This window comes from Sylvia atricapilla, chromosome 8, assembly GCF_009819655.1.
Source record: "Sylvia atricapilla isolate bSylAtr1 chromosome 8, bSylAtr1.pri, whole genome shotgun sequence".
NCBI lineage: Eukaryota > Metazoa > Chordata > Aves > Passeriformes > Sylviidae > Sylvia > Sylvia atricapilla.
Window position 1 is genome coordinate 29,882,791 of NC_089147.1, and position 139,589 is coordinate 30,022,379.

General features: G+C 42.9%; 1 protein-coding gene across 2 annotated transcripts; it reads left to right on the plus strand.

Annotated features, from left to right (window-relative positions):
• Positions 1-2,424: 2,424 nt before the first annotated feature.
• Positions 2,425-117,043, plus strand: ARID5B (AT-rich interaction domain 5B). 2 transcript variants are annotated; one of them, XM_066324243.1, is made up of 10 exons: positions 2,425-2,558; positions 2,731-2,991; positions 15,722-15,947; positions 49,060-49,290; positions 81,273-81,385; positions 87,603-87,807; positions 90,133-90,185; positions 97,406-97,503; positions 109,897-110,095; positions 114,064-117,043. In XM_066324243.1, the coding sequence occupies exons 1-10, from the start codon at positions 2,538-2,540 to the stop codon at positions 116,212-116,214; spliced, it is 3,558 nt and encodes a 1,185-aa protein (XP_066180340.1). In that variant the 5' UTR covers positions 2,425-2,537; the 3' UTR covers positions 116,215-117,043. The 2 variants fall into 2 exon arrangements, with proteins under 2 accessions (XP_066180340.1, XP_066180339.1); XM_066324242.1 differs by lacking the exon at positions 2,425-2,558 and having other exon boundaries at positions 2,574-2,991.
• The last annotated feature ends 22,546 nt before the right edge of the window (positions 117,044-139,589 follow it).

A 139,589-nucleotide genomic window follows, 5' to 3' on the forward strand; every position in this document is an offset into this window, starting at 1 on the left:
CAAATATAAACCTGTTTGTGCTCAAAATATTGTAACCATCGTTTGAGGACTGTCTTATCTGTGTGTGACTATAACCCTGATTAAACATGCCAAGGTCAGTGAAAACAAAGGTGAATTGCAGAAGAAATGTGTGTCATTCTCGCCAGGAGTTCACTGAGGGTGAAATGGAGCAGCACTCCCAGTTTTTGAAGGAATGTGTCGAGGTGTGGGTCTCACATCACCTCCCACACCTGTCCAGCCCCTGACAAACATTCTCTGTCCCAGGGGACTGAGCTCCCGAGCACAAAGTGACAAGACTTTAGTGGCCAAAAGAGCTGCTATTTGCAGCTCTCCTGAGCTGTTCTACTGGGTTTGCCCATTCAAGATGTGCTGGTGCTCGGTGAAAAGTCCAAGCAGTGGTACCCACTGGCTTCCTGCCGTCCTCAACAAGCATCCCAGCCTGTCCCCGGGGGTCACAGCGTTCTCGCCGCTGTACGAGCCGGGAGGCCACAGATCAGACCGGCACTTCAGAGCATTTCCAAAGGATAAAGGGCAGGAAAGGTGAAACCTCTTACGAGCTGTAAGGATTTCATAGTTCCTCCAGAGGAACCAGCAGAACATCAGCTTGGCCTTGCCAGAAGCACCAAGCATCCCAGGCAGGCTTGGGATTGCTGAGGTTGTGAAGGTGAATCCCTCACCTTCACGACACCGGTGCAAACCTTGCCCAAATTCCCGTGCCTGCTCCGTTCCCGCTGCCCGGGGCCAAGCGAGCCCTGCGCCCCGCGTAGGGGTTCCCGTGACCGAGCATCACGGCTCGCAGCGGGGTGGGCCCCTCGGTGCCGGCGGGATTGTGCCCCGTGTCCCCCCGTCCCGCCCCGCCGCCCGCCAGGGGGCGCCCGGCCCGCCGCCGCCCGCACTTGTTGCTGCCCCCCGCGGCGCGCGCTGTGTCGTGATGCGGGGGGCGCTGACGTCACCGCTGGCGTCATTATTAACGAGTCCATTTATTTATTTATTTATCTGTTTGTTTGTTCGCTCCTTTATTTATTTCCCTAGTTAATTATTTATTTGTTTCCGTTTCACGACGCCCCGCCGGGGTGGCTCCGAGCCTGTGCCCGCCCTTGCCCCCCTCCCCCTGGGATCAGGGCCTGCGGAGGGGGCTTGGGAGGGGAATGAGACAAAAATTGGGAAGAAAGTGCCGCTATTGAGGAAAACGGGGGGAGACTTGGTCCCCGCGGAACCACTTTGTAGTGCTCCCTACCCCCTGCCCCGCGGAGCCGGGGTCGGCTGGGCTGGCGCGCGGTGATGGAGCCCCCGGGAAAAGGGCGAGGAGGACAGAGCTCTCCCAGAATGACCCGCCCGTCCCTGTCCGGGCTTGAGCGGACGGACGCTCCGCGGGCGCGGGGGGCCGCGCAGCCCGCCGGCCGCAGCAGCATCTACCTGCGGGGATGCAGCTCCGGGAGCTCCGATGGGAACTTTCCGTGCCCGGCGCTGCGGGGCGGCCCTCGCGCCGGTGCGGGACCCAAGTGCGAAGCCGGGGGTACGCAGCCCCCTCCCCGCGGCTGAGGGTCCCGGCGGCGCCCCGAGCCGCCCGCCCCAGGACAGCGGAGGTTGCGCGGGACGCGCAGAGCCGGCGGCTCTCCCCGACGCGGGGCGCCGCCGCAGGGGGCGGGCGGGGCGCAGGTTCGGGGCCGCCCCTCCGCGGGGCGCGCAGCCACCTGTCCGCCGCCCCGCGCCCCTCCGCGCCCGCGGAGCCGCCGCCGGCACGTGCCGCTGCGCGCCCGTGTCCGCGGAGAGAGCGCGCCCGTCGCCGCCGCGCTCCCCCGCCCCCTGCGCTGTCTGTTCCGGCCGAGCCGCGTCCCTCCGCGCAGCGCCATGAATATTGATGTGTTTATATAATCGATAACCCACTTTCCATCCCTTCCCGGGGAACGGCGCTAAATAAATTAGGGACGCGCCGCCCGCCCCCCGCGGCCGCCGGGGGGGCGGCAGGGGGGTGCAGCCCCCGCCGAGCGCTCCGCGGCCGCCGGGGGTGGGAGCGGGAGCGGGCGGCGGGAGCGGGCGGTCCCGCCGGGCGCGCGCGGACGAGCAGCGCCCCTCGCGCCGCAGGAAATGGTCTTTATATTAGACATATACGGGCAGGTCCTGTCAGATCCGCAGCGCGCCCGCCAGCCCTTTCGGCCCCCCAAAAATCGCCGAGCGAGGACGGCGGCCCCGCCGCCGCCCCGCCGCCTCCGCGCCGCCTCCCCGAGGCCGGCCGCCGCCCCGCGGCATTTTTGCCGGGCCGGGGCGGGCGTCGGGGGCCCGGCCGGCGTCGGGCGGCGCCGGCGGCGGGACGCGGCGGGGCGGCGGCGGGGCGGCGGAGCGGGGGGCGGGCGGCGGGGGGGGGCGTCGCCGCGCGCAGCGGGGCGGGAGGCGGCGGCGGCGGCGGAGCGGCGCGGGGGCGGCGGCGGCGGGGGGCGGCGGGCGGCGGGGCCGGCTTCGCCCTGCCAGGACCTGCCGGGCTCCATTCACGCCAACAAGTTTGGGAGAATGTTGAGTTCAATCGCGCCGGAGCCGCGATGGAGCGCAGCGCACTGCAGGTACCGCGCCGCCCCGCGCCCCCGCCCCGCCCCGCGCCCCCCGCCGCCGCGGAGCCCCCTCCCTCCCTCCCGCGCTCCCCTCCCGCCGCCCTCTTCCTCCTCCTGCCCCTGCGCGGCGCGGCGCGGCGCGGAGCCGGCGCTGATGCCGCTGCCGTGTTGTTGTTCCCCGCAGTGGGTCGGCGCCCCGTGCGGCTCGCACGGCCCCTACGTCTTCTACAGGGCGTTCCGCTTCCAGCGCCGCGGCGGCGGCCGGGCGCGGGTCCTCTCCCTCGGCGACTTCTTCTTCGTGCGGTGCCGCGCGGAGGAGCCCGCCTGCATCGCGGAGCTGCAGCTGCTCTGGGAGGAGCGCACCAGCCGGCAACTTCTCTCCAGCGCCAAACTTTATTTTCTCCCCGAGGACACCCCCCAGGGCAGGACCAGTGACCATGGCGAGGTGGTAAACGCGGCGCCGGCCCCCCCCCTTCCCCCGCGCCCGTCCCCACCTGCATGCCCGGGCCCGGCTCCCCCCTCTCCTGGCTGCCCCCACCCGCGTCCCCCTCCCCGCCGTGCGCGGCGGGGCATCGCGGAGGGGCCGCGCCGTCGGGGCGCTCCGGTGCGCGCTGCCCGGGAACTTGTACGGGCGGGGGGAAGGAGGGAGGGGGTCGGGGTGCGGGGCGGCCCCGGCCCGGCGGGCAGCGGAGTGTGTGCGGGGCTCGCCCTGTCCTTATGCTTCCTTAACAAAAAAAAAAAAAAAAGGGGAAAAAAAAAAATCACCCAAAAAAACCCCACAACAAAACCAACAAATCAAACCCTCCTTCCCTCCCCCCCCCAAACCCCCCAAACAAAAAAAAAAATCGCCCAAATCAAAACACGCGGAAAAGCGAGAGGAAAAAAAAAAAAAAAACACATTGGGGGATTTCGATATTGTTCGGGGCTTTTTTTAAGTATTCGATATGTTTAAGAGGGCGGAAATTACGAAATGGAGGGAGATCAAACGCTCTCTTGCTGGCAGGGACGTGTTGAATAAAGTGATAAATGACAGGTACGGGAATAATACATTCAAATAACTTGCAGATATGCCTGGGCGTATTTGGGAGCCGCCGCGCTCCTGGCGCAAAGGCGCTGTGCGCCGGCACCCTCCGCCGGCGGCCGCGCACCCGGGATGGGGCCGCCCCGCCCCAGCCCCGAGCCCTCCCGTTATCTGCCGCTCCAGTGCATCGCTCCGGTCTGTGCGCCGGGGCGGGGGACGGCTGAGCTACCCAGGCACGGCGCTGTGAGGATGGAGAGGGCTCCCGGGAAGGGCTGGCCGCCCGGCGGGAGGGGGACGAGATGTTTTGGGGGAACTTCTGCTGGAGATGCCGAGGGGCAGGGTCCAAGGGGGGGGCTGTCCGCAGGGGCCGTTTTCGGAGGCACGCGTGGCTGTAGGTGCCGCCGTAGCCGTGTACCCGCACACACGCGTACGCAGCCGAAACGCGTTTCAGAGCCGCCTTCGCTCGCTGCCACCTCTTCACTTTAATTTTCTGTGCGTACCGCTGAGATAAGGGAGCCTTTTCCTAAGAATCAGGGAGATGACAGTGAGCAATGGATGCTCTGAAATTGCCCGTGGTGACTATTTAAAACTGTGCCTCTGCGTGTCTCGTGCGTGTGTAAAATGAAAGATATTTGGAAGGGAGGGGGGTGGGGAAAGGGACACAAATCATTTTAATACGCCTTAATGATCAGCTCATGTTACTGTGGTAGGAACATCAGAGAAAATTAATCCTACCATTACGAGTAGAACACTGCTCCGGTACGAGAGTTCTCAGCTGCATGTACCTTCCTAATAATACGCACAATTTTATTTATTTTTACATGCAAACACCGCTAGTAATTAGCCATGTGATTATACTTGTGCATTTCATTGCGGCTTTAACTGATGTCATTCTGCATTATTCAACCATATGAAAACAATTTTCAATTAAGATAATGGCACGCCTTGAAATTATGCAAATGCCGGCCGTATTGTGTAGAATAATTATGACAAATGTAAAGCAGGTAAAAAGTTTCCTAATGCAGTTGTGTTTTACACCCCGGTGATGTCATTTCCCCTCTGGCCTAAGTTAGTCATTCATTAGCAGAGTAGCAGCAGCAGCAACAGCAACAGCTCTGAGTGATACTTCTCTGGCAGGGAGCCTACAGAAACCGGCACTGAGAGCCAGGGCCTAGAGAGGGCAACATAACACTCCCATTAAGAAATGTACTTTGTTTTCACTTACTCCATTAACTTGTTTATAGACATTGGAATGATTTTTTATGATCGATTTTTAATAGTTTGGAACAATCCGAGCAGTGCTTGGTGATGTGCAGGCAGCAGAGAGACAAAAGGCTGGGTGCTGGCTGGGTGGGGGTAGCCGCTCTCCTTGGGGCTCAGGGGCAGCTGTTCCCCCTTGGCACCCCGGGGTCCCAGTCCCTTTGGTAAGTGACATCCATACTGGTCCCCGGAGGGGCAGCAGAGGGGTCACGGGGCTACCTAACTCTGGGCTGGGCTCCTTCTGCAGGAGGAGATGTGGCTCTTGAGTCAGATGCAGCTTATGGGCATCAGAGGGGGCCTAATTTGTGGCGTGGAACTGCTGATGGGATAAAACACCTCATCTTGCATTCAGGGAGCAGGGAGCGAGTGAGCCAGTGCTTAAGCACGTACTGCGAATCTGCGGTGTCCGAGGCAAAGGGTGACAGGGGCGCTCGCTGCCACTGGAATTGTTGGTGAGGGGAGCAAGGGCTGCGTGGCAGGCTTGTCATCCAGCCCACCAGAGATTTAGGCACAGTCTCCAGCAGCTACCTGCGCCAGTGGCGTGATTAATAGAAGCAGCTGGCTGCCTCTTTTCCATAATAGCAGCACTGACACTATGACAATATTCAGCTAGTGGCTGTGAGGAGGGAGGAGAAGCAAGGAGGGCTGTAATGCTTCTGTTACTCAGAAATTTCTGATGGCGTATTTTATCTGATTGCCAAATGTTTGAGCTAATCAGCAATAAGTGTAAATACAAGTCTTTTTATAGCTAGCTGAATTCATCATCCAGATTGAAATATAACCCCGAGTGCTGCTAAATCCGGAGGTTTCCATGCACTGCCCAGATCCAGGGAAGGTTCAAGCCCAGGTGTGCTTCCACTTCAGTACCCTTCTCTCCACCTAAGGCTCAGCATACCCATCACCACAGCGGAGAAGCTCCCTTTCAGTGCCAGGAGCAGCTTGTTTTCCAGGGAGTCTCAGTGGAGGTGACTATGGGATGGGGCTGCTCACATGCAGCAGGTACGGGTGCTTCTGACCCTGATGCTCACTGCATCCCGAGGAGACGTGCATGGAGAGGCTGGACCAGTTCTGGCATTATGCTCACACCAGGGGTCTTGCTGCACAGGAATAGCAGAGAGACACTTTTGTAAGAGCAACAGGGCCTGTGAGTCCACTGTTAGCTGAACTTGGAGAGTTTTGTGCTACTTCACTGAAAACTTTATTACTGCTTTTAAAACACTGTGGCCTGGGCAGGCTGCTTCCTACCTCACTGTTAGGCCTGGACACTGCAACAGGTGCAACACTGGCCAGAGAGCAAGAGCAGCCTTCTCTCTCTTTCTCTCCAGCAGGGAAGAAGTGGTTCCACTCCATCCCTTCAGGCCCATTGCCAAAACAGAGTCTTTGGCCCGAGGAGGTCACCACCTTGCCTTGAATCTCTCATTTGCTCTGGTGTGGTGCACTCCTCTCTGTCACCTTCTGCATAGGTCGGGAAGAGCTCCTTGGTGGCAGGTGTCAGAACAGGGTGCGTGGAGGCCTGTGAAGATCCAGAGGGAGGGCCTTTAAGGGCACCCCGTGGGGTTTGGAACAGTTTCATGGGGTGGGTGTGGAAAGCAGCCCCCCAGCTGTGCTGGTGCCCAAATGCCAGAAGCTGTGCGCTGTCAGAAAGCGCCTGCCCAGTTCCCCGTGCAGTGCCCTGGTCCTGTGGCATTCAGGGGACATGAGGTGGGCTCACCCTCCAGCCCACAGGGTCTTGGCCAAACCCTCCTCCAGCTCATTTACTTCTCTCTGCTCCAAGGGGTGGTGTGGGGTTGTGGAATGACTGACCTTTGCAAAAACAGTTGTAGAGCAAAATGCTTGTTAGTGCCTGGTGCTTTCATGTTTTTAAAGGTGTTGGCATTAATTAGACTAGGCTTAAAAATCTATTTTGAAATTAATACTCATTAAATCCAGGGATGGTATTTGATGTGATGCATACAATTCCTAAAAAACCCTAAACAAGCAACTAATTCATTTTGCGTGGTATGACATTGCCTGCGCTGCCCTGCATCGTGGTGAATACTGCTCCCATTGAGGCTGGACTGTCAGTGGGGATCTGCCTTGGCTTCATTCATCAGCAGCAAAGTTTACTACAAACTCATGTTGATTTCATCTCTTCTCCCAAACTGGGGATCTGATGCAATGTTTTTCGCCTTGCAAATAATCCTTACTCATGCAAGTAATTTACATGAGTAAGCCTTGCTCATAGAGAGGAGAGGAGAGAGCTAGTTTCCTGTAATTATTTCCCTAGAAGTATTTTGCATTTTCAGACTAATTGGGGGAAAGGAAAAAAAAAAGAAGCCACTCCATAAATGTGTGTCATTTATAATTGCAGGAGAGATTCTTCCAGAAAGTTAAGGGAGTCAGTGGATTTGTTCTCTCTTCATTTTGGGATAGATGCTGACAGCATCCCTTGAAAGCCTGGTTCATTTTGTAGGGGCTCTCCCCTTGGCAGGGGTCATACCCCAGTGCATAAAGGTAGCACAGGTTAGCCCAGGCACGGTGTCTTATTTCAACAGTGCTTTATTGCCACCCCCCTAGAAAAATGTGCTACTCCCTTGGCACGGTAATAGTTTTTGGTTTTTTTTTTTTACAGACACAGGAATCTGTACACTCTTATTTGAAATGAGAATAGCCCCCGTTTTAGTCTCCACGGTGTGTGCCTTATGCTTGTATCTGTCAACACTGGTAATGACAACACGTTTCAAACATGCAGATTATGATTATTAAAGGGTGCTTTAAAAATCATGCTAATAGCATCAATCTCCAATGTACACTTGCTCAAATTAATTCAGCTTTGGAAATCAGGCACACTGTAATGGCAGTGTTGGAGAAATGGCATTTGTCATAAAATATCGTGGGTTTGGTAATTGCATATCCACTCTGTATATTTTTATCTCTCTCGCCACCAGCAGCATATGCTGGCAAAGGAAGGAGAGGGCAGTGATATTACTCAGAGCAGCCACATGTTGCTAGCCATTAGCCAGCAATCTGGAATATCTGGTCATTTAAGGCAGATTCCTTTAAAAAAAAAACACAAAAACAAACAGAAAAAACTTTTTATTTTATTTCCTTTCTTCTTTCCCTCCCCTTCCCTGTGCATTCAGATTGTAAAATACACCCACTGCTTTCCAGAGTTGCTGTTCCCAGTCTGATCAGTGGCACTAAACATTAAACTCTTGTCTTTGGAGAATAATAGGCCTCACATGGTACACCCTCAAGCATGTTGAGATACTGTGCAGGCTGTAAAATAAAAATGTTCTAATTGTGTCTTTTAAATAAGCATAGGAGTGAATTAATTAGACTATATTTTGTCTTTAGTTGCTTAGTTACACAATAGTATTCCTAAGCGCAAGTAAGATAAATTGGCTCTTTTTGTGCTGCTTGTCCCTTAATCATAATTACTGTATTGCTCAGGAGAGTAACGCATACATAGATTTTGCATTTTTAATAATATTCAAACAATATGCGAATGATATAGAAAGTATGTTCTGATTCAAGCTTTCGTGTGCTTTTATTTGGGAAGAAGTTCTACTGCTATGGGAGCAATATTTGCATTAGTTGTTCAGAGATGTAGTTCTGGGAAATACATAATTGAAATATTCTTGCCATGCGTGTTCTAGCCCTTTCATTCGCATTCAAAATAACAATGCCTTAAGTCTCTGAACAGTCATCCACTCCTGATTTAAGAGCTTTTTCTCTTTGTGTGTGTGTGTTTGTGCGTGTGCAGTGTGGGTTCACACCCAGCGTTAACCCTGCTCAGCCTAGGCGCTCGCGTGATTCAGTGTGTTGTATCAAGTTGAGCTTTTTATTTGTAGCTAAAATGCAGTCAGAAGGTCAGATGAACATCGGCATTTTATGGCATTAATCCAATGACCTTAATGCTTGGCAGGCGTCCATGTTTCTATGCGAAGGTGCCAGGGTTATAGATAATAAAAGAGTTTGTTTTCATTTTCTGGATATTTTAATCTTTCTTTGCAAAGCGTAGCCTCAGATTTGGGGGACTTGGGGCTACCCTCAGGGGCCAAAACTTTAATGTCTTACTGGGTTGTTGAACGTTAGCTGCTAATGATGGGCAGATTGATACAGATACTGAACAATGGAAGGTTCTGGCAAGAAACCCCCTAGACATGCTCAGTGGATGTATGTGAAAATTGGCTCCATTGTTCTGCTGTATGAAAAGCAAGTAAATTATTTACAGATATTTGCTAATTAAAGCACATATTGTTTTACCAGCACAATAGAACACAATATAACAAAAGACAAAAGAATAAGCTTGCATAATTTAAACCTGCTAATGCCATGTACTCCTTGTTAAGAAAAAATATAATTATGTAATCTATGAGGAAAGCTTCTTGTACTGTAACTGTAGTAGGCAAAATTAGGAATGAATTACTTGTCAACTTGCCTAAACTAAAACAGCTCTTTGAGATCTGTGAGCTATCTGACGGGAAAACATTCTGACTGAAGCCTATTTTCTATTTGGTCAGAACTTCTATCTGCAATGACAGATATAAATTCAATTTGAACCTCTGGCTGGGAGTGGGAGGAGGGAGAAAAATACACCCCAGTCACAAAGGAGGAGGCTCACAGTAGAAATGTCATGTCTAACTGCTCACAGCCATCCCTCTGTGCACCCCATCTGCACCCCACTTCTGGCCCCGATGTACCAGCACCCCAAAAAGGATCCTACAGAGACTTGGTGGCGTTCTGCCCCAGGCCCTTTTGCGTGTCTCGCTTTGGAATTACTGAGTCATGTGGAAAATGCTGCTTGCTAATACAAGGGAAAGTAAAAACCATAGGACTTCACGTGCTTCAGCCATGTCCTTTATAAGCCATGGTCTTTTCTCTTGGTTTTGGACCCTGGCAGAACGGATGAACACATCAGTGTGAGTTTCAGACAGCTCTGTTCAGCTGTGCTTAGGCTGGGGAAATACCTGTCACCTGAATTTAACAAGATCATTATAGCCCTTTAAAGTAATTAGGAAAGGATTAACAGATGAAAGGTTTTGCCTTGGCCTCTTTAAAATTCTCTGGTGTGCCAGGTAAATTTCTGATCTATGCGTGTTTCCCTTCTCAAGGCTCTCCCCATAGGTTCCTGGGTGGACAGCAGTGGTCTCTGTAGGTCCCTGTATGTAGGCACCTCCAGGGAGCAGGTCCAGACCCCAGCAGTTAGTTGTGCTCCACAAATCCGTGGGACACCTCTGTCTGCCCTGGGCTAGGGCATGCATGAGGGAGATGGCACCAAATGAGGCACTCTGAGCAGGGTCAGGGCAAAGAAAGCTGCCCCTGCCTGTGCCAAGCTCTGGAGCCTCTTGTGAGGCTTCCCTGTCGTTCAGTGATCCCACCTGGCAGAGCTGTGCCCCTGTCCCCAGGTCTGCAGCATCCTTACAAGGTTCTGCTGGAAGAACAGGGGAGTATATTGCAGGGGAGTCCTCCTGTAAGGGAGGCTGAACAGGACACATCCCAGAGGCAGGCCTTTTCCATGACACAGCCAGTTTTTTAGCCAGTTTGTGGTCCTGCAGTCTTAAAAACTGTCGTGTGTATTGCCAGCCCACTGCTGGCAGCAGGGAGACAGGACATTTTCACTCCAGAGGAAGCCTTTGAGAGCAAATCAGTCCTCTACAAATGCTCACTGCCTCTTTAGAGCTGGATATGGTCCCTGAAGGAAGTGCTGCTTTTAGGAGATGCTTCTGGAGGCCTGGGTTCAGGTTCCTGAGTGACTTCGGGTGAGGGATTAGGGCTGAATTGAGATGACCTGGTTCTGCTGCTGTCCCAAAGCCTTGATAGTATCTGTATGGCAAAGAGCTCTGAACTAAAGACTGTGATCAGGACCTTTTGTTTTGACTGTGGTGTCAAATAAAGCTGATGGTACTTCCCTCAAGCATCCAGGTAAATGCCTTCCTAGGAGAGAGGTGCTTATTGGCAACAAGCCCCCTCCTTCCCTTTCTGCATGTCTGTAGCATGAAGACCTGCTCCTCAAAGGGGTCTAGAGCAGGGAACGGGATCCCGGAGTCGAGAACTGCCTTGTTACATACACATGGAACAGGAAGGTCTTTTTGAATTGCAAAAACCCTAAAATATATGTGGGGTGTAAAACTAGCCCAGAATAAAAGAGGCCTTTATGCCCAAATGAAATAACTGTTCTGTTATCCCTGGTGAATGCAGTCCTTAAGAGTCACACTGTATTTTTTGCTCCCGCGGATGAATGTGTTTTCATCATCAATGTACTGGGTTGTAAAATGCACATCCCCGGCTATCTACTGTGCTAAAGATTTCACAGAAATGGCTTGAAGATGTTTTCTAATGCAAATCATACTGATCATATGAATGACATGCAGTGTCTCCTGTAATTATCAGCAGGAGTTTTTACAGTACATCTCGATGTTAGGAGACAGCCAAGCAGGTGTTTGACTCACTCATGCCCTCCAGAATTCCTTAAATGACCTCTGGAAGAACTGGAGTGAAAACAGTCTCAGCCAACGTCAAAACTTTGAGATCTCTCAGTTGCTGTAATTCTTTTAAGGCTGCCTCAGTGTCTCTAAAATATAAATCTTTCCTAGTTATTGGCAATGAATGAGGAGTTGTGACGTACTGTATGCTGGTGTGCAGTCAAGAGGTACGACCTCCCTGTGCTGCCCTGTGACTCCCTGCCTTGTTAGAGTTAATATTTCTTCTAAAAAATAATTATCTACTTTAAACTATTATAACTACCTGACCTGTTTCCCTGAATATAAGTATTTCAACCATCTGCTGAGTCAGGCAATATAGCGTTCTCTGCTTTCACGAGGCTGTGATGGTTGCTTAGACAACAGTGACATAATATTTAAGCATAATGGCTCTCGAGAAGATGCTGTCCTCTTCTCCCTGGATGACTTCTCTGGAAATGCAAAATCAGTATGCTCTTAAAAAAACAGGAGACGTATGAAAAGGGTTTGTGTCACCATCTTTCTTAACCATCTCCCCACATTCTACTTGATAGGTGAAAGAATTGTACTTTGCTTAGAAGTCTTGTAAGACATGCTAAAATTACAGGCTGACTAGATAACCGTTTTTATAGAAGCAACTAAAAAAGTGTCTCTTTTTATAGTCAGTGCTCATTTCGAGGTTTAGACAATATTGTAGCTGAGACCATTGATCTATTGGACCACTCACCAATCACTCAGGTCCACCTGATAAATCTCATTCTGGAGCAGAGTTGAAATCTGTGCTGGTTGTTGTCTTTCCTTGCTGTAGGAGAAAAAAATGGCAATTAAAGACTTTACTGTGCAATGGAGACCTCATAAACATATCACTTCAGAGCATAGCTAGTACATGATGAGTTGATTTTGTATAGATAGAGATATACATGCACCGTTTGCGATGTGGGTGGTTTTTCATGTTTACACAGAGATATAATTATGAATGACATGAAGGTTATACAGCAGATTTCTTTAATCTTCTAAAGGTTTGTTAGTCATGTGTCACCGTGTACCTGGTTTTTATTTTTTCAGCATCTGTGTTCCTTTGTCATCTCGTTGAAGGGGTTTCTCTGGCTGCGGCAGTAGATAGTGAGCAGATGGTTTGGTGCAGGGGCTCCTGTGGCTGGCAGAGCTCTGCAGGTCCCAGAAAAACTTTTGTTGTGATGCAGGGCTTAACCAAAAAGGTGAAGGACCCTTTTGTCACCTGCTGCTCAGAAAAACCTCCCCCAAACACCACAGTAGTGTGGGGCTGAGTGCTTGGAAAGGTTGCATGAGGATGTGTGTAAGCTTGGCGAGGCGCGCTGAAATTCCAGAGCTGGTGAGATCCTTGGGTGAGCTCTGTTTGGGTGGCGTGGCAGAAAGGCAGATGGCCTGTCGTGTCGGGAAAGTGCCGAGATGTGGCTGGAGCTGCTCAGGGAGCAGAGGCTGGAGCCGTGTGCGGTGGGTGGCAGTGTCTGTGCGGTGGGTGACAGCGTTTGTGCGGTGAGGCGCCGGGCAGAGATGGCCTGGGGGTGCGGGCCCACAGCGCTGGGCAGGGGCGGCCTGCGGCCTGGGCTGCAGCGCGGGAGGAGGGTTCGAGGGAAAATGTGGGCAGCGCTGTGTGAATTGGGTCAGAAGCGGGTGCTGAGGGAAGGGAGCAGGTCTGTCCGGTCCTGCTGTGTGACAGGCAGGGCCACCCAAGGCCGGCTCTGAAACGCTTCAGGGGATTTTTTCCATTTCCCGCCCAAAAGTGACCTGGGCCGCGTGTCCCCGGTGCCGCCGCGGTGATGGCTGGCAGAGCAGGGGGAGCACAGGGAGTGGGGGCCAGCCTGGTGGCCTCAGGGACAGGGCTCTGAGGCCAGCCTGGCACCTTTAGGGGCACAGCTGCTACAGGAGTGAGCAGATTTCCTCTCGCTGGGGACAGAGCTGGTGTGGAGGTGATGGGGGCCCTGAGGGGCCGTCAGCCGTGCAGGGAGGTGTAGGCCAGAGCTCATGTCACAGCACGGGGACAGCGTGGACTCCTGTATTTTATATTTGTGCTGGGCTGCTCTCTGGTGCCACCCCTTTGCACTCTGTGGCTGTATTTGATGTCTCGGTGGCGCGTTGTGCAGGGCTGAGGAGGGGCACAGGGTGGTGTTTTTGCTGTGTCTCTCTCTCCCTGGCCCCTCACGTCAGTGTGGGGATGCTGAGCAGCCCGTGTTCCTGTGGCTGGGTGTGCTTTCCCCAGCTCCCCAAAAGCTGCTCCTGCCTCTGCAGTTCCCCCTCCGTGGCAGCCTGGGCAGAGCACACCACTACAGCTTCACCCTTGGTACAGTAGGGCCTCTTCTCTTGTTGTTGTTTATTTTTTTTAATTCGTGTTTTTTTTTTTCCCCCTCCTGTGTACACATCATGTGCGTGTGTGCGAAGGTTTTATTCTCAAAAACAAGTTTATTCATTGATGATGTAATAGTGATTGTACTTTTCTTTTGGTTAATAAATTGTCTGCTCAGCTTACTTTGTATGCCAGCCAAAATTAGTCATACCAGTTCTTGGAAAGGATATGAAGAAACTAGTAATTGAAATCATAATCATTTGATCACGAGAGCTATTTGGAAAATAATATTTCAACCAGAAGCATGTCTGATCTCCAAGTCAGGTTTTTGTTGGTTTTGGGGGGTTTTTTTACCATTGCTGTGGTGTGGAATATTAGAAATTCTGTAGTAGCTGGTGATGGTATTCTACATCCTAAGAGAGGACTTCATCCAGAAATTGCTGAGACTATCTGCAGACAGGCTGATATTTATATATATGTATTATTTTTTTTTTCATCCTGACATTTAATAATCACCATGTAATAGCTATAAAATGCATAGCAACTACAGCTTTTTTATTTCAAGTGGATGGTGTAATGAAATTGGGTGAAACCATCCATTGAAATTGTACTTTGTAGTACCCAGTGCTTGTTTACAAAGTATTGACGTTTGTCATAAACAGAGATTTAAAGCATCACTGTTATTGTTTGTTGTTTGGTGGAGGCTCTTATGCTGTGCAGCGATAAAGGAAAAGATTTTATTACAAGCTTGCTTAGCATATAAACACGCTGTTCACTTCTGACCAAATATTTGTTATTGCACTAAATGTAATGAAGGCGCCTGCTTATAAAACAGTTCTGTATTATATAAGGAAGAGTGGAATATCAGATCTGGTTTTTACTAGAATTACTTCAGGTTTTGTATTGTGTGCAACTTGTCACAATAAAGCTTTTTTTTTTTTTTTTTTTTTTTTTTTTTTTTTTTTTTTTTTTTTTTTCCATTGAGCAGTATTTTATTTCCTGAGGAATGTGTTCAGTGGACAAAAAACAACACACAGAGAGAATCAATCGTGCTTTTCCCTTTGTTTAATAACTCAGAGAATTTCTCTCCCCTTTGCAAATACTTGCATTCATCTGAGAGAGAAATTGGATTCTGGTTTATTTATTTCAAGAACCTGTAACCTTATTTAGTGTTAGAAATGTGTGGTGTGCAAGGTGTGGCATACAGCCAGCTCTCATTACAACATAAATTATTTCTGCTGTTTTAACCAAAAAATCTGGAGTGTATCTTGCTGGATATGTATGTTTCTTTGTTTGTTTTTTGAGGCTTTCTTGATCCCTTCCTCACTGGAGTCAGCTGTAAAATATTCTGCTTATTCACCATGACTGAGAGGAGTTGATTGTTTCCTGGAAGGTTAAAATCCCCCAATTAGGACTGTTTAATTTGAGTGTATGTTCTGGAGGCTAAACTAAGTTTAAGTGCTCTTCTTAGAATGTATGTTTTAGAAGGGCAAAAAAAATTACAGTTCTGATCTTGAAAAAGGTTTTAAGAAACATGAGAATGTGCAAGTTTCTTTTGGTGGGAAGCACATTTATGTAGTATTTCTATTGGGATTACATCACAGTTTTATTTAATTTTAAGGACAAAAGTTAAATTCAATATTTGTGTATAAGCCAAGGGAAAATGTACCATAAACACAGGAATTTTCTGGTGAGTCAGAGTTCCAAGAATCTGAGATTTACTTAGTCCATTTATTTCAGGACTAACTATAACCATTAGTCATCCAGCCATGAATTTTTACATTTGCAGCTAATTGTACCTAAAAAGCAAACTTTCCCTCAAGGCTGTGGGGAATTATACAGAATGTGATTTGGCAACCTGCATTTCAAATGCCTTTTAGGATCATTGCCCTGGTCCTAGAAATTGTCTATAGATCATGTGTATTTGCTTCAAGTAAACAACTAATATTTCCACTTAGGTGGCGAGAGGAATAAATTAAGCTCTAGCTATTCTGTGATACAGAAAATTTTCCCAGCCTGCAGCAAGATGGGCTTTTGCAGGAGTCAGTGCAGGAGGATATTACTGTTTTCTCGGTCGTTGGGGAGCCCAGAGTGACATGTTGTATTCTCATCTGATCACTTCTTGCAGGATGAAGTTATTGCTGTTTCAGAAAAAGTTACTGTGAAGCTCGAGGACTTGGCAAAATGGGCACAGTCGGATTTCTCCAAGTGGAAGTGTGGTTTCCGGGCTGAGCCGGTCCAGCCCATGGATGGGGGGAAGAATGGGCAAAAAGAGGCCTTGACAAGATACAGACAATCCACACTGAACAGTGGCTTGAATTTCAAAGATATTCTGAAGGAAAAGGCTGACCTTGGTGAGTATCTCTTACTTTCTCTTCTGGGAGGGGGCCTGTGGGAGAGTCCTTTTGGGATAGAGATGAGCCTGATCCTGCCGTGCCATTGCCGATTCCCAAGGTATGTCTGAGCCTGGGGCAGAGGCGTGGCCATGAGATACCTGTGTGGGATGAGTGGTGGTAGTGAGCTCATCTCAGGCTCTCCTTGGTGTGGGGTGAGACTTGTCTGCATGGCCCCGAGCACTGCGGCTCAGACCCTGAAGATGCGCATACAGATAATTGTCGCAGGCTCTCCTTGGGGCTCAGGAGGATCAGGTTAGAGCTGTACACTCCAGGGAGAGGAGGCTGGCAGGTCTTCCTGAGGCCTCCTGGGACAGGCAGGGATGAGCCTTTCATTCCTCATGTCCCGTCTTCCAGAAGCTCAGAGGTGCTCCTGGTGCTTGTCCTGACTGTGCAGTTGGCTCTGTGTCACGTTCAGTAGGGATGTGTCCCTTCCATACTGTTTCCTTGTCAGCTTTATGTTGCTGACATGTTGCTCTGTGAGCCCCCCATTGTTGTCTCCACACATGGAGCTGTGCTTTCTTCCCATTTGTTTTCAGAAAGGGAGGTGGTAGCTCTGCTGCTTTGGATGTTTGCAGACAGGCTTGCAGCTGTGGGGCTGCTTCGTTGCGCAGGCACTCACACCTGTAATACCTGTGGTGGGCTCCCAGGTCCAAGGGAGATGGGTCTTCTGTTGGTGTTAGGACCTTGGATGTGTAACAGCTGTCAGACATGCCACTTTGAAGTGCATACCAGGGGCATTTCTCTCTTCTGCCAAGTTCTTAGTAAATGTTCCATGTTTGAAGAACATCAGGTTTAGGCCATAATGTGTGAAAAGGTAAGAAATTAAAAGCTAAGCCTGATACATTTGAGGACAGGCTTTTGTATCTGTGTGAACAGGAGTGCAGGGCCAAGTTCAGTTTTATAGTGTCGTGACTGGGTTGGCATCAAAGCCAAGTTACATGAAGCTGAAGATCTGTCTTGGAAGATTTGTGTTCTGCATCTAATTTTTCTGATCTTATCAAATGGTGAAGTGATTTTGTCAATCTCACATTTTACCATTGGCTATGTAGGTTAGAAGATTAAAGTATAATTGGGAGTTGATCTTATTTTTCATTGCATGTCCAGGAAAAAAAATAAGCCGTGCAATTCTTTCTCTCATTGCTTTTTTCTGTGGTTTCTTCTAGTTCATAATTACATGCAGTAATTTTCTCTGCTATTGCCCTGGTATCTTCTTTACGCACTAGATTTATTTGCATTTGTTTGTTGTGTCAGAAGAATCTTAATGTTTTTCAGACAGAACTTTTGTGTGCTAATGTTTTCTTGTTTTTGTTTTCAACAAACAAAAAAATCCTTGTGGTAAGTTATGAAATTGCTATTATCTACCCTAGGAGCCAGAGAAAATTATCTTTAAGCCCAAAGCTTATAGTTGCATGTTAAGCCTTTCAAAGTAGGGGTTATACTGAAAACGCTCATGGAATGCAAACTATATGGTATAATTTTGATAACCCCACATTCTGATGTTGCTCATTTTCAGTTGGTGGCTCTGGCTTTATTGTTGAATTGGGGGTTTTTTTCAGTAGAAAAGGGAATTTTGGCTAGTGTTTGATTATGACTACTTTTATCTTCATAATGACTGGTTGACAGGAGTGAAACCAAAGGTTCACAAAGACCTATAGCTGACTAGATACACTGATATAGACAGTTGATCCAGCCTATTAAGGGAATCAAAGAGATTTCCTAAATCTAGTATTGAGATGATTTTTGGTTTTTTACCATTTGAAAGAGCCAAGAATTTAATCCTATTTTGCTTCCTGGATCTGACACAAAAATTCAGAAGAGTGGTGATCTTTGTGAAGCAGCCCTAGTTGGTGTCCTGTGGGCAATCCATGAGCTCTGGGGCTTTGTCTCATCTACAGCGTCATCTCATCTGATGAGATGAAGATTTACCTCTCTCATTCTGAGGGGGTGGTCAGGGTTGACATTGCTCTGGGAGTTGTTTTGTCCCCAGCTGGAGGCAAAGGCAGGAGCAAGAAGTGCTGTGTCCAAGGCGTTTGAGGAATTTGTTTTTCTCCTGGACACGCTGGTGTTGTCTCTTCTCTGCTGTCAAATGGCAGCTTTACAGCCTGTTAGGACATGAGATCTTTTCCAATAGCCAGTGTCTCACCTACAGAGCAGCGCTCAGCTGCAGGGACCAAAAGATTTATTAGCAGCAAGTTCTGCAGCAGGTCTCCAGCACAATGGGGTGGGGTAGACTTTCCTCTTAAAATAGGGTGGTCTACTGTAAAAGGGGCACAGTGCACTGTCACGCAAAGGTCCCTCGTGTGATGCTGGTGTTTAACCCTGGCTGTAGATGAGGAAGTTGCTGAACCAGGCGTTGAAAAGGCCTAGAGAAACAACATGATCTCCTGGACCCCTTTTTTCCTATGAAATGGCATGTTTCCATTACAGAAAAATCCCATAAATATGAGTAGATTCTGCAGCTTTCCCTACTAGATCAGGCTCTAGAAGGTAATAGGAAATTATATCCCTACCAAAGAGCTCAAAAAAGCTTTACAGAAGAAACAGAATCAGTTTTCACACACTATCCAGGAGTGGTGAGGCTTGAAATAACCCGTATGAAATGAAAACATGGCTGACACAGAACCAGAGAAGTGTCACTGTGCAAACATACTTAATTAAACACATTGCTGCTGGGAGCAGGGCAGCTTCAAACAGCAACCAGGCAAAGTGAGGCCTCATGTGAGCAGTGTACACCCTGTGCCACGTGTTCAGTGGCTCTTGCTTAGCCAAAACTAAGGCAACACCTGGTTAATCCACAACCAGTAGAAACCGTGAACCTATAACTGAAAGTCGACCCTAAGTCAAATGAGGTAGTTCTGTCTCCTTTTTTGTCCTTTGTTGTCTTTCCCCTCTTCTCTCTCTTTTTTTTTCCCCCTTCTTTATTTTCTCTCTTTCTTTTCTCTTTGCCTTTCTTTTCTGCAGAAACTGTTGGGTTTTATTTTTTTTTCCTGTAAAATGCTGTTGTTTTTTATCACTAGTGAATTATGCAGAACTTTTCCTTAGGACTGTATTAAATAAAAGATCTCGCAATAGCATTTTTTTTGTGTGAGCTTCAAGATTTCAGCCTGAAAAATGATTTTTAAGAATTATTTCTTTCTGCCTGTTGAGATATTTATGTTATACATTCTGTCCCTTTCTACAAATATGTCAATACTGAATGCTAGCAGTTTATGTCTTAAGACTATTTATAGCTTTCTGAATATTTCTTTCAAATGTTGAGGAAAAATAAAGAGTAACAACAATGCAGCATATAAAAATAGAGTTGCTCAGGAATGTATTATTCATAATGAACATGAGAACCTGTTTTTCCAGAAGAATTGGTCTGATAAAATCATTCACTACTGAGGCCGCTAGTTATTTATTTTTGTCTTTAGAATTATTTGGAGAATTTTTCTTTGTAATAAATGGACTTGGATACCCTTATTTGGTAAACCAGTGGGAAGTCACCAAATGAGGAATTATTTCATTTTACAAAATGTTTAACAACTAAGCAATGTAAACACTATCGGTTAAATATGGCAAAGTTGCATATTTGTATTCCTTGGGCTATAGTTCGAAAAGAATTCAAATTATTTTATATAACATTGCTTCTTAGAGACTTCCTTTAAGTGAAGTATGAAAGCTGCAGTGTAAGCTTTATTGGCCTATAAATATGTCATTATAGTTGGACTACATTTATATGCTTTGGATTGTTGTTTAAGCCAAGAAAATATGTCTCTACAGGTTGACTTTTTATTGAAACCCTTTGAGGCATACAACAGAATGTATTTTAGGCCAAGGTTATTAAAACAGCATTTTCATTTTTGCTGCAGACTCATTGTCAATTATGCTGCCACAAACTGTCTGTGGATAGGCAGTTATGAATGGTTTCATCTCTAAATGTGTCTTTAGAAAAAGAAATAAAAGATAGAGGAGTCAGAGCTGAAATTGAGAGAAGAGACTGAGGGAAAAATGACTGATATTAGTGCTCACCAATGCTGTTGGTTTGGGTTAGGCTGGGCTGCAGTGCTGCCTGGCTTTAGCTCCTGTGCCTGTGCTGGGCCAGGGAGGGGGGAGCTGCTGCCACAGCAGGGCAGTCTGCAGCCCTCTGGCTCTGGCGTGACAAAGGTCTGGGTTTGGCCCCCAGGCTGGCATTGCCACTCTTCTTGTCCGTCCTGTGTGAGTATCGTGCCAAAATGAGAGGTCAAGGTTCCTGCACTGGCAGAGTTAGTAATGGGATGAGCAAGTTCTAGTGAACTGAAGGGGTTTTGCTGCGCTTACTTTTTTGTCCAGGTCCAGCAGGGGGAAGCCCAAAGAAAATTTAGCGGTGAGTCCTGTCCTGTCTTTCGTTCCCCACAGTCATGCATTTGAGGGTATGAAATCTGGATCTTTGTTCCCTGTGAAATCCAGGGAAATCAATTACTGCTCCTAGCTGAGGTGTGTATTCTAGCAGTCACACTTTTCTAGTATGTAGGTGGTTTTCCAGCAGTTGTTTCCTACTTGTCTTGAAGCAGCTCCTTTGAACTCTGCAGAGGAGCTTGCTGGGCAGAGCTGGGTGCTGCAGGACTGGATCACCCTCTCGTTTTCTCATCTTTACCAGTCACAAAATTTGCATACCTTCACTGGGAAGATTGCAGTTCCTTGCTGGATCTTGTGTTGCCACACAAATTGACTGATCCACAGCAGATGGCAGAGAGTTTGGAAGAACAGGCAGGGTGGGGATGAGCTGTCTTTTTGGAAGGTGCCAACCGCACATTTACCGGCCCCAGTGGGCTCTGGGCTGTTGCATGGCCCTTCTGACTTCACCTGCCAGTGGCCTTCCAGCAGGTGTGACTTCCCCAGGTGAAGATTATCAAATTATAATGTAGTCAAACTGTGACACTATCAAAACTGATAATCTGCAGCTGTAGCAGTCTCAGACACTTGTGGTGACTTCTGATCTGACGCTGAATCTCCTTTTTTCATTGTATGTCGCGTGCTGCTCAGTCCAGGCTCGCCTGCATCATTTGATGCAATAATTTTCTGACCAACTAATTGTTAGCTATTTAGAGTACAGCCACTTTGCATACTTTGTGCCTGAGTCATTCCTCTCTTCCCCTCCCATTCTTCTCTGTCTGCACTCTTTGCCTCTTCTTGTGCCTTCCTCTCCTCATTGCTCTAGCTGAATGCCATTCTGATCTTGATAAAGTTCCTGTAAGTGTCCCATTATCCCATTTTCCCCTCTCTGCCCTTGTGCACCGTATGTTGTTTTTTTGTCTTGTGGGTCAGAGTGACCTCTCTAACTCATTTTAACCAGCGCAGTTGATGCAGTTCTTTTGCCATAGATGAGGCTATTACATGACTCGTCTGCTGTGCTCCGTGGAGCCTGAATGGAGAAGGACGGCTCCCTTGGGAAAAAAGAGGCTGTGGCCTGGCTTTTTATTCTGTGTTTGTGCAGCTTATAGCACATGCCAGCACTACTGCAGCAGGACAAGAACACCAGCAGGTTGTGGAGCAGGAAGCTCAGTTGGGATGACTGTTCAGAGAGGCTGCCGAGCAGGAAGGCTTCATTTGGTTCAACACCTTCATATAGTTTAATTACTGCTTACCTTTGGTGTTAACATGTTTGCAGTCAGAGATGACCTGAGGTGCTGAGCAGACAGACAGAGATAAATGATAAATATTTATTTTTGGTCAGCCGGTTGGTTTGACAAATACTTGTTGGCTTGTTGGGTTCAGTTGTTGGCAGCCTTTTAAGCGCTGAAGGGTGATGCAGTTGTTAGGTCCAGTGTATTTCCAATAATTCAGTCGTGGAGATGACCCTATCTTCGGTAGCGTTTTGGTGCTCCCCCTCCTCAGTTCCCCCTCTCTCTTGAGCCACTGTTGCTCTCCTCTGCACCTTCCTCCATCTCCCTGGAAGGAGGTTGGTGCGGTCCTTCTGAGGTTGTCTGTCCTTCTTGAGGCCACCTGTTTGCCTGAGCAGTGCTGGGATGTTTTAAGTGCGGTTAATTTCTTCCCTTCCCTGGGGAGAGCCTACTTAATTACAAAGGAAGCGTATAAGGGTGACAAAAACATTTTAATATGCAGCACTGGCTGTGGAAGCCTTTCACTCACCACTGGATTGTGTTGAGCCTCATCCATTTGTAATGCTTGAAAGGAGTTTTAACACTGCACACCTCAAACTTCAAGCATGCCTTATCAGAGAGATTTGGATTTCTTATCAAGCTTTCACTCACCTTTCAGCTTTTATAAAAAGGGGGTGAGAGCATCACCCCTGGAAATTGAGGATGTGAGTATTTTGTTCTTTGAAATGTGGAAGGTATGCCAAGAAATGTAAACAAAATCCCAGGTAACTTCCCTCTTGGTAGCCCCTTACCCACAGTGGCTGTCCACCACCCACCCTGTTCCTGCAGTGGGAACAAGCTAACATGATTATCAGAATTGTGCTGATAACAGTTGTCACTGTGTCAGCATTTTCAATTATGTATTGGTATGACAGGGCACTTTGCCGTTCGTGTAGAGCACAGCCATTTGCAATTGCAGTTCTGGTCTATTCTGAAACATCAAAAAAGGAATCACTGATGCAAACCAAGAGGAGGGAGAGTTAAATGTTATTGCCTGTAAAGCTAGAGAACTGCCCCATGTTCTCCTAAAGTTGAAGTTGCAGCAGTTTGCACCATCAATAAGAGTTTTGTTGGAGCCCCTCTGGCTGGAACAGGATAGCCTACATAATTACAAAATAAGCAGATAAAAAAATAAGGACCATTCACAGGCAGTGTCAAAGCAGCCAGTGTGAGACAGTGTCCCTTTAAAAATGTTTTATGGCTTTTTTATTTTTGTCTGTTTTTAGCACCGGGATTGACCTTGCCAGGCTGTGTAATAACCCACATGTGTCTGCTCTCCAGGATTTTTTCCCTTCTAGTCACTGTTGGATCTTGCATTTAATTCTTACTGACCATGGGTTTTTGTTCCAGTAACTGGAAACGTGTGTGTCCTGGTGCAGTGCTGCTGCTGCACTTAGAATCTGACTTTATCTCAGAGTATGCTTTGTTTTTTGAGGGTTTTTTTGGGGTTTTTTTCCTCTTTTTAATCACTGGTTTAGAGGGTGCTGTTTTCCTCCCCAGCCTTCTCTCTATCTTCCATCCCTGCCCATATTGTGTCCCAGGGGGACCCAGTTTGGGATGTCTGTTGTTTTCTGTTGCTGCCCTTCCCTTGCCCAGCACCATGGAGGGAGGTGATCAGTGATCTCCTCTGTGTGCCATGGTTGCTGGTTAAATGTGGTGATCTTCACAGATCACTGATGCCTTTTTCCTGCATTATATCCTTTCCACACAGCCAGCCAAAAGTCTGCTGAGTACCAAGGCCTGTAAACCCAACACCTATGTAATGTTGTGGTATATTTGGGTGGGCACCAAGGACATCCTCTTTTTCCTGCCTGGCTGCTTTCCTGTGCTGTAACTCAGCTGCTGGAGCCCAGAGTCCTGCAGCCATCTTTGACTCCAAGTGCTCCGTTAATCAAGTCAGAGCTGTGTTCACACCAGCCCATGAATCATGTGGCTTGTGACCTGTGCAGCCATGCTGAGGTGCTCACGCTCTTCTGTGGGTGCTGTTGATACCATGGCCAGATCTGGGTGTCATTTCCCCTGTGGGGAGAAGGAGAAAATCCAGACCAAATTTATTCACCACCTCCCTTCCAAATCTTCTTGAGTTGGTCTTTGTTACTCCCATGCCCAGAAAGGCAACTGGCTCTGTGTTTATAGGCACGGTATGATGTGTCTGGCTTCTCATTATCTGTTTTCCTAAGTATCCTAATCTGGTTCCGACTGTGTTGTTGCAGAAAGGCCAGTACTTTTTCTCGGAGATGCAATATTCATCTTCCTATAGATGACCTGTCTTGTGTTATGGGAGGTTGTCAGAGAGAGCATCCTTTGTGTGTCTGAACTTGAAGGTAGAGAATTTCTTTTTATTCCTTTTCTTTTTGTGAAGTCGTTTGGTAGGACAGAGGCACACAGGAGCAAAAGCTGTCAATGAATTGCCATGTCAGCATTTGTGGAGATCTCAGTAACAGCAGGGGATGGCCCCTCAGCTTGCCAAGGTGGACCCTTACTTGGGCAAGCAAGGGAAAGTGGGAGATGGGAACACTAGAAAGAATGGCAAGTTGTTGGATGAGATTGTGGGAAGGGGCATGGCTACAGCAGCTGTGGGCAGTAGCAAATGTGCTTTCCCAGCCCGGGGATTTCCTCCAGCACTGTGTATCACTTCTGTGAGCACCAAGAGGGGCTCTGTGGGTACACAGGAGAAGACTTTGGTTCTGACAGCTTTGCCTTTGTTAACTGAGTTTCAAGGCTCTCGGTATCAATTCTGACTGCTTAATCCCTTTTGGTTAATTTGGGTCATGCTTGTCTTCGCTGGCTTGGTGATCCTAGTGTGATGAGAGCACTGATATTTGAGGATGTTTGGGAAGGGAACAGTTAAACCTAGTGTGTGTATAAATTGGAGTGCGGTTTGTGGGAGTGGGTGATAAAGAAAGCATATATTTAAAAACTGTAACAGCATGAATTGTAACTTACTGGGTAGGTTTTGTATTAGAGAACCTTGTGCCATAACCTTCATTTACTTAATTTAGTAAAATCTGTAGCATGTAAAGTAAGTTCCTCCTTAATTTTACTGCTAATAATAATTTACTTGTAAAAATGAATCCTCAGCACTGTAAACCTTCAGCTTGGGTCTGTCTTGGTCTGGAACATTGTGGAGGGCAATAGTAAATGGCATAAAGAAGCTTTCGTTAGTGATAGGTAATGTGTATGATTTTAGCAGCAGTATATTTTAGCAGCTTGTGAGAAATCAAGGTGAATTTTTACATCTGTGCTCTGCTGCATAGTTGATATATGTAGAAGCTGAAATTCAAAATAAGCTTCTAGGAGAGCCCACATTTGATTTTCCTAAACATTTAAATATATGTATCACACCCTCATTTTAAGATGCCGGTTAATGACTTTATGAGCATGTTGGCAGCCAGAGCATTACATGTGGTTTGAGAAATGTGTCTGGATATGCTTGGTAAGCAGTATTGTTCTGACAGTGTACTAAAGGCCATCTTCAATTTGACTGTGCTCTACTTTGTTATGCTGTGAAAGAAAAAGATAATTCAGCAGAGCTGAATTGTGCTGTCGGCTGGAGACGCCACACTTCAGAATACAAATATTACTAGGGATAAATGAATCATTAAAAGAACAGTAGCATAAAATATCTGATGAATGAACTCCAGGAGTCTGTGCTGGAATAAATTTAGCATTCACGGACAGTACCATAATATGTGAAATAATAGTATCAGTTCTACATTCAGATGCCAAAAACATTTATGGACCCAGAATAATTGTGAATTACAAGGCTATAAATACATAGAGGGAATTTGGTGATATCATAATAAACCATGAGAAATTCACTAGGCTGGTTTCTAATGTTACCAGAACCTTGAGATATATTTACAACCTTGTTCACACTCCTGCAGTTTTAGGGGCCAATTCTCCTCCCACAGCACGTTCGTCATTCCCATTAGTGCCAAGGGGAGTTATGAATGTGTGTCATGAATGGAATAGATCCCCACACAATTCAGGGATCCAATAACAAATATCTCATTTAAGAAAAAGGTGGGAAACATTCACTCTTGTCCTCCTCCAAGTTCCCCCACATCCTGTTCTGCTCTTGTGATCGAGGCTAGTGAAGGGGATATAGGTAAAGGATGACAAAGTTGCTGCTGTGTTCCTGAACATTTTATCCACAGCTGCTTCATTTTTTTCACTTTTTATTACTGAGAAACAAAACAACCAAAGCCCAGATGTTCTGGTCCCAGGTTTCTTTAAAGTGCAGGCTAGTGCATTTTAAAAGCCTGTTGTAAATACACAGGGAAGGCTGGGCTCGTCAGCCTGTCCTCCAGAAGGAGGCTTCATTGTTGTGATACCAGATCCATACCCAATAAGAACGGTTAATTAGGAACTGGGGCTGAACCTGATGTGATACTCAAGAGCACGTTCAGCTTTCAGCATGTCCCACGTCACCTGTGTGTAATTAAACCTGGTGTCCCCTGCCTTGCTGAGTTGGGGTGGTGACAATCTCTGCAGGTCCTTAGTGTCATTCACACATCCCAATATTAGGTGGATTAGAGCCCGGTGCTTCAGGACTCCTTCCCCTCCCAGCATGTCCCCCCAGCCAGCTGTGCCATGGGACTGGCCTCGTCCTTCTCAGAAGTCACTGGCAAAATACACACCCTCAGTGTGGTGCAGAGCAAGTCTGCTCAGTAGTTCCACATTCCTTGGTGTTGCGGGAAGTCTCTTGACTGACCAAGCTGCAGTCTTTCTGCTCATCCCTTTCCTTTCTGTACATCCAGGGGAGCATTTGTGGTGTTCACAGTGGGAAGGGTCTGTGACTTCATTTATGTCCTTCCACGTGGTTCCTGTTTCACTTTTTGGGTCTTGGTAGACTCACCCTCTGTCAGTAGATGAATCACATCCTTGAGATATATCCTGGATCTTCCATCCTCGTCAGCTGATGAAACAAAGAGAAGATAATTCCAGGATAAAAAAAAAATAGCAGCAGTGAAGTGGTCATCAGCAAGAGGGGTGTCCTTGGCAGCCTTGTAGGTGATCTGTAGGCTTTGGTGTATCAGCAATAGATCCTCACACAGTCACTGAACCTCACTTTGCTTTGATCCCTGCCAGTTTATTTAATTGTCTTTCTTGAATTCAACCATGTTTTTGCTATGGCAAGGTCATGAGACTATTGATTTTTTGTTTTTGTTAATTACTAGTGACTTTAACTTGATATTTTTTGCAGTATCTGTGTGAGCTCTTGTGGCAAACCCAGTAGACAGGGTATAATGCAATCTTAATGCCTGTTTTTCTCTTTAATTATTGTGAAACCACAGTCTCCACTTTTCCTTCACACTGAGTATTTCCAAATTAAAAGCCTTGCGGGATGAAAAATTAAATGAGAAGTTACTATAAAAATCTATTTCAAGAATCTCAAATGCTTCAGCTCCATCTTTATTTTTAGTTTTCTTACAGCCTGAATGACCCTTACTTGTGGCAGTGTTTGTCACTATGTACCTCCAGTCTTGTTGCACGGAGAAAGTAGATTAAAAAGTCCTTGTACGCCTATGTTTTTAATCCTCTGTTCAGATATATAAAAATGTGGCCCTGTAAGTTCTGTGGTACAGTAAAAGAAATAAATAAACCAACCCAAATAATTTTGGCAGTTCAAACGCAGAAACTAAAAATAATTTAATCTGCAGTGTGAACATAGTTTCATATTTATACTAGCATCTGGCCTCAGGAATTGAATACTCCATTCTTTAAATAGCTTCACTCTGGCTCTTGAATGCTTTGTGACTAGAACATTACCCTACAGTCATACACCTTGTTTACATATTTCTGTTAAAAGGCAAAAGAACTTACAGTACTTGAAAACATTGGTACAAGCTCCCTCCTCCCCTCTCGCCTTGGAAAAGAGAAGTTAAAAAGAAAAAAGTACAAGTGGTCTGAAAGTGCATTTTAAATTTAGTTCTCTCAGTTTGCTGCTGGGTACGTATTTTACTGTCGTTTGTATGAAAAACTGGAAGAAAAATTTTCCAAAGAAAGTGTGTGTCTTTCCAGATGCCAAACATTAGCCAAACACAAATTTATGTATGCTTTATTTGTCTGTTTGTTTTTAATCTGGAAAATATCTTTGTCTTTAAAAAACACTTTGCCTAGAGACGGTGAGTGGTTTTGTTTGGGTTTTTTTTATTTTTTATATTTTTACCTGTGTGGTAGAAATAAAGATCCAGGTCCCTGCAAAGGAAAAATAGATCAGAATAATAATCTATTCAGAAAAAAAAATCAGAATAATGTAATATAAAGGTAACCACTATAAACAGGAGGCTAATGATTAGCTTCTTACAGTCTTTAGGGACAAAGTATCTTTTTATAGTTTTATGATCCTTGCCCAGCCTTATTTAAGAGGAATTGCATTTTCAGAATTATATATTTGTAACTTCAGCTAAGCTTTACAAATTTAGTAGATCCCTATTTAGTGTCTGTTGGTGAATAAAAGTCCAGCCTAATATTCTTACTGCTATTTTTTCATTCACATGTCTTGAGGTGAACCTAGGAGCAGAAGAGAAAATATCTCATATTTAAACCTTAATCCAGAATCCATTCGTGTGAGTCACTAAAACAAAATCATAGTGGTTTGGCCAAAAAAGGCTTTGTGTCCAAAGGGAGCGTTCCTTAAAACGCTGGCGTGTTTCCCGCAATGTTTCTTGAATGTGTTTTATGTGTTGTCTTTGTGCTATTGTAAAGCATCGAAGATTTCATGCTGCAGTTTGGTGTGTGGGAGGCTGCTGGTACTTCAGGGGACTGGTCAGTTTGAAGGAAGGCAGGGGGTGTCCCTTGGGAGGTGCTCAGCCCCCTCACTGTGCTGTTCTTCCTGTGGAGGAGCCTTCCAGCTCAGGTAGGGAGAGCATTTCTCTTTCTTCTGGTAGCTCTTCCATGCTGCAGCACGGGCTTGGGCTTGCTGCTGTGCTCTTCAGAAACATCCTGCAGCAGTGTGAGGGGCAGGGAAATAAGGCCCTGTCTGCCTTTGTGAAAAACTTTGAGTAAGTTGTTCTGTTTTTCCTACCCAGCTATTAGAGACCTCAACAGGAAAGAGGCTCTAGGGTAATCATCCCACTTGGGTTTTGGGAGGTCAGCGCTCACTTCTGTAGGTTTCAGACTAGCCTGGGACACTGAAAACGTGACTTCCAGCTTTGATCCTCTCGTGATGGAGTGAGAAAGAGGTGGTGCAAAGCTGGATAGGAGCTGGGCTGAGGATGGTTTGAGACAGCAATAAGGGCAGCTTCTCTACCTCACCACTGGGATTTTTGTTAGCCTTCTTTGCAGGGAGGCTTGGTGCTCATGTTTTACTTTTTTTTTTCAGACCTGGGCCCTCTGACTTCCATATAGTGAATGTGAATGGTGAAGGACTTAGGCTTTGGTGACTTCAGACACCATGTGATTCTAAGGCACAAAACATTTGATTTATTGACTAAAGGCTATTTAATATCTTAAAAGCATAGAGTAGGAGATCAGATGTGAGCATAGCAGCCTTAAAATATATTCCCTGACAACATACTTAAGAATGTTTAGGTCTGTGTGAAATATACAGGAAATGAGGCCAATTTTTCCCTGCTGTTTTGATGGCAGGGTTTGCAGGGGAGACGGAGAGAGTGTGGACAGGAATTCATGTGTTTGATAATGTGAGCCCAGCATATTTGCACAAATGGAATAGGAGCATTTTTCACCCTCTGCAGAAGAAACTATTAGTAGTTTCTCTGCCTGTTTGAGAGACTATGACTGATCGGATTTATCAGCAACACCATGTAAGTAAACCTGAAAAGTAGTTCCCTCATCTCTAGCTGGTTGTGTGTGGTGTTTTCACAAAGCAGTACCTCTTTGCCTTTTCTGGTGGCTTAGGAAAGTACAGAGAGCTAGTTCTTAACAATCACAGATTAAGAGATGCTGCTGTCCTCTCTCAGACCCTTTTTTCTCAACACCTTGTAGATCAAGTTGGTCTACCAACAAGAAAAGGTTTATGTATGTTTACTCTGAGAATACTTGTTAAGTGTTCTAAAATAGAAGACTTTCATGAACAGTGAAGCAGAAAATCTGTTGCCAGAAGGACTTGTAATGATTTCTGACCATGCTAATGTCTGACCATTGTCTTCTACTGCAAAATTAAATTTTCTTTTTTTCTTAAGAATGTCAGACTGCTTAGTATGAGGCTGGTTTTCTTAAGGAAGCACCTAATATTCTACTTTTTAGGAGAACAATGCAATTAAAGTTCTTATATGAAGAGGAAGATTGTGCCAACAGTGCTTGGAAATTATATTGCTCAGGCTGTAAAAACATACTGAAGGCATTGTTTATACCTTGCTGGACATGTGGCAGATTTCCTACTTAGTCATGTAACACGTCTTGTGCAGCAGATGTTTTTAGTTGGGCAAGTAACAAAAGTTTTGCAAATGTTTGTTTGGGTGGGTAGAAACTTGGAAAATAAACTGTGGTTCAGTTTTCTCTGGTTACTACAGTGGTTTTGCCCACTGTATTACTTGTGTTTCTTATGGTTGTAGCACCTCCAGCTGCAGCACAAGCTCTCAGAAAACAAGCCCTTGTTACAGGTGGTGCAAGGAGTGCCTTAAGCTCAGTGGGGCTGGCAGGGCGCTTTGTCTTCATCACTGAAGGTTATCAAGACATGACAGAATGGGATTGCAGTCATAGGAAAAACGGGATTCCAGTTCCCACTGTGCTCCTCTTCCCTCAGAGCATGTCTGTACGGATTGCACGTGGGACAGTTCCGTCTGTGCCTCCTTGAGGTCTTTGCCCCAGCTGTCTCACCGTGTCCCTTTCTCTGTCAGTTCGCTGGCTAGGTTGCCCAAATCAAAACAGGGAACAAGGCTCCTTGGAAGAGCATTCCCTTTCACCTGGTGAAATGACTCCAGGTCCTTGCCAATGATTGCTGACTCCAAAGGCAGGAAACCCTCTTGTGTGTGCTAGCCTGAACACAGAGACCAGATTTATACAGAGTGGATCCTCAATTTTCGTTTGATGCTAAAACTTCAGCCAGAATCTGTCTTCAGAACGGCTTCAGGCTTTTCTTTTCAATTAGTTTACCTACATAGCTGGTATCAGAAGTGCAGTTGCATGTAGTACTGTTGATTTTTCTTTCCAGGATCAAAATGTTGAGGTGACAGTCTCTGCTAGACACTCTGAAGCTCAGGCCTTCCTGCGATAGTGTCTCAGAATAAATGTCCTGGTTTGTCATTCTGTGTTGCTGGTCTAAGTGCTGTGTAATTCCCGTTAGGCTTGGAGACCCAGTGCAGCAGAGCTCGGCTGATGTGCTCTTCCAGTGTCAGGAATCCACAGAGGAGCAGAAAGAGCACCTTCTGCAGTGCTATTGCCAGACTTGGCTGTGAGGTTGGGAGTTTGGGACAGCATTATTTCAGTCATTGTTTAAGTGCCAGAGATAGTCACACTGAAGGCCTTGCTGTGGCACACTCTGACTTTAATAAGAAAGATTGGTTATTTGCTTTTTCCCTACTAATTGTGACTTTTTCAGATTTTGCTTTCTGGATACCGTTCCTTCCTGTTTTCACACTCTCTGATATTGTAGGCTTGAATTGCAAGGGGTGTTTAGCATCCTCGGGCTTGTCCTCATGCTGGTGCAGGAGGAGGCAGCTCATGGGCCAGGAACAAAATGCTTGGCATCTCTCAGAAATTCCCATCTCACTTGCATCTGGTATAAATGCACCCTGCAGTTTATTCAGTTGCTCATCATGAATGCTGTGGCTGCTGTGCAGTAACTATTCTTTTGCATATTCTGTTCTTCCTGGGTATTGTAGGAATTACTGCATCAATTGAGTACTGATGAGAGCGATTAGATGAGAGTGAAATGTTATGGGTCATTAAACAAACAAACAACCCCACCTCCATTTTATTGAAGGTACCTATAAATCTCATCAGTTTTCTGCTTTACAGCCAGTTGATCAAGGATCTGTGTGAAAGGGCGGGCTGTTAGCCTAATGCAACTCAGACTGCTTTAAGTGGCTGTGAACTACTTTTATAGTGCTACCAGTCTATTTCATTTCCAGAAAGTGAAAGTTCGAAGTAGGTCCCGAATCTGGTTTCTCACATGTGAGATCATTTTGCTACCCATGACCTAGAAAGCAACAATGAATGTGTAAATTACAGACGAGAAGAAAATTCAGAATTGACTGTAAGGTGAATAGAAGTTGAATAATTCCCTGAACTTCAACTGTGAAAACTGTGAAAAGAAGAAAAGATCACTAAAACAGACTTCAGTATGGTCAAAGAAAATGTTATTTTAGTATAGATTAAACTCATGACTGAGATATAGATGGATTACTGTATCTGTTTCAGATGTAATTTCATGCCTGAGAATTTACATTGAAGGCAAACTGGTCTGGATCACATTAGCAAAGGCCCTGTTTTGCTGTCAGTTTAATTAAATGGAAACTGCTGGCAAGGTGACCTCAGTAGGTTTATAGAAGCAATACTATTTTGTATGTTGGAGCAGAAAACTGTTAGGTCTTCCAGTTTGAAAGAGACACAGAAATGAAATCTGTGATTCATTCTTGTTTACAGTCTCCCAGATAGTATGCAATGACCTTAATGATAAATTAGGCTGCAATGACACATTATATGAGGTGGGCTTTACAATAGCTGCAGACTTCATGGTTATGAGAACCATGACCTTTGACAGGGAGGTTAGGACGTGAAGTTTTTCCAAACAGTGCCTAGATCTTCAAAAGTATTTGCATTTCCTTCCCTATTTCATGTGAGTGGATTGACAAGATGTGTGGTGGGTGTTCTGTTTGCTTACCACAAGATTGTTGTCAGGCAGAAACCCCCCAAAACAAAAAAGCCCGCCCTTCAGAAACATTGATTTATCTGTTAACTGTGTCTGGCATGCTGCCTTTTGGCTTTGATTTCAGAGAGAAACATATTTGGTTACTTTAATAGGCAAAAGCACTGAACCTGACTTGTAGGGGAAAAAATTGCTTTCTTTCCCTTTTTCAGTTCTGTTTATGGGATCCTGACGTACTGTATCGTAATTGTGCAACAGTTCCAAGTTGGAGTAAAGAAAAGTAGAACTGGATGTCAGGCTCCATCAGCCTCATTATTTGAGAGCCAGCTTTTCTGGGTGACTCAGTGGGACTGAAAACACATGTTTATGCCAGTTAATAACCACCCTGTGACACCAACTCAGATGATATCAAATGCTTTTTTGTTCTCAAGAATTGTTCACATCTCCTATTTATATCTCCTCTTTTTATTTATGTTGGGTTTTTTTTAATCTTAGAAATTCTTGCTGAGCTGGAGTTGACTTGCCATCCCCCCCTGCCAGATGTGTTTGTTCACCCTTTTTTGCTTCTTTCAGACATACTGAAAGGAAAGGAATTTTTTTTCCTGTATTCTTTGACCACGGAAATCCAGGTCTTACCTGTTTTCAGCTACTTCTCCAATTTGATATCAAAATATGCCAGAGTAAAAGTTGAGAATTTGTGAAAGTAAGTTTTTTAATCATGTTACAGTAATTGTGTGATTTATTCTGTATGTATACACAAACGGAAGGCGATTACATGGACATACGCTGATGACTGCATAGTCATATCCAATGAAACTGCACGTTGTGTGTGTGTACATGCAACTGTATTTGCTGCTGAGTCCAGTACCCATAAAGCACTTGGCCAAGAGAGTGTATTTTTGAAAGGCTTAACATTCTTCACTTAAGTATCAGAAGTAATGAAATACATAGTTCGAGGCCTACAAAGTTCAAAAGAGAAAGAAGGAAGAAAAAGAGTTTTGAAAAAACCTAATAGCAGCAAGAGAAACAGAACAAGGAGATTATTGGGAGACCTCCATCCCTGTGAAATGCAGTGGTGTTTTTTCAGGGAAGCTGTAGGAGGAATCCATGTTTTAATATTATCTTCAGTCATGCTGTAGCCCAGTGCCCCCCAGTAAGCATGAAGGCCTGCATGGCTGGAAGGTAGGTGGAGATGAGGTTTGGAAAATGGTTGTGTAACTGTAGGTGAGGGAAGAAACTCTTCAGCTGCCATCGGTGCTTTTGCCTCTCCCAGTAACACAACGCAAGTCCATCCCAAAGCATCTCCTGGTGTTTTCCTACATGTGTGCTTACGTCTGCTTGGTCTTCTGCCTTAGCTAGGCAGTAATCTCCTGAGGCCCAGCTCCCAATGGCAGTTGCTTAGCAATAATTAGAAATAAACCAACAAGGAACTGACTCTCTTCACATCCAGGAGCCGTCCATCAAAGCTGCTCCCCAACTCTTGTTTATGTGTACTAGGGGTAGAAAAAGAGAAGAAAAGGCCAGTTAGTTTTGATCCTGACAGTGGTGAGGTAAGAAGTGCAGAGAGACTGGGGAGGAGTTAGTAAATTATTTTGTGTGGATCAGTAGCAAAATACCCAACACAATGGGACAAAAAATGCTCAGTTCACTTTGCTTCTACTGGAAGAGGGACTTCAGCTGTCTCCTCCTAGAGCTTCCAGCTGCTCAGACTGCCCTAGCAGTGATGGCCCCTGTCCCACCAGGCATGTGGCTGGCTGTGGAGAGCTCAGGATGCTTTGGCTCTTAGCCTGGCTCCCTGGTACCCTGGTCCCAGTGCAGGCGCATCCTTCGTACTGTAGAATCGCGGGATTCCTCAGTGGAGCTCTGCCAGTTGTGTTGGAAAGCTGTAAGAAGGTGAAATCTTTGTGGAGGAGGTGCCTTTCAAGGCAACTGGAAAGGAGAAAAAACTTTCCCAGTTGTAGTGGTGGTAAGACTCAAAGCCAGTAAAAAATTTCAGTCTCGAGAAAGTAAAATGAAATTCTTTAGCAGCTAGTTTATTTTAGTTTTTCTTTTCCTGTTCTGCTTCGTGACAGAACTTCAAATAATTATGTTGATTTATGATTACAGGTATTTTAAATCTGTAGTATGCTGAAACAAAGCAATGCCAGCTTATTGTTTCTGGCCCTATCCAATTATACAATTGAATTTAGGCATGTAATAATGTTACAACAAAAATATCCATCATGACGGATTGAATTTCATGAAGTACAACACAAGAATATTTATAGCTCCATTCTTAAAGCCGCTTTTGAGTCAAAATATGCCTCTTTGGTATGTCCTTTAAAAACAGGAGAAAATCTGAAACTTCTTTTAGTCTAGCCCCAAACATACCACAACCCATTGCCTACACAGGAAGGGGGTGTAGGCTGATGATAAGCAGAAAATGATAGAATAGAGTAATTATTTCCATTAGAAAATGAGGATCCGGCATTATTTGTACAGTAACACGAAGTCATTATTTGGCTATGCTACTGTAATGAAACAATAAAGATCATACTTAAGTATCAATTCTGAAGAGAATTCTTGCTCTCGCTCTACCATTTTAACTATTAAAAGAAATTTGAATTGCTAGTGTAGTTTCCCACTGTTTTTTAGCAAGTGGAGTGGGCAAAGCCTCCCCTCCTCCCGTCTCTGTTTAAATGTAGACCTTTGGCATTCCAGAAATCTGACCTTGTTTGTAGGGAATGGCTCGTTTTTCTATAATGTAATATGAAGCACTCTTGTGTTTTGATTCCATGAACTAGCGAGTTTAATGTTCCAGCTTGCCATGATAAGGATATGATCTGGTTAGAGATAGAAACACTAAAGGAAATTAGCTATTGTACTATTCTTTAACATATTGTTTGCCTAGCAGTTTCATTTAGAATAGTTGGGAATAATCTTGGAGTACCTTTTTAAATCATTCTTTTTTTTTTTCTTTTTTCTTTTTCTTTTTTTCTTTTTTTATTTTGTTGTTGGCCTGGATAAAAAGTGGGGCTTTACGATATTTCTCCTAAAATAAATGTGAGGCCGCCTCATTTATAGTCAGCATGCCTTGATTACTTGCAGACATGCTGGAAATTTACATGCGCTTTTCTCCATTATAAAACACTGATCTGTTCAGATCATTAGCTCCCTCATGACTAGAGTTTGGCAGCATGCCAAGGCAGGCTAAATCTGTAGCTGTAAATCGTGAGTTGAAATAGCAGAAAGTGGATTTCTAACTTAAAAAGTGTAAACAGTTTGGAAAATGAAGTAATTTTAGAGTATGATTGATTGCCTTAAGATTGCACTTTAAATTAGCCCAGGGTCTCCACTGCAGATATATGCACTAACTGCTCATTATATATTTTCACTTTTCTTTGGAACAATAGCATTGTTGGTAGGCTTCGAAACAATGTATGTTTCTCCTGGAGTGACCTTTGAGGAAATGAATAGTTTTATTGTGTGTCCATTACTTTGCCTGGAACAACATTTTTGAGTTATTAATTTGCTGTGGTCTATAAATAAAGGAATCAAAATGCAAAGCAGCTGTATTATGCTGCACATAGTTCATCAAATTTGTGTTTAAACATCACCATTTGAGATCGGTAATGCACTGCATAAATAATTTTTTTTTCCCTCTGAAAAAGAGGGGAAAAAAATATTTTGCCTAGCCTGGAGATTTGTCCTTGAATCTCATAGAAGCAAAATTATTATTTTTAGCACAAACAATTGGTGAATGTTCTGCGGGACTGCTACACTGCATTCCCTCTTTCAAGGACCTCGCTTCACTTAATTATGTGTCCCTGGGATGTGGGGCTCTGCTGAAAGGGAAGGAGTCACTGGAAGGCACGTTCAGGAATGTGGGATATGTTTGCTAGGTTTGGAGTGTTAAAAGTTTAGGGCATCGTCTGCCCGGCTCTGTCTGCACTGGTCAGGAGCAGTTAAGTAGTGGGTGATGTAGCAGCCTGGTGATAGAAGAATGTAATATCTGGTGTCTTGTGAGCTCTGGCTGTTTGTAAATGGTGGCTGAACCATTTGCTGCTCTTTCCCAAAGAGACATTGATAGTGTTCCTGCCTGCCCAGGATGTCTGAAGTCACGAAACTTTCCAGTGTGGAGCAACACCTCCGTGTAGCTTTGTGGGTGTGGGCGCCTATCTTACATGTGTGAGCTAAGCATACAGATTGTGTGCAGCCAGGACTGTGGGTCAAGCCATTCAAGAAATGAGGAATGTAAAGCTGTTAAACTGACATTAGTGGTGGTTACGAACCACAATAAATAGCTCTGACTGCTTGAATAGAATGTGTAGTAAAATCTCATACAATGTTGTTTCGGTGTGCTTTTTATCTCTTTCCTTTTTCTAGATTTGGTATCTAGCATTCAGTAGACATATAGCTCTGTTTTGTTGTTCTTCTGGAATCTCCTTTCCCAGACATTTTTTTTTTCCCCGGTCTTATTACCCCTCCTTGATCTTTCCTTTCTCCCTCCACGTTTGAAATGAAGATTTGCACTTGTGAAAGAGGTATGGCTGAGAGGTCTGAGCAGAGGTCTGGGAGCCAGGACCTGCTGAATGCTGAGCTCAGTGACTCATTCGGTGGCCTTAAGCAAGTCAGAACATCTCTGATGAGGTTATTTCATATGTAAAACAGGGGAAATAATACTTATCTGTCTACCTGCCTCATAGGAATACCCTGAGGACTAATTAGCGTTCATTAAGTGCTTTGAAATAGACAGTGCTATCTATTATTAGAGCAGGTTCCAGACTAGCAGATAGTGTGTTAGGATTGTTTCTTACTTGGGAGCCTTCCTTTCTCTGCTGGGTGTGGGACCAAAGCCCATCAGGAATGGAGCACAAGCCGCCTGGTGTTTCTGGAAGATTGGCAGGGTTCTGCCGAGCCCTTCCTAGGCAGTTTCACTAAAGACTTCACGCTCTCACTGAAAACTTGGAAAGACAGTTTGCCTAGAGAAAAGAGTGGGAGGATACTTGCTTGTTCTCCTCAGCTCATAGGCATAACTTGTCCTGAAATCCTTTCTCACCCTGCCTCCACCTGAGGCCTTTTCCGATAATTCAGGTAGCACGGCTTCTCGTCTTTTCCAGGGGTGGTTTCCTGGTCCTGCAGAAGAGGAAGAGAAATCCTGTATTAGTTCTCAGGAGGAGCTTGGGGCTGGGTTGGTATGTTCTCATCACAGGGAGCCCTTTCTTATTCAAAAAGCCATTCCTCTTTCGTGAAGAGCAAATGCTTATATTCTTTCCCTTCACTGGATAACAGACTCCTTTAAAAAGTCCTTAGAAGGCAAAATCTAATTTTGGGTATAGGATCCTAAACTCTGCAGGTGTGTGTCTGCTGAAGTCTGGGAGTCTTTTCATCATCATAACAAGGAGGGCTGTCATCTGACCGGCAGCTTCTTTTGTTCTCTGATGCATCTTCTCTCACCGTATACTTTTGTGCCTCACTTAGAGATGCCATAATAATCCAGTTCAAAGAACCCAGCCCTGTTCTCACTGAAGCCCACAAGCCTGGTCTTTCTACCAGTGAGACTAGGACTCGGTCCAAATTACCTGGAGAGAAGCTTTATTTCTCTTCGTTTGCTCCTCACGCGTCTCTCAGGCCATGAGTAATTTGCAGTGAGACGGGAAAGCCTGTGTGAAATCTTCCAAGGGAATTTTCTCCATTTTAATAACGTTAATGAAATTGCTTAACACTTCGCCACCTTTTTCAGCATATGTTGCTGGGATTTTGGTGCTTTCTGATTTTTTCTTCAGTACCAGAAGGCCCTTACCTTAAAAATGGGACTGAGGGCTCATATGAGCATTTGGACCCATTGTTGAACCTCAGTTCTGCAGAAATATTTTTACACAGGTGTTGGTAGACAGGATTTTGAGGAGGTTCTCTGCCTCTCCTCTTGTGCCTGCAGGAAGGGAAAGGGATCAGGACCAATTGTCTCACAAGCTCTCACATGCCTGCAACTAATTCTTTTTCCATAGAAATGAGGCTTTGTCCCAGGAATACCTAATGATATGGCCTTGGTAACACAGGAAGGCCCTGGCATTGCTGAATTTCAGTACAGTTGCTTTTTCATATTACACTGCATATCACTCAAATTTTGGTCTTTGTATCCTAGACAAAGGTGTAAGTTAGCTCCCTTTTCTCTTAGACCTTTTTGCTATTACTCCTTTCCATCTCCAGTCTACTTTGTTGTGATGCAGAATAGGATCAAATGAGCAACCACAGACTGAGGAGCACCCACAGACTTACTCATATGCCTGTAACAGCTTTTAAGGCTACATATTGTTTTTCAGAGCGACAGTTTGGGGGTTATTTGATGCAACATAAGTTCATTTGGGAGGTGAGGGTTTCCGAGTAGCTGGGGAAGTGTGGTCCAGGGTGGTTGGGTTGGTGGCCTGGAGTTTGGCAGCTCCTGTCTGGCCTTTCCTCATCGTCTTCATGTTGAGTTTGATCTCTTCACGGGGAAGGAGGGGAACCTGAGTAAGGTTCTTTTGGGCAACAGGTATGTGCTCCATTGGGATGAGACAGAGGACAGGAAATTCTTGGAAAAGTATATATGACACTAGCATTTCTGTAATTGTTCTTTTTTAAAAAAGAAATGGCATCGTGTTTGTAATTCCAATTCTGTGCCACTCCTGGGTATAAGCATTATTACACTGCAGATGATAACACGAGTTTATCTGTAAAATTCTTAAACTGTGATTTTCGTTTCCCAGCTTGACTTCTTTTTCTCCTCTTGTCTTTGATTGGCTTCCAAAAAAGTTATTAACATGTTGCAAAACAAATACAAGGGGCCACTGAAGCTTATTAAAAATGGTTTCTTTTGTTCATATCTGGCAGTTGACAAATTGTGTTGTGCTCTATCTTATCTGCTCCCGTGTGAAAGGTTACATGAGAAAATGGCTGCAAATAAATTGCTATTGAATATTGTTGAAGACTAAGCATACAGCTTCTCTATTAAGGACCTCTTTTAAAGCTCTCTATTCAGACTCCCCCCTGCATGTCTCTCTAACACTTGTCTGTTATATTATGTTTGGCACAGAAGGAAACATTAAACAGAAAAGCAACATCTGACTGTGGTGTTTCTAGACCCTATTATCCCTCTGTCAAATGTCCACATGAGCAGGGTACAATTTTTGTCTATATTGATGATGATTTTTTGAAGGCTTTACGAACTGTCTTCATAGTGAAGTGCTAGAAACAAATGAAATTGAAAAGCATATTTTTACAGCTTTGGAAATCTTACTTAAATCAGTGTAATGAGCCGCACTCAGTAAAATGTAATTATTCTCACTTCTCCATGTGTCAAAGAAATCAGCAGTATGGTTAGGGAGGGGAGGGTTACAGTGAGCTTGTTATTTTTATACAGAGCCAGATACTGCTTGTGTGTAGTAAATTGTAAACAGTAGATAATGCAGTTTTTATGTGTATTAAATACCCTGCAAGAATTAACGGGGTTGTTACTTCATTAAGGGTTTCAAAGAGGGCATAAACGTCAAAAGCAGGGCTCGACTGTTTAAATCACTGGACCATTTCCACCCTCCACCCCTCGTGTCGCAGCCCTGGGACCAGCAGCTTCTGCCGCTGCTATTTCGAGGAGGGCGCAGTTCCTCCGAATTTCCAGAATGATAATGAAAGAGCCCCGTGTGAGACACCAAAATAAGGCTTTTGACTCATACTTCTGGGTGCAGTGGAAAATGAAGGCGGTTGATTCTGCCGCAAGGAAGAGGTGATGAATCAGTCCCTTGTAAGTAGGGCTGCGTTTCCTTGTCTGTCATTTACGTTTGAATGGTGTGCAGAGGTGAAAGAGAGAGGAGATGACAGAAGACAGAAGACCTGGTTAGTCTGATATTAAACCCAGAAACTCAGTTTAACTCTCAGCGACTTTACCCTTCTTTTCAGTTTTTCATGCCACACAAGTATGGATTTGTCGTGGGCCTCTTCAGCACAGGAGACAAATAACAGACCATGAGATTAAAATTCATCAGTCCAGAGAATATCTTGAGGAAGAAACAGTTCAGCACTGGGTTGGGGAATCTGTTACAACTTTGAGCTCATTGTTCCAATGGTTAATTATCACTGCTGTAAAAACGTGTGCCCCTCTCTTTCCAGGGGCTCTAGTTGCATGGTTCTCCACTATTTTCTCTCTATAGTGCTACATGTAAGAAAAGGGGACCAAGACACATGATCATAGAAATAGTAATAATAACAATAGAGAGGATGAGAAGGTGTTGTAGGGAAAGTTAGTGGATGTGAGGATGTGACCCACCCCCCTCCTCCCCAAAGGTACTGTAGGGAATGTATGGCTGCAACCTCAGCTGTAGTACTTGTGTTCATAGTAAAAGCCCCATGCTCAAGTATTTGCAGGATCAGGCTTTATGTGTAAGTACTGAAGTGTAGTTCAGTGGTATGTTGGATGCTGTTCAGAGATTGCTGAAAACAGTGCATTAAATAGCACTTTGAATTGCAAAGTGCTGGTTCCGTTTTGTCTGTGAGAATGATAACACTTATTATCTGATTGTTCCCTGTGCAAATCTCACCTCAGGAAAAAATTAAATTATGTTTGAATTCAGCTAAAGCAAAGTATATCATTATTTTCTTTCGTTATTAAAAGGGATTTTTACTGTTTGTTTGTTAAAACTGAAGCAGCTGCCATGTTAGAGCCTTAGATGATGTAAAAGCAAATACAGAGGCAGAGCCATTTACAGTACAATTGGCTTGTTTAATGTGATTTAATTCCTCTTGTTGGCTTCGTCATATTACCAAATTATGTTTTAAGCTCCCTTCGCCTTTTTAATTCTTTCTTCTTTTTGTTATAGCAGAATTGAAGCTTCTTATCAGTAACCACGACAACCAGGATAAATAGTTGTTTTAAAGCTGATGCACATTCAACCTGAATGGTCTGCATGACCCAGAACATTCAAGAGGACAGGCAGCATGTGCTCCCTTCTACAATCAATCTCCCCCTTCCCCCCATCTCCATCTGCTTTAGAAAGCTAATAGGGCAGTTTAAAAACCTTTTATATCAGAGTGGTTTTCTGTAGCCTTCCATGGCGGTTTGGACGTGGGCTGGCCCATGCTCATGACCTCAGGTGTAAGGAGAGAAGGAAATTTTGGGAGGCAGGGAGGCGATTTCACAGCCACATCCCCAGTGCCAGCTTGCTTTCCTTGGGTTCCTCCAGCTGTTGTCATGGCAGTCACCTGCTCTCGGTGGGAGGGTGACCTGCTGCTCTGCAGACCCTTGGTGAAGGGGAAGATAATCCTGGCCAGGCAGCAGCTGAACAGAAGGAAGGAGTGACTGGAATTGTGTGGGACAGGGAAGATGGTTGTGGTCGAGAGAAGCCTCAGCACGGAGCCAGCCGGTCAATGCCCCATCTCTGGTGGAGGCAGGCAGGCTGGCTGGGGTGACCAGAGACAGTCACTTCCCTTTTGAGGAAACTTAGGGATCTCTCACTTACCCAGAAATTTCCCAACAAGAATTTCTGCCTAGCCTCTCTGCTCTCCCGTTGCACTCTAAATTGCTTGATGCTGTAGAATAAATCCTTTAAGCTCTCTCTGTCTCAGTTTCTTTCTCTGTGTAATGGGGATAATAATTTTTACTCATCTCCATAAAGCAGTTTGAGGCCTGTGGATGGAAGGGTTATATAAAAGCTGGAAATGATGAGTGTCAGTCACTCTTCTTCTGAGTCTAGAAACACCTCATAAGGTTTATGAGGCAGTCCTAAGGTGCAGGAGGATCCTGGGAGTGCAAGGATGGAGCTGCAGTTATGAGGCACTGAATATAGGATTAGGGTCTGCAAAAGGATATAGAATACCTGGTTGGAAACTTTTTCATATTTAATTTTTTTTTGTCTTCTTCAAAGATTGGATTTGGGATTTGAATTTTGAGTGATTTAGTGAGATGAATATTAAAGAATATTTGATTATATCTCATCGATCAACATATTTGTGTTTGTCCCCATATAGTAGGAGTAGAACAACTCTGATCCAAATAACTGAGTGTAAAATGTTTTCCAGCCATGTGCTTTAAGTATTAGATGATGCTTTTTTTTTTCTTTTTTTTTAATGACTGTATTGCTGTTCAGTTGAACAGTAGTTTCAATCTCCAGTAGATTTGTAAGTATTCTCTTTCTTTCAAATGTTAAACTAAGCTTAGGAATTCTTTGAAAGGCTGATGCTCTGCTGGCACTGTGACAGAAAACGGAGGGCCGGGGAAGTGGCATGAAATTCTGAGAATTAGCTCTGTCTCCTCCTTAAAAGGGGAGAAATATCTGACACATGCAGAAAGGCTGTACTTTTTATTCTCAGTATTGGTAGAAATGACTTTTGCCTTTTGATCAGTTTAAAAGCAGAATCAGGCAGGCAAACGTCCATGTCAGAATTACAGGCAACTTGTTAACACCATCATTATCTGGTAAACATAAATGTAATCACTGTGTTCTATCCTGCAACACATTGCCTTTGTTCTTGATTGCATTAGCATTCAAATAGAGGGGGGTTCTCAAAGCAAGGATGAGTAGCGTGGGTCCTGCCGACAAAGAGGTATCCCCGTTGTGTCAATAATTTACCCAAATTTATTTAAAACCAAAACCGCAGATTTCCTGTCCCATCTCATGTGGCTAAATCATTACTGTATTTGCATTTATCTGTGAGAGAAATACGATTCTTACATTAATATTTTTAGGTTTTATGATTAATTAGGCAGCTGGGGCATACCAAGCGGCTTTACTAGAGTGAATAAAGATCGTGGGAATGAAAAAGCAGAGGGGATTGGAAGAGCTGTGTTTGAGAAGTCTTTCCTAAGCCCTGGAGAGAGGATGGGTCGGTGTGCTAGAGCATGCTTTGTGACAGTGGTGCAGCTACCTGAACTCAGCTGTTGCTCCTAGTCCACAGCAGATTCCTCCTGTGGGGCGTGGATTCCTGCTGTGGTTCTTAGCCTTGTTTGTGTCTGTGCAAAGGATTCAGGGTGAGAGGTGGTCAGGCAGGAGCCAGGGATAATCCTCCATGAGGGTTATTTCGCTGGGACAGGTATTCTTTCCTGCACATGAGTCCCCAGAGGGGTAGGTGATGACTGTCATTGCTGCTTGGCCACCTACAGTTATCTTGGAAGTTTGGAGGTGTTTGGCTGGACTATGATATGGGAAGGTGTTCTCATTGCATCACTCCTCTTAAAGTTCCCTCTTAAAGATTTTGAGGTCATAAAGACCCAGTTTCTTACTCCTCTTTGTGGTTATTCTTTCATCGTTCCACTGTTTCTGTTGCTTTTGGACCTTTCGAGAGATTCAGGGTTTTTAGGTAGTTGTGTGGTAAGTTCATTTCCATCTACTGAAAACTGTGCTCTCTTTCTTTGGGTTTTTATTAGAACAGGCAGCTCTGAGCTGTGTAGGGCCTGTTTGACCTGCAGATACTGATTTTGAAGGGTGAGCTACACATCCTTGCTTCATCCACACCTGTGTTCTTCTGCCTATACTGCAAAAAGTCATTGCCAGAGGAGTAGAACAAGAGAAGGAGAACTAGCTCTTAACAGCTGGAGGGTCCTGGGAGGTCAGTGAACACGCTGCCCCTCAGCAGTCAGGAGACGGCCCGTCACAGGGGTCAGAGCTGTGTTTGTTCAGCACTGCACCAGTCCCTCCAGACATCCAGATGCATGCTCCATTACCTCTGTATTGCCTGCATATTGATGATAATGGTCAAAGCCGTGCATACAAGCAATGATAAACTAATTAAGATATGTGAATCCTCTGGGAGACCCCCCTTAGTAACGGAGCATTATGAAAGAAGGCAGAGCAGCGAGGGCACCGCGTGGGAGAGGAGCCCGATGGACAGAACCCTGCAACTTCCTTCATTTTCTCTCTATATTCCAGATAGCTCCCTTGCTCAATTTGCTACCCACACACCAAAGCATTGTCCCATTTTATCTGGTTCCCCTGATAGTTCCATTGCTTATCTTGCGAAGATCTGTGTCAACATTTATCAAAACAAATGGCAAGCCTGGGACCTTTTAAGTAGTTTTTTTAGTTAATAAAACCAATCTTCTACTTCTGTTATGTTAAAAGTACATTATCTTTTTATTACAAACTCTCTACAGCTCTGTCTGTTTTCCTTCTTGGCAATTTCATGACTGCTCCACTTGATTGCTGTATGGAGAATTACAAAATCATTAAGGGTGGGGTTTTACCAGCTGACTTACAGTACAAGCCATTTCTCAAAATAACCACAACAGTGCAATACTGATGTGTAATTTACGTCACAGTATGTTTTTATGAAATACTTTGTGGCTTATTCATTTAGATCTAGAACTGAATATCTCTTCTTTTACTTTTTAATCAAGCCTGCTGCTTTTTTCTTTTTTTTTCTTTTTTTTTTTCTTTTTTTTTTCTTTTTTTTTGGTACTTTTTAATATTTTCCACTCTGAGGCTTGGCTTGCCTCCAACTTACCAGCTACATGGAGGAGGAAAAAATTGATTTTTTTTTTTCCTTTGCCTGCAGTTTAACTGCAAGTGTGTTTCCCCTTTGATGTATACATTTGTGTTAACTGCCTCAGAAGAAATGGTAGATGTGTGCTAAAATATATTGCACAAAGGTAGAGCAGAGAATTGATAAGAGATGTAAAAGTTTGCAATTTCAAACCATACCAAGGAAGTGTTTGTATTTAGCCTCCTGTGCTGGTACATTTCCATTTTAAAAATTACTTTCTGTATAATGTCTTGTAATTAGAACAGGAAATCATTGAGTAACTGTAAGAAGAAAAAGAGCACTTAAGCTGAAAAGAAATTTACCTTCTGAGAAATGATAGTCCTCATTTTTTTTTCCCCCTTTAAGTTTTATTTCTTCCCTTCACGTTACTGGGTTGTTAATGATAGTAACAGATGTACAGACCCTTATCTGTATCATTGTTCTGCTTGTGTTTTCAGGGGGAGGGGGAGCGGGGGACGAAAAAGTCATTTTCAGTAATACAAGAAATGAATGGACAGAAAATGGGAAAAGCCTAATTACAAAAAATATTCTGTGTCACAACAGAATAGCAATTAAATTGAAACTTCAATATAATTATCAATAACAGTCGAGCCTGGAAGGGTGCCAGGCGCGTAAAGTTGGTACTCAGCCTTTATGTGGTTGCTAGGAGGATGGCAAAAAGTATAAAGCTTAGAGAAAGGAATGTCTAATGTAATAAAGTAACAGAAGGTAGCATAAATCATTGTGAGAGCAGTTCATATTGACATTATTTTACTTAAATTGGGTCGAAACTAGACATTTAGTCTTACAAGAGGCACGAATTCATATTTCTTCTGCAAGAATAACTCTGTGCTTCTGGGAAGGAGTGGAGTGTGCTTTCATAGCACCAGCCTCATACATATTTGGAATCTTTTAAGCAAAAATCTTAAAATGTTTGTTTCTGTTGGCATCCAAATGCATTTGCACTAATACGATTAAAAGAACTAAAGGGCAAAATACTTGGCAGCTTTTCCAGTTGAGGTAATTAGGTACAGGAAGGAACATGCATAGTTTTTCCATCAAGCTCTATAAAATCCTGGTGCGAAGGTCTTTTTAAAGAGAAATAATGCTTACTGATGTTGAGGGTAGATTATGGCAGTTAGCAATAACATTATAGGCTGATGTTTTTGAAACAGGCAAACAAAAAGCATGTTACATTTTTTTTTCTCTGCTCTCTCTGTAAATAATTCTGGCTCTAGATGGATTTGTTAGGAATTCGTCCTTTTAACAGGCTTTTTTTTCTTTTTTTTTTTTTTTTTTTCTTTTGGGGCATTTAATTGTCTTGCCTTACATATTAAAAATGGTTGTGCTGATTTGAAAAGTCAGTTCTTGCATAGATTCATTGTGTTTGGCATTTCATGCATCTCTTACTTACAAAGACAAATTGAAGAACATGTAATCCAACATAAATGCCAGGCTGTGCCAAATCCCAGCTCTCTTTACCCCTTACAAAGGAAACTGTTGGATTACAACTCTGGAGATAGCAAGCGGTGCTTGGAAGGAAGGCAGTGTGGAACCTTGCTTCCTAATTACAATTTCTCTGTTTTCAGCCTTGAAATATAAAAATAAATTAAAAGTTGACGTCGGAGGGGGTTATTAAACCATACAATTATGATATAAGCATAGGATTAGAGTAATTTCAGTTGAGCCTCACAGGCAGAATACTGTAGGTATTATCATTTACCACGTTCTGTCTGTTGAAGCTAAAATGAAACTCAGAAATACAGCTTCTTGGTTTCCTGATATCTCAGCTGTGTGTTTTTAGAAGGCATGTTGTTTTTCTTAATTTCAGTGGAATGTGATCCGCATTTTGAACTTTGCTTCTCCTAAGAATAAACTCTTTCTGATCCTATTTCTGAAAAATACTTGCAATATTCACTAAGTCCACCATTAAATGGCACGTGTGAGATTTTGATAAAAGCAAATAATAGTTCTTCTTCGGGGCTGCGTTTTATTAGGGATTGGTCTGCTTTGATTTCTCTTTTCTCATGTGGGCGTGGTTGAAGAAAAAAAATCTTTGTTCCAGGAACACTGTGTTTGTCTTTCACTAAACAAATTTTCAGTTTATTCAGCCTTTGTTCGTTCTTAGACGTATCTGTTGAGCCTGGAGTAAAAAAGGAAAGGAAACAAATGCATCACAAAGTACTCATTGGAATTGCACAAGCATGTACGAAAGTGATCCTGTAAAAATTACTTGGTTTTAATTTATGCCAGGGGGTTTGAGTGAAGTTGTCAGTTGTCAGGGGTACAAAGTTTGTGTAATTCTGCGCAGGGACTTGCAGCACATTTGTCTGGAAACTAATGGTTTACTACAAAGGCACGTGGGACATACATTTATATACACCCTGTTTAAAAAGCTGACCACATCCTGGCATAAGAAAAGTGCTGTCAGATCGACAGATTCAGCTCACCGCTATCTACACAAAGGTATAAAGTAGTAATAACCGTCAAACAGGCGTTTGTGAAACTCTCCAAGGAGCTAAAGGACGGATCATGTGCCTGTTAATTCCTAGAACAGTTTTCCTGATCTGATTTTTAGAGTTTCCTAATAAAGAAGAGAGAGCCTTATTCCCAGGAGCAATTGGCTCAATCGTGCTGTTGTGTAGGCTTATGGGATACTTGTTGAAACAAAGAAAAGCATGACCACATCATTATTGACCAAAAGAGGTTTTAGGGCCATCAATTTTATTTTCTTAGAAAAGTAGAGTCAGTGCTGTTTACTAAAATGTATTACTCTTTTTTTTTTTTTTTTTCTTTTTTCTTTTTTTTTTTAATACCAAATAGTATTATCTCCTCACCTATGTCAGGATAGTGTGAGAGTTCTGAGTTTTAAAAAGTGATGACTCTCAGGAGCTGTGCTAGCAAAGACGGTGCCTCACAAGTCCGTCTGTCGTGTTGATTTTTTTTTACAGCATTGCATTCATCTGCAGTGATGACATTCTAGGTGATAGATCTGCTTCCAGAGTCTTCTTAAGATTTAGCCTTTTATGTGTCAACATTTCCATTGCCTCACTTGAATCTAGATGAGTTGTGCCATCATATTTAGTTGGGGAGAACTGATCTGACTTTTCTTTAAATGTCTGAAGTGATTTTTGTTTCGGAGTAAGAATGATGATTTCAGTATTGGCAATGGGATTAAATAGTAGATCTTTTGTCTCTGGCAGAAGAAATAGCTGAGTAATTCACTAATCAAAGTACAGCAGAAAACATAAAGTGAATGCCATTACTTTGTCTTCATTGGCGTACCTGGAAAGCCATGTTCTGCTCCACACCTGAGGAGATAAATGAGCAGAAAAAGAGTTGCTCTTGAGTACTGGCTGCATAGCTGCAAATGAGTCATTTCTCATGTTTGTATCCCTAGTTGAGGTTTTTTTTTCCTCTCTCTTTAAGTTTCCTTCTGGTTATATGATGACACTTGATGATGATATTTCAAAATCTGCTACCTTCATATGTGATATAATCTAAACCATAAAGGAATGGAAAGCTCTGAGATCTAGATTGCTTTACATTTTGAGCGCCGCAGCACAAGCTGTTTGAAAATTCATTTGCTTGTTGTGCACTATAGGACTTTTATTGAGTCCTGCTGCATTTGCAGTTAATGTGAAGAAAGTTGCTTCCATCTCTTGGGGTTTAGCAACAATGGCCAGGTCAGATCAGCCCACCTCCCCTGACCCAGAGGTCCTTTGGTGTAGTTACCAGTATGAGGTGCTTCCAAGGAGAACTAATAGCTGTATGCTCTGAGGCTTGTATATTATTATTTTTAAAAGATGTTAGCTGATGTAAACATGAGTGTAGTAAAGGTATATGGGGAACTGAGTAAATATTACAGATAATATTTCTATTGAAGCAGCCAAATTGGCAAAGTATGGAGAACACTTTGATTCAGGCCCTCGGCAAACTTTTGCAGAGCAGTGTTTTCTTGCTCATCCAGGTAGTCCTTGGTAGTAAGTATGGGAAAACTGAACAGAGAGGCAGAAAATAACCTATTTTAATAAACTTTTTGTTAATTTCTGTTTTTAACCTTTCTTTCCAGACTGTGCTATAAAAGTTGCGTCTTCAGAAAAGGCAAACTTACTTCAGAAAAACGAATTTTTCTGAAATACTTGATTTACAGTTTTTGGTTTGTACTTTTCTGATATACTAAGAGTATTTTTTTCTGTTCTTCCAGGTGAGGATGACGAAGATTCAAACCTTCTAATTCTCAGCTACCCCCAGTACTGTCGATACCGTTCCATGCTAAAGCGCATTCAGGACAAGCCCTCTTCAATACTCACAGACCAGTTTGTTTTAGCCCTTGGAGGCATTGCAATAACAAGCAAGAACCCCCAAATCTTCTATTGTCGGGATACATTTGATCATCCTACCCTAATAGAAAACGAAAGTATATGTGATGAGTTTGGTAAGTCCCATTACAGCTATTTTCTTCTTCTCGCAAGTAAAGACATTTTTCTTCTTCTTTTTTTCTTCTAAGTCCACTGATTTCCAAAGGGAAGATGTGATTTCTTTGAAGTGAGCTAATGCTATTTATGATTGAAATGTTCAGTACCAAATATGCTCTTTCTTCTTTAAGACTAAAGGCTCCTAGCCACTGGTGATCTCAGTATTGTAACTTGAGTTCACAGTCAAAGATAATGTTAGATGGGTAGAGTGTGGCACAGTGACTTGGTCTGAGTGAAACAATAGCTTGCCTGGGTTTGAAGTTCATCTGCCTTAACTATTCCCCTGTAGCCTGTCTTCCAGAAGCTTTACACTGTGTGTTAGCTTTTTGAGGCCATTGTTGGTGCAGTATGCTAAAAAATGCCACATAGGAGAGAATGGTTTCACGCCCCATTGCTGTTGCAGAGCACTTGTCAGCCGTGCTCCTGGGGCCCTGTAGAGTGTCAGCTGTAGCTGGTGTGCTTCTGGTCATCAGAATGGAGCATTTGGAATGTGGGCTTCTTCAACATGGGCTTTGCCACTGCCAGGAGCTTGATTTTACGAGCACAGAGGTACTTTCGGGAGGTGACCTCAGTTCAAAAGGCATAGAGAATACTCTGCAGCTCTAAAGGAGTACACAGCCCCTTACAGCTGGGGAAAAGGACTGCAAGATTTGACACCTGATAGCAGCCAGGTGATTTCACACAGGGGGTTTTGGTGTAAGACCATCCCAGTGACAGCAGATGTGCTTTGAATATGTGGCAGAATGCATGTTGTGTAGACACCCAGTAATGGGTCCAGTGTAGTTTCTTTAGCAGTGTCCAGAATTCAGTTTCATCCCCCATAGATGGATGAGTTCTGTGGCTAATGCTTGCAAAGTGATGCAAAGCGTGGTGATGAGTGCACCTTTGCTTATGGGACCCCCACATCTCTGCAGGGAAGCTCCGGTGGTGTCTTAGAGAAAAAAATTCCGCCGATACCCTTAAACATTTAATAATGAGAGTGAGAGGGAATGTTCAGATGGGAGAGACATCTGCCTGTTTTTCTGAACTCCAGCACACTGGCCTTGAGCTTGGTGCCCAGCTCAGGCATTGTTGTGTCGGCAGAGAAGACTGACTCATCCGGCGGCACTGGGGCACTTGGTAAGGAAGTGCTCCTCTGCTGCTGTGCCACTCCATTCCCGAAAGGCAGACAAGATCCTTACTCACATGGTGTTGTCACTGGAGCACATGACTGCTGGGAGTAGTTTTAGTTTTGTGCTGTCAAGGTTTTTAAGAATCAGGCCCAAACTGTCAAGTCTGCTCACGCTCACACAAAACATTACAGGCTTTGAATGAACTATGAATAAAAGTGTTGGTTGTTCTTAGGGGGTGGTGAAAAAAATGAATTAAATATCCTGGAAGTTTGGTCCAATGACACAATAGTATCATGTTGGTTTTTATTTACTGTGAGCTCAAGCTCAGAATATAAAGTTCAGTTGTAATTGACTCTCCTTTTTATATGGGAAAGGTTATTTTAGGCTTGAAGGCGTTTCATGAGCCTACCATCTGCTTTCTGTGGAGTATTTTATTCAGGGTCATTCCTTGATTACAGGTTTGTTGCAATAGTTGGATCCATAATGCAAGTGTATCATGGAATATTAGTAATAGATGAATCAAAGAGATGTGGAGTGATGCAGAAACTACGCTTAGTGAACCATAGCAAGTGCTTTGTTCAGCCTCTGAAAGCAAAGTATGCCATTCTCTTGACCTTTGTGAGGCAATTATCTCATTATCAACCAGAGCCACAGAAATCTTAGCCATAGAAATTAATATTGTGTGTTTTAAATTTAGTTTGGTTTAAGAAGCAGATTTTTAAAAAATCCTGATTAAAAAAAAAGGAGCCCAAAAAAATCCCAAAAACCCACTGTTTAAAAGTAATTATTAGGAAAGCAATGATGTAAAACTTGCAGACCCTGCTGTTTTAAGAAGAAAAAACTGGCCAGTGAGTGGTTCCATATCTGTATTGCAAAATGTATGGTGTCAATTATGTACCTATATTAAAGACAACAGGCAAAGTACTGGTTAATCCTTTTCTTTGCTGGCAGGACAATAAAAAGTACAACGCTTCATTATACAAACAGTTTACACTGATACCGTGTAGATTGATGTCACATGTGGAAAGTGATGACTGCTAAGGCTAAACAGAGGCAGGGTGGTACAGCAGATAAATAGATTACTCTAAGGCACTGGTATTTATCAGTCAAATCTGAGGGGGATACCAGGTGACAAAAATGGTGAGTAAAATTCTGAAAAGGTGTCTATAAGGAGATCCAGACACATTTAATTTGAAGGTTTTGTCTCTCTCTTACCTTGCAAATGAACTAAGTGTGCGGAAGGAACAAGATAGGAGTGTGAATATCACCATTTTTACCTGAAATTCTCCTAACTCCAAAGCAAATACAAAATTTGGGAAATGCATTCTGCTGATGTCTTTATGTGGGAAGCACTGGAGCACTGGTTGCTCAGTGGATGCATAATCTTCTACAGAAGCATTGCATTGGAGGCAAGTCTTACACATTCTCTGTATGCTGGAGTGTTTTGCAACAGATACAGCACGTCACAAAGGAGACACCAGAAACACCTTTACAAGGACCCCTCAGCATATAAGCTGTTGTCCTTGTTAGGCAGTTTTCATTTTCCAGACCAAAATGTTTTTCCTGGAAATACTCTCTCTACTTTCATTATAAATTTATAACAAAAAAAAAAAATTGTTGAGCTCTGACTTGCTCTCATAGTCCTTCTTTTTCCGTCTTCTGTAGGGAAAACGAAACAAAAATAAATCAGGCAAGAAATGAGGAAGAGGAATTAGGTTTTGTTGACAATAAATAACGTTTTGGTGTGGGACATTTTAAAGCAGAAGGTGTGTGTAGATGCTGTCTGTGAGCTTGCACAGGTATGGTGAGAAGGGATGCAGCAAGGCTTTGGGCAGTCCTGTGTGGACGTTCTGTTTCCATAGAGGCTCTGGGAGGCTCAGGCTGTGCTAAGCTTCCCCTCCAGCTCCAGCTTGGGCTGCCACAGGTGCTGCCAACACTGCGGCCCCCTGTGCTTGCCTCTGCCCTGCGTGTCCCCTGCCGCACGGCACGTGCCCAGGTGGTTTGGGCAGGAATATTTAGGACCAGTTTTCTTGCACAGTCCTCTTCTGATTCTCCTCCGGTTTGGTTCGGTGTGCCACAGCATCCCATCTAGGAGGCTGCTGGAGGAATGGGCTCAGCAGCTGGAAGGCTCAAACGTTTTGCATGTATTTCTTTGCAGCCTGCCACAGAAGGACTTGGTCTACATTTACAGAGGGAAGGCTGCTGTGAGTGGGAAGCCTCCTGTTCCCATTCTTGTTGGTATAACCACTGAATAGTTAATCCAACTGCCTTGGAGGGCTCCCCTCCAGAATGCAAACAGGCACAAGAGCTTGCTTCTGTTCAGAAAGCAAAAGACATAAACCTTGCTGGGATATCTTGATAGCCCAGGTTCCTGGCTAAGGCCGCAGTCAGACTGCACACGTATCCCTCTCCTGAAATAAGAGCAATTAGAGGTCCTCACCAGCATGAAGCAATCCAGGTGGATAATGAAATGAATGTGAGCAATGAAAATGAACAATTCATTTCTCTTCAACTCAAGACATTTTTCAAAATCTTTTTCATTTATCAGCCTCTGGGGTTACTGTTACTGAATAACTTTTGTAAATGCATATCGTTTACTGGCATCTGCTGTGTGGTCATACGTGCTGTGAGAGAGGAGGAATGAAAAAATTAGGTTTCTAATAATTTTCATTATAGACCTAAGTGTTCTAGCTGGAGGCAAAGCTGCCTGCGAGTGTTCAGAAGGTGTATCTGAAGGTCACTGGGCATAAATCAAGGTCCACTTGTTGCTAGAGCAGCACATGTCCTCTGGGTTTGCTTGTCCAAAAAAGGTGACTTCAGTTGCCAGGCTTGTGCCAGCTCCATGGCTTAGAGTGGCTTCCAGGGTGCATCAGTGAGCCAGGATCCTTCTGTCATCCAGCTGTGGTCTGGGTGATGGTGAGCTTCAGCTCCATCAGCTTCACCAGGTAAAAATCTCACACAGAAGGGTTTATCATGGCGCTTTGCTAGATAAATGTTAAAAATCCTGTCTAATAAAGATGAATCCAAAGGCTGTCTTTCATTCTGCGAGGATGGGCTTCCTTTTTCTATAAACAGGAGTGTGAGAGAAAACGGAATACCTTATTTCTTCTCAATTTTTGGTAAATTTTAGATCAATCTGGATTATTTTTACAGCATGCTGGGTCCAATATGCCATTAAACAATCTATTTGGCCCCTGGAGTACTGTAAACACATGTTCATGGCCAAAAGAAGGTTTTGGGTTTGCATGTAAACCCCAATTTTTTTATTAAACATTTCATACCAAAAAGTGAGAGAACTTCAACTTACTGTGGTAAAAATACAAAATTTTCTCTGAAAAATTAACCGTCTTCATTTGGCCATAACATGAGCAATGCAGAGGAAAACTGCTCATTAAAAAAAAAAAAAACAAAAACGTGCAAAAGGGCATTGCAGGCCCCACTTATCTCCTGTCCCCATCCCCCAAACCAAACGTAAAGATATATTGCTTGCTAGGGGAAAAGTTATCTACATTAAAATGCAAACCTCAAAACCTTCAACAGCTCATCTCTCCCAGTAAAACAATGAAGAGTGCTGTTTGTCTCACTTCCAGGGCTGGCAGGGAGTGGTTGGGAATGAGGGGTGACTTTACCAGTCCTCCCAGCTGCTGGAGTGTCTGAGCCAGCAATTTCAGAAGGACTTACCCTCCTTGCCATTGGCCAGGGAAGCCATGGAAGAGCAGCATTATGAAGGAGAAAGGACTTTTTAGGGATAGTTCATGTGCCAGAAAAATTCTGCGGCATGAAAGCTGGGGACTTCAGGGTATAGAGTTGTACCATTGTTCCTGGTATAGCTGAAATTTGGTCTTTGCTCTCATTATGCATCTTAGTTTACAGAAGTTTGTGACTCACAGATAAAATCAGTTGTTTGGGGGAAAAACATAACAAAATAAAACCTTGGCAGGGAATGAGTCTTTAAAACAAACAAACAAACAAAAAAAAGGAAGAATATTTTCAGTCTAAATGAAATACAGTTTTCCTGTTGGTGACTTGTTTTATTTGTGTGAGTCAAAGAGTCAAAGTTGGCTTTTCTTTTTAAATTTAGCTCCAGTGCAAAAATTGCACTTGGGCTGACTGAGTGTTTTTTTAAAATTTTTCAGCTGATATAAAGTATCAGCATTATTGCTGTTGTTTGTTTTGGCTACCTGCAGGATCATTTATATCAGTGAAATTCAGGAAAACCTGAACTTTCCATATGCTTTGGCCTTCTTTGTTTTAATACAGATGTGGTATTAAAGTGGGGTTGCTGTTAGTGCTCCTCTGCAAAGACTGGAATGTTTAAACCATTTAGAACTGCAGTAGGAGGAATATGGAGACTTTTTATTAACATGAACACTGGGAGCTCCTTAGATGGAGCTTTACGGTGGCATCTCCCAACAGTCTGGAGAATATGTAAATTTTTCCCAAGGTCTTGGGCAGGGTGGCTTAGCAAAATATTTCAAATTTTAGGTCTCTGAAAACAAAAACAGGACATAGCTGGAGGGGAAGTAGTGATTAATGCATAATAGTGCTATATACAATATAGATAAATGTACATTTCCTCTTCCCTCCCACCCCACCTCTGCAAACACAAGCTTTTAGCTTGAGAAAGTGAATCTGGAAATGTTCTGGATTCTGGTCAGATTTCTTCTTTATTTTGTTAATTCAACTGTAGAGCAAGATATTAATGATCCCCAGATGTTGTTTATAATGATTGATTTTTCAGTTGTGAAAAAATACTTGGAGGGTTTTTTTAAAACAATTGATATTTTCTAGTGTGCTTTGCAGCGTTTGAATAAAATGTCTGAAGGCAGAGCTGTTTATGTGCCCAACATAATTGCTTCTGTTAAGTGATTTCTTCATTCTTAACATTTTTAGCTCTAATTGCTTTTCCCCCATACATCTAAAAATAAATATTTGCAAGTTTTGCATTCTGTCACTCATTGAAATGCATAAAATATTTGTATACTCAAAGCAAAAAGGCACTGATAAGGGGTCACATTCTGCCTTCCTTAGTGGCGTAAATCCAGCACAACTCGATGCACTTCTGTGGCTGTTACTCAAGATTTTCACCAGTTAACCAAAGGCAGAATCTCACTCAATGTTAACAGCAAGCTGTTAAGTGAACGTAAGTAATGTGTAGTAAAGTAAGATAAAATACCTTCCTGTCTGCAAGAACTTCAATGGAAACAAATGCTGTTAGCTTCTACTCCTTTCTGGTTTTTAGTGCGTTTTGACTGGCAACCATAGTTTTAACCAGGATAAATAAATAGTAGCATAGATTATTTTTCACTATATAATCAAAACTCCTTGATGGAGAACACTGATTTTATTTGAGTTGCATGCATAGTGCCCTCGGGAAGGCAGCAGATGTTGAGTGGAAGGGCGGGTACTGCTTGAAAAGCTTCTTCTGCCCATTCCTGAGCCCCTGGCCTCCCTTCTCAGACAGGGCTGGTCATGGCTGGCAGCTCTGCACAGAGGAACAGGGGAGCTGCCCGAGAGAACTGCTCCCATGGGAGTTTGGTGTGGCTCCTTTCTTCTTCAGGTACCCTGGGGTAGCAGTCGTGGAGGTGGGGGGCTTGTGCCATGTGCCTGCAATGACTGTTGTGGCCGTGACCCATCTGCTTGAGAAACATCAGGGTTGTGAGCCATGGGGTGCCCAGTCTGGCCTGGGCTGGGACAGCTCTGGGTTTGGGGCTCTCACTGGACAGGAGGTGAGAGTTCCTCTCTAGAGAGGGCTCGTGGCAGAGTCCTCTTCCTGCCCAGAATATCTTTTTTATTTTTTAGCTTAGTAACTATGTGATGGTATTGTGCGGTTTATATGTTTTACCAGACAGAGTTCAGCAGAGAATTAATGTATAGCTCCAGCAAATGAGGGTTTGCAAGTGAGCTGCTCTTCTGAGCCTGATAAATGTAACCCATAGCAGGCGTTTTGTCATCCATTACACACACACATTATTGGTGTCCATTCAATAAATGACTGTAGATGTACATCACTAATGCCTTCTATATAAGATTGCCCCTTGATGGCTACTTTTGCAATTCAGCTACCAAAATCGTGTTTTGTGGTCATAGCAAAAAGTAAGCCAGGCCGTGTTCATCGTATTTGTGAGCCATGTCCATCACAGGCAGTCTCATTTCTGGAGCCATCTCTTTTGCCCTCATAAGCCTTCGTTGGCACATCCTTGTTTGACTGTTGCCCTGGTTTGCATCAAGCCCCCCGTGGACAGGCCTGCTCAGACTCCGGAGCCGTGTCTCAGAATTGTGAGCCCACTGGCAACCCAAGCCTCATGAGCAGCATCCCTGAGGTGCTGGGGCTCAGCACAGTGAGCAAGGGAGACCTCTATGGCCAGGGAAGGACCCCCATTCCTGTACAATGGAAAAGTGAAGTGGTTTGTGTCAGAATATGGTCACATTCTTCTGATTAAACCCACTCAAAAAAGACAACATTGTAATATTTTCCAATGACTGTTTATCATGAATTACGTCAGCCTCAGTTTAAATTGCTATTATTTCTCCTTAATGCTTCTTGGTGCCTGCATAATTTACAGCATTGGCAGCTGTGGGACTATGAAATAACCTTTCACAACCGCCATGCAATAGTAAAGAACATGAAGTTTTTGTTGTTAATTATTATGGGACTCCTTTAAGTTTTTTACAAAGTGACATAAAATATTGTTGAGGTATTTATGGTTAAAGCTACTTCTACGTGGATCTATTTTGTTTCTGGCTAGTTCTTAACTAAAGCAGTCATTTGTGGTTATTATGCCTAGGGAAATATTATGTCAGAACTGGTTTAACAGTATTATTATGTATCACATGTCATATATTACATGTCAGCACTTGAGGCTGTCTTTCAATAAAAACAAATGTAATTTTAGTTAATGGTCTTTTAGGTATAGGCCATTTGTAAACTTACTTGAGTTCATTTGAAGGTATACTAAAAATCTTTGTTCTCCGAGAGTGCACTTGGGTAATTTCATTTTGGCTTGAGATGGAATTTCCAAAATATTTATCATTATTTCAATCAGAGGGTGCTGCCTCTAAAAAGCAAATAGTTTCCCAATAGCGAGGTTAATGTACACATTTTAAGGAGCTGTAACTGTTACTCATTACTCTGTTTACTTTTCCCCCCTTTGGAGCTCAGGCTTCCCAGGTTCCCTACTGGTCAGGCTGATAGGAGTATCCCGGGCAACTAAGCCACCTAATGATGATACTTCACTGTGCCGCTTAAATGAATAGCTTATACCTTCTGCATAATCCCCGGGTAAAGGGGGGAGAGAAATCAGAGGTTGAAGGTGAGTTTCAGGTTTCCTTGAAGTTGCATTTCAAATCTGTAAAATGCAAACTTACACCGAGTAAACTTCGAATTAATGTGTCATTTCCCTTGGTTCCAAATACTATGATATTTTCCAGTACTTACTTAGTTGAAGCAAGAAGTGAAGCATATAGGGTGTGCCAGAAAGTTTACACAAAGAATGAAAACACATAAATGACTCATGAGAACTTTTTCTGTGGTTCCTTTTTGTTGTTGTTGTTCTTAATGTGTAATTGTTTAATTACTGGTAGGCAAAAAGAAAAGAAAAAAAAATGCCATTATTTCTCTCTCTCCCTCCTCCCCCCTCCCCCCAAAAATCTATGCTTGAGCACCATAAAAATTACCAAAGCCTCTATTTGTATCTAGTTGCATTTCCCTCCGCGGGATTGCTGGTTTTGGTGACTCTGTTGTAAGAAACTGAAACTCTGCTGGGCAAAAAAAAATCGGTTTCTGTCCCCCCCATAAATGGTTGGACCAAAGAAGTGAAGAGGCAATCATGAAACTGAAAAAGCAAGCAAAAAGCAGGGTGAGGATTTTGTGTGTTGCTAAGGTGAAATTTAATAAGGGGAACATAAAACGGAGCTAAACTTGCCTGGATGCCATGAGATTTTTTAATATTAGGCAGCATGCTTGATTTCCCTGGAAGTGAGTGAGCAATCTGAATTTAGAGTTGTTTGGCAGGGGGAGGGGGAGTTTCGTTCTCTTTTTCAATCAGAGGCATTTCACAAGCCGATTGCGTGTGAAAGGGGAATCTATCATTATGTAAGAATGTAACAAACTTTTCCATTTAATGAATGAATATTAAGTATTTCAGGACCTCATAAAGGATGGTAAAAGAGAGAGACAGAGCTGATGTTTGAGAGATTTTAATAAAGATTGAAGTTAGTAGTGAAAAGGTCAAAGTGCCATTTGTTGAGCCCCTGCTTCTGGCATGGTTTCAAAGCTTGCAGTGCAGGCTGGGGGGCTGTGATGTGTGTTAATGAACAGTTGTGGCACTTAACTGAGATCATGGGTTGGTCACATGAATATATATAAAAGATATGAGTGAACATTTTCCCCTTTTTTGCAGCAGTTTGGCTCTTGGAAGGACTAAACAATTAAAAGAAATGTTTGAAATGCTTGAACACCACATTAAGTCCCCTAGTCTGTAAGGAAAATGAGCTATGAATAATAGAATACTGCTCTAGTTAAATATAGTTATTCAGAATTGTTTTTAGCTACAGATGTTATGCCATTTTAGAAACTTAGACTAAATAATGTCAGATCTTGTTTGCTTTTTTAGTATGTTATTCATTTATTGGGAAATTCAAAATTTAAAACAGCTGGGAAAAGGTTTGGTGCTCACTAAGTAATCTTTAAAATGTGTACATTTCAGACTTACTCTTACAGGGCTGTTTAGAAATGACTGAATTGTATATTATAGTTATAAAATTCTGTAAACATGCTCTACCATGTAGATGACAGAGAAAAATGAAATGGGAAAATGAGATAATTCTGGAGCCGAATTTTGTGTATTACAGACTTGATAAAACAGCAAATGGCTTTCTCAATTTAAATAATTTGTAACTTTCCAGGAATGTTCATGGATGTTATGAACAATATGTCTAAAATAGCAGCAGAAAATAATGTTCATTCTCCTTTTATTCTCTCTTTGATGTTTATGTCAAAACGAAGGAGTTAATTTATCTAAGAGTTTCACTGCATGAGTTGGACTGTACAAAACCAATCATGTAGAAATAATAGACTACCATTGGAAGTGCTGTACTATTGCAGTTTTAATAGCTCTTCAGTTCTGCTCAACAATTAGTCCATACATTTTATAGCTGTGTATTTAAGAAATTGGCACACTCAGCAAAATCACGGTAATTGGGAGATGATGTAATGTGGAGAGAAATCAGAGTAAGAAAATTAATTGAAAAATAGTGTTTTGTTCAGGTTTGGGTTTGTTTTCTTTTAAAATTTTAAACACTGCAGTAGTAATTGCTGGTGGGTGAGACTTCCACAGAATTTAAATTCCACATGGCTGGGATTTTGTGAATTTGCTTCTAAATCAAATAGCAAAAGAGGCAAAATAGGTCATTAAAATTCTTGTTATAGTTTTCTCTCTCTGAAATCAAGTGAGGGCGTTGAGGGGGATCCAGAGTAGGGCTTTTTTTCTCTATTGACAATAGTGCTGTTTAAGTTCTCATTACCTGTCAGCGTCTTTGTAAACCTCATCAAACAGATCAAGGGCAATTAGTTTATCATTTACACAAATAGCTTAGGAGACCTAAGCAATCTCTTTTTGCGTGTATCCATAGCCAGCGGATGCTGGTAGCTTCTTCCTAGGACCTTGTTTTTATGCATAAGTCCTGAAAGTGAAGGCAAATTTTAATAAAGGAAGTGGTGTGGATTTTTTGTGTAGGTTTATCATTGGCAATTATGACTTTTTAGTGATTTTTTTTTAGTTGATACATGGTCCTTGATGGGCCAAAGGTGACTGAAGCAGTGATAGCTCACATTTCAGCCGAAGTTTGGGTCTCAGTAGTGTATAGAGGTGTATCTTGGTCTTTTAGTGATCTGGCAGCATTTCCATGTTCTTCAGGGCTGTTGTGTTGGTTGTAGAGGCATAAATTACTTGGGGGTAACGATAGATAACCAATTGACTGGAATAGGAGAGCAGACCTGCTTCTTGGATTAATAAGCAGAGAATAGAGAGAAGAAATAAAGAGGTGATAATACTCCTGCCTCTAATGCTGGAGGAAATCATTATCAACCCCCTAAGAGGTAACATTTTTGGTTAGTCAGTCAGATGATGATGGCTTGCTGCAAAAAGGGTGGTACATTTTCATGGAATAACTGCACTACTAATACTCAAATGTATTACCCTGAACTACGGGCTTGTAGAGGAACATGGAAGAGCAGAAAGAGTTTAATAGAGGGTTTTATCTCTACTTTTGTCTTTGGACCTGATTTTGATGCCTGTCCTTTGTATATTCAGATACTGGACAGGGTTCAGGAGGGGCCCAAAAAGCAGTTCATGAGACGAAAACTCTAAGTGAAAGACTAAAGAATGTCACTCCAGTTAGCGCACAGAGGAGAAGACCAAGAAGGGGCCAAATCAGTCTGTTAGTGCTTCAGCAAGGAGGAGACCTGGGGCAGTCGGGGTCTCTGTAATTTGGCAAACAGACACGTAGCAAGAATCCATGCTTCAAAGCAGAAGCATGAATTAATGCTGAAATTCAGCATGAATTAATGCTGAAACTAAGGCACAATTACATAGCAGCGATAGGTAATTAACCGTGGTGATAACTTAGCTAGGAGTAGCATAGATTCTTTGTTCCTTAAATTCTTTAAATCAAGACTGCTTTGCAAAAGACAGGACCCTTACTCAAAGAAGAGATACTGTCTTCATCCAGTAGTCACTCAGCTGCATAGGCAATATCTGCAGAAGGTAAACAAGGTGCTAATATCCTCCTAATTCCTTCTGGCCTTAAAAACTGTAACTTTTTTTAGATATATAATTTATAACATCGGGGCCAGTAAAAGCTGGACTGTGCTGGATCTTTTGTCCATTATACAGTAAAACAAACCTTCAAAAAATTTGCTTGCACTCTTAATGAAACAAGGAAGAGTTTTGCATCTGTTCTGTGGATAGGAGAAAGATTATGGACAAAATACGATATGTTAGGAGCAAAACATCAGTGTCTTCACTGATCCACGCTGATGGCTGTTGGTAGCCTGTGTCTCCTCTTTGTTCTCCTCACCAGTCTCAATCCACCATGAGCAGTTGCCTTTCTGGGCAGTGTGTTCCTCTGCTCTGGTCTCTGGACAATGATCATCCCCTGGCCTGTTCTCTCCTCAGGAGATCAGCTCAGGGAGGATTTCAGGGCCATTCTAGGCCACTTTTAGTAACTTCTGCAAAGGGCTGTCTCCTCAGGTGAAGAATGGAAAACGTAACTCAGTAGCACAGCGTTTAAACGTATGGCAGCACACTACAAGACCGTCTGCTGACTTAGGGTATCTACTTCATGAGTCTTCTCCAACGGGTCTTTCACAGACATCACTGGTGACCTTTACTTTGTAATAGCTTTAAAGAGATGTTAATTAAAAAGAAACTAAACAAGTGGATAGTAGAAGAGAATGAATTTGTTTGAAATCGGCAGTTTCAGGTCATAGAAAGGGTAAGAGAATATGTGAAAACGTTAATGGTGATCATCCTGCTAAGGTAAATGATATTCACAGACAGTGCTGCTACTTCAACAGAGAGGTACTGTGCGATCTTCCAGCTCCATCATCACCCTCCTGTGTTTCTCTCTGGATTTGCAACTGTAGTGGAAGTTGAACTCCAAGTGAAAAACAGCTGTTTGCTGTGGGGTGGCATGTTTACTTTAAGTAGGTGTTGATGATTCTACTTCTCACTTTCCTGATTAAATAAGTCCCTTCACCTTCAAGTCTACAAACCTCAGCTGAACTTCACTGAGTTGAGCCTGTGTCCCGTTATGAACTTTCACAGAGGTAGAGCACAAGTTTGAAAAATGGAAAAGGTTGTTCCCAGGGTCTTGGGCAGCTCTTAGCTCAGAATACCATGTTTAAAATTAGCAGTATAGTTGCCCTCGTTCTTTTATAGCATCCCGATTTTGCAATGAACCATAATCGTTGTACTCATTTGCCAAAAAACGATGGTTCTTCAGGGGGGTTTTGGTGCTGGTTGTTTTGAAAGGCAGCCTGTAATTAAGATGAATACGTGTATATTGTGAATGTTTAGTTATGGTACAGATGGGTTTTTTTATAAAACAACCCCCCCTAAAAATTACCTAGCTGCAAATTGTTGCAGTTACTTAGTTTAGAAGTTTAAGTCAATTTATGGAAGTCTGTGTTTACTGTCTTTAGAGCTTGATCATGACATTGGAATGTATTTTGGAAAAAAAGACCCTATAAAATGAAATCCACATTTATGGGTAAGAAGCACAGAGCACTTAGGATCAGTGGTGAGACTACAGCATCTCTTTGAAGTGTAGCAAAGAGGAGTACTTGCTGGTGCCATGTTTAGTTTAGAAGGTACTGAATTGATACACTCCCTACATTCTAACACTGTAACAGCAGCTGGACCCAACGCAATTAATTTCATGAAAATGTGGACTATGATATCCCAATGACAGCAGTCAAAAGATTAAACTAGATCTGAAGCACTTAATTTAAAATAAAATTTTATTATAAAGTCAGGTCTGCTAAGATGCTGCTTTTGTGCTGCGCTGCATGTGAGTAATCTGAATGACTCATCTGGCCTCTGACATACTGCAGCCTTCAACATTCCCAGCCACGAGTGTTGCCCTTCATAAAAGAAATATCCTATTTTTGGTATGGCAGTGTCCTCAGTTTTAAAGAATTTTCCTCTTTTAAAGTGCTCATACAATTAATGCCTCATGCATGTATTCAACAATAGTTGCCTAGCAACCATCAGAAATATTCGGGAGAGCAGAGGAAGCCAAGATGAATGAGCAGTAACATCAGCTCCCATTTCAGGTGAGCTGGAGAAGGCATCAGGGTTGTCCTGGCTGGGTCTAAGCATGCAGATCCATGAAAATCGGACAGTCCCAAAGTAGCAAATAGAAGCTCCAGCTGGCACGTCAGTCCAAGGCAGAGTTGAGGTGGGTCGTGCAGGCAGAAGCAGTTGCAGGAGGCTGCATTTGGATGGACTTCTGCAGTCTCAGAAGCCTAGACCAAAGCAAGGTAACAATGGTTAAATAGATTACAGGAAGTCAACAAACACTCCTTAGTGGCTGAAGAGAGTTTTGCCACCTTGTCTTGCATTCCTGCAGCTAGAGGATGGGTGAGGTTCCTGCTTCCTTTGGTAGGAGCATTTGGCCATGGGTCTAAGCTGCAGGCAAACCCCTTGGCTTGGCTCCACCCCTTCTCTTGCATTGCTCCTGGTTCCAACTTCTTGCTGCGTTTTAATTCTGGCCTAACTTGGTCTAGGATTGGAAGGATTAGGTTTTATCATGGATTGACATACTCTCAGTCCCAATGCTGTCACAGCTGGCACTGGTGTGGCCATGTCCTGTACCAGTCCCTTTCTCTGGATGAGTTTTGGTGCTGTCCCACAGTCTCCCCAGTGGCTGTACCATTGCAGTGGCTCAGAGAACTCAACACTCGCTGTTCAAGCACGGGGCTTTGAGCCCACATTCGGTGGGATGCACTGTCTTGTCAAAACCATTTGAGATGAGAGTTTCAATCTGTATAAGTATTTCCAGTTGTTTTCTTTTCATTAGAAACGTTAAAATTAAAAAGCCCGTTAGTGCTGCTCAGAACATTTCTGACTGAATGCCCAATTTGAAGAAAGTTACGAAATTCTGACATTTTCCTGTTGGCTAGGAAAAAACCTGATTTTATGATCATCTCTACTTCAAAGGTAAAGGTTAAGAACAAGATTAGGATCTTCTTTCCACTCATGTAAATCCACAGGAGTCAATTACTTTGAATTGACAGTGCTGTGATTTAGGTCAGAATCTGGCATTAAAGCTTTTTGGGACTTGCTCTTATACCCATCAGCTTCAGTGCCACTTGAGTGCCGACTCTTTGCTTTTGGTATGTGGTGGTGGTATTTGCATGTGGAAGTGCCTCAGGGGCTCCACATAAAACATTGCTTCACTAGCTTTAATGGGATTTTTTTTTAGATTAGATGTTAAAATGTTGAAATCAAAATATGTAGAGGGTGGTCGGGAAGTATCAGACACACAGTGATAATCAGAATGCGATTTTTGAGTTGGGATATCTCATGACTTAGCTGACGAAAATCCCTCGTGTATTTTGGAGCTCTGAGGCTTTCACTCCTTTTGATAATAACAGGTATTTTTATTTCTGGCCTTGATGGCTGATGAGATATCAAACTTAAAATATGCCATGATCCTATAGTCTGGTAGTGCTTTCTGGCACTGGTCAGTGACTAAATATAGCCAGTTTTGAAACCACTGTGATAAACCTGGAATAATGTTGAGCAGAAAATTCTCAGACAATTCCACAGACAAATGTGGAATATGAAATTACTTTTCTGGATCGCATCTCGTTTGTAGTGTATATGTTTTTGTGCCCTGTGTCTCTCATCCCCAAGTTTTCCAGCTGCTATCCTATGAATGTTTTGTGGTACAGCTAAATCTTAACTAAGGCATCTCAGTGGCTCATGTTGGTTCATGCTAAAGCAAAAAATAACATGGTTTTTAAACCCCAGCTATTTCATGCATTCCTTTTGGCTCTGTAAACTATTTTGCTTTGTTTTTACAAAAAGAAAGTGTATTTTAAAAAACCCATGCATTTCCAAAAATCACTGATTGTCTTCCAGTGAGCCTAGTCCAGAAACATGGAGATTCTTGCATTGTATTACGGGATATAATATGATGCAAGAATGAGTGGTATTCATCTGTTATGCATAATGTGGAGATGATGGGGGGAAAAGGAGCCTTTTAGAAAGGATTTTTTTGTTTGTTTGGGGATTTCAAATTATTTGTTTGCATACATTTGTTTCCTTTTCCTTTAATTTGTCTTATTTTCTTTTTGGTTGTTCATTTCTTTTTTTTTTTTTTTTTTTTTTTTTTTTTTTTTTTTTTTTTGTTTTGGCTAGGGTTTGTTGGTTTTTTTTTTTTTTAATTTTAAACTTCTACTAGGCAATTTAATTTCAAGATGGTGTCTTTGCTAGAAACATAATCAAACGTAATGTCTTCCACAACCTCTTCATATGCATGACTGCATAAAGCTTGTATAACAGTTTATTATTATAAAATTAGTATAGCATAGCATAGAGCAAACGGGGCCCCTGGCCAGATGAACTAGACAATGAATAGTTATATAAGGTTTTGAGGCACATGTATTAGAACACAAGCGCCCTGTATTTTCTTCTCAATTGTCTGCTGTTTGTTAATGTTTCCCTTTCAACGTGATTGCATCTCAGTTTAATAGCACTTGCCATTTCAGGCTTTACTGTGCCAGCACTTGCATAGTTACATCCCCTCTGTGCTACAAAGCCTGCATGTATATTAAAACTGAACTAGGCATGGTTGGCTAATGGGTACTTTGAGAGATATGCACTTATAGAATTAAGTGATGTATGTAATTGTTAATTTTGTGTTAACAAGTTTGAAAAATATGTTTCACCAATAATTGTAATGCCCCATTCTCTGCAAAGTGTGACATTTTAATTCTTGTTGAACAGTTTTCTACCTCTGCTCTGTGTTTTCATGGCAGGGTATTATTTTGCAATCAAGATAAAAGCATTATTTATTAAAGTTCTAAAATACTGCATTACTGGAAGTTATAAGCTGCAGATCAATCTTCTCTTTCATAAAAGCATTTCATTGATTTTGTTTTTTTAATTGGCCTTTGAATTTAAACCTAAGTTCCATCTTATGGATTGCATATGATTCCAGAAGCAGAGAAATGCTTTAGTGGAGACTTGATGCTGTTTTAAAGGCAGCAGTGTACCTGTCACAGAACTGTGGGAAAGGCTTGCATTTGGCTTACGCAGCTTTGGGACTGTCAGATCCCAGCCTGCTGCATTTTTTGGCACAGGGAGCCCATTGACTTGGGCTGTGGGAAACCTACATTCAGCACTATCGGTCCTTGTGTCTTTCTTTGCGCCTCCGAAGGAATTTCTGTTAGAGATTTCGCTTTGGAGTCAATCAATTAACAACTCCTTCATGCTTTCAGCGGTGTGGGACAGCCTTTCTGTGGTGAGAGGGTGCACCTGCAGTAGCCTAGGTGTCTCTTGGTAACACTTTCGCCTGCCTCGGGAGTGCTGGATTTAACTGCTTTCTGTGTGTAATCCGAACAGTCCAGAAGTGTGGCTCCCCCTAGTACCTGTTGCTTCAGTCCTCCTTTTCTTCACTTCCTCACCTTTTCCCCCATTGCCACATGGTCCCATCCCCATCCTGGTTCCTTTTGCCACACCAGGGCTATTTCTCCCATGCCAGCCCTTGGTGGTTCAGTCGTGTCATTGCACCCTGCCTATTATTCCCTTTTGCAGTGAGTAAATTAATTCTTCCAACCCCAGGAAGCCTAAGTACGAAACTGCACAAAGCAAGGACTCACATTTTTCTTCCAGTTAGCAGGGATTTACTTCATTTGGCCCTTCTGTGTCATCAGTGTGGTGTGACCTTGTGCAGACTGACTGGTTGGCAGCAGTGAGGAAAGGCAGTTGAGAAGGGGAGACCATTGCCATCTTCCACGGAGTTCAGGAGTGCCTGTGTTTAGGATTTGACTTCTCAGTGAAGCTGGTTTTATTTGCTTGCCAGTAAGATAAGGAAAGGGCAGGGTGGGATGAGCATAATAGGCTCAAAACGCAATAAAAATAGCAGAGGAAACAAACAGTTTATGCCTAATTTGAAACCAACAGATCTCCATGGTGATTGCAAAAAATCCGCTACGTTTGACTGTTTAGTGAAGACAAAAGGTTAGAAATAAGAGTTCACCAGCTGTGCTGGACTGTTTGAATGAACACTGAAGTAGGAGTGTTTAAACCTTCTCAGTGACTGAGTGACTGTGTGGAGATGCTAAGGGGAATTCTGGGAATAACTTCATTGAAAATCCAGAGGATGGAAGCGTCTTCCTTCATAATGCATCTTCAGAAAAATCAGCTTCTACAAATTTCCTGGAATTTTTGCTTTCAACAGTGCTGTTGTGTGGAAAAGAGTCCATGGCACTGTGGCTTCAGACAAAAATAACACGGTAGAAAACCTTTAGAAAGCAGGCAGTAAGCTTGAAACCTTAGATAAGTTATAGGACTAATACACTTGCCACAGTGGATAATGGGACTGTAACTCCCTCAAAACTCTTGTTTAGCATTGTACCAGGGTAAATTTTTATGTTAAATAGAAACCAGAGATAACATTTCAGTCTTAATTTACAGATACTTGAGACAGAGTAAGAAGGGATTGCGTTAGTCCTTACCAAAGAAGAAATTCTGTTCATGATAGTCTGAAATATTGCTATGCAATGAGTCAGAAAGTTTCTGTTGTTCATGTCTTCAGAGTTCAGGGCTACTGAGTTTTGGCATGCAGGCTGGGCAGATAGTGTGTGCAAATCAACATGTCCTTTTGCTGAGGCCATTGGCACAGAAAGCTTCGTATTTGCAGTAGGTGTGTTTGAGTTTCTGAGTTTTAAATTGGGATTTCGGAGGGGTGAAGATACTTTTGTAGTATTTAGTCATAATGAAAAGATCTACAGAGATAGCTGATGAAGACATTTAGAGTGTATGTTACACTGCATCAAGATTTAGAGTTTCTTGAGTAAATATTGACCAATTTGACCTTTGCTTTCCCTCAGTCAATATTTATCTCTTGGGACAATGAATCTTCATATTCATTGAAGACTTTAGCTGAAGTCCAAGTCTTACTTAATAGTGTACTTGGAAATCCAGAAGAGGTGATGATTTGTCTTGATGCTACTTTTATCTGTTTAAAATTAGATATGTAGTCTTGGCCACCCATGTCACTTTGTCAGGTTTCCTAAACAAAGTAGCTTCAGGTCCTGGCTGATGGAGAGGCTTCTAGGAAAAACTTAAATCCGTCAGAAGGGGAGTAAGTAAATCTGGGAGTGGAGCAAACTCTTTATTGGAAATAAGGATGAGGATTCCTGGACTATGTCAGAGGCCTTCCAGATGCTGTCAGAAGGAGGGGAACTCACCAGGATTAGTCAATAAAATTCTAGCTGTGTATTTCATGAAGTAAGGAAAAGAAGTTTTTGGGCTTCCTGAGGTTACCACAATCTTCCAGCAGCCTAAGTCAGCAGAGGACAACATCAGGTAATGTGCAGAACTATAGAAAGATAGTGGTTAAGAGACCAGTCTGCAGACAAAGGGGCGGTGGCTTGCCAGGGGTCCCACATCCCTGAATGGCTGGGTGCTGCTGGGACCATACTACCCCCTTTATAATGTTAGTGGCAATTTCAGTATTTTGGGGGTCTGGCTTGAGGTACAGCTGAGACACAACTTCCTCTGAAAAGCGGGGGTGCTGGGGCAGCACGCATGGCTGGAACAGGTCCTGCTACCTCAGGGTGGATGCACAGGGTCATTTCTTCAGAGTCCCACAGCATCACTGGCTGCTGTCGGAAAAAGCCTCCTCTTACCAATCGGGGCAACACTTTGGAGTGGAAAGTGCAATTACTGTGCTTGTGAACTATGCTGTGAAAGTGAGAGCAAGAGAAATAGAAAGTGCTGTTCAGGCAGCAGAGAAAGGCGGAGCCTTACAAATATCTGCTTATGCAAATCAAATCATTTGTCTTCTGAAATGTTCATTTCGCCTTTTCCCTGATTATATTTTCTGAATTGCCATATGTACTTCTTGTGATATTTCAGTCTTGTCAAATTAAGAAGAGAAGGCCTTATAATTAACTTACGATATATACCAAATAAAGTAATGCTTGTCATTTTTACTGTGTGATCAGTCATTAATATTACAGGTGGCCTGTAAGTTTAAAAAAAAAAAAAGTCTAAACTGTTTTTGTAACCTTATAACTATCAAAGGTATTTGTTTGGCAAGAAGGCATTGAGAAAGAAGAGAATTTTAAATTGCACAATTATAGTTAAAAAAACAGAGCAGGCATCGTCATGTGTTTCTGAAGAGCACACTGTTTAATTTTATAGTAACAGTATTTTAAGAATGCTGACAGTACACAGGAAAGCAGTGAATAATTCTTATTGCAAAACCCTGATGGTTTGCTGTTTTCAAAATGCTAAGACTTAGTCAGCCCTGGATTTCTCTAAGGAGGAACAGGACATTTGGGAAGGAAAAAAAAAAAAGAAAAAAAAGAAAAAAAAAAAAGCCAGCTGAAGCAGTAGTAATGTATCAAAGCAGCATTCAAATAAAATAGAGGTTTGGCATCCTTACTTAGAATAGACTGGAAAATGCATTTGTTTTCATGTACTTTTTTTTTTTTTTTTTTTGTGATGTGCCTGATTGACTTGTTTTAATACCGGTGTTATTTACATTTCAGGGATGGGCCTCTATTACGCAGGAAATTGTCCAAACCCCTACAGCTGTATTTTAAATTGAAATTATTTTTTTATGAAGTGATTGTGCAGACTTAATTTAGTAATCTATTATTAAATCTATAGTTTCAGGCTGTATAAAGCCTTTATATAGAATAAAAATGGGCACATGTGAAGATCTAGGCTATATATACACCTGGTTCTATATATTAAATCTTTTACATATGTTGTCCATTTTCAGAAACAAATAAACTGCTGCTTTTGAAAACTCAGCTTCTCTTCCATATTAGGGAATTCTGCAGACTCCCTATGTTCCTTAGCTTCAGTATAATGCTAAATCAGTTTGTACATTAGTCTATTTTTAGTTATGAATGAACTTTATGGAGTGCAGCACAGAGAGTGATTTCAGAGATTCTCACTCATAAAACCCGTGTGTCATGTGCCTCAATTACAGCTGTAAACATTATGCAAGCTTTGGGCTTGCTGGGCCCAAGCCCTGAAATTTCCAGGGGGAAAAAGCATCCCCCCCCTCCCCCCTCGCGCTTTTGTGCAAAATATTAGGCAAATAGTAAATCTGCCAGCGTGAAATCAGGTTAAATTGTGTGACCTTGGCCGTGGCAGGCAGGCTGCCTGGCGTGGCAGCAGGGGGACACTAGAGGGCAACTGAGAGTTTTCTTTAAACCAGCCGAGCTGGAGATGGTTTTAATATGAACTGTTTAAACTCAGTGAGGATTTATTTTCCTGTCTGCAGATTTCACAGAAGTAACCTCAGAGTTTCCATTGACAGCAAATAATAATCCAAGTGAAGTTCTTCTGGGGGAAAATGCAGTGGGAGCGGGTCCGGAGCCTGCTTTTGCCCAAATAAGGCTGTTTTTGCAGACCCCATGTGTTAGATAATGATCAACTGACAGTCGGTCATGAGTTAATAATGCTGGATGCTGAAATATGCATACCATGTGGTATACAACAGTTCTGCGGGGAGAGACAAACACAGCTATAATTAGACATCTGAAACACAAGGAAGTGTGTAAATTGTTTAATAGTCTTCCACTTAATTCACTCAGATAATTTCCTAAGAACCAGTATTGACTACGGAAGAATATTGCACAACTGACTGCATATTTAGTTTAAACCCTGCCTTGCTCAGATAAATTTATGGATGCGGCTCAGTTTTATTTGGATTTTTCTGAGTGCTAGAGATTTGCTGGGGCCAAAATGCAGAGATGGGTTCAGTTTTGTTTGTGTTGATGTTTGGAATGATTGCAGCGAGTCCATGGGGTTTGCACTCATTTAAATTGGGCACACGATCTTAAAATCAGGACTTTAAAACCACCGTTTTTGGTGTGTTTTGGGACTTAGACAGATTCCCTAGCTGCTCATGCACAACCTGACAGAATGGCCAGAGTTCCACTTCTGTGTTTTATTGGTGAAAAAGTGGAGATCCCGTCCTGTGCTCAGCAGTGTTGGGGGGCCTGGCAAGCCAAGGTGCTGCTAGTGAAGTTGGTGATGACCCAGAGATGTGAATGGGTGCGGGGCTTAGGCTGTGGCTGCTGCTCCTGCCTCCACCTAATGCCTTCTGTAGTCCTTGTGGTGGCAGCTGGATGTAGGCATCGAAAAGGAGAGCTTACTCTATAGTTTCTGCTTGTCACTTCACTATATATCTTCACTAATACCGTCATGCAGGTTGATTATGCCTAACAAATTTTGGTTAATTCACGGTGCAACGATCAAGTGCAAAGGAAACAAAAAGGAAAGGGAATTACAATATTCCTACACCAAAAAAAAAGAATCTTATATAATCAGTTACAAATCAGAAATGCAAGAGATTATTTAAATAATATAGTTGTTATTTTCACATTGTGCACAACTTGATGATCTACCTGGCATTGTCATTCCCGAAAGCAAGGTCTTGGAAACTGTCCTTTTACTCCTTCTGGCATGAATTTCTGCCTGTTTGTATTGGTGCACAATGTCCATCAGTCAATTAGCCCATCTCATCTGTCTCTCTACGTGGCTACGGCTGGTTACGTAGCTGTTGTATTTCTGAGGTATGTAGGTCATGTCTCCATTGGGCACTGCTGACTCTGCTAGACGGCAATTACACAAACGCCGGCTTTTACTGGAGAGAAAAGGAAACGTTGTTACAGGAAAGCTGCGCTAAATTTGCCTTTTAATTTCTACAGCCCTCTAATGGAGGGCCTACCTTGAGTGTTCTGATGAGTTTTGATCGGACAGGCTGACGTGCATGGAATTTGCTGTGCATTTTCACTTCTTGCTGCCCCGTTCGCATTGTTTTTGTCTTGGCTATTATATAATCTGTTAGAACCTGCTCATTTGCTCACTTTTCTTTTCTTTTTTTTTTTTTTTTTTTTTTTTTTTTTTTTTTTTAACCAGACTATTTTGAGAAGTCAGACCTACACTTCTTGAGTGTTGCTCTGACCCTCCAACAGAAACTGAAGCCCCTGTCTGCTGGGTGCAGCTTCCCAGGAGGTGACCTTTGGGGATGGAGGGCTTTGGGGATGGAGGGTGACTGCAGATTTCTGAGGGAAAGGGAAATTTGATGAACCCATGTCTGAGCCTGTGATGCTGCCCAAGCACAGGGTGTTTCATGATTCTTTGTTCAGGGCACGAATGCTTCTTTCACATTAGTGACACAGAGAGCCATGCTGGCTTGGTTGTGTTAAATGCTTAACACAGGCTCAGCCTCGAAGATGTGAATAGCCTCAGTTAGGTCATCAGAGGTCTTTTTGCATCCTCCAGGTCTTTATGAGTTAGGCATGTACTTTGCTGAATCAAGTCTGCAACTCTTCGTGTTCCGTGTCCTGCGTTGCTCAGTACTTCACTGTGTTTGATCCTATACTCATGCGATTTCTCACCAGAAGAACCTCTGAGTCATCTAATCTGGTATGAACCCCAAGTAGTGGCTCGTCGGCCAAAATTGCTGGCAAACTCTTTCATCCAGTTCACCACCTTTTTTCTGAAGGAGAAGGGAAACAGCTGTTTGAGCAAGGACCGGAGCCAGACAGCTGGACGCCTGGTCGTGCAGCCAGCCGGGCTGCTGCAGCCGCCCGCAGCGGCCAGGCTCTCTGCTGGCAGCAGCGTGGGCTCGGCCCTCGCCGTGCCTGGGGCCGGACACCCAGCTCCAGTCGGCTATCTCAGCCCTCCAGACCCTCACGTTCACGTGCTGCTTCCTGCGCTGTGCACACCACCTTGTGTCTGGCTCAGGCTTTTCCCAAAGGCCTTGAGAAGGCTGGTTATACGCGTGCCTCCATGCCCTGGCACTGGATCAGGTATGGGGACTGCCTGGGCATGCCTGGTTAAGCCTCCTCACTCCTGAGTACCAGCTTTTTCCTCACCTTTGAGGCATTCCTGTTACCTAGTAAAGTGATTCTCAGTCATTTTTGTCAAACCCAGCACAGCTTGAGTTACTCAGACCTCCCTGAAGGCAGATACCCCGTTGGCCGCGGCGTGTTCCTGTCAGTGTATGTTGAATTTCCAGTGGGGAGTGGCCTATGAACAGTCACCCTTGGCCTGATCAATGGGACCTGTAATCCCTGTTTGCAGGTTTCATGCTGGAGCTGTATTGAGGACTATTGTGTTTTCCTGGTCTATTTTCCTTCTGATTGCTCATTTGTATGAGTCAGTCCTAGCGTTGTGGCAGTCCTGGTGTCAGTGTGAATGTAACTGTCAGGGACTTGATATTTATTTCACTGATGAAAATTTGTAATACTTACAAGGTTAGGAGCAACCTCTGTGGAATCCCACCAGAAATCTTTTCATTTGGTAGAAATTCCCCGCTGATGCCTACATTTAGCCAGTTCTAAATCCATTCAATATACGCTTGAATAAAATTACGTAGTGCTGGTTTTTAATCAAAGTATTATCTAATATTAAATCAGCTGTCTTACTGAATGCAGGTAAGTTCCGTGTGTGCAGCTAGTCTCTCTAACCTATCTTATAGTTTCAAAGTGTAAAATAAGGTGCTTTGTTTGTTTTTCTTTCCTGTTGTTTTAAGATCTGGTTTCTGTAAAGCCAAGTCAATTGAGTGGCTTTAATTATATTCTTTTGCAAGCATATCATCTGGCTTCTTTGCAAGTATGGAACAAATATTTACCAAACACCTCTGCCTCTTTCTGAATCATTAGCAATAATCCTGTCATCTGTAGCCAGTAATAGGCCTACACTGAATTTTTTTGTTATTATTGTTTTAATTTGCTCTAAGGTCTACTTGAATGTCACATATTTGTCAAGCATAGGTTTTTTTTTCTCTGAAGTCTTCAGGTTCTCACTTCAATTTCCTGCATTTCATAATTTCCAACACATTTATAGATTTTGTCCAGAAAAACAAACAAACAAATGAAGAAAAAAAAAAAAAAAAAAAAAAAAAGCTTTTTTCCATTTTTAAAAAACATTAGTCAGCAGGACATAAAGAAGTCCAGATCAAGGAAAAGTCTTAACATCCAACCATGCTGAAACGAAGAAAAAGAGACTCCAGGCCTCATCCTGAACCTCGTCCCTGTCTTACGTGGAAAAAAGAAACATTCCTTTTTTGGCAAAATTGGTCAACCTGATGTTTGCAGTGCCTCTAAATTTTCTGTTAAAAGCAATGCTAGACTGAACTGTAATTCATGAAAAATACTAGCATTTTGCTTTCTTCGGAGATTGTCTAGTCAGGAGGGGGGTCAAAACAACAGTCTGCAGCAAGTCATATGTCTCCACATTAATCCACACAAGGAAGTGTCTGTTTCACTTATTTCCAAATGGGGAATGTTTTCTTTAGAGAGGTAGCAAATTGATTTTCCCCACATGGAGCATGGGATATCTCATTTCCAAAACAAAACTTTCAGAAATGGCTACACAAGTCCTCTCTTTCTCCGTGTGGGTTAGAAAGCAGCATGATTCCTTAATGTTTCCTGCAAGGTTGTTCACTGCTGTGCTCTGGAGTTTGCAGGTCAGGCCTGACATGTTCAGTTATAAAGAAAGGGATAAACAAGTGTTTTCATTTAGAAAAAGTCTAGTAAAAATAATTTTGATATTCTAGTTGTTTTATGTCGGATTGAGCAAGCATGAGTGGGGTGTGTGTGTGGGCAGAGAGGCTGTGTGACCTCCACAGCTTGGTGAGAGCTTGAGTTGTTGGTAGGTGCTCATCACTGACTTCCATAGGTGTACTCAGGATCCTGTTGAGACCTTCCTCAAATTGAATTGATACTGTTGTTTCCTAAACACAGATCTGGGTTTTTTTTTTAGCATAGTCTGGTATTTTGCTTTATTTTCCAAGCATTTTAATTTCTAACCTTTCGATGCAATATTAGATTACTTACAGCTTGCTTCTCTCTTCATCAGCTCAGCGTGCCTGGGCAATAAATGCCCCAAGCCCTCATTTTTGGACCCTGTTTCAAGGACGCAAAAGCTTTTAAATAAACTTGCAGGGGTGAAAGGAAAATAAATTAAACGTGAAGGCCCAAAGTCAAAACACACACACAAAAAAAAAAAGGAATGAGGGGAAGGAGATAAAGTAAGGAGATGGTGGTGACGGGGAGACGAAGGAAGCAGCTGGGACTCTACAAAGTATGCAAGATTAACTAAGCTTTGAACAGTTTTTGGGGCCATGATTAAATACAGCAATATGCTTTCCTTAACTTCCAGATATTGCAGAATGCCGGAAGCCCCCTAGAGGGGTAAGTGTTAAAGCCATTAAACCTGTTAACTTTCTATTCATTACATTTTAAAAGGTGCAACACGTAACCACGCTTTTCAGCCAAGAGCAACTTTTGCCAGTCTGCATTAGGGATGACCTCAGCAACCAGCTATTTGCCACCTGCTGACAGGCATGGTCAGTTCATGGATTTTGTGGAGATCTGGGGCCATTCTTCTCACCTTGACTTCAATGGCCAGGCATCTCCATATGCTACCTCCAGCTTCTGTTGGGCACCTGAATCATGAATAGCTCTGGGATCTGACACATCCTGCCATTTCCGCCTGCCTCAGAGGGGAGATCTCCTAATCTGTTCTGTATGCACTGATAGTTTTGCAGCCTAGGGCCAAGGGTTCTGGTATCACGGCTTTTGTTCGTGTGTGTGAAAACCAGAAGACAGAAGAAGGACTGGCACAGTGTGGAAGGATTCTGTGAGGGAGGAGTGGCTGTGGATGCTTTTGGCAGCTGTGCTGCCACTGCTTCATGTCTCTTCTGAATCCAGGACTGTTCATCCCTGTTTATTCACTTCTTGTGACTTCTGCTGCTCTACCTAAAGCCTGGTTTGTGATTACCTCCCTTTGGTACACTCCCAGCTTTGCATTTAGAGCTCACCTGACTCTGTGAGCCCACCCTAAATGTAGACCCAGATCTTCTGCTGGCCCTTCTTTGCTGATGACCATGGAAATTTTTAGAAGCTCAGTTGATTTTTTTTTTTAAATTGATTTTTGCAGCTGGCAAATATGATGTTATTCTTCCTTCATCCTTCCACAGAAACATGGTCACAGAAAACAGCAAGCAGCCAGAAGAGTCTGGTTGGCAGTGTAAGTTATAAGTCCTTTAGCTGAGTACATTCTTCAGCAAAATATGGCAATGGCCTCCTTTTCTTTTTTTTCTTTCTTTTCTTTTTCTATTTTTTTTTTGTCTTTTTTTCTTTTTTCTCCTACTCTTGAAGTGTTTCTGAGAAACTGGAGTATAAGCAAACCAGAATCAAAAGTTGTATCAGGAAATAGTTACATAGGTCAGAGAGGCCTGGAAAGGCAAGAACTTTGATCATGGGCATTACAATTGCTTAGATGTGCTCTAGAGTAAGAAACGTGGAGCAGGCAATTAAAAGATGCATGTTTTAGGCATGAGTACAGTACTTGTTTAGTTATATGGTTTGCTGAGCAGCCAGCAAGGTCCAAGGTTATTTTGGGCTCAACATGAGTAAGTGATCCAGGTATGACAGATGAGGTAATGCATTCCAGGTTCATTAAAAACTCTTGGCTACACCACTGATTTTGACAGAGTGCTAACATAGCTTGACCTCAGCTCTGTGAAGGCCACTATTTTTTTTAACACCCTCCCTATAACAACACGTCTTTTGCATCAGCCAAAATATGTGAATGTAGAGAGCAGTGTTACTAGGAGGGTTGAACTCACTGGACTTCCAGTGATAATCAGACTCTTAAAGAAGAGGTAATTTTACAGTCAGTGACCTGCTAAATTCAGGTACCCCAAAACCGCAGCCATTATTTCTTGATTGATTCATGCCCCTAGAAGTGGTGGTGTGTACACAGTACATGGCATTATTGATGTAGATACAGCTTAGGTGAGGCTAGCCTGATAACAGGGAGATGGTAAGCCCTGTGATCACTTTTCCATCCTGGACACATAGGAAAAGAAGGTGGCAGGTGAATGTGTTGTCTTGTTGTGGCAGCCTATGTTTTTCCATTGTAAGTAGTGTTAATTGTCGTGGTTGACTTTGGCAGCTCCCACTTTGGTACTTCTCTTTCCCCTGCGTAGAACTTGCCTTTTTTTGGGGTGAAACCAGAGCTGGGAGTTGTTCTAGGCAGTGAGGCTTGGAAATACTCCTTTTTCTCATGTCCTGATGAGCAGGCAGTGTCTGTGAAAGTTGAATAACTGAGGGTTGGTAGAGACAGGAGAACAATAGCCAAAATCTTACAAATTTTCTGAGTAGGTGAGCAGGGTAGCTGCCCTCTCCCTCTCCTTCTGGCTCATCCCGATCACCTACAATATGCTGTTTGCACAGTCTGGGGAGACTGCTGGAAGGGAAGATGTAGTTTTTGAGCAGTGATGCTGTTTCTTGGCTTCATGAACAGAAAGAACTTCTGGCTTTGAGGAAACAGCTAGCTAGCCTGAGCAGCATTAGCCTTGATCTCCTCTCTTTTCTGTGTGGTTCTCTTGGTGGGTCAGAGCCTACTAGTGAGCTTATTGGCAATTCCTGGTCTTTATTTCTCTGCACAGATGCATCTGAATTATCTTTGGTTACTATAGTTTGTAGGCAGCTTGTGCAAGAACAGGCTTTGGAAGCATCTTCTTATTGGGATATGTATAGACAGCAAAGACTTGCCATTCTCCATCTACAGATAGTCCAACTCATGCTGTGCATGACACAGGCTTTGCATTTAACCTCTCAGGTGTGACAGTTTGCAGTAAAAACACGTAGGGCATTGCTGGTGTTTTGGCAGTACAGAGCACAGCCACAGTTTGGGGACTCCTCCAGGCTCCAAGGAGTGTTCACTGCTACTGTGTGCATTTTGCTGCTAGCTGTGTTTTACCTGGCCATACCTGAAAGGTTTGCCAGGACTCAGCAGGTAAAAGGAGTGGGAAAATACCGCACGTTGGCAAAAGGCAATCACGCTGTCAATTATACAGGAAAGAAGGTTCTTTCACTGGGACTGTATTGTCTCTCTCATACTCCTGTTCCAGGCACTCCCACTGAAGAGGTGGCAAATAATGCAAACTTTTTTGTGTACTTATTTATTCATTTTTTACTTCAATTTTCTTTGCTTATGCTCTCGCCTTCTGGGAATGTGCAAGTTACAGGGCCTCACTGCCACAAGTGCTTTCAGAAAATGAATTTGAAAGCCATATGCACAAACACATGAAGAAAGTGAATCGTTTTGGATATTCTTAGGTAGTCATGCCAGAAGTCCTTCTCCACTAGAAAACAGAAGAAAACCCATAGGATACTCACTTAGCTGTCCAGTACATACTGAACATCATCAGGCAAACTGAATGTGAATGAGCCACAAAATGTGTAAAATTGCTTTAAAATAATAATGAATAACAAATTCAAGACATTTGCAGTGTGCTCATGAATATGTCAAAAATTAAACCAAAGATGACAAAGTTGAAACATGAATGTGACTTGTAAATTCTTTCTTTGGTCCTAGTCATATTTCCTTGCTCACACAAACAAAACGAATGTCACTGAAATGCAATAATCTTTGAATAATGCATTTATTTATAATGGCTTAGGGAGCAAATATTAATGGCTTTGTTTCAAGTGTGACTGGAACTACGTCAAATACGTTTTCTTTTACAGAGTAGGTATTAGATGCCAGGACCTTCTCTTCTGATAATAATTCCTATTGCTGCTTTCTTGTTAATTGTGTGTCAGATCTGGAGTGGCTTTAGGTGATTTAAAATCATACCATGGGGCATGTGGGATGGTCCTTGTGTGTGCTGCAGACAGACTTTCCCTGCTGCAGCTCCTGAGCCACAGGGAGAATGCAAATACCCCATTTCATAGTGGGCTTGTGCCAGTTCTACCGTGGAAGGCTCCAATTCAAACAGTGTTTATATGCAAGCTCAGTATACCTGGAATTTAGGAACAAATGCCTTCTTGCTTTTAAAGCTTTTAGCAAAACATTAGGAGTGCTTTATAGTGTGATGCAAAGTACAGTGCCAAAACTCAGGATAACAAGTGTGTTTGAAAAACATTGAGCCTTGAACTAGTCTTTTTATTTGTTAAAAAGAAGGAATGGAATGAAGGAAGGAAAGAAAGGACAAATAACTTGCATGCAAGTGTGTTTGATGGCAGCTCAGCCACATCCCTCTTTGGCCCCTGGTTGGGGCAGGCCTGGGGATCCTTTCATTCAGTGGTTCATCTTTTAACGTGTGTGCCAGTGTAGCAAATCGAGGGAACATTTCCATTTCCTTCAGTACCTTTTGAAAGAGCTCCGCGACTGCTGAGGCAGCCCGTGGTTTAGGGACCGGTCCATCCCGTGCAGGTCGTGTGCCAAGAGGCGCCCGTCGGCGTGAGGAAGAAGGCATGGAAGGTCGAGCGGGGTTTGTAAATCAGGCAGGGCAGCGTGGCCAGCAGTGTGGCAGCCGGCGTGGAGCCCGGCCCACGCTCCCGCCGAGGGCTCGGCTCTGTTCGGATGAGTAATGCAGCGGCCGGGGGAGGGGATTTGTAGGCACACAGCAAACGCTCCCAGTGTTCATTTTGTGTAACACTGACATCCACACAAGTTGAGACTCCCAGCGATGTAGTGTGCAGTCACATGCTGTAGCATTCATGAGTACAGATATAAATCAGGCAGATGTTTGTCGGCTGGAATGGGTAATAATTTCTTTCTCTCTTTGTTTGATTTTGCATGTTAGCCTCAGATGACAATTTCAGAATTGCTTTCTGCAGTACTTTTCAATAAGCAGAATGTGCTTCACTGGAGATAGATGGAGATATTTCTGTAGGGAGATAAATGTATTTTCAGATAGACACAAATACGGACTTACTCCCATATGCACATGCAGATATATATATACACACATACACAGATTTATTTTTTTTTTACCTTACACCAGTGTTGGGGGAAGAAAATGATCTGACTTTTTATTTTAAACCCAAAGCTTTTCTTTTTTCTCTGAACAGACCAAATATGACAGTGTAACTCAAACTATAAAATCAAATTAGCACCCTTTATTGTGTTTGCAAACTAATTAAAATGTAAAATGTCCTGAAACCACTGGCTTACTGTGTGACAAATGTAAGATTAGAAACAATTAGAAGACACTCAAGAGGTTTGTGATGTTTAGATTTGTGACATTGTTCTAATCATCCCTTTAAGTAATGAAAACAATGGTTACCTAAAAATTAAAGGTTTAAAAGAAATTATCTTATTCAGTACAGTCATTAGTTAATGATTGTTTATCATTTTAGATGTTGCCATAGTAGTCGGAGGCTGATTTTTAAATCTGGGGGGACATGTAATAATGAGCAAGCATCTGCTTCATCTATTATTTCTATATATGATCATAATTTATGTTGTAATAGCACTGTTGAGAGATGAGTGTGATATTTTTTATGATGATCCATATCCCATTCCTCGTATGGCTCAGCACAGTTAGGATTTAGTCACTGTGTTATTTCAGAGCTGTTTTATCTTAAGAATTGGACAAAACTGAAAGTGAGTCACGTTAATTTGTATGTGTGGTATGTAACCCTTGTGAAACAATCAATCACTTATTTCAGTACTTGTCAACTTCCAGAACTAGTTGTTAAGGGTTTTTTTTTAATCCATTTCAGGACTCGGATAATTTTTTATTTTTTTCTTAAACTTTTTTAGAAAAACTTTGACAAGAGTGACAGGATATATAAACTTTTCTCAGAGCTGTAAGGAATTTCAGTATTTCAGAGCATTTCCAATACCAGATGTTTCCCAAAGTTGGAAATAGCAGTTAGCACTCTTTCTTGAAGATTAAAAATAAAGGCAGCAGGGTGATTAATGCAAGGTTGCCTATTAATATTAAATTTTGTTCTTTTTTGTACCAGGCAGAAGTATTTGTGCTTTCTCTCCGAGTCTTTGGGAGACCAGTGTTTGACTTTTTATTAATTAGTTATGTGAAAGTAGGATAGATTAGCCTTGGGGGATATTCTATACAAATGCATAGTGTGTCAAGATGTAACCCAGAGAGGACAGAATCTTGTAATAAGCATTTACTGTGGACAGATGTGTACATTTCTGTGACTGATTGTAGCAGAATTATTTATTATGCTTTTGGCTGTTAAGAATCCAGTATAAGACAATGTGCTCAAAGTGTTCTCCATTAATTTTCAGCGCCAAACCTTAAAGGCAGACCGCGCAAAAAGAAGCCATGCCCACAGAGAAGAGATTCATTAAATGGCATTAAGGATTCCAACAATAATTCTGAAAGCAAAGCTGTTGCCAAGGTAAATCACTTAATAATACTCTTTTCGCCACTCTCTTCTATTTTAGGTACAGCCCTGCCTTTGTTTCCTAGCATGCGGTTTCACACTTAGAGTGTAACTTATTTTCTTGGGGAGATAAACGTAATTTTTTTCAATAGTTTTATTTTTCGCTTTAAATCATGCCTGTGTGCAAAGTTACCAGCAATTACAATCACCCAACAACCTCATGCTATCAGCCTGTTGGTAACTGGTAGTGCTTAAGCTTTCTTGGCATCTAGTGTTAGTTTTCACATTCTGTGACACACAAACATAGTGTGTGACAGTATCTTCGAATTAAAAATAAACCTGGGAGCAGCTCACCCTGTTACAATGTACTTCTAAATATAAGTTTGAAGATAAACAGACTGTGAAACAAGAGCTGCCTCAGTAATGGTTTCTAAGAAGCGAACACAAACGACATTACCCTGATGTTAAGATCTCGACATTTTTAAATTGAAAAAAAAAAAAAAAAAAGATTAAGGCATACACTCAGTATGGAAGCTTAAAAAATCTGGGCTGTTTATTTAACAGCCACTGCTTAATACTTACTGCTGAGCTGCATGACCCACTGTTTTCTGAATAGTGCATGCTTTTACGGAGTCTTCTGTATGTGCTGCAGTGCTTAGCCCATACTGCAAGTAAAAATTGGATCACTGATTAGTGTTTATGGACTTAATCTTCAAGATATTTATGGGTTTGTGTCTTTTCCTTAAAATATTTTAAAATGGAGTTTCTGTAGTGTAAATTGAATCCAATTTTCTATGTTGTCTGAGTGGTTTTAGGCAGGAATTTGGTTTTCTCTTAAAAAAAAGAGCAGCACAAATGGCTCCTTTCAAGATGATTTAATTAGAAACTCTAAGGTGCAAAGATGGAAAATTACTTAGAGCGATAGTTGATTTTTATCTGAGACAGAACTTTGTCACTGATATTTTAAAGCTAAACAGCTTAAGAGATCTGCATATACTGAATTTTTGCACCAACTCCTCCCAAATCTATTGTTTCAATAAATTAGATGGATGTGTATCTGAAAAACACTTCCATTGTTGTGATCATCTCTTTAGGAAATACAGTGAATCTATAGATCCATTTGCGTTGGCATTGTTGTACACAGTGAATGTCCTGGGAGATTAGGAGGTTAAAGAGGTCAAGTGGGAGTGTTCTGCTCTCAGTTTCTCATAGGAAGGCAAATTAAATTCCACCTCCTCCTCCTCCTCCTCCCTAGGAGTTCAGTTAAAATTGTGCCTTCTGTTGATGACGATAAAAGAGGCTGAAGTTCATGATGAAACTCTGCCCTAAAGTCTTTGTTTCTCCTCTTTTTGTGCCCTATTGTGCTCAGTTGGAGTCTGTACTATCGTATTAGACAGGCATGGTAAGAGGTGATGGAGCCTGGTGTGTTGAGTTGCAGGGTCCTGCCAGATACTATAGACTTTGTCTGAATGTTTTCTCTGTGAAAGAATGTGCAAAATCCTTTGTGTGAAAATGTCTCAATTTGCCTCAATTCCCCCTTCCCCCAAGCCATTTTTCATGTCAAAATATTGCCAGTGCACTGCAGCATGGACCGTATTGTCAAAGCACCCCAGACTGTAGCATAAGTAGTTCTGCCTCTTCAGCACCTGATATATAGGTATTAGATAATTAAAAACAACAGTAACACTTCATACCAAATTGTTTATGCTCTCTGTTTATATTTGGGTTCACACTACTAGTCAGATGGGAGGATATTTCAGATAAGAAGTAATTCCACCTATTTATCTCGTCATACTGTGCTCATCATTGTGCAGATATTAATAGCATTAATTATCTTGGCCAGCTTAATTTCATTATAAATAATAGACATGCTCGTGATATAATGTCCTTGCATATAGTCACACTGACTTCACTGTGGCTCTTCACATCCATCTGTGTCTCAGGGCTATGGATACACTTCCCTGAGAGGAAGACAGTGAATGAAACCCTCTACAGTAGATGTACTGCACTTTGTGCAGACCCTGCCTCTGTGTTACTGGGGAGGGAGGAGAAGGGTTTTTGGGGAAGGGGAAAAACAGAGATCCACCTACATCTTCTCATTCTGGGAACTGTTGGGATCTGGTCATCTGAAGCTCCGTGTTGGAGTTCACCATTGGTTATCCTGCTCTGTGAGTGCTGCATGTCCAACTAATGCTGACAATGGGTCCATGGAGAGCAGGATTGAGCAGCGCTCATGTACACAGGCTGAATTCACTTGTGTCAGATGCTGAAGCATTTCACAGTCCTGGCCATATTCTTGTCCCAGATAAAATCTCTTCTGACCAGAAGTTGTGCTACTCGCATTCTCAGGTCATGTCACTCAGTGTCTGGCAGCAGTCCCATTTCTCAGTGGTGGGGCAGTGGCTCTGATGGAGATGTAGTGACTGTATGGTTCGGGTTGGGAAACAGCAGAAGGGGCATTCCAAAGGCTGTGGTTTTGAGCCTGTCAAGACCAATGCAAGCTGCATAGTTGTCATGACTTGCTGAATTTCATGTTCTCAGCTGCCAGTGACTAGAAAGCTTAATTCTTAAAACCTAGGCACGTTTGTATTGAGCTATCAGCAGATCATTTTGAGGGGTTTCACAATTACCTGACGAGGAAAAGTGGCTGGCTGGGTAGGAGCAGCTCTGGGTATAGATGTTGCACTATAGTTCCAGTATAGGTGACTTGTTAAAAATAGAGTGATAGCATCACAATGTAGTAGTGGACCTGTAGCTGCTGCCAGGGAAAGTTGGTGTTTTGTGTTCCACTTGTCACTTTTGCTCTCTTGATCTCTTTGGTGGTCACTGCATCAATTTTAGTGCCTCCTGGGGAACATCCTAGGGGAGTTTCCTCCACGGCTGAGAAGGGAATACAAGGCCATCTACTCCAGCAGGATCAGCTCTCCTGGAGAGAGTTATATCAGGCTCTTCTCTCAGAACACCCCTAGGACTCTGGAGGGTTTCGTACTTGATGTATCATCAGTGCTGGACAGGCTTTTTGGAACCTGTGGGCTCCAGCAGATGACCTTCATTGTACCTGCCTAATCTTCCCAAAGAGTGTTCCCAATTCAAAGTGTGTTCTAGTGCTTTTTGAAACTGGCTGATCTGACCATTTTGCAAGAACTGAAAGGATTAACTTGTTAAACACGAAAATTGTCTCCGAATGAATCTACTAATTACATCTTCTAGTGCAAATGCTGAAGTAAACCTCTCACTTAATTTGTGCAACAAGATCTGAGAAATTAGTTTAGAAGTTGCCAGGATATTCTTTTCCTGTGGCCACAGGTGGCCTGGCATGCTCTCGGACCTGGAGATTTATTCCCAGTACATTGTCCATTATGTGATGGAAACTGTAAAATGCAGGTCTGTTGTGGTCTGTGTTCTGTGTGACCTCTGGCAGGAGAAGACAAACACGCGGTTGTTCACTGGCCATTTTGTCATGGATCATCCACCTCTGATGGAACACGCAGCAGGAGATGGTCAGATGTTCCAGAGCCCATCTCAGTGCACCCCCATCTTATCCAGCTGAACCCAGCTGTGGCACTGGGTTTGTGTTTTGGAAGGAAAGGACAGTTTGTGGTGCTAAGAGCAAATCTGGCATCGTTTTCACTGATTTTGATGTGTCTGCTGGATTTACACTGCTGTTACCCCAAATGGCATTTGGCCCTTATCAATCATTGGTCTTGGCATTCTTCCATGTTGCCTGTCACATGGTGGGGAGCTCCAGAAGTGAGGCTTGGGCCTCGAATGCTGAGCAGATGAAGCATTGTGACCTTCACCAAAGCTTTGTTGAACTTAATGCTGCTTGGAGTCTGTCTATTGCATTTTGGCACCTCTGAGTTCCACAGGGGCTTTGATCTTGCTTCTCTGCAGACAAAGAGAGGAAGGTTGTGTATACCATGGGTTTTTTCCACTCTTGGTGGCTTTCTTAAAATTACTTTGCCTCCTTTAGGCTTGCACAGCCATGAGCTTTGATTTCACTTATAGTTCATGCCCAGGTTGTCTTTGCAAACACAGTTCTGAATTGTCCAGCTTGAAAAAGAGAAGCCAAGCAAGTGGGGGACAAAACTGAAAAATTGTTCCCAGATCCAGTGAATTTGCTTGAAATTTGCAGCTCCAATTAAAAATCCTAAAATTATTGAAGTCATGCATTCCTTTTGAGAGTGTTAAACCCAGTCTTTGGTGAAGCGTTGAAACCTCTGACAATGTAATCTAAACTTTGGAAGCTGTTACATAATTTTTGTGAGGTGCCAAAGTAAAAAAAGTAAAAAAAAATTACAGCTCTGACCTGAAAAGTGGATGAGGAAGTCTAAAGGTTATTTAATAGAAAAAAAACCCCTGTTAACTCCTCTGACTTGTGGATGAAACCCGTGATCTTTACAAAAGTTTAATCAAGAAGCATATCTATTACTAAAATGAGAAGGATGATGTCTTGTGCTATGGGAAGACAACATCTCTTTGAACTGTGCAATTGGAGAATATCAAGCAGTACACTGGACATGCTTCAGCAGCAAGTGATCAAGAACAATCCTGCAGGAAGTGCATTTCCCAGTCCCTGCTGCATTGCCTGGGAGGAGCCTGTACCCTCCAGTGGAGGGTATGGAGGTTTTTCAGCAGCATCAGTTGCCGTGGAAAATTGTGACCACTTGTCCACTCCACTCAGAAGCTTTGTCCAGCATCTGTGGAAAACTGGGGAGAAGATCACCTGAACTCAGTGCTCTCTGCAAAGTTAATACCTGGAGAAGTATAAAGACTTTGCTTTCCCTGAGCCTGAAATGCCAGAGTGTCTTTTATTAAGATAAATATCTTTTATTAAGATATTTATTATCTTTATTATTATCTTTTATTAAGATAAATAACCATATAGCAGTTGTGATCTTTCCAGTGATATGTTTGCTGTTCGTTTACAAGCACTTACGTGATGATCTTCATAGCAGTTCCTTCCAAACTGTCAGCAAGTATCCAGAAAGCACCTGGTTTAGAAGTGACAGTTCTGAAGGAGGGTCCATGGCTTGCTTCACCAAGAGCTCCTACTTCTCTGCACAGCAGGATACCCTGCTCTGCTCTGGTATCCTACTAAAATTCTGAGTACTGGCCCTTAGAGTCTCCCTGCTCCCTCTGGAAGCACAAAGGACATTCCATGAATGGGGTATGGAACTACTAGAAGGCTCCTGAGAGCACTCAGAGGTGTTGAAGGGACAGTGCAAATCCAAAATAGATGTAACCATTTCCACTATCTTGTATTAGAGAACTTCCAGTATTTCACTGGAAATTTATTGATGCCGTGGTCCCAAATGTCTTGGCTGTGTAGAGCTTTTAAACATCAGGTTTCTGCTTCCTTTTTTTTTTTTTTTTTTTTTTTTTTTTTTTTTAATACATGCCTTAAGTGAATACTCGATTTGTAATTTGCTTGATCTCCAAGATTAAGCCAGTCTCACTGGGTATTTTTCTCCATGTATGAGTACTGAGGAGAGGTAAAGTGGTTCCAATACATGGATTTCCTGACTGGCACACATCTGCTGGGCAGTCCAGTGGGGGACCTGGAGCTCTGGGACTTACATGCGCTGGGGATGCCAGTGTCTACCAGGAAAGTCTCCAGCTACCAGCCTTTCCCTTCTGCTAAATGCTTAGGCCTGTGCTCAAGTTTAAGCAGATGCTCAAACACACTTGACTTGAGTCCTTGCTACAGCAGAACTTTCACTCGTGTGCTGAGGGCTCTGCCTGGATAAAGCTTGCCAAGGTTTGCATCTATTTTGGTGGGCCAAAGGAGTGAGAAATGTGTCATTTCAGAGCTGGCTGCTGAGCATTCCTGGAAGGGGCTGAGCACCCTCAGCTCCAAGGGTTGTCTACGGGAGTTGACAATGCTCAGTGTCAATCCTGGAAGAGGGTTATTATTAGACTTGCTAATGGCAAGTGTGTGTGAGAGATAGAAGCTGTGACATAGCAATGTATAGTCATAAAAATGCAGATCTGGAGAGCATTACCAGTGAGTTATAATGATTTAAAGATGTGGATGTTTAAAAATGTTGTGACTAAGATTCAGAACAAGACATTTAGCTCTATAAATAGCTTCCTTTGTTTCCCCTCAAACACAGTCGCATGGTTTGGCCTTCATTTTTTCAACAATCCATTCTGCTAGGAGAGGCTATTTGTTCCTTAAGTGAAAATTAAAGGTTACCCAGATCTGATATGACATCTTTTCTTTTCCCAGGTAAAATGTGAGGCTAAGTCAGCTCTGCCCAAACCCAAGAGTAACAACAGCAACTGTAAGAAAGGCTCAAGTGAGGATAAATCAAAGATTGCCATAGGTGAAGAATGCAGAGCTGATGAGCAGGCTTTCCTTGTGGCTCTTTATAAATATATGAAAGAAAGGAAAACACCAATTGAACGAATACCCTATTTAGGTTTTAAGCAGAGTAAGTATCCTTTTTCTCACTTTCTTGTTGACATTTTAGAGTGGTTCGGCTTCTCCGGAGAAAGCAATTGCACGCAAAGCCTGTTTTAAAGCCTTATGGATGGGGAGGGACCATGTTTATCTCTACACTTTTTCCAGTCCAGGCATTTCACTGTCTTATGCCTAGATTTGCATCTCTTCCTTCTGGGGTAGTTGCTGCCAGATATTTATATGTTTAAATCCGCTGATTATGACTAGAAATAGGCATGTTGAAAACTCCATAGTTTTCTGTTTTGTAAATCTGCAGCGTCTGTAATGCCTTTCTTCTGAGTTAATAATATGACGTATCTTTATTGTGGCCAGATGTTCTTTATGAAAGGACAAATATTAAAGGAAGACATTTAAAGGTGGTCAAAAAAGGCACAAAAGGGATCATATTTTTAAGTCCCAAAATGTGTTTATAGTTAATAAATTACTGACTTTGGAGAATAAAACCAGACCATATCTGCTTAATACATAATGCAGCCTTTAGAATTGCTTTGGCATGTACAGTTTGTAGTGCCACAGTCTGTAAATTAATTGGAGAAGATACAATTGAAACTGAATTTTGCATAAATATTGCAGCACAATGTAGATCTTTCACAGTTTCCAACAAAAGCTGTAAATGGGAGTATTTCTCCTCCTTATCTATAGATTGAATGATACTTTATTTCCTTAAAGGGAAAACGCCATGGATTGAAATATTATTTACTCTAATTTATCTCCTAGATTAAAACCATGTGTTATTTTGATGAAGAATGTCAAACCTGTATGTTTTACATAACAATTTACATACCTAATAGCAATTGGCACTGATTGCAACAGGCCTCCAGCAGCCATTATAAACTTATATAACTCCGAATGATTACAGTGTTTGTCTGAAAACTGGCTGCTTGAAATGGGAGTAAAATTAATGTACTATGAACAGCTTCGTTGCATTATGCATTGATTCAGATTAAATCAAGGCCTAAGCAAAGCTCTTGATAGCTTTGAAGCAGTACAAGGTTCAATGAGGCTTTCAGAACATTTTGTGTCGAAGAAATTTTTTTTTTTTCCTCCCCCACCCCCCCATATTATTCTGCATTCCGTCAGGCATGGAGACAGGGTGGGCTTAAAAGACAAGCTAAAGCATTATTTCTAAAGTTGCCCACTGGGAGTAGGGCCTGCTGCTAACATTTAGCTGAAATACATGGGAAGTTGCCTGACATTCATTATGATTAGGGGCCTGATCCGGTAAATACTTAAATACCAAGAGTAAGTATGCTGAGGAGAGCAGAAATGTTTGCAGGATGGGCTCTCTATTTGTCCAGCAAGGCTTGTGCAAACACTGCCAATATAAATAGGTTGTTGGGAAGAGGCAGTTCATACAGTACAGCAGAGCATCCCTCCATGGAGAAGGAGATCTGTTCTCCATGGTCCGCAGCATTACTGCTGACCTCAAGTATTTCTGATGTGTCTGTGGGAAATCACTCTTGGTGGAATTGTGCATACACCTTTGATAGACATGGATTTGTCTTCTAACAATCAAATGAGATAAAATAAAAATTAAAATAAAAAGACACCAGCAAACAGTGGCCCATGGGACAGGGGGCTGGGATGAAAAGCACGTGAAAGGAGAGAAGTTCTGCAGGAAATAACAACTCTCTCCCAACACATCTTTTGAACTGAGTTGCCTCTGTGCCTCTGACCCCACAGGCACGGGCAAGGCACAACCAGCCACAGCATAATTATTCCAGTAATGCTCATTCGTGCTCCATCTGGGTTCATTCACGCAGCGCCCGCTAGAACGCAGCTTATTGTTCATTGATTCTGGAGCCCATTATCTGAGCTGCAGTAAATATTGGATATTGTCTAATCAATAGGCCCTGCTCTGTGAGCCAGGGTGTGGGGCTTGCTTGCTTGCTAATGAAACCAGTATTAAACAAATAATTAAAAGTAACATTCTTCCCAGTGAGTAATTTTTATTATCAAAGTTATGGAAACATGCTACGGTCATTATACCATGTCTCTTATCAGGAAAGTCAAATGAGCCCATTACCTTTGTCTCAGTGTATTTTTCCAGTCCTGTTAAGGAATCTGTAAGTGTGTTCTCTTACATGTAATTAAAAATATATATAGTATGGGCTAATATTTGCTCTTCAGATTATGTATATGCCTCTTTGGAAAATGTTTCACAGGAGCTTTTTCAGGGGCTGTGAAGTTTTTTTTTTCTCTATTTTTCTTTTTTTTAAGACTGTTTAATTTACATTTCTTTGAAATATGTTGGCTAATGCAATGCTTATCTAAATACTTATTGTCCCTCTAACAGTTAACCTTTGGACTATGTTTCAAGCTGCTCAAAAACTGGGAGGATATGAAACAGTAAGTGTTTAAGTAACTTAAATGAAATAATTGTGCAATCTAACTTTTCCCTGTTAGAAAAAAAAATGTCAAAGCAAACAATCATTTGCTGCATTTTAGGCTAGCTGTACTCATTGTGGGTTTATTGGGCCATTTTTGGAAATGGTCCCAATTAGTTCCAGATCTGGCAAAATTGTAAACTTGTCGTAAAAACTCCAAGTGGAAAACATATGTAACTCTTCTCTGTCAAGGAAATTAGTTAGGTCTGTAATTTTTTCCCATGTTGAGAAAGGGCTATTATTGTACAACAAGCCAAGATTGCATAAAAGAAATTTCACTTGGCAACATCCCTGACATCTGTTCATGTCTAATATGGGAAATATATTAAAGGCTTTCAAAAGTAATCAGCATTGTCCATTAAGGAATAGTATGCTGCAGAATCTTCTCTTATTCCAAGTGTAAAAGATCTTTATTAGACAAGGGTCAGGACCACATAAACAGGAAGTTATCAAAGTAATTCAGAAAAGTCTCTGACACTTTTTATCTGCTAACCATATCTGACAAGAGCAGTTTATTTTTAGCTCACAGGAAAATTCGATGGCCACGGGTTTTACAGCATGTATTTTGAACCAATAAAATATTAGAGGAACAAACTTAGATTAAAATCTTGAAATGAGAAGAAAGAGCTGCATTAATATGGCACATCGAGATGACATCTGTAATAAAAAAACAATTCACATAGGAAGATGTCGTCACTGGAAATATTTTCTTCGCACACAATGATCAGATTAAGTTGTTCAGTTCCTGCCACAGTTGGATGAAAGAAATTATTTTTGCTTTGTTTACAAAGTAATCTGGGACATATCTGTGCTGTAGAGAAATGACAAGAAGAAATGCACTATCAAGAAACTGAAAGTCATTTGAACCAAAATGCAAAACTCACTGTTTTCCTTCCACGCAGTAAAGCACATTGCTCTGTACATCAGCAGCCTGGGCTGGTTAGCAGAGGTGTACCTCGGATTTTGTGAAACGTGAAATCTAACATTCTTTAAAAATATATATGCTTGATTTGGCTTTTATTGTTGCTCTATCTTCCATTAATCAGCACATACCATGCTTATGTACAGGGGTGTGTGTAGGCGTGCTCATGGGTATGTATGAATGAGTAGCTAGCATAGATAGATCATTACAGCAATTAGGAGTGAACAGTAATTGCTTGAGTTGTAAAGTGCAACGAAAATGAAGTCTAAAATCTTGAACTTGATCCAGAGCACCAGGGAAGCCAGGAGGGAGATTGAAGGGAGAGTGGCATGTTCAGAGTGCTCAGGAAGGTGAGCAGTTTTCAGAGCAGTGTTTCAGGTTTGCTTGAGGGGACCGAGTACAGAAACAGGGATGCCAAAGTAGTGGCTTGCTGGAGAGACCCGAGTTGTACTGCCAGAGGGAGAGGGATGGATTTAGTCGAGCTGGAGCAGGTGAGCCTCTGTACCTGAGGAAAAGCAAGAACAGGATTGTGGATTTGTGTCCACAAGGCCACAGAGCCAGGTTTGAGAAACGTGACAGGGTCAGAGGGGAAGGATCACATACATGAGAATGTCAGCCAGAGTAGCATCAGTCCACACTTGTCTCAAAGCTCCTGTCCTTTTCTCGGTGACAGATGTTCTCTGTTGTTTAGGGACATTTGTCACCTTGAATGAAAATGTACCAGGAGTGGTTATTCTTCATAGCAAGTAAACTAAGCAATTGCTTCCTGTTCAGTAAATGGCAAGGCAAGCACAGCTCACACTCTCTGACATGTGAGCCCAGCTTTCATTGGAGAGTGACTGTGTCTGAAATGATGGGCCTGATGCTGTTTCTGTGATGTGAGTGGTGTCTGTGCTCTTTGCAGGCAAGCTGTAGTTGGGAGGACTGTTGTGATCTAGTTGAAGTTGTATATGGAGCACGAGGTCTCCTGATCTCATTCTCTTCTGTTAACAGTCTCATCCTCAATATGGATCTGCCTTTGCTTTAAATTCCCGGAGTTGTCCATAGCTGTTGCAATACTTTGACCTGTGCACACCCTGGGCTTTATTATTTTATGGCCAGTCGGTATGCATTGAGTTTGCCAACTGCATTAGTTTGTATATATTTTATAATGGCAAATACTGCTGAGAAGTGTTTTATTTGTTTCATTTTTCACAAGTCAGTGGATGGTAGGGGTGACGTGGACCTCAGTTATCAGTTCTAGGATCTTAGGCAGGTCTGCTTTGATGCAGAATTAAAAGCACTTTTAATTCAGTGTTGAACAAAATCCACCACTTTCATACACAGTGCCACCATCTATTGATGAAGAGAAGTTATGGAGTGCAGCAGCTTTCTCAAACCTGCCCTGTTTGATATGCATTTATCTCTGTGGCTCCTTCCACATGACTTGAGCAAACCATTATGCAGGCTTCATCATCTTTAATTGGTTTTAAAATTTCAGGAGGTTCTGGTTTGAGCATTGAGATAGAAATAAATCTTTTCTCTTGGAAGTATAGTAAAGAAAATAATATTTAAAAGTACATCTTTGACTTCAACATGTTACAGCCATTTTAAAACAGGAAACAGATATTAGATTGCTTAAAATGACATGTAGAAACTTAAAGTGGTCAGATGACAATTTTTTTACAAGCACAGAAACCTTCCCAGTTAAAGAAGTTGCAAACTTTACATCCTTCTATTAGGTAGAACAATTATAGTCTGCCCATTTTTTATTTTATCCACTGCCTTGTCCACTTTGTTCATATATAAATGTTTTGATGCAGTCTAAAAAGCATTATTGAGAAATAAGCATTAATCATGTGCGTTGCTTTTCAGCTTATGCACAGATTCACAGAAGATTTTTGCAGTATTTTTGAGTCCAGTCCTGTCAGTTAAGGATCTAAAGGTGACTGAGAACAGACAGGGATTGGATTTGAGATGGAGAGAACAACTTTCTTAGCCATCTAACTTTCCCCCCGGGGAAATGGATCCAGTGAGGCTTGACAGAGAGCATTACCTTTACATATGGGATATACATACAGGATACCTAATAGTGTCAAGTCACGATTGTGTGTCATATTTAAGTGCTCTCCATTTAGAGTACTTAAGAGAGTCATTTCTCCTCCATTTGATTGCTAAATCTTAGTTGTCATCTATAACTGTGTAATACCACACTCCCTTGTACTTGTTGTTGAACATGATAATACAGGCTTAATAAAAACAGCAATCCATACAAACTGGTTTAAGACTTTAACAGATGAAGCTGTCTCTTTGTAGTTGGTGGAATCATATTTCTCTTAAACAAAGATATGTGAGATGAGCATCTTTGTTACTAAGAACAGGAGTGTGCATTGGAAAGCACTCTCTGTAGTAGACTTCAGAGTATGAATGATTTAAAATATCCCCAAATCGTTGGATGAAATGTGAAATGATACCATGTTGCAGGGGACTCAGCTGCAGTGGCATTTAACAGCCATTGCCTGGGATTTTCTCAGTCACCTAAAGTCAAGTGAGTAAAAGGTGCAGAAGTTTGTAGATGGGAGACTTCTGGGAGTTACCTGAAGAGTTGTCCTTGGCAAATGAAGAAGTAGCATTTTTCCTTTTGAGCCAACATAAAGGAGTGCCTTGGCATGTTTGCAGAAGGCTGTGCTGCTGAATGGACTCTACCTGGAGATGTCTTAGAATGATAAAGGATAAAAAGAAAATTACATGGAGCTTAGCCTTCAGTATGTAGCAGCTTAGATTTTGCCAAAGGTCAGTGGGATCCCATTTAGCCGCTGCCTCCTGGGAGCAGCAATAAAGTGCTTTAGTTTTTAAAAATTAGTGAGTGACACATACATCAGTCCTGTGTCTGGGCAGGCCCGAAGAAACTGGTTATCAGTGGAATGCAAAGCTAACTGGGTTTGTTTCATACAGAACTAACACCCAGAGCTCTGAAGTGAGCTGTGAACATCATGTACCATGACCAGAAAATCCCCCGTTATGTTTGCAGCAGGAAACAAACAAGAAGCCTTCCACAAGGAAGGGAGTGGGAACTAGGACTGCAGTGCAGAAGACCTTAAGATTTCTCAGAACAGAAGACACCATTAAAAGCATGTTAGTAAACAGTCTTCTGCTTTAATAGATAAGATCATTTTACTTGTTTTTTTCTTGACTACCAGTCACTTCATAATACTGTGCTTATAGGAACCAGATCAGATCTGCTCTTACATCCGTGGACAGGCCAGTCTCTTTGCTTAACTCTGATTTCTGTTGGTTGGGAGAGGTGTCACAGAGATTTTCGAAGGTGCTGGCTTCCAGTGGGCCCAGCATAAGGGTTTTGAAGCTGTAGGTTGGAGCAAATTGCAGGAGGGCTCTGCAACGCAGAAGGCCGCTTTAAAACTAAAGCCAGCATTGGAATGTGAAGCCATCAGAGATGACACTGGCCTGTGAACTTGCCTCAATTAATGGATGAGCCTCGACCATCCTGCACTTCCAGTAACGTGGCAGGCACTGGGAGCAAGGTCTGTGCTGTTAGGAGTAAGGAAAAACAAATCAGAAAACTAAAGCAGCAAAGAGACATTTTTGGTAGCGACCATAACCATAAGCAAAGCATTGCCAAGCTTTCCTGACTTCTTGGGAAGTTTGGTCACTGAGGTGGCTGGGAAGAACTTGTATGAGAAAGGAAGGCAGTCCTCAGTTTGGATATGGTCAGCAGGGTCATCCAGCTTGAGCAGTCCTGCCCTGCATGACAAGAGTGCAGTTTCCTCAGTGAAGCATTTTGTTCAGATTGTTTAAGGATGTAATTAATCAGTTCCTTTAGTCCTTTGAAGTTTATTAAGCATAAAAAATAAACTTTACAGAGCGGGGGAAAACTCAACCCCAGGCTTTGTTAGAATAACAATTGTTTCAGGGAATGTCAAATTTAAACTCCCTCTGTGGGAGGGCACAACTCAGTTAATTGCCAGGGAGCTCTGGTGCATTGCAGATGTAGAATTGGATAAAGCTGGGCAAATGTTTGTGAAAATACTGTGATGCTAAGGAGTTTAGAAGAAAGAGACTCGAAAAATGATCTATGGACTTCAAAGGGATTCACTTTTCCCCTTAGTTTACTAGTGTTCCAGCTTGAGTATCAACTCTTGAGTCAGCTCATGGTAAACGAGGCTAAGGCTCTAAAGTTCTCCTTTTGAAAATGGAAACCGTGCGACTTAGTCACATCAGGATGTTTATGAGGAGGACTTACAGTAGTCCTCCTGGTAACTAATCCTTGGTTTTCATTTAAGGTTTCTGCACAGCATCGCTGTTCTTAGCCAAGCCTTCAGGTCCTGGAGAGCCTTGCAAGCCCAGCCAGGTTGTGCTTGTCAGAGAGCTAGAGCACAGGCCCCAGAGCAGCTTCATGCACCTTCATTCCCCCATCAGTGAACCTGTCAGAGATTCGATTGCAGCACTCCTCAAGGGATCTGTGGTTATTTGGGAGCTCTAAGAACACAAGGGCTGTCTGGCCACGCCTCTGTCCTCTGTCTGTCCTGAGGACTGGTGGAGTGTGGGAGGCAGGACCACAGGTAGCTTCCCATCCAGGCATCCCTCCCCAGCAGGATACCTGGGCCAACTCTCATTTGACTTTTTGGGTCACGTTAGGAACATCCATTCATATTCTCAGGCTCTGATGTTCTTTATGGCTCATTAGGACTCTGGTTCTTCAAGCATTTCAGTAGTAATAATAATGTGTGGGTAGCGTGGGGAAGAGACAGCATAAGAACTGAAACAAAACAGACTTAGGATGAACCTTATCATCAGACGGGTGTTTGATTTGTATTTAAGTAACCTGCTTGTGCAGAATTTATCCTTGAATTGCTTGAATCCTTGTGCTGGTAGTCTTTGGTTTTATTATAAAAGACAGAAAATAAAATTAGTGAATGAAGTGAGTTCATTTAGCTTTTGGTAAGATTTAAGATAAAACACCTTTTTTTTTATTTTTTTTTTCCCCAAAGTGTCTATAGGTGCAAACTATGCTCAGGTGCTAATAGTGAGTTAAAGCTACTGCTGTTTTGTGGAGAACTCTGCAAACAAGAAATTTGAAGAAATTTTAACGTTATCAAATGATAAGACTCCAGCTATGCTTTTGGCTTTGGAGAATAATTTCTGCAAAGGAAGGATTTTCCCTTTATATTGAGCAAAACAGAAACACCTCTTACTCTGTAGTATTTAATGATGGTAGCTATCTCCTCTTGTTTAGATTAAAATTACAGGCCTCAGATTGCAAGTTGTAATATTTGTTCTCTTCTGATTGCTGCCTTTAGCTCCTCAGTAAATGCCATTGACTGCTCTGTGGGTAACTCCGAAGAAGCCTCCAGGGCTGAATATATTAAAATCCATGGCATTCCACAGCAAATGACAAAATGCTCCCCAAATTGCCCCCACAGTTTTCTGCTGGCCTTCTTTATGAGCTGCAGGCAAAGAAGAGTGATCTGTTGTCCTATTCCTGTTTCTCTTCCTGTTTTAAATATAGTGGAATATATAAAATAATGAAGTAGTATTCAGAAACAATCCTTTTGCCAGGTCTTCCATCTGTTATTCTGTATAATCCTAATTTCTGTACAAAAAAAACCCCAGAACCACGGTATGAAACCCAATATGTTACAAGATGTTTATTTTCATCAGCATGGTCCAATAAAGTACACAGCTCAAACATTAACATTGGAGTACGTTAAGATTTCATTAGTATTTGATCTATATATTTTACAGATATAAACAGATAAAAATAAACAGCTTGTAACATACATAGTAACAGACTATGGCTTTGTGGATTTACAGAATTCTGTGGTGGATTTGGGTTTTGCAGCAGATTTATTTTCTCTAATTCAGTTAAAATAACGATGTAATCATTATTTGTGCTGAGTATGGTTTGAGCTTCATTTTCATAATTCACCGTGGGATTTGTCTGCATAACTTCTGATGGTTAATGACCCTGTATTGATTGAGATTCTCTTTTGTGAGTCTGTATTGCTTGTGACTTGATAATGAATCAGTCAGATCACTCCATTTTAGAGAGAAAGAAAATAGACATAGTGTTAACTGACAAAAAAAAAAAGGAAAAAAAGACACCCAAAGCTCTGTGTACTCTGTATATTCTGTAGGGGCTTTTATAGTGCTTGTAGTACATGCTGTTCTGAAAGTGTCATACGTGCATTTGTTGTTGTGAACTCAAATGCTGTAGGATCTGTAAAGATGCAAGATTAAATTTTCCATTGCCATTTCTACAGATAACAGCTCGTCGACAATGGAAACATATTTATGATGAATTAGGTGGTAACCCTGGAAGCACAAGTGCTGCTACATGTACTCGCAGACATTATGAAAGGTAAGATAACACATCTGAAATGCTTGTTTAATAATGAAAAAATTAATTTGGAAAGCCTTCAAAGCATTTTATAAGGAATTAGAGAAAAAGAGAGAGTCTTCCTAAAGATTTAGTAAATATTTCCCCAACAGTTTAGTCAGATAATCCATTGTAATTTAAACCAGAGTGCCTGTCTCCAGTGCCTAAATAAATAAACAAAGCATCTGATTTTTCTTAGGTATAGATCTTAATTTTTGCAACAGCTTTCCAGTTAAAGAAGCTGAAAAATTGAGGAAAACATACTCAGACAAAAATAAGACACAGCAGCTAATTGATGCAAACACTTGTCTTCTGTCATTTTTTAGGAATTAACCAAATTGTGGTTTTGATCAAAATAATGGGGTGGCCCATAAGGCAGGGTGCTGTTAATGTTGTAGGTCATGCTGAGTGTTGCATTCCTCTTCCTCATGGCATTCCTTCCCTCCTCCCTGCCTGCGAGCTGCTGCCAAACACTCTTTCTCTGCAGCCATTGTTGCTGGTCAGAACTGTTGAATTCTTATTCTTCCCATGTAGATAATAACTTCCAGGGCTTGTGAAGCCAGCACACATTGAATAAAATACTGGAGCTGGAATGTTGTTTTGATTTGGTTTTTAGAAACAACTCTTGGGGCTTTTTCTTTCCTTTTCTTTTCTCTTTTATCTTTTTTTTTTGTTTGTTTCTTTTTTTTTCTGGTTTTGTTGGGGGTTTTTTGTCGTTGGGTTGTTTTTTTTTTTCCCCTTAGACAAGCAAATGTGAATAAATGCTAAGCAATTTTTTGCTCAGATAAGTAAAATTCAGTCTCATGTTCCTGGACATAAACAAGTCACTTTGCTGGGCTCGGGGAGATTGTATTTGCCTGTGCAGAAGGTGGCACAGCAGAGCTGTGTTCAGCGGGCAGTTTCTCTCCTCATCTTAGTGCCTTATGTGGTGGCCTCTTGAAGAGGAGCACTGCCATCCTCATGGAGGGTGGGGAATTTGACCCTGCTCATTTACAGGGGACATCTCCAGCAGAAGGGCTTGGGTGCCCAGAGGAGTTGCATGTAATGAATGCCATTATAAATGTTCGAAGCTGTCTGGAGATTGAGCCAAGCAGCGGAGCGAAGTGAGTCAGTTGCTGTGCATGTCAGATGGGGCTTTTCCCCGCCTTCACGTTGCAGACAAATGTTATAGATTGTTTTATTGACTCATCAGATTGTGGGTATTCAGCTCTTCCACCCCCATCATTACAGCCCTGAGAATCTCAGAGCTTCCTTTGCACCCAAGCTAGCTGATGGGTTTCCAACTGGCAGTCTGGCTTTTCCCTTGCCAGATGTTCTGTGGGGGATGGTACTTGACACAGAGGAGACCCAGGCACACAGAAGCATTGGGTCTCTGTGGGTTTGGGTTGCAGAGGGAGCACTGAAACTCTGGAGTCGCTGAGAGAGCACATCTCTTGTAGTAGTGGAAAAATAAATGAGCTATTCACAAATACTCCATGAACCCCTGTCTCTCTTCCTGCTTTCCTGACGATGTTCAATGCTAGTGATTTGGGGTTTTTTTAATATGCAAAAGCCTTGCATTGCCCTCCCATGCGTAGAGACTCGTGTGTGACTGACTCAGCAGTTACTTGGGTATACTCTGAAGTGCCACAAAACCCGTTGTGCTCTCTGAAAAACCTGAGCAGACTCCTGATCCCTTCCAGATTGAAAAGCTTTTCCAGGCTGCCCAAAAGCAGTTCTGTTTGACTCGGCCTGGTCTGAGGAGTCTTCTAGTTTATGGTTAAATTTGTCTTAATACACTGAGGAACTCCAATCTGAGTTCATGGATGCCAGTCTGTCATTGAGTTCTGGGTTAGGTCTGATATGAGGCAGCACCCAATTTTCCACATCTCTGGCAGGCCATCAAAAGATGGCATTTGGAGAAAAGATCTTGCAAGACTTTTAGGTTAGCCCTGAGCTTATCTAAAATGTTCTTCACTAAATCTGGTTTGCAAAACCAAAACACATAGACAAAAAACCTCAGTAACTCATCCAGTCTCTAGTTTTCTAGTGTTAGATGCCTTTTTTCCACCACAGGAAAGCTGTATTAAGCCTCAGACTTGAAAAAAAGTAAATGAAATTGTCATGGTTTGTTTCAGCTGGTAATTCTAACTACAGCACCTGTAAATGTAATGCTCATTTATAGGCAAAGTGCTCAGATGACATTTAATCTAAAAGTGGAACTGCAGTGCAGGAATACACACACTCATGATTCAGGACACACATACATTTTCAAACTTGAAACTGTACAGCTGTGCAGCTAAACTGGAAATTGAATTAAACTGGAAAGCAAATGCTGAGTAAATTTCCTGATTTTTCCTTTCTGAATCCCACTGGCCTTCCCTTACTTACTGGAGGCAGAACAGGCAGTTCCCTGATTTCAGTGGCCCTGCTGCTGTTTGCCTTAGCCTTGCCATTCATGTCTACAACTGGATCTCGAGGGCATCCATATTTTGTTAATCAAGTCTCTCCCAAGAGAAGCTACTGGCTGTTTACATCAGCTTTAGCATATCAGGGCTGTTCAGGTGGCAGCCACCTTTCAGTGACATCCTTAGGATACTGAGGAGTGAAACTACATATGTCCCAATGTACATCCCAATTGCCATCTCTCCTTCCTGCCCTCTTCTGTTCCTCTGTGCAAGGTGGAGTTTTATACAGAATTTCAAAGGCCAGAAAGAGAGAGAGGAAAAAAAAACCCATTAACAACCAACCAACCAACCTAAACACAAAATACAATCATTGGAGAGGGCAAAATTGTCTCTCTGTGTACAGAATCCAGTGAAATACTGCTTTTTCTAAAGGTATTTATAACCTCTGCCAAGCTACCATGTGGCTGCAGATTCGTGGTACAGCGGATGGCAGAAGCTGGAACAAAGCCAGATTTAAAGGCTTTGGGGAATGTATTGCTCTGCACCCCGCTGTTTGGAGTAGGGCTTGAGGTGGTAGCTGCTGCTGTGCTATAGGTAGGTAGAGTGCTTCAGCTGGGGCAGTGTTTTCTTTGTTCCTCTGGTAAAAGGGAAGGAAAGGTTTTGTGTGCATTTTTAAGTGATTCATATATCATTAATACAGTTCGTGTTTCCAGTAACTGTTTTCATTTTCAAATAGGGCAAGGCTGCCAGTGTTTCAGTAAGTGTTATTTGTACATTAGTTAGACAACTTCTGTTTTATTAATGAGTATAATAATGAAAGTGCAGGTTTCTGAGTAGAAGGAATGGATGTTTTTATTTAAAGCATAGCAGGCATCATATAATGCCAATGAATGCATCATTGTCACTGTAGGCATGGCTGGTCTGGACCTGCCTCTGATTGGGTTATTCCAAATAGGCCCAAGCACTTCATAAAAATGTCTTTGTCAGCCTAGTTTTCCTTCCAAACCTATTCATCTCTGTCAGTTTTTAATATTAGTACCAGGCTCTTGGCTATAGTCCATTAGTACTGTACTTAATTGCTCATGTTACAGATGATTACCAATATAAAAAGCATTAATGTATTCCCATCATGGGACTGCTGCTCTGTGCACGACTTGGACCATACAGAGCTTACAAGGTGGTGTTGTTTTGGTCGTCACTTTCTTCATTTGTGTTCCTCTCATGCCTTTCACGATCTCAGAAAGCCAGAGGTGTGTGTGGTTGGTATGAGCTGATTCAGCCTACACCGTTCCTGTGAAACTCTGACAGCCCTCATCAGTACCCTACATCTCTCTCTCTCTCTTATCAAGAAACCCTCAGAAACGGCTACTTTTCTGCGAAGCACTCTGCTCCGTGCTGCTTTCCCCTAATAATGCAGATGTGGTTTTCACATGCAGGGTTTGAGGTTTCTTTTCGCTTTTACACAAAACACATGATCGGCAGTTTAACTTTCTGGTATGAGCAGCAGACTGTGTTTCTGCAGTGCTGATGATGCTGTTGTTAGGGATTTTTTGTAAATATTACACCACTGCTCCCCCCTTCCTTCCGCACCCCCCAAAAAAATAAACCAAAAAACCCAACCTGCTAGTTGGCAGGGTATAAAAAGTTCCCAATAAAATACATTGAACAAAACAGAAATACTAGTAATTACCTGTTGGGGCCTTTTTCTGTCTTCTACTCTGTAGATTCATCTTGGTTTTCTCCAGAGCAAGTCCTGTGCATGAGTTGTGCACAAACACATGTGGTTGGGGAATTGTGGTGTGCAGTGGCAGTCGGTAACTCTGCTTGGCTTCTCTGGTGGACAAACATCACTGTTGGGAGGTGTCATGGCAGGCAGCTGGATGGTACCATAGACCAGTAGATTCCTGGCCTCTTGGAGTGCTGTAGGGAGCTGGGCTCCCTTGGGGTGTCCAGCAAGGATGGACACAGAGAACCCCATGTCCTGAGTCCTGCTCTTCAGCAACGTGTCTCCTGTACCAGCCCTCACAAGTTACTGATTTCGAAAACCACTGTCCTGGTCAGACATAGCTGGACGGGGATTTGTTAGGCCTTGGGCTCTCACAAGATTAAGGCAACTGAGTGGGAAAATATTCTGCAGAGACACAGCCACCTGGAACTTGAGGAGGAGCAGGGAGGTGAGATGGGTTGCTTCACAGTGTGGGCAGTGCCCACGCTTCGGACACTGACCTGCAGAGGGTTTTATTCTGGCTGTGACTGTGGCCCCTGGGCACTTGCAGAGAGCCCCACACATCTACCAGGGGATTAAAGCTCAGGAGATGCAGTGTCTTGTACAGTTCAGAGCCCATTCTGCCATTTCTCTTTCTAAATCTCTCACATAAAAATTATACATGATCAGAAACACAAGGCGGGTCAAAATAGGTCCCTTATACGGTTTCCCTTTAACAGTCATAAAGTCTGTCTACCCTGAGGATATTGTGCAGTAATTCAATATGCAGGAGAGCCCTGTGTTCCATGCAAATGCTGTTTGGTTTTCTAAAGCATTTGGATAACTTTCATAACGTGTAAGCATTTCAGTGGAATTTTGCAGGAAATAACAGCCAGTCGTTAGAGGGAACAAAAAGTAGGGGGCTAGTATGGCATCTGCATGAAATTGCTTATGGTTATCTTTTTATACACATTGTAATTAATAGAAGGTTTTGATTTACACTGTTAAGTGTGAAAACATCCCCAGGCAAAAATTAATCAAATGTTATGTCATGCTGTAAACTACAACTAGCTCTTTGTTTGACCCAAAAAAAAAAAAAACCCAAAAAAAAAAAACCACCAACTTGCCAAGCAACAGTTTTTCCTCCTTGTTTTATTTTTGTCTTCACCCCACTTCCCTGCCCCACTCACACTTCAGCTGGTTCAAGCCCCCCAAAAACTTCGCAAGTTGCAAATTGTCTCCATAGTTTTTCATCAAGCACAAATTTAAGCCTGAAGATAGATCAGGTGTCTCAGTTCTCTCTTTATTTTCCTAGGTTTTTGGTTTGGGTGGGTTTTTTTTCTTTTTGATAAATAACAAGAGGTTTCTACTTATGATTTTCTGCCCTCAGGGCTTTATCATTAAGATTAAATAACTGTACTCTCAAGCATACCACTGAACAAACATCTTTTCAATTATGTGAGTAACAGATGCTTTAACAAAGGAACTATTGAAAATTCAGAAAGCTTCCCCCTTCCCCAAAATTTAAAAAGTATCACATAACAGAGGAATGTAATTGTTTACCATTAAAACAGATCCCTAGCTGTCTTTTCAAAACATCTGAGAACATGCATTTTTTTCAAAATTTCTGAGGTTTCAGCCTCGGTGTCTTACTGGCCAGCACTAGAGTCAGCGGGAGTCCCTGAGTGCAGAGTGCTGGGCAGTGGGGCAATGCATTGAAGTTCCTGCAAGCAGATGATCTCTCTCCTGGTGGGGAATTGCTTTCCTACCTATATCCTTCTTTCGCCCAGGAGTTTGTCCCAGCAGGATTGGGGCATGCTGTGTGCTACCCAGTGCTGCTGGGTGCGTTGTCACCCGGGCAGAGAGGCCCTTGCCAGGCGTGCCAGCCATGCACGTGTGCTGTGGCACTTCCTGGGTGCTGAGACCCTGCCGTGCCCACAGCTTTGGGGTCCCAGCACTCCAGCTCAGTGCTTGGAGTCAGGCAGTGTCACACATGGCAATCCCATTTTTTGACATCCAGGAGTAGAGACAGACTCAACACGAGGGGACAAGCCCCTTTTCCTTGCTGGGAGCTGAATTGCCCCAGGAGGGTGCTACACAGTGGGCAGTCTGCCATTCATTCTCTTTTGCAAGAGCAGCACCAATGAGTAAGCACCCAGTAAGATCTCCCTCAGATGGCCCAGTGATGCTGGGAATCTCCACCTTGTGCTTCAGGATTTTGTTAAATGAAAGAGAATGGCCCTGGTTTGTTCAGCTTTCTGTGATATAGATGTAACTCGGAGCTCCCAGGGAGGGTCGGCAGGATTTTGGAGTCTTGCCCGAAGACCTGCACTCCACAGACAATTCAAAATGGCATCTGTAAGCTTGTTCTGAGCATAGGGACCAAGCGTTGCAGGGACTCCATGGACCTACCAGACAAAATGCATGTCTGCCTTTAGATGCAGAAATGGTGACTATGGCCGAAACAGAGTCTTGTAGTGGTTTTGGTGGAGTGATCTGGGGAAGTTGTGCCCACCACCCTTTCTTTGACTCTTTTCCATGCAGTAAATCTACACCAAAGGCAAAAGACTGGAGTCGTTCATGTCCCCCTGCTGAGCCCTAGGATCAGGAGTGCCTGAGCTTGCCTCACTGGGCTGTGCAGCTAAATCAACAGCTGTGTTTGTAATGTCACTAATTTCCAGTTTACTTAAAACGAAGTGCCGTTGAATTCTCTTAGAGCAGTGCTGTTCCCACCTTTCAGCAGTAAGCCATTCTCATTACCCATCAGCACTCCCAGTGGGCTATGAGGAAAGTTGTTGTTGAAAGGATGAAAGAGGCATTTCTTTAAGGAAGGAAAGTTCTTTGGAAAGAAAATTGAACTCCAGCATATTTTGTCTTTGCTGATAAAATATGTGCCAGTTTTGTACTTCAGACAAATGCAAATAAAGCCATTGCTATTGTGTTCTGCACAAAAGCACGTGGAGCTTGCTTTCATAACCCCTGCATTGTACAATGCAATCCAGGGAAATCAGACTTCAGGAACACACTGCTTCATTTCCTCAGTGCATTTTATATTCCCATTTTGGAAAACAAGCTGAGACCTTTAAGTTTTTCCTCTCCCCTCTTAGCTGGGAATGTGTCGCTGATGCCCAGGAGAGCTGCCTCCTGCACCTGGCTATCCCCACCCACTGATCGTTGTTGAAGGTTTCCCTTGTTTCCCTTGCCTGCACTGGGCCAGTACTCTAAGACTTACCCTTTTGAAAAGCAACAGGGTAAAAAAGACAAGACTTCTCTTGGGATCAGAGCTCAGGCGTTCCTGCTGGTCCCTCAAAACTGCTGAGTGTTTTGCCACTTGACTTTCTAGGGGAAAAGATTCAGGTTTCTCTCTCTCAGGTTACTGACAGGAGCCCATTTTCACCCCAGGGGCTGTCTCAGCCCTGCACTCAGACCTTCTGGCTGCAGGGGCTGCGGGCAGCTCTGCCCAGCTGCTCTGAGGGCATCCTGGAGCAGATGAGTGCCCTTTTGGACTGAAAGAACTGGCTGTCTTGCCTCTCAGCTCCAGTAGTGCCTGCAGAGGAAGGAGTTGGAGGCACCATGGCCTTATGTGCTCAGGAGGAAAGAATTTTCCAAATTCCTACCACTAAAGAGACCTATTGCCTGTCCCTTTTCAGCATTTTTGAATCTCTAACAGCTTAATGTTCTCATGATTTACATTAGCATCTAATCCTTGCATAATCTCACTAATCCCTTGGCCCCAAGATATCCACTGGCAGTGAGTTCCACGGGTTAACTGGTTGCTGTATTCATTTGGTGGAGCAAATTTAAATCATTTTCCATTTCTGTTGCAATTAACCCCCTTAACCTGGCCAAGCATGCGAATGGGGCAACATCTCCCAAGGAGTGGACTTTGGTATTTTAAGGGCTTCCAAGATTATTCTTGTGGCTCAAAGGCTCCAGTGCATCCTATTTTGTGTTGGGCTTGGCTCCCTGGAGAAAGTACAGTGATGTCAGTGGGAGACATGCTGAAATATTTTATTCTGCCAGAAAGCAAACAAAAATAAACACTAAAATAGGGATAAAATATTGTAGGGGTTGTGCTGAGTTGCCTCCTTCCCTCTATCACCCTGTGTGTCCTGGGCATATGGTTCCTCCCCAGCCCCAGAGCCCTGTCATATCCATACACAGTAGGGAGAATTAAAGAGGAAACTGGCAGCCTTAACATTTAATTTCCTTCCTCTTTCTGGGCTGGTCAGATCCTTTGCATTGTTGTAACTATTTTTTTAATCATGCCTATAAATAGATGTGCTCTCATGTGTCCTGTGAAGCAGAGTCAGGCCAAAAAAGTCATTCATTCTGTATAATCAATACATGTAGTGCTCACTGGCTCAGATGAGAACTTGTATTGTTAGTTCTGTAGCTGGGAAAAAAAAAATGTTGACTAATAAAGATTAAGGGTTGTTTTTTTTTTTTTCTTTTTATGAAATGCTAATGATGAAGACATGTTTGATACACTGTGAAATACATTTCTCTAATGTGAAGTTTCTGCTTTTTGTTGGGAAAGAGATTCAGTCCCTGGAGGATTTTCAAATATTTTGTAAATATAAAATTATCTGCTTCAGTGTTTTTTAAAAAAAGGTTGGCAGAAAGCCAGCTTACTTACATTACTGTAATAGATTTGCTGACCTCTGACATCTGCTGCAGAGAAGTACATTGAATTTTTCATAATATCAGATGATGCAGATCTAAAAACTCGGTACACTGCACCATTATTTAATTCAGGACTTACTAAAGGAAAATCGTTTTTTGAGTAGCAGTTTATACGTGATTAAACTTAATATTGCTGATTGTAATAAATCAGGATTAGTATAGTACTGATTTGTTAATCTAACTTGTATTGATTTTAAGTTGTCTTTATTTTTAAAAAAATAAGAAGAAAAAAAGGAAAAAGACTGGCTTTTCACAGTGACTGAATTTAATAAGAAGTCCTGTGATAGCAAAGACTCCCCTACTGTTTCTGCTCTTGGCTGGAAAATGTTATTCTTGTATTATTCCAGGAAAAAAAAAAAAACCTCATGCTGCTAAAAATCTGCTGCCTGTGGAAAGATTTTTTTTAATACACTAGTGCTTACATATTCTATTTATGTTAATTGACTTATAAATAATACATTTTATTAATCTTAATATTGGAATCTTGATCATGATAAAGACCCTTTTATTTGGTCTTCTCTCAGGCTTTACAAGTAAATATTCTTTAGACCACGAAATATTGCCCCTCTTCCTTTTTTTATGAATACTTTTATACTTCCCCCCCTGTCGGGAAGTACAGCCACAGTTCAAAGCGACTGAAAACATGACTGTTGTTTCCAACATGCGATACATTTGAGAGACCTGGATCCAGTTTTTTGGACGTTGTCTTTACCTCTCCTTGCGCAAAGATTGATTAAATCTTACCTGCACTGCAAATATTTGACCAAAAAAAAAAAAATCTTTTGCTGATTTCAGACATGTCACATTCTGCTAAACTATTTGGCTAACAGCAGATCGCATTCTTCCGGTGTTGGGCAATATTGACCTTAAATTGGCTAAGCCGGCTGCTTTCATGGCATGTGAGCCGGCTGCTTACATGTTGAGAGAGCTGTATTAGCTTTATTACTCCTGCGCTATAAAAACTTCTAATAATCAAATGATAAGATCATATCCTGTGGGTAATTGTGTTGTACCATGACAGGATAACTGAAAAAACATTCAGGGAAAATTGCAACCGACGGAAATCTCTACGTGAAGAGGCAATTGCTGGTGTTGCTGGGCTCGGTGCTGCTCCCTGGGGTCTCGCAGCCTGCATTCCTGCCCGGCTCCTCGCCAGCCGCCCCCAAAAGCCACCTCGGTCGGCCCTCCTTTGAAACGAGGAGGGGAAAATCCTAGAACAAGCCATCCTTGTGTTTTGACTCAGTTTTACCTTAGTCATGCCGCCTCCCCGATACACGAAACATTTAATTCCAGATTTCCTGCCACTGGCTCCAGGCCACTGACCAGCTATGTGAAATGTATTTTTACTGCTGTCGGCCTGCCAACTGCTGAGCTCAGTGAAAAATAGCTAAAATGAAAACCTTGTACTCCCACATGAACCCTTAAGATCAGAAAAGGAAATTTAAGCCACAGTTGCTAATTAGCACCCAAGCTAATGAGTTCTGGTGAGGTGCAGGAGGAGGAGGAGGAGTTTGGGTCCCGCGTTACCCTACAAGGCTCAGCGGAGAGCACGCGAACGGTGATTAATGACGTTGGCCCAGACCTTGCTCCTGGCCCGGCCGTGGCCACTGGGTTAATCTCTCAGCATCTTCCAGGGAAAGGCTCATTCCTGGGGCTGGGAGCATCTCTGTCTCTCACGAGGCACCCGCCAGCCTCTGAAACCTTTACGGATGGAATATGTAGATTTTTAATGGGTGACGCGTTCCCATGGAAACAAAACAAAGTCAAACAGTCCCCTCGCAGTGCTAACAATTACTGTAATAAAATGTGTTTTTATTAAAAGCGAATTTAAACACTTAACACATGGCAGAGCAGCCTCGGCGCTGCCCTATGCGAAACCCAACCTTGCCTCTAAGTGTAGTCCAAAGTGCTTTGTGCAGCACGGGGAGGAATTCGGTGTTTTCACCAATATTTGTGCTTTGCAAATGAAATGTAGCAGCCTCAAGTATGAACAGGATTATTTTTTTCTTCTGCTTAGTTATGCTTTTTATTATATAAACATTACCTGTAATATTACAGTGGGAAGTAGGTATTTGGCAACTACATATTATTTTGCTAAGTTTGCATAGAGGGAGCAGTTTCCAGTTTTAGCAGCTGTAACATGTTTAAACTCAGTTTGTAATGGGATCTGAAGATGAATATTCCCTGTGGGCTCTGCTTAGCTTCATTACTGGAGCTCTGCCAAATTCAGGGCCAGAAAGTATTATTCACGCCTCTTTGCACATACCATGTCAGAGCATGCTCAGTTAATGAATTTTGTTTCTAATATAACATAAATTAGGTTTATATTTTAACATAATTTATGTTGAATTGTATTAAAATGTAAAATATTATGATCACGAGCAATCTAATTCTGCTCTCTTAAGCCCAAACTGTGTTTGAACATCTAAGTATGTAAATCAAAATTGCATGCTTAGAAACTGATTCTAGGATAACAAACGAATATCTGAACCAAAGAGGTTTCTGCCTTGGAGTCTTAGATTAAAGATAATTAAGGATTCCTGGTATTTGAGTAGATTTATGTTGTTTATAAGCAAAGTACATTTTCTTCATAGAGTCAACTTGTCTTTCTTTTTTTTTTAACAAATTATGTTTTCTGGAATAATGTTCATATTTTTAAAGTCTGAGTCTTATATTAATCCCACAGTGAGTCATTAATCATACTAAAATGCATTATACAAACTTTAATCACTGAAGTTGAAACTGAGATTGTAATGCAATCCATCCCTTTTAATTATATCAGTTATTTTTCCGTTCAGATCAGGAATTGCAAAGAGAAAACAGAGAGATTAAAGCTCAGTGTGTTTGATGCTTTCAGGGGAGGAAATTTTTTGTTTGTGTTTCTTCCTTGTGTTTTTAAAGCGATTTCATGCACTTTGTGGCAAACAGATTTTTTTCATACTTAACTCTTCTCCTCTCCCCTTCTCCCTTAAAAAAGTCTCCCCGGCCAAGGGAGGGTGGTGGCTGTGGCCACGTGGGTGCCTTGCACAGATGATGCAGGGCTGGTGGTGGGGATGGCAGGGCAGGTGCTGTGCCCATGCCGTAGGGTTCCTGCATCCCGGCTCTCCTGGCCCCTGCCTGTTCCTGGCACTCACCCCTGCACTCAAGGGAACCAGCAGCATGGAGATTGTGTAGCTTTTACCAAGTTGGGCGTGGCTTTGTAGGTGTTTTCCTGGAGCTTGCTGCATGCTGTTGAAGTTGAGGAGGGAAAATAAAAATAAAGGGTGGTTTTTTTTTTTTTTTTTTTTTTTTTTAATCAGTCTAAAACATAATGGCTGATACTCTCATCTGGTACAAATTGGTGTAGCCACACAAACCACTGTGAAGTTACTGAAAACTAATACACAGCAACTCTAACTCCACTGAATTTATTCCACGTGATAATCTTGCCAAAGAAATTGATTTCTTGTACTTGGATTTATAGATGTAGAGTTTAAACTGTTGCTTTTATGGCATGGAAGAAAATGGAATTATTAAGTAAACTGCTCATAGTAGATACATTTTTTTCTTTTCTAGAACAGTAAAACCTGATCAATTATTTGTTCCTTAATCCCCTAGATTAATCCTGCCATATGAAAGATTTATTAAAGGAGAGGAAGATAAGCCACTGCCTCCAGTGAAACCTCGAAAACAGGATAACAGTTCCCAGGAGGGTGAAGCGAAAACAAAAGTGTCTGGAACAAAACGCATCAAAAATGAAAACCAAAAGAGCAAGAAGGAAAAAGATAATTCACAGAAACCCCAAGATGCATCTGAGGTCTGTTGCTTCCCTGCTTTTCAGTTTTTCAATTAAAAATGCACAGCTTTAATCACATGAAATCCAGTGATAAAGTATATAATTTAGACTGGAGAATTCCAACCAGTTGGCCTTTTAGTTTGCTCAGCGATGGAAATTCAGCTGTTGTGATCCTGTCTGTGCTGGGATTTTGCTGGGCTGAGAATGGCAGCTGGTTTACTCCATGTTGCACAGTGGGGATGGCAGAGGACCAAGCTCTGGATCTGACTAGTACCAGTTCTGCTCATTGTATTATACAGTGGTCACCATTAACAGATCAGCAGCTGCCAAAGGGAAACCACACAACTACCACAGTTATTTCCTAATCTAAGTATGGGGTGCAGGAACCTCTAATATTGTTGATAATACTGTGGTAACTGTTGGACACAGCTGAGCTTTATAATGGTAACCTCTGGATCAGCCCTTCTGTGCTCACAGATGTATGCATGACTGTGAGAAAACATATTGCTCCCTAGGATTTTTATTATATTATTTATTATATTATATATTATATATTATCATTTTATTATATTTTATTATATTATAGTAGTTTCTTTTTGAACTAAAAGGTCACATTTTGAGGCAACCACCTTCCAAGCCCTGAGATTGACTTCCCTCTCCCAAGCAGTAGATGGCTTTCGGTTGAGGTTCAGACATAATTTCAGACATAATAGGTTCCTGTCATGTCACTCTGCTTCACATGGGCAGGACCCAGTTTTCACATAGAGCCATGTTACTTGCAGGCATAGGACAGCCCTGTGGGAGAGATTTTATGTTCACAGCACAGGGTAAGATTAATGGTAGAACTCGTATTTGTCTTCAAATAAGGGTAGATTTCAAGTGATAGAAAATCGATAGGGTTTTTGCTCCGGTGTTACTTAAGCACCTTCCTTTGCACATCTGCCCACTCTCTCCTTCCCTGCTTGCACTGCATGTGAAGGAGGTGGTGAAGCTCCTCACACACAGCCCCTGCAAAGCGTGTTGCTTTTCCTGTCTCAGTCTGCCAGATCACAGCAGCCTTCGAGGCTTTGCAGTGAAAGTAAGTATTTAAAGAATGTCGAAACACGTGCCCGGCAGACTATGTCTGCTCCTTTGACTTCATTGCGCCTGGCAGGTACAGAAGTCCTGTTTCTAAGTTTGTTAGGAAATTTTATTGAGTCAGCTATCAACAATCCTCCTCCTCATTGTTTTAAAAAAACAATGCAGGACGTGTAAACATAGATGCCTCTCAGAATCCATGTACACAGTTTTGAGAACAGAAAATTTGGAATTTTTTGTCCCACAACCCCTTTAAGTTGTGCTTGCAAGGACAATTTAATCTCCCACCCAAAGACGAATTTGTGTTTTAAAAAACAGTACTATTAATATCTAATTTAAGAGTGATCCTCAGAAAGATTTTTTTCTTTTTTTTTTCTTTTTTTTTTTTTCTCTTACATTGCAATTTTAAGCAGGGGAAGTACTGTGTGGGTAAAATAAAAAAAAAAAAAACATCGAGAGGAGAGTTCACACAAATGTGCTTCAGTCACTGGAAGGTTGCAAGACAGCTTGCCCAAAGCAAGGAGAAGTAAAGTGGAAGCTTGTGCTCCCTTCCCTTGTCGTTTCTTCATCCCTGATTATTTATTGAAGTCTTGGATCAGGAAGACACATTACACACTATCTGTACCGCTGCTGCTAAGCCAACATAACAAGTCAGCAACAGAGCAACAGCATTCACTTTGAATTTCCTTGCTTTTGTTGTTCCCTATTTCAAACTTCCTGCTGTTTAAACTGAAGTTATTTTTGTGTGGTTTGCAGGAAGAGTTCCTGAGCTGTGCTTATCGGAAATGTAGGAAGCCTAGAGGAGACAATAAAAATGTACAATTATGGCAGTTCCCTATTGTAAAATGGTACCTTTTATAGCAAAATTAATGTCTCCTCCCTGACTGGAGTGGAAGACATGTCCTGCCCCTGTTAGATCAGGGTGGGCTCTTAAGGACCTTGACCTCCATGTCAGTCACCATTCGGGTCGGCGATCACACAAAGCCCAAGCAGTGAAGGGGCTGCAGAGTGGATGCTTCACCTCTGGGTGGGTGTAGGGCTCCAGAACTCATCTGTGCTTTGCCATATGGAGGGCTCTGTGCCCAGGGTGTGGCACTTAACAGGGGTAGCAGGCAGGAGACGTCCAGCTCCTTTGAGTGGAGCAAAACCCAGGTCTGCTGGAGCAAGGCAGAAGTTGCTTGTCTCTTGCCCTGCAGCCGTGCCCTGGCAGTGGAGCCCCGTTCCTGGGCCCTCATCCAGTCACAGCAGTGATGAGGTATTGCTCTGAGGGGGAGCCCTGTAGCCATAAATGTGTAGGCATGTCCCCAACCAAGCCATTTCTGCATGTGGTCTGGAAACTGTGAGCTGGAAAAGCATAATCCAGTTACAAATGTGTGGTCATCTCAATTGCATGTTCAACTCATGCACCATTAGAAGTATGCAGGGAGAGAATATAACTTTAATTTATTAGAATTGCATTTGCCTTTGTGCTCTTCACTGTTTTCCTGCCATCACAATGACATTGTCAGTGTAACAAGACACCAGACAAAATGCTATTAGCCTTAGACTGCACATTTCCTCACAATAGCTGAAACTTCAATCAAAGTATTGCTTAACAGAAACAAAGAGCAGAATGTACAGTTATTAAGTATGATTATCTTTTTTTTTTTTTCTCCTTCTTGCTTTGCTCATCTGTCTGGTATTTGCCTGTAATTTTATAAGCTCAAGAGACTAGCGATGGTACTTTGTAAAGGACCTAATGATGGTATTTGGCTGCAAAAGTCAGCTATGAGTTTAAAAGGAAGAAGTTAGGATGACTAACAGACACTGTAACTAATAGGCCAACCAAACAGACAGGAATATTTAAAAGCAGCTGTGAAGAAATAAATCTCTGAGAGGGTTAGATTCGTTAGGACCATCTCCAAATCCCTGCTCCTGCGACAGACCATAAAGCAGCATTTAGATGATAACTTTCTCGATGCGTCTTATCTTTACAATGAAGGAAGAAAGAAAACAATAACAATAAAGGAGTCGCACAATGCTGCTGTTTTATGACTGTCTTCTACCACGACATGTCAGAGGAGAGTGACAGCAGTTTTGAAAAGGGCTGTCAGTCAGCTGGATCACAGATGGGATGCTCTGGTGACCTCCGCGGGTCACAGTTCAGCTGGCTACATAATGGGATGAATAGTGTGAATTGTGCACACACGCTGTATTAATGGGGGAGCAGAGCAAGCCACGGTCCCATTGACGAGAACGTATAAAAGCCATGTTTGTAATAGCAGGCACACACACTTACTGAATGTTGACAACTTCATTTTAATCCGTTAATAAAAAAATGTGTGTCCTAGTTCAGCTGTGGCAGTGATTTGCTGCCTACAATAGGGATTTCTAGTATGCCATTTCTATCATTTTCACACTTTAATGCAGAACTGGGTGTGAATGATCTCCTGTGTGATGACTGAATTTTAAGATAGCTATGCCAGAGAGACTTTAGGAAAGGAAAAGCATAGGAATAGAGTGGTTTTCTTAGGGGAAGTTGGCTAGCAGGAGAAATTTCCATAGCCTTATTGTTTGTGTCGTGAAATCTGCTCTTCTGCATTTGCCTAATTAATTTTAAAAGAGTATGTATAACCTCAGCATTTAGCTATCTGATCAAGCCACCAGTGCCTCTCATCAGGTTACAAACATCTGCTGTTTTGAAATGCCTTATTGTGACTCTTAACAGGGATGGTGTATTATTTTTTAGTACTTCCAAGAGATATTTCTCTTTGTTTGAGTCCAGTACCTGATGTTAGGGCCTTCATGTCCCAGCAAGGTGGTTGTCAAGTCCTTCTCTTAAAAGTAGGCAACAGTGTACTGTGCATAACTTTACCAACTGTCTGCCAGAACATACTGCATTCTTACTGTTGTCTGTTGAATCATTTCCTTAGGTTTCATCGGAACAAGAGAAGGATCAAGAATCAGCAGACCAGAAGAACTTCCCTGAGCACCCTACAGCAGGAGAGATGAAACAACCTGTGCAAGTCCCTCCATCTCTTTTACCAGACACAGCTCGGACACTGCCTCTGGAGAAGACAGATGTGGCAGAAAACAGCACCAACAGTGAGAAAGCCAAGGAGGAGGTTCAGCACTCGTCCTCTTTCTCCAGTATATCTGTGCCTGCAGAAGAAGACACTGTGCTGGATGCCACTGTCACAAAACGATTACAGCCCCCAGCAGATGCCTTGGAAGACACAAAACCTGAACAAAGACTACACAAAGCTTTTACTGACAGCCTAGAAAGTGAACCTCCAGAAATGCCCTTCACAGCTTTCCCAGTCCATCTGCCCACTCAGAGCGAAATGGAAGATGAGAAACTTCCAGGGATGGCTGATTACATCGCAAACTGCACGGTGAAGGTGGACCAACTGGGAAATGAAGATATCCACAATGCACTAAAGCAAACGCCCAAAGTACTGGTGGTGCAGAACTTTGACATGTTTAAGGAAAAGGAGCTGCCTGGGTCCATGAACGATGACTCCACCTTCAGTTACACACCACTGCTGTACTCAAAAGGTAATCCAGGCATCATGTCACCCCTGGCAAAGAAGAAGTTGCTGTCGCAGGTCAGCGGGGCCACGCTCTCATGTAATTATCCTTATGGTTCTCCTCCACCTTTGATCAGCAAAAAGAAACTCAACAGCAGAGATGAGCTGTCCTCAGGTGCATCACAAGGTCCCCATGCCCCTAATTCGGATCCTGTAGCAATTAATAGGCCCTCAGTCATACAACATGTACAGAGTTTTAAAACCAAGGAAGAGAGGAAGTCAATTAATGATGTTTTTAAACACGACATTCTAAGTAAACCGGATCCTCAGCGCTGTGATTTTTCAAAACATCACCTCAGTTCTCTTGCCGAGTCATACCTACCGAAGTCAGAGATCCAGGACTGCAAAGATAAAATGAGTGAGAAAAGGGCACTGCAGCACTCCCATGTGCCCACTTTCTTGGCAGATTTCTATTCATCACCTCATCTGCACAGCCTTTATAGGCACACAGAACACCACCTTAATAATGAACAGACATCAAAGTACCTCCCCCGGGACATGTTCAGAGAGTCTGAAAATATTTCTACTTTTACTCAACACAAACACCAAGAAAAACTAAATTTAAATTATCGCCCATCTTTGCATCAGCAAGAAAAAAAGGCAACAGTGGAGGCTTCTTCAGATGATCAGCCAACAGATTTGAGTCTTCCAAAGAGCATACACAAACAGACTGCAAAGGTTCCAGGCTCCAGTCTCCCTCACTCATCCACGGCCCAGCACGAATGCAAAGGGATCTCCCCATTCCAGGCTGGAAGCAGCCAGGCAGTGAGCCTAGACTGTAACCCCAAAGCTTGCCGCGTGTTCCCTATGGCATTGACGGCCCCAAAAAAACACAGCGAATTGCTCCACAGGTCTGGGAAGCAGCAGGCCCAGAGGCTGGAGAGCCTGAGGAAGGTGGAGGGGATGGTGCATCCCATCATCAGCCGCAGAACAAGCCCTCAAAACGTGGGGGCTGCCCGGCCTCTGAAACGGAGCCTGGAGGACTTGGACAAAGTCATTTCTGAAAAAAAGATACGAGCTGTCTCTCCTATTCACTTACCAAAGGAGACCCCGGCGAAAGACAAGGTTCCCGACCAAGAGGGGGAAGGTAGCAAGTCAGTGCATGGCCTCCATTCTGGCAGCATGCTGGAAAGCCACAAATTTCCCCTGTCAGCTCCCATCTTCCCAGGCTTGTACCCGGGAAGCCTGTGCACGGGGCTGAACAGTCGCCTCCCACCCGGGTATTCTCATCCCCTGCAGTACTTGAAAAATCAGACCGTGCTATCCCCACTAATGCAGCCTTTGGCTCTTCACTCCTTCATGGTGCAGAGACAATTCCTCACATCCCCTGCAAACTCCCAGCAACTGTACAGACACTTAGCTGCAGCAACACCTGTAGGAAGTTCTTACGGTGACCTTTTGCATAACAGCATTTATCCTTTAGCTGCTATAAACCCTCAAGCTGCATTCCCACCTTCCCAGCTATCCTCTGTACATCCCAGCACAAAACTGTAAACCCCCTCGCTCACAAAAAACGGTCTGAGGAGAAAAGTTCAGTTAGCGACATTCCTCCCCCTGTGACGATGTCTCGCAGATTTAGCGATCTGTATTTTTGTCAACCAGGATGCAGTCGTATCCCGCCTAGAGGAGCATCTTAGAGTTTGATGGAGACGGGACTGCGTCTTGAATTCTGGCTCCCACATCAGCCCCCTCACCCCTTATCCCTGCCCTTGCAAAAAAGAAAACCAAACCAAAAAAAAAAAAAAAAAAAAAAAGAAAAAAAAAGAAAAAAAAAGAGAGAGAAACAAAAATACAGAAAAGAAAAAAGAATTTTTTGGGATTTTGCATATGTGTTTTCTGAAAGGACTTGAACATGGTAAGAGCAGATGTTCAAAGGGAGCCGTGGAAACGCAGGCCCAGTCCTGAGCTCACTGAAACCCAGGTGAGGGCTGTGTTTGCCTTTCACTGAGCCAAGGACCGGAGGCTGTGCATTGGTGCAAATGAGTCAAGGACTTCAGATGAACCTGGAAAAGAAGTGGGCCGAGAATCTGTACAATCAGTGGATGTGCTTTTTTGGGTAACTTTTCCTGACTTTTAAAGATTCAATCAATGCAATGTATAGTAAAATGGCAATAGATTTTTTTCATTTTAACACTATTAGAACAGAATGGTAAACACTGTTTAATTTGACTGTACATATCCACTTCATAAACTACCAGTGTCACATTTGGTCACAATAATTTATATAGTTTCGTTTGTCCAGTATATTCTGTGCTCTTTATGTTTGGTTTTTCGTTTTGGGTTCTTTTTTTTTTTAAATTAAACAGTATCATTTTATCTGCAACTTTTTTAAAGGCTGTGGCTGTCCTAATTTTTTTTTTATTATTACATGTTTGTAATTTTTCCAGTTTCTTTATACTTTTGAGCAGCGTTTCTGTTTTGTTTTTGTCGTAACGTTTACTGTTTACAAACTGAAGCAACTGGTTCAGATTAATCTTAATGGTTATAAACATACTGTAGGTGATGTTATGGTGCAAGGATGCGAACAAGGTTCCTTTCCCCACGGCCCACCCCTGTGAGGTGCTGAGCACCTCTTGCCCTCCTCCTGTTGTTGCGATGGCTCCTGTGCTGCTTCTCCCCTCCCACCGAGCTTTGCTTTCCTGTATCGTGGTCTGTGAATTTGTCGAGCATTGTACTTAATCTTACCTAGGCTGTGAAACCCTCCTGCCTACCAGAGAAACGGTCTAGAAAACAAAACCTCCCTGACTCAAGCTGATGAATGACAAAGGAGTGCAGAGAACAGATCTGGAGGTTTGTGAGAATGTTGAGAATTTCAGAAGTTGTGAGAGGAGCCAGTGTGGATTTGAATCAGAGGCTCACAGGTTGTTTCTGTGCCTCACAATGGGTAAGGGAGTTCTGTGCAGTGGTCGGGATGGTCCTTCCACACTCCTGTGGGGATCTCGGCCTCTCCCTGCACATCCTTTTCCAGGGGGGAAGCCCAGGCATGGAGAGGCTGGATTTTCCTGATGAAAGAGCTTCCCTGTGGATGTATATTCACTTTGCAGGACATCACCACTACGCAGCTGAGCACAGACATTGATAAAGCGAAGTGTCACTTGGAGGCTTTATACAGTGTGAAAATTGGTTGTGGTTCAAACCATCTCAGTTACTGTTCAAAGACAGTGTACTTGATATGAAAAGAAAAAACAAACTACTAAGAAACACTTTGCATGCTAGGCATGTCAATAAATTTTCCCGTGATATGAAGCCAAATACAATATATAATGTATCATACTTAATATCCAAAGGTGGAAACCAGAATAATATACTTGTCTACTGTTAAAAATCCAGCTTCTTCAATTAAATACTTTATATTCCTGTGGTAAAACTATGTTTAATTGATTGATAAACAGACTAGTAGAACTTGGAACATAGATGTGCCAGTGCAGAGTATCCTGCTGCTCCACAAGTCATACAGGAAAGAGAACCGCAGGCTCATCCAGGCAGAGGCCGCAGTGTGGAGGACATCTCTAGTAAAGTTGCACTAGATCTGAATCACGTAAGAATCAGGGGTCTGGGGATGGGGGGAGGAGGGTGGGGGAAAAGGGGGCAGAGAATATAAAAATCTACAGCAAACGCGAACAGAAGCTTGTTGTGTGTTTGGCAAAGCAAATGCTTCTCCTTGTTTAAGTTGTGTGTTCTGGAGTTGTGCATTTGTTTACGCAAAGTGTCCAACATCCCTTTTGGTTACGTCCTGTTTGAGTTTGCTGGTAGGCTTTTTGGAGCCATGCTGAGGCAGCACAGGGCTGGGGGACAGGGAAAGGGGAAGAAGGCTCCTAGCTTGCCCCATGAGGAGACTGGCCACCGCTGTCTGGGGAAGCTCATACTGGGCAGAACATCAGGGCTAAGGGAAAGAAGTGGTGGCATAACCCCCCAAGAGAAGCTATGCATTATTTGTTTAAGAACTCTTCTAACAGAAATCTTGGAAATCTTTCAACAGACTATTGAATTCTTCATTGGCTGAAAAGTCTTTTTTTTTTTCTCAATTTCTTAAATGGGGCTTTGTTTGCATTGTTTGAGTTCAAGGGGCCTTATTATTGAATGAAATTGCACAAGTCTTTCTTTGTGCAATCAGACCATTGTTATTGGTAGGTTTGTAAAGGAAACTGCAGAATCTAATTGGCAATAGAGTCATAAATCTATTTACTAGGAGCCAGTTCCAAGAAATGTTGCAATTCAAACGCACTGTGTCCGGGATGCATTAGGGATGCTAAAGGTTGTGAGATCCAAAGGAAGAGGCCCAGCAGCAAACGGCTCGTGTGTAGCTTCTGGCCACACTCTGAGCCAGGCTTCGTGGAGCACGTGGGAAGTAGGGCCTGATTCCCAGTGTGATTGTGCCCCTGGCCAGGCGGGGTGGGAGCACACCAGCAGTTTGTGGCAGGTCTGTTGTGGCTGTGAGCTGGCCTGGTGTGAAGAGCTTGCCCAGTGGGTTCATGCCTGGGGAGTAGTTTGTCCCAGCAGCAGAGAAGTTGGCTTGGCAGCAGCTGGAGCTCAAGCAGGGCACAAGTGCTGTGCTGCCTCTGCCAGCAGCTCTGCCCCATCTGGGGAGTCGTGGGGCTGCTGCTTCCAGAGACCACCGCGGGGGTCCCTCGCTCCCATCGCCTGCTCGCTTCCTTTGCAGTGATCAGTGAGGTCACGTCTGGTCCAGTTTTGCCATCGTGATGATTTTGATGAGCAGTGGGAGTTCCTGCACCGGTGTGAGGCGGGTGGCATTGGCAGCGCTGCCGTGAGCGCTGTTCGCTGTACTTGTGGTTGATATTTCGCTCGTTCTCTTCCTCCCCTCTCCCCCCAACCCTGCAGTTTTAAATATGTTCTAATAATGGCAGCATAATCTACTAGCTGTTTATACTTTTTTAACTTTCTTTTGTTGTAAATATTGTATACTTTTTGTGATTCAAGTTATGTAGCCTATATGCTCTGTAAGGTGATGATTTGTATATATAAAAATGGCCCAGTAATATTATATAGTTTCCCATTTAAAAGGTTATTGAGTAACCTTTGCATTAGTTTAAACACTACCAGAAATAAAGCTGAGCCAACTATAAACACTCAATTTTTGTATGTTTTCCAAATTGTACTTATTAATGCTTTTGATACTGTATTATGTGCCAATAGTTTCCCAATCACATAGCAGGCAAAAGATATTTTGTACTTTTTGATCCACTGTAATATTTAATAAAAAATGTTACTATCTGTTCCCTTTTGTGTTTGATTAATAATTCTGTAAACAGCCCTTATCGTATTGGATTACATATTATCTCATCCGACCTTTCAGCCCTCTTATATTGGCTTTTCTAGAGAAAGTATCTCCTGCAAATGATTAGATTAAAGAAATGGAAGTTTGCAATTTCCTCAAGGAGGGAGAGACAAGATCTTCAGTCAGTGCCCCGCTATTTTTGCAGTATACTTCCATTAAAGTGTGACTGTAGGAATAGCTTTTCAGAGGATAACGTCCATGCTTAGCCAGTGGTTCCAGTACCAAATTTGTTTCATTTGCATCTCAGAGTAAGATTTTTTTCTACCAATACTGCAGGCTTGAGCTGGGATCTGAAAACTACCCCCTCGTCTTCCCAGCTCAAACATGGATAAGGGTCTGGAGTCTTGGAGTCAGATGCTAGCTACTAACTTTGCTGATGATACTGAACAACCACCAAGCAAATTTAAGTTTTTGCTGTGTGCCTTGGTGGTTCCAGAAAGCCCCCATAAACCTAGGGACCCCTTAAGAGCCCATAACCACAGCAAATGCTGTTACACTCCTGGTTTCCATAGGTGGGAAAATCATTTGGGTTTATGGAGGTCAGGCCTGGGTATTGCCTTTGCCCAGTACAGCTCAGCAGCAGGACAGGAATTCCCAGTAGCCACCTGCTAATTCCACATGGTTGCTTAACTCCATGGTTCTGGGGCAGGTATGCAGCAGGGAGGGTTCCCTCCCACCCTGGGCAGTCCAGGAGCTGAGGCCATGGGTGGTCCTGGAGGCTGCTTCTCTTCATGTGTTCTCCCTGCACTGGGTGAGCAAGGCGAGCACAGAACAATTTCACAGCACTAGCAGATGAGACTTCCAAATACAGTCTCAAAAACAACCATTTCCTCCTCCCTGTGCTGGGAAATACCAGCTTGAGGAGGAGAGCCAGCCACTGGGCATATGTGAAGGATGCAGTGCTGTTGAATCCTAGAATCTCAGAATATGCTGAGTTGGAAGGGACCCATGAGGATCATCGAGTCCAGCTCCTGGCCCTGTGCAGGGCACCCCAGGAGTCATACCCTGTGCCTGCCAGCGTTGGCCAAACACTTCTTGAACTCAAGCTTGATGCTGTGATGGCTTCTCATATGTGAAGCTATGGGAGAAGATGGGGCCTTCTAGCAAACCTTTTCGCCTATCCACTTCTGTCTTTGCCAAACTGAGGCATTTTCTTCTTTTTGTGCGGAAAATGCAGGCAGCCAGTGAAAGAGGTGGGGGAAATGTGGACATGGGGATGGCTGACCTTTGCGAGTGATGCAGAGATGCCCTAGGCAGCTTGGCTTCCAGCACCATGCTTTTTCTAGCTCTTCGTAGTTTGTGGATTAATGTAAGCCAGCCCCGCCTTAGATTAATCTTGCAGTGCTGGGCGTGCCTGTTGGGCTACCCTACCCACTCCTGGGAAGAAGACCCCAGCAGCAGCACCCTGGAGCTTTTCATAGCCAGACCAGCCTGGCCTGTGGGCTGAGGCAGCCTGGCACTGAGGCACAGCATCCTCCCTTGACTGGGCTGGGCACCTCCCAGTGAGTTTGCAGGGGTCCCTTGGGGATCAGTGCACCCACACCTGGGCAAGCAGCGGAACAAAGTAGTCTGCTGATAGCACCCTCAGCATTGGCAGGGAAACGGGCACTTCCACAGGGCTCAGTGCACCCCACCAGTGCAGGAGAGCAGAGCTACACCTAGGAAGGATTTGTCACCGTATTAAGGACTCCGAAGTACTTCTGTGTTTAAGAGGGAAATGTCCAGTGATCTGAGAGGACAAGGGATGCTGTACCACTGGCTTGCTGCAGACAAAGTTTGTCACCTTGTCACACCAGTTTTTCAATTCAGCTGCCAGCAGCAGGGAATTAACAGTTTTGAGGGTCTGAAGTAAAGTGGAGGTGCACAATCTGGTGTTGCTGGCTGCAGTTTAGTTCCCCTGGCTGAGGGCTCTTGGTTTTCTGCTTTGCTGCCTCGCTTTTCCACAATTACATGGCAGTACCCTGTGCCGGGCTCCTTTCAGAAGGAACAGTGTAATTGAATCTGATTTCCTGATTCCTGGACCATGGCACATGCACCTTGAGGACCTCAGAGAACTTTTGTAAGCCTTGCACTCCAGCAGGTAGGGAACAGAGGGCACAGAGGGCTAAAAGCTAGTGGAGGTCCTGGGGCAGGATTTCCCTGCCCTGCATGGTTCACAGGGAAAATGGCTCAACATTGCCAGGTAACCTTTTGGGGTCAATGAGAACCCCATGGTGATGCCAACTTGTTGGGAATGGGGGCTCTTCCCCTGTCTCTGCCTCACTGGTGGTGTCTCTGCTCCAGAATATTTCAGGAACATTTTTAGTAAAGTTTCTGCTGCTGGGAGGAGCTTATCACACAGAGACATCACTGCTAATCCTCACTGGCACCCTAATTGCTCTTGGAAATACAGCAGTCACCCACAGGCTTTCCAGGAATATCAGACATCTTTTGCTCTTCCCAAAGCAAAAACAATAGAGTCTATATGTTTGCCTTCCCAAATTTGAGCACACTCATGACCGAAGTGCTATGGCTATGTATCGACTCTGCAACTGAAGAAAAATACTGGAGGAGTGGATGGTCTTGAGGAAAGCAAAAGGAGTGGCCCCGAAAGCATCCCCAGTCTCTGGAGCTGTGGCTGCTAAGGGCTCGCATTCCTGCAGGAGAAAGCCCTGGCTGTGGCCAGGCAGCATCCCCTGCTGCCCCCTGTGCAGGCACTGCATGTCCAGCGAGCAGGCTTAATCTGTGCTTTCATTTAGCTTTTCAATTTGTCCTTTGCGGGGATTAAAAAAAGAGTATTCTGGATGTCAGATGCTCCATCTAGTGCTCACCTTGGGAACGAGCCCCCCAGGTCACAGGCCAAGCCTGCGGCCAGAGGTGCCCTGTCCTGGTGGTTGGGGCAGTGGGGACAGGACCCTCCACGACAGCCAGCAGACTGGGGACGAATATGCCCCAAACTGGGTTGAACAAATTCATTAAGACTTTTGTAGCTGCTGAAAAAGCAGTGATTTGGGTGAAAGTGCCACATTCAGGAGACCCACAAGTTTGGAATGGTGGCAGCTGTGAAGACCTCCCGATGCTCACATGTGCCCTGTCTGTGGGTGCTGCACCACACCACGGGCACAAAAGTCCTGGTAGCTCCCTCCTCCTCCTGCTCCTCCTCCTGGTGCTGCTCCTGGGCACAGAGGGGCTCAGCAGCTGCTTGGGTTTGGTAACGAGCATAAAGACATTTAACAAATGGCCTTGGGTGCAGCGGCTGCTCTCCTGGGAAATGAGGTGGCTGAAGATGCCAGACCCATGAGGGGCTTCTCTAATAAAGGATGAAAGGGAAGAGAAACCCACTGAACTTGTAAATGTTGCTGAGTTGGTTCTGCCGTTTAGTCGGGGAAGGAAAAAAAAAAGGCATCCACATCCCCTCCTCTGCCACAGGCCATGCCCCAAGGCATGCGAGACGCCCTGTCGTGAGGGGCCGCCACCTTGTGAGGGGCTGAGGGGATCCCGTGATGTCAGGGGCTGCTGTGCCGTGAGGTGATTCCATGGCGGGCTGCCGTGCCGTGAGGGGCTGCCCTGAGGGGCTGCCATGCTGCGAGGGACTGCTCTGCCATGAGGGGATCCTGTGAGGGGCTGCCATGCTGCGAGGGGCTGCTCTGCCATGAGGGGATCCTGTGAGGGGCTGCCATGTTGTGAGGGGCTGCCAGGCTGTGAGGGGCTGCTGTTCCAGGAGGGGATCCTGTGAGGGGCTGCCATGCTGTGAGGGGCCGCTGTGCCATGAGGTGATTCTGTGAGGGGCTGCCATGCTGTGAGGGGTTGCCATGCTGTGAGGGGCTGCTGTGAGGGACTGCTGTTCCAGGAGGAGCTGCCATGCTGTGAGGGGCTGCTGTTCCAGGAGGAGCTGCTGTTCCAGGAGGGGCTGCTGGGAGGCTGCTGTGCCATGGGGATATGCTGGGCTGTGATGCAATGTGGCAAAACTTCCCATCTTTCACAAGCTGCTTTTTAGCCGTTTTGGTGCCAAAATTGTTTGTTTGTTGAAATAGATGTCTCACAACCTCCAGGGGCTTGGGCAAACTGCAAATGCCCCCTCATGCTGGGAGACACCAGAGGGGCGAGCAACAGCCCAGTTTATTTTAGGGCCACCACGCAGAGGTGTGGGAGATGCAGTGCCATTGGGCAATGCGATGTCCCTTCCATGAGGCAGCACCATGACGAGGCTAAGCTGGGGAAGTGCTGAGATGGGGAGCAGGAGGCAAAGATGAGGGGCAGCCATGCTGCACTCGCAGCACACATTCCAAGTACTAAAGGATACACAATGGACACAGTGGTGCCCCATGCCACGAGGATGAAATTGCTGCAGCTCTGTCATTCCCTGGATAGTTCGTGGATACACCTAAATAGAGGTAAGTTGAATTTGCAGGCAGCCCAGGTGTGGAAGCAGGGGAGCAGTGGATATCTGCAGTGAGGTGCTGGCTGGTGTTGCTCAGAGCAGAATTCAGTTCCTGTAACCTAAACACTACATGTGCACCCAGTTGGGGTTCAGCCACTGCCGGGCTGGGGAGGGAAGCCCAGGGAATGCTAAACCCCTTGAGTGCTCTGCATGTGGGTGTCACACCACACTCAGGTCCCTTTGGGGTGGCTGGGACCTTGACACTGGCTCGTGTGGTTACGTGAGCAGGAGGTGACCGTGTGGCTCCCCTGGGCTGCTGCCCTGCTCCAGCCCCTTCAGTGTCCAGTACCAGTGGGAGGAATTACCAAGCTGCTGGGCCAGGAGGCACACACAGGGGCCTCATCCTCCCCTGCACCTCTGCCCAAACCCTCCATCTTCTGCAGGGCTCTCTTATGTTTTTTGGCAGTGGTTTTGTCTGCAAGCCCCCCTAAAAAACAGCCAGGCAAACCAAGCTCTCTTCCTCTGCCCCCTGCCCAGTGTCTGTGGAGCTCTCAAATGAAGAATAAAGCCATTTGTTTCTAATTATATTTGGCAGCCACTCAGAGAATTTAGGATTAAAGCACGCAATTTTTTTTGCTCCTGATTAAAGTACTTGACCTCATAAGCAAAAAGCTAGGATTTCAACACACCCCCACAAGTAGGCTAGGAACAAACTGCAGAGAAAAGACCAAAAAAGAAAACTCCCTTTTCTCTAGATACACAGAATAATTCATTATGAAACAAAAGGCAGAATATTTAGTGCATCGCACGCGCTCGCCTAGGGCTCAGCTAACCGCCCAATTACTGCTTTTAGAGCTCTTACACCAAGCAGAGGCACACACAGTGAAGGCCCATATGCCCCACTGAGCCCATGGCATGCACATGACCAAGTCCCATTTGCTGCCTGCAGGAAGAAAGTGCCTTTCTTGCCATGCCAGCTTGCCTGGCCCCCCTGCCCAGCTGGCAGGACACTGGGACAGGGAGTAGTGACAGTGGGCATGTCAGTTGTCACCATCATGATCGTTTTTTCCCCCATATTCCCAGGCTGGAATAGTTTTTACCCATCAGGTGCAGCGTGCTTGGTGCCTAATTTCAAGCAGTGGCTGCCCTGGGGTGGCAGACCCTTCATCCTGCCTTCCACATGGCAGCATCCAGCTCCCACATTTGCTGTTTTCCCCATCTTTAAGACAGCACAAGCATGTGTCACAACTGCAGAAGAGTCAGTTGGCTCCCAACCAAGAGAAATAGCAATGATCTTGATAGCATCCTTTAAAATAGCAGAGAAACCAGCTCAGACAGAAATTAACTACCCTGTGAGGTTCCGTGGTCCATAAAATACTTCCCCTGGCTCCGTGGTTTTAAAATAACATGAAAGAAATGCTTTCCATAAAAAGTAGTTAACTAGCATTAGATTTTTTTTTTTTAGTCGTAATTCTGAGAGTCATACCCAAACAAAATAGCTACACAAGCATTAAATTATACATTAAAGAAGTCTGATAAAGACAGTGAATTACAGAGCTACCATATAAGATTTCAGATATACAGATAACAGCATTATTAACATTTCTATTAAAGGTGACCTACAAAAAAGGGACTAAAATAATCTGTGATGCTTCTGATTTCTCATGATGCAGGAGAAAAGGCTCCAGCCCAACTGCCACCTAGTCTCTGCTCTCACCCCTGCTTCCCCTCCCCATCCTCTCCTCCAAAAATTAATGGAAAACACTGGGTTGCTTTCTGCAAATAGCTAGGCTAATGTTTCACCTGCAAAACTTCCTTGGAGGACACAAAATGGATGTTTCTCTCAGCGCTTACCCAAATCAGTAAGACGATGAATTTTTTAGCGGAGAGACATTTTTTTCTCTCTGTTTGACATGTCCCAGGGTTTGTCCATGGCAAACAAAGGCAGCAATGGGTACAGGTGGCTGCTCTGGGGCTGGAGGGTGGCTCCTCGTGGAGGGCTTATTCTGCATCACCCTCCAGTGGTTCTTCCCCCGAGGGTTTCCCAGTGCCTGTGAGGTTGGTCCTGTGCTTCAGCTCTCCCTGGGGTGGGGGTACTGCCTGCCTCACCCCTCCAGCCACCTGCAGGGTTTCTCAATGCCTGTGGGCAATATAAAAGATATAATTAGAAAATATAGAATGAAATGTTAAATTGGTGTTTATATAGGTGGATACAAATAGGAAAGTATAAATAAAATATTAAAATAATTTCTATATTTGTATAAATATTTTTCTCTTTATATAGTTATATTTATATAGATAACTATATACACTTTCATTGTATAAATAAGTAATGTAAATATGTAATTGCCTCTGAGCCTGCTGCTCCTCTGTCCCTGGTGGCTGGGATTGTTTATCAGGTTATTTGGTTGCTCTTAGTTTCCATATTTATGTGTAAGTAACTGATGAACAAATTGCCATACAGAGGTACACACAGAAACACACCAGCCAACTGCTCTGTTGTTCTCTTTTCATTAGCTGTAACTTTAGAATTAGACAAAACCCCATTTCATCTGATGTGAGCACAAGAAGCCAGCACACTCTGTCAAGAGACATCAAAAGTGGATTATAGTTTCCCATCTGGAATGATGCTGCAGCCCAACCAAACACTACCCATATGATATAAAATAACCTTTAAATAATAAAGCCTGACAACAACCCGCTACATTATGAATTTACCTATGTGATGTCAGCCAAATCTCTGTTGGTGTGGACAGGTTTCTGATCCAAACCAGATCTGCAAGACAGTTGCAGATATTTCTCCAAACCAGTAGAAAACACATGAAAATAGTGCACAAGGAAAGTCCGAACTGCAGCAAAGGAGCTGGCCCCTGAAGCAAGAATGAGAAGATAGTAGTGCCAATTCATTAAGGTGTTATGAACATCAGTGAGAAGGGGATTTTGCACCTAATAACTTAGAGTGTGACATGAAAGGCATTCAGGTTTCACTCCTTAGAATACCTCTGTCTTGTGCAGCAGCAGACTCTGATCCCACCAGTGTCTCCATCCAGCATGCCTCGAGCCACCAGCTGCCCAGGTCATGGCGGGACTCTGAGAAAGCAGCCATTATTCCCACCATCCCTCCACCTTCCCCTGCATATCCTGCTTTCAGCTGCTAATGGAGATGAAGGAACATCTCCAAGAGTGGAGCACCAGGTGTATTTTCCACTGGCTATAGTTGGAGTGTGTGTTTGTTTATCCCCTTCTCTCTTCTCTGGTGCACAATAGCTTTGCTCAGAAGAAGCATCTGTTCTTCATTTAAAGCCAGTGTTAAGCTACTTTGCTACAGGATTGATGGAGCCAGAAAGAGGTCAAACTTGATTTATCCAAGTTTGGAGAAAGTTCCAATAAATAGCTTGTCTATAGCACCTATTGATTATTGGCCCTCCTCCCTCCAGAAGAATTATGAGTATCAAAGAACTGAAATCTACATGATAGGGAACAGCAGTTCCCTACTCAGTCCAAATTTGGCTTTTTGGATGAGCCTTTATGAGGCTGTGGACTGAAAACCCCAGAGAAGGCCGAGAGAGCTGATGCTATTAAAATAAGGCTACATCTCCATATGGATCAGACACTAAGGAATTACAGCTGCATGCTGGATGCTTCAAACAAAGCAACAACGTTACCTGGGCTACAAATCCAGTGGCTCCTCTGTTTCTGGTGGGCTGGATGGGGGCTCTACACTCCTGCTGCCGTCACTACTCTTCAACCTTGTTCCTCTCTCTCTGATGATGATGATGATGGGGTTTGGATATGTTATTAATTTTCACTATTTTTTCCAAAACCAAGTTATTTAAAAAAAAGCTCTGCCTGTGTTAATTAGGCCTTCCAAAAGCAAGCTGTATTTGCTGAAACATTGCAATACAGTACATGATGGTGTGATGGCTGCACTGCTCCTGTCCAGGCTGGTTGCTCAGCAGGGCTGTGGTTATCACCATGTGCCAGATCATCCAAAGCTGGACAGCACAGCCCTGTGCAGCTCCCTGCTGCAGAGTGTGGACACTGCCTCGCCCGACCAGCACAGAAGATACAGACAGGAAATTAGCACCAGTGGCCCTCAGCCCTGTGACCATTGCTCCATCGACACAGCCATCCTCACCAGGTGAGCAGCCCACAGCTTTGGCACTGGTAGAACTGAGATAGAGAGTGATAAGAAATGGAAAAGTTGTACTTGTGTCATTTTCCTTTATTTTCCTTTATCTTATTAAGAAAGTAGGAAGAGAAAAAGAAGGATTGTCACTTCTTGGATTCAGCCAGCTTAGAAGCAACTGGCAGATGCAGAAGTTGGGTGCCACATTTTACAGGCCCTGCTCTCTAGGCTCCCACTGTGTATGCCTTAATAGGTGGCTGGCAGTGTTTAAACTTATGCATACAATAGATAGGATAGATATTCCAACATTTCAGCTCCAAGTTAATGGTATGATTAGTACCTGGAAGGAGTATGAATGCAGCCTGTTCCTCCACCCCTCCTGTTCACAGCCCCTGAATTACATTCTCAAACACTCTCTTTGAGATCATACTGACCTGTAACATTTTGATCTGGCTGCTGAACCTGCTCAGAAAGGTTTGCAACCCCCGGGAAGTTGCACTGTGGGTGACCGTGCTGCACACCTCAGCTCTTCAGAGGAGTTCAGGTGTGATTTCTGTCTGCAAGCTAAGACGTTCTATGCCTAGGTATCATCTCTGCCCGCCTCTTCCCATTATAACCAACTCTTCTGTCAGTTGTCCTGCAACACATCACACAGCAGAGATTCTGGGATCCATCCTGGACAAATGCAAGCTTGTGCTGCCTACACAGGTGATCATGTAAAAGCTGTACTTTGCAGTGACCTGGCTTCTCTTGGCTTTTACCATCCAGGTTAACCTCCCTTGTGTTAAAGGGAGTTTGGCAATGAAAGGACTACTTCATGGAGAGTGCAGGGATATTATTCACATCCAGTGTTTACTGTAGAGTAATTTATTGCAAATGTCTCACAGCTGATCCAGTCACTTCTCCTCTGTCAGACTCCCCAGAGAAAAAGATCTGCTAAGGTCTTCCAATGATGTCTAATTTCAGGCAGTTTAGAGGCACCCTCAGTGCAGTTTGGCTTGTGCTCACCTCTGCAGGAGCGTAGGAAGACCACCTGTCCCCAGCCACAGTGAAAAACCTGATCAGAGACATTGAATTGATTTCCCTGAATGCTGGGAGGGGGTGGGAAAAAATTGGCCAGGGCTACAGTGAACGCTGCTGAATGCAAGCCGGTCAGCGGTCAGTTTTCCCAGGAAAACTTGGATTTATCCAATTGCTGTGCTCCTGGAGTTGCAAAATAGCAGATTTCACTGCAGTACCCTGGTACGTGTCCCCACTCCGTGGCTGTGCCTGCGCTGGGCGCTGCTGCCCTGCATGATCCCTCCTAGCGGTGCTGCGGGCAGGACCCACCTCTCACGCCCAAAAACCCTCCAGCTGGTCCCGATTTACACAGGCCTGGCTTCCTGGCTCTCTGTTTGCTCCGTACGTGTGTGAACAGGCGTCGCCTGCAGCCTGCGGGCGTGGAGGCGATGTAAATGAACACATAAACACGGCCATTCTCATTAAAGGATGTGCCGAGCGAGGTGTGCTGCGGCTTATGCAATCCTGCTTTGAACGACTGTGAGGAATTCATAGAATTCTCATAAATCTTAATCATTTCACTTTCATTGAGGGTTTTTTTATCCCTTTTTAAATTTTGTTTGCTTTTTTTTTTCTCCCTCCATTAATCATTCTCTTGTTCTGAAGTTCCTCTCTCCAGCGAGGGAGAATTAAAAAGCTTTGCTTGGCAGAGCCAGTGAACCACACCACCTGCATACTAACAAGGCTGAGGATATCTCTCGAGCAATGTGTGGGAAAAGAAGGGATGCATCCACTTGATTCAGTGTGTAGCCTTCCAAGAAAGCTTGGATGCTCTTTGTCAGCAGCGCAGCTATCTGGAGTGACCTGGTCCTAACCCTTGTCTCGCTGGCTTGGGGGATGCTATCGTGAGCTTTGTGACATTTGGCCATCTATGCCATCCCCTGGCTGCTGCAGTCCTGCAGTCAACCATGGTTTTGTGTGTATGATCTGCCCTTCAACTGCCTTGATCACTTCTAAAAGGTCCAGTACCTTGAAACACTCTCTTAGGAAACCCTTGTCCTTAGCTGCTACACCAGGAAAAGTAGAGGTGTGAAGGGGAGGCAGAGGGAATAAGAGCCCACTGTGACACTGGGAGCCATCCAAGGGGAAGAAGAGGACTGGGATAAGCCTGAAGTAACCCACAAAGGAGATGAACCTGGAGGGATGTTGGAGCAAAACCATATGGGGTAAAGTTGCAACTGTGCCAACACTGAAGCACAGAGGGTTTTGCTTTAGACAGGAAACTTGCAGGGTTGTGTCTAAAATCCCCTTATTCATGGGAATCAACTTCCATGGCAAAATAGTCCAAAGTGTGACCGACTGGACTGAACAGCCAAAAAAAAAAAGAAAGTCAATACAAATAATACTCTATTACTTTTTTTAAAGGCAGCTGCCTCAGTAGTAGGATCTGGGGTGGCAAAGATCAACTTATGTAGCAAATAATTTTATTTATGAACCTGCTTTACTAGCACCTATGTGGTAGCCTGTAGCGCTGGTCAAATGCCCAGCTTGTGAAATGCCTTATCCCTTATGGTAAAGGGGCACCCTGAATGGTGGGGGCAAGGCTGGAGGGGGCACATGGACCACAGCCAGCCCTGGGGCAAGGATCCCGGCCCCACTCTGTCCAAAGCTCCAGGGGCCAATTCAGCCCCTCCTGAATTACTGCCTGGGGGTACGTGTGCCACAGGGATATGAGGACTGGAAGTGTGCAGGGAGCTCATCCTGGGACACATCAGAACAAATGCTCAACACTTTACTCATGAAAGCTGTGTCTCCAGTGCCCTCCAAAAAGCAAACAACCAACCAGCAGGTTTGGGCTACAGGCAGCAGTGAGCCCACAGCCTGTGACCATGCAGCACGTCACTGGTGCAGTGGCCTTCACAGGGCCATTGTCTCAGAATTATGTACCCTGATCATCTTTTTGACGGTAGTTCGGTGGTTAATAACCCGAAGGTTGCAGGCTGAAGTCTTATTTTGCATACGTGACTTAGTAATTAAATTACCCCGTTGCTATTACATAATGTAAGTAACAGCTACTTGATTTTAAAAGAATAGTCAAATTTGGCAGACAGTTCAGAGTAATTTCATTTTATGTTGGAGCCTAACGCTAAGAGATTGTACAAAAAGCAGAAGGCAGCTGCCTGGAATAGTCTAAAATAAGTGTGTGGTAACCAACAACTATTATTATTGTATTACTGCTTATAATTCCCAAATGGAGAATTAAATTTCTGTAATAGATACAGCTTTTAACGAAAACAAAAATAAAAGTATTTGGCTTTTCTGTCAAGGAAAACTCTTTTAGGAAATGATACCATTGAATGTACATTTCCCAAGGGAGGGTGGAAGGGAAAACCCCCAGCCTTGCGAGATTCTTTTGCAAAGGGCTTCTGCTTTCCACAGATTCCACTGCAGGATTGTCTCGGATTTCTTCTAAAGGGCGTGCAGAAAGATAGATTTATTATTTAGAGATAAAAATGAACTAATTAGATTTTTGAGCTATAATACATACTCTTTGTAGCTGCATTTGGATTGGGATTTAGCATTCACTTGCCAAAAATTGACATTCCCTCTTCCCCACAAGCCAACGAGCCTGGGTGCTCCATTTCTGCCTCCTAATGTGTCTGACCAGGAACAGTATGGCAAATTACAGGACTGGTGGGTAGGAACTTAGGATCACATTTCAGGCTCTGGGAGTTTAATATTGGCTAGTACATTTTTGACCTTAATTTTAAAAGGCTTTTACCTGTGCATGTCAATTTATATGGGAAGGCCGGGTCAGGCACTGACCTGGTCTCCCAGCCAGACCTAAAAGTAACTCAAACAACCAATGTATCTTTAATTTGAAATGCTTGATGACTAATCTCTTGTTTCCTTTAATTAATGATCTACAGTTAATCATTATGAGTGGTAAATTGTCTATTTCAGCATCGATAGGAAGAGTTCCTATGGGAAAATGTTCCCCTATAGCTTTAATTTAAATATGCATTTTCACATCACACTTACCATATCCTTACCTTTATGCTATTGCATGATTACAGGTCCATTAACTAATCACATTTGACAACTTGTTTATTGAGGGGAGCAACTATTTTACATCTCTTGCCTGGGAAAGAAAGTGCTCTAACAAACAATTATTCAGCAGCTGCAATCATGGAGCACTGAATTAATTGCTTTGAAGATCTCAGTCAAGAAGATCTTGATAAAAAACCAAAGAAAATGTTGTTTGACAGAATGCATGAATGAGAGTGCCAGGAGGAACTCAGGCTTAGTAAGCTGCAGCCCTGCTCCAGGGAGCACTCCATGAGGACCAAGAAACACTGCACTCAGAGGAGGAGGCTGTGGAAAAGCTCATATGCTCATTTGTTCCTTTATGTTTAGTTTATCAAAACCAGAACTTACACATATAATTTGATTATAGGATCAGGATGCTGCTAAAAGGGACCAGAAAACCTGAGCACAATCAGGTCTATAAAAGCTGACACATGGGTATCTCATATGTGTAACCTCTGTGGATGACTTCTCCTGCCATACAAATAATTAACCCAAAGGGTACTGTAAGGCTTAATGATTATAAAGCACTTTAGAACTTTCTCCCAGTGGGAGCTGCTGTGATTGCACTGGAGTGGGATAAAAAGTAAAACAAGCCATGTGAGATCTCAACTCTGTCCTGGGCAAAATTGTCTTGGTGCTCCGTGGTGCTGGGGAGAGCCATTCACTCCCTGACAAATATCCAGCAGGGCGTCAGGACAGTTTGTATCTTGAATGTGTGAGATCAGTGCTTTGTTGGGACAAGAGCATTGTAGAAAATAGTGGGACTGCTGCTAAAGCTTGATGATGGCACTGAAGACATCAGCTGGAAAAGGGTTTCTGATCTCTCCAGCTCCTTTGTGACTGGCTCCATTATCAGCATGAGGAGGACCAGAGTGTCTCACATGAGACAGTCCCAAACTCTGCTCCATGGACTAGTCACAGCCTGCAACACGCTGCCCAATCCCAAGCCACGCTTCCTTCTCTCAGCTGCTGAACCTTGTGTGCTTTGCAAGTCAGCTGAGATGAAATATGTTTCTGCCAGTTAAGACAAATTCCTACAGTGACACTGGAAAGGGAAGGAGAGCTTAAAGACTCAAAATTCTCTGTAGTAAAGAGCTTCAAAAGTGAAGTACAAGGACTAAACAATATCTTCTATGGATATTATGTCACTGTAAAAAGCTGAAAAAGTTTCCCAGTAAGCTGAAGGGCAGTGATGATGTCAGGTGGCTGCTCAGAAAACATCTCTACTGGGCTTTTTGGTCACATCCCATTAGTAGCACAGTCAGCTTTTCAAAACTGCCTTGTTCTTACATGAAAAGTTGCTAACAGTTTGCTAGCATCATATCTCTTGAAGTGGGGAGGAGTAGAATGCTTTTCCTTTTCCTGCATGCCCAGGTTCAGAGGGTCTGTGAGGATGGTGGCATTGAAGTCAGTTGTGAACATGGCACTATTTTGCCAGACCCAGCATCCCTAAAGACTAACGCCTCAAAATGTGATGGAAACTTCTGACACAATGGTTCATTTTTGAAAGTAAGGGGCAGGGAAGCTGTGGCCCCTCCCTTGACTCTTGTTTAATATCAGTGAGAGCCCAAATTGAATTTATACACTTGTATATATTCTGATTCAAATAATTGTTTCTGCAGCAAGCCCTTGGCTCTCGTTATTGCTTCAACATGAGTCAGATGGAGCCTAACTAAATAATTAGCTCTATCTTTTCCTCTTTTCTTTATTTTTTTTTTTTCAGGTATGGTGGACAAAATTTGTCCTGCCAAAGGAAATGTAGAAAAAAGCAAGTAAACAAGTTGTTGCTGAAGTTCGTATTAATCATTCTGTAAGCTGTAGCAATGCTGAAGACTCATGTTCTGGCCTATCCTTATGAAAAATGTAAATAGCAGGTTACACATTAATGCTTAGAAATCACTAACTTTACTTGGCAAGGGATTATACGATTATTTGAAATGAATGAACGGAAAAGTGCACATCAGGCTGCAGGCTCAAGTGGCTATTGCACAAGCTGGGTTAAACCTGAGGGGTTCCCAAGACAGCAGACCTTTATCCTTCTTTAGGATAATGATCAAGCAAATGTTTAAGAACCTTTCTAATGAGGTCATGAGTAAAATGTGATGTATTATTAGCCACACAAACGAACTCTTATTAAAATAATAGAAAAATCCTGATATATTAAAGGCATGGTGTATTAAATCCAATTTGACCTGAAGCCATGTGTTGAATACCATTATTAGGATCTGTCCTTAATAAAAGGCTTTCCATTTAGTTAATAAAATTTGAGACTCTACTAATTTTGAGCAAAGTTTCTTCCATGCTTGAAGGGTTGGTCTGCCCCATGTCAGGTGGCTCATGCTGTGTGATAAAGTTACAGCAATGAGAAGAGCATTCTCATTCTCTACCTCCAGTCCCCAGGTCTGGATCCAGAAGAAAGGCAAAGTTCCCACAGGCCCTCCATTTTCCTATAAGCCAAATACACAGGCAAGAATCTGTCAACTCAGTGCTTCAGCAACTGACACTGCAGCTGATCCGTCCAGTCATGGGAAGGTCAGTCAGTTAAATTGCTCTCAGTTTATTTCAAAAGCTCTCAATCCTTTTGTACAGACATTGGACTGAAGAGTAATGACCACTCAAAACCAAAGGAAGTAAAACAGCTGCTGCCATCTGAAAAACAAATGCTGTGAGGACAAAGCAGCTCACTTGTGTCAGCCACGCAGTTATAACAATTTTTCCTGCTACTGAGAAATTTGTGAGATGTTAAGCTCACCATAACTAAGATTATGCCTTGCCTAAGTTACATCTTTTTTTAGGCACGCACCATTCCGGCCACAGAGTGATGGAAATATTTTTATTTGGTTTTTGCTAATATAGAATGAGTAGCTAAAATGGAGGCAATATTAATGAACATATTCTGTTCCAGTAAATCAAGAGCGCCTCTGAGTGAGTAGTGCGTGTTCAGCTCTGGGCACCCAGCTCGAGAAAGATACCCTCAAAATACATGTGGGATTTGGAAATAGACACTAATTAGAAAATGAAAAATATAATCCAAACAAAGATGGCAAAGACTGGGACCATTTTGCTTTAGGATGAAAAAACTTAATCAATGATATTTGTATTTTGGAACCACTTTTATAGTCAGTGACAGAAAAAGGCATGTGATGATCACTTGCTGACCCTTTCCCTCTTAGCAAAAGAAAATACACAAATTTTAAAGCTTGGAAAGAAAACTCTTGTGGCATATCATCAAGCTGCAAGTGCTACAAGACAGCAGCGATGCCAAAATTTAAGTAAATGAAAGAATTAAATTTTTTACTTTTAACTGTCACTCTGAATTCATGTCCAGACAGAGACATAAAGTGAAACTTTGACAGACTAAAAGGCTTCCCACGTCTGCATATTCAAAAGCCTTTAATTACTAAGGGCTGGGAAGAGGCTGTGTATGAAATGACTTTCTTCTGCAAGTATTCCTCTATCACTACCTAACACTGGACAAGAACCAAAAAAAAAATCCTTCAGATGAAACTGTGTATATTAGAAATAATATCTTTTGCAATAATATATTTTGCAAGAAGTTTATAGAAATGTGAAGAAATACCGTAACAGAATAAAAGACACTTCACTAGTTATTATAAATTTTCTTCCTTTGGGGAGGTACATAAAAAACATTTAGAAAGCTATCTTGATATAAAAATCTTGAGAGATTGTTCTTTCCTCATAAAAAGCAATTTATTTTGATGCCTCACAAACTGGGGTTTTTTGTGAGTATATAATACATATATGGAACAATTACAGCTTAACCATTTGCTAATGGTTATTTGAAGAGAGCATATTTTTTATTCCCATGATCCCTTAAAGCAAACTGCAGCAGCTTTAGCTGCAGTACAATTTTCATTAGATCAGTCAGCTGCACTGTCTTGCCTTGCAATTGTCAATCCCACTTTGTTTCTTTCATGGACTCTTATTCTAAAATTAAAATGTCTAGCAATGCCTTTTGCATTTATTACAGTAATTTTATAACTGGGTCAAAAGAACATTTTACTTGAGTAGCTCAGTTCTAAATTAGCAGTGCCACACTGAGCTCTAGCTGGTGAGGTGGATAAGAGTTCCCTCTCAGCACAAGGCTGCCCGTGAAAGGAAAACAATTAATGGATGGATTAATTAATTAATTAATGGATGTCAGTGGCTCATTTATGAAGCCACCTCACAAAGCAGAGAGCAAGATGTGAATCTGCTTCATGGCATGTTTTCCTGCATGACTAAGGTGAAACCTGAAACAGGATGTTTAGTTTTGGCACATTTGTGGAAAAATGTGCATCTCAGATAACATTTCTTACTTTTCCTGCTCACACGGGGCGGTGTCCGTTGGATGCACTGGATGGCAGACAGCACTGGTTTAACTGAAAGCCTCTTCAATGGCTTTTCCTCCCTTCCTCCAGGTGAGGAAACTGAGGCTGGTACTGTTTGCTGTTGTCAATATGAGCCTATAGGGGTACATTCATGGCAGGCCCGAGGGAAAAGCAGCTACCCCTGAGTTCTCTCATTTTACAGCAGCCAGCACCATGGTTTATACACTGGAGTAAAGCTTAATGTAGTTCCAGATGGAAGAAAATGACACCAAAACCCTTTTTTTCTAGAAACGTTTTTAATTTCACTTGCATATTTTAACAAAAATACAATATGCTAGCAGCAAAATAAGATCTCTGTTCTAACATTTCACAATACATTAGTGTCCAAATCTCCATTTTTCTATTAAGGCAGTTTGCATTAATTAGAAATCAACTCTGAATACCACAGCAGTATTTCCAAATACATACAAGCCACCAGAAAATAACTGTTAGTATTATTATCACGGGAAGAAAAATCACAATACTAGTAAAAATGTAAGCATTTGAAGGTAATGCCTTTAAAACCACAGAAGGTACCATCTACCGTTCCAAGACCAAGTAAACAGCTGAAGACATTAGGTAAATATAAAAAGTTAATAAATTAAGTCTTTGTTCAATCAATATTTCAGAAGTTCGTGTTCTGTGAAATTTATATTCAGGTTTGAGCTAGCAATTACTTTCAAGCTGCATTTCCTAAAAGAAGAGTTCAGGCTGATTCCTGTCTCCACCCAACTTCAAGGCTGCATCCAGTCACTCAGTTCTGGTTTTAAGCAGCATGAACTCATTGCAGCAGAGAACAAACAGGGACAGTTCTCTGACAGGCCCAACACATTCCTCAGAGAAGTCTCTAATTCCACGAGTAGTTCAGCAGGTGCCACCAACATTCTTCCTGTGCTACACTGGATCCTGTGAGCCATTCATCCTGAGAGAAGTGTTTCTCAATGGACTTCCCTGCCAGGCCATAGCATTCCAATTTGCCTACACAAATGTGAGCACAGGGGAGTGGGACACAAGGGCTGGGAGAAGCCATGAGCCTTCCGCTGTTCTCCAAGCCTCATCCCAGCAGGAGGCTCCCAAATGACTTCGGGTTTTGATCACTGATATTTTGAGATGCAATTAAATCATCCTCATGATCAAACAGCTGCTAAGATGGTGAAACATTACATTCTCCTGTGCTGCCTGGGAGCAGCAGTTCCTTGAGGGGCACTGACTTTATTGGATAGCTGAGCTCTGTGTTTCCTGCTAGCCTGCAGGTTTTATTGGTTAAACCAACTTGCTTCACAGAAGATGCAAAGGTAATAATGGTCATACAGAAGGGGGGGGGGAGAAGAAATATGACATAACAATAAATACTAAAACATGGAGTAAACTCTTTCTTCATAATAAGGATTATATAGTTCTGAAGCAGAGGAACAGAATAATTAATGGCCTTGTTTGCCTAGTGGTGGTCAATATCTTGACCTGACTCACATGAGCCTAATTTAAGAATAGATATAAAGTATCATCACAACTTCATGGAGCTTCATGGTCTTGAACAACAGGTTGCGTTTTACTCTTTGATATATTAAGCTTGGCTTGCAAAGACACCTGCACTGAGGTGTTACCCACAAGAACCCTGAATAACTTTCTGCAAACAAGATGAACATGTAATTTTCTTTAAAATATCATCATAATAATTTCAAGACACCGTATTAATAGGGATCCAGCAAGAAATATAGCTGTTTGCTATCTTACAAAATTCAATGGCCTGTCTGTTTGCTTTTCCCCACCCCCTACCCATGTCACTGATGTAATAAAAACTTATCACCTCTCTCTACAAACCTTGCCTTGCATTCAATTTTAAAAATCAATGATCTGGAATAAACTGTAGAAATCACTTGCAATAAATTTGCAAGGGACATGCAGACTGCTGGAGTAGTAAAGAATGAGGACAGGTCACTTACACAGAGCAATCTGGATCACTTCATGAGCAGTATTTTAATGCTGGTAAAATACAATCTGTATTTCCAAGAAAACATAAGGTAGGATAATAAGAGGATGATGTACCACATTCTTGAGAAAGAGTCTGAAGAGGACTTGGCCCATAAAAATCAGTGTCCAAGGCAATGATTTCACCAAAAAAAAAAAAAAAAAAAAAAAAAAAGATAATGCAATTTTTGAGGAAGGAGAGAGGGAGATATTCATCAGAGTAAGAGGATCATGTTATGGCTCTATACAGTCCTGATGGATCACTATTGACATGTGGCATCTAATTTAGATGTCACCCTTACAAATATTTCTGTACTCGAGTAATACAGAGAAGAACGTGAAGATTAATTAGCCTTGGATAACATTCACTGCCATAGGAAAGTTAAGGAATTCAGTATGTCTCATCAGAGAAAAGGTTAAAAGGGACATAATCATGATTTATAACTACACACAGGCAATTAGAAAAGCTGATACTACAGAGATCGATATAAGCAATCAAATGCATAAAAAGACCAAAATAACTTAAGGTGGAGCTAGAAATGCAAATAGAAAATCAAGTGAAAAATGTACCTGGGGTAATTAAGTATTGCAACAGGAGGTATGAGTGAATTCTCATCGCTTGAAGACTTCAAATTAATATTAAATGCCTTGCTAAAA

Bases quoted from the DNA above. Each gene is read 5' to 3' on its own strand.
- ARID5B (XM_066324242.1), top strand. From the start codon at position 2,701: ATGCCGCTGCCGTGTTGTTGTTCCCCGCAGTGGGTCGGCGCCCCGTGC. The intron at 49,291-81,272 runs GTAAGTCCCATT...ATTAATTTTCAG, and splicing joins AAGTATATGTGATGAGTTTG to CGCCAAACCTTAAAGGCAGA. The intron at 97,504-109,896 runs GTAAGATAACAC...TTAATCCCCTAG, and splicing joins ACTCGCAGACATTATGAAAG to ATTAATCCTGCCATATGAAA.